Source organism: Chrysemys picta, chromosome 11 (assembly GCF_011386835.1).
Source record: "Chrysemys picta bellii isolate R12L10 chromosome 11, ASM1138683v2, whole genome shotgun sequence".
Taxonomy (NCBI): Eukaryota; Metazoa; Chordata; order Testudines; family Emydidae; genus Chrysemys; species Chrysemys picta.
Genome location: NC_088801.1, coordinates 75,582,583 through 75,704,478, shown reverse-complemented (window position 1 = coordinate 75,704,478; position 121,896 = coordinate 75,582,583). Strand labels below are relative to the sequence as shown.

The window sequence follows — 121,896 nt, the reverse complement described above, 5'->3', positions numbered from 1 at the left end:
AAGGGCAGAGACAGGAATCCTCTGTCTCAGACTACGATGCCCTTACATGACTCACTCCTCCCCGGCACTCCCATGCCTCGACTCCACCCAGCCCCTGTTTGCTGCCACACAGAGCCCCCTTGCAGCTAAGCTCCATGATGCCTATGGGGTGTGCACCTTCCTCCCTGGCTCCACACAAGGTTTCCCTCCTTATCCTGTGGAATGACTCCAGCTTGGCTGCCAAGGGCTGCAACACCAGTTGCTGGTAGCCACACCCTCAGCAGGGTGAGGTTAGCTTCCCAGTACAAGCCCCACTGTCAACCTTCTCCCCAGAGAAATGAATCTTTCCGAAAGCCACGTGTAGCATCTCATCCCAAGAGGGGGATGGTTTTTTGGGAAGCTGGTGCCAATCAAAGGGCGGGGGGGGGGAATGAAATGATAGTGCTTTGAACCTTTACCTTTCGGATTTTTTCCCCCGTTAATCTTTGCTTTTTGACTCTTAATGTCTTCAGCGTAGCTTGGCCTAGAACCCCCAGTCTGCCCTGGTTAATTGGCCTTACTGAGCATTGTCTTTTCTTAGTTCTGGTGGACATGTGCTAGCCCACTCTGAGAGAGGCATGGAAAGGGTTAGCTAGAGGCTTTATTAAGGACCTAAGTCAGCCAGGTATTTATGCACATGTGCAAGCTGAAGGCCCATTGTGAAACTTTCCCCATTTCTTTGTGATTCCCACATCAAACCTAATTAGTTCACGCTGCTCTTTTGAAATGACGGAGCCTCAAGAACTCGCAATCACCTTCTTAGTCTCTCTAGGTGATTGTGGAAGCCTGACAAATTCTTGGGATGCTGAATGAGAATGTTTTTGTTTTGCAGAATTAAATATTGGTCCTGTGAAGGAAACTGTCAATAATATTAATGTCTCTGGGTCCATCACACTTTCTCCTTTCTTTAACTGGCCCACTCTTTCAAACTCACTTTTCCCCGTGATTTGAAAATGGGATCTGTGTCTCCTCGAGGTAAGTTAGTGTTCATAGAATTATAGAAGATTAGGGTTGGAAGAGACCTCAGGAAGTCATCTAGTCCAACCCCCTGCTCAAAGCAGGACCAACACCAACTAAATCATGCCAGCCAGGGCTTTGTCAAGCTGGCCTTTAAAACCTCTAAGGAAGGAGATTCCATCACTTCCCTAGGTAACCCATTCCAGTGCTTCACCACCCTCCTAGTGAAATAGTATTTCCTAATATCCAACCTAGACCTCCCTCACTGCAACTTGAGACCATTGCTTCTTGTTCTGTCATCTGCAACCGCTGAGAACAGCCGAGCTCCATCCTCTTTGGAACCTCCCTTCAGGTAGTTGAAGGCTGCTATCAAATCCCCCCTCATTCTTCTCTTCTGGAGACTAAACAATCCCAGTTCCCTCAGCCTCTCCTCGTAAGTCATGTGCCCCAGCCCCCTAATCATTTTTATTGCCCTCCGCTGGACTCTCTCCAATTTGTCCCCATCCCTTCTGTAGTGGGGGGACCAAAACTGGACACAGTACTCCAGGTGTGGCCTCACCAGTGCTGAATAGAGGGGAATAATCACTTCCCTCAATCTGCTGGCAATGCTCCTACTATTACAGCCCAATATGCCGTTGGCCTTCTTGGCAATGAGAGCACACTGCTGACTCATATCCAGCTTCTCATCCACTGTAATCCCCAGGGCCTTTTACATTTTTTTAAATTAGACCCAGCAATAATATTGCCCCAAATCAAATGTCAGGTGGAGGATTGTAACTGTTCTAATACAATGGCTGCACTTGTAAAGTTTCTTCCATGTTGAGCAAGATAACGGGTTCCAGTGGGATCCCCCATTTTAGACACGGGGAATTCAAGCCAATTCAGTCTTTTGAAATGGCAAACACTCTCTGCACAAGACCACTTCTCCTTGGTCGGGATTTCTACTGGAAGTGTGTGAGGTAACGGGTATCAGGTGACATTCCCTCACCTGTGATCTGAAACGGTCTCATCTGACCTTACACTCTAACTGTGAGGAATGGAACCCTGGGGAGAAGGGTCATTTCTACAGTTAAGATTCTACTGCTCCATGGTATTAGAGAGGCCGGGGATAGGTATTTGTACCTGATGGCATGGACCCCTTTTGAGGGCCTGAAATACCAATTGCATCTTCTCCTCTCTCTACTGTGGAATATCAGAGCTAATTTTAATTCCATTAGGAATCTAGTTACAGGCTGCTGAGCTGAATTCACTTTGGGCCAATGGTGCACCAGCACTGAGGCTCCCCTCCTACAAGCTGAAATCACTAAAGAGCTAAAATTACTGAGCTGAAATCACTGAGTGCTGGGGGGGGGAGGGGGGGGCTGAAGATATGTTGCTGAGCAGCTAATTTTTGGGGGGGAGGGATGGCTCAGTGGTTTGAGCATTGGCCTGCTAAATCCAGGGCATAAATTCAATCCTTGAGGGGGCCATTTAGGGATCCGGGGCAAAAATCTGTCTGGGGATTGGTCCTGCTTTAAGAAGGGGGTTGGACTAGATGACCTTCTGAGGTCCCTTCCAACCCTGAGATTCTATGATTATCAAATTGGCCCATTTATCAAGGTTTTATCAACAGAGACACATAATCTGCATCATATAATTTTTCTAGATGGGAGTTAGCCAAGAACATGGGGTACCTGAATGTTTTATCCAGTGGAATCTATAGTTTTCATCTAATGATTCTGGAATATCTTCATGTATTCCAGATGCTGTTAGTTGAGATTTGGTATAACTAACTCTAATGCCTGAGCAGACCCTCTGCTGGTATAAACTTATAGTGGTAATGAAGTCTATCTTCATTGTGATGGAAAATCCTAAAAGGCCATGACCTCCTTGTGAATTGAGTGCCATCCAGATCAGGGTCTGGCAAGATGTTTAATATGGGCTGAGCGTATGCCAGTGATGGACATAAACTGAATAATCTGGTCATGCCACCAAAGGTTTTGGCACCCATGTGAGTGCCGGCCATGTAGCAGCATTCCTTGATACACGTTCTTTGGAACTACTTGGTCTTCCATTCTTATCATATGTCCATACCAAGAAAGCTACCAAAACTCAACCAGTGCTGATGGAGGTGGTTGCTGGGATCACCTTCAAATATCCTTGTTTCTGATCTTTTCCTGCCACCTGATATGGAGCAGCTGACAGAGAGGACGAGAATCTAAAACATCAGCCTTCCTCAGTGCCAGTGTTTCACGTCCATACAACAGCATTTATAGAACTGGGGTTCTATAGAACTGCAGCTTCGTAGCAAGCTTGATGTCATGATGTCCCCGCAGAGGCTGCTATAGGGTTCAAAATGCGGTGGCAGCTGCTGCTGTATGCATGTCCACGTCTTTTGAGCATTCTCCAGAGCAGCCTATGATGCTGCCCAAATATTTGACACCCACTTGATGTCCTCCCCAGACAGGTTAATACTGAGCTTATTGTAATCTAGAGCAGGACGCTGTTTGATGGTAATGGCTGGGGGCTTTGTTTTATCTGAATTAACACCCAGACCAATGTGTACTGCTTCTTTTCCACCCAGACTGGCCATCAGCTGCAGTGAGTTACCAAACTGAGCCAACAAGACAACATCATCAAGATCTCAAAGCAGTATGGTGTTCAGCTTAATGCCACCAAGGGCTGCCTCCTCAAGCTTCTCCATCAGCCCATCAATGCCAGGACTGAACAAGGATGGTGACAGAACATGGCCTTGCCAAACTGCTGTGGAGCTAGGAAGCCAAGCCATGTATCTGCCATTGACTCAAATCCAGATTTCCATCCCATTACAGAGCTCTATCAATGACACTTATAGATCTTCCCAGGCATGCCAAGATGCCTCATCAGACCCCAGAAACTTGCCTGATGCACTGAATCAAAGGCCTGGCAGAAGTCTGTAAAAGGTTCTGTGCACAGCTCATTAAATTCAGCCATCTTCTCAAAAAGCTGTCTCAAGGTGAAGATCTGGTCAACAGAGAAACGTAGAGCCGTACTGAGTATCCCGGCCTTTGCCACAAAGCGCGTCGACTATTTGAGACATGAACATGGAAGTGAAGACTTCTCCTGGGAGCAGCAATAGTTTGATACCTCTGGAGTCGCTACATTCAGCCTTATCACCCTTTTCAAACAGAGGCAGAATAACTCCCTTCCCCAGTCATTGAAGATGGTATTCGTGTGCCTGGTGGAGCCTATGCAGCCACAGTACAATACTCTGACAAACCCCTGGTGCATTCCCAGACTTCAGCTTGTGGGCTGTGATATGGACCTCTTCTTGGCGGAAGGAAGGTGCCTCTACTGGAATTTCCTGCCCCTCTTCACATGGGAGAGGGACTGCAGGCGACGGACAATTCAGAAGTGTCTTGAAATGATCTTCTCATTGGTGCAACTGATCCTGCAAGCTCTGGCGGATGCTGCCATCCCAAGTCTTTATGGGATGCTGCAAACACTGCAAAGCGGAATAGAGGGTGCGGAGACCATGCCGGGTGGCAGGCTCTTCTAGACGGGCTGTTTGAGTCAACCACCAGAACGCCTCACCATTTTTACACAATGACTTGACGACATTCGGAAGTCAAATGCGTTCAGCTTCTGATTTTGCTCTCGACAAGTGTGTCTTTGAAGATTCACCTTGTAGCCTTGGTTTTTCCTTAGCTCCATCTGCTGTGAGTGACTCCTCACTAATCTGTGGCTGCTGCTGAAGGGCCGAGGCCTGCTGAGCTGGCAGTGGTCAGCAGTGACGACTTGGAACAGTGCCATTCCTCATCAGAGGACAGAGGAAGTGAGTCTTCAGTCTCTGATGCTTCAATGACCTTAAGCCATGCAGAACGGGAAGCTGCCTGGCGGCTTGGCTGTAATACGAGCTTTTGGTTGCACTGAACTAATGTTGGGCAATTAACAGGCTGCTTTTGAAGTCAGAGGTGCACTTTTGTCCACAGAAGCTGATGCTCAATGTCAAGTTCAGCACCTCTGCAAACTCATACGTCTGCGGCCATTGACTGCCAATGACTGTTAAGGAGGACATGGACAATAACTGTCCTAGCACAACAATCTGGGCTGTACCAGCTCTGCTTGTGAATCCTTGGATGATGGAAGAGCAAGTCAGTGAACACCAGGTCATTGGCAGTCACAACTGCCTGCAGTCACTGCCAATTCCTGTTTTGCCCGATACCAAACTTCTTAAGGATGGTAAGATGACCACAGATGGTGCAGAACTCGACACCAATAAGTTGCTCAGTAATCACCCGCCAACCCTGCAATGCCTGTTGGACACTGGATGGAATTACAGTGGCCAACCATTGCTGAAGCCACTGGCCAGAGCAGCCTGATAACGAACATGTGAATTCTACAATGCTCCTTCCACCTATTGCTGGTCAATGCCCTTCTGGTAAAGCACAGATGTCGATGTTCAGGCTTTACAACTGCTTGGCTAGGAGGACGGCATTAGCCATTTCAGCTAATGTTTGAAAGTTCCATTCATGGATTTTACATTTGCTACCAACACACAGCTGACCAGAATGTCCCTTTTGCAAGCTTTCATTGGTCTTTTTGCCTTGGTGGCAGAGAAACTCTTGGCCATTTCAGCTACAGGAACAATTGACCAGATTGTCACTAGTGGCATAAATCTGAACACCCTCAAACATGAATGTGCCAACCCCGGATGTCGATCTAAGTCAGTGGAGGTAGGGTAACATACAGTTAGCTGAAAATGTGGACTTCAGACTTCTCTGAGACCTCTAGATATCCCCATCAGTGACATCTTAAAGTAATGGTTGTAGAACGTATAGATAAAGGTGTTTGGTGTTCATTTCTTCAGTTGATCAGTTTGCCTTTCACACATTTAAGAAGGGATTTATTAATCATTTACTGTGGTTCTACAGTGAATATCAGGGTTTGGATTGTTTTGAAAAAGAGAAAAGCACTGGAGGCATCTGGGACAGTTCCTAGAACTATTTGTTGGTACTAGACAAGGATGGCACTATTTGGGAATCAAGGATCTGTGGATTAAGAGCTTGGTGGCTGTGTTTTGCATGGTGAGATGATAAATCCTTTCCTGCCCCACAGAGGAGCGATGGACCCTTTCTGGGGGGTTTGGCAGTGTGTGTGTGGGGTTAAACGGAGTAGCTGTAACAGAAGAAGCAATGACGATAACTTTAAGTTTGACACGTAGGGGTTCTGGCAACTGAACAGAAGATGATGGGGATTAGTAAAGAACCTGATATTTCAGTGACTTCCCTTAAGTGTCAGAGGCTTAAATCATCCAAATAAGAAAAGAGCAGCTAGGCTGGAATTTAAGCAAATTAAGAACTCACTTTTTACAAGAACTTCATTTAAATGTGATGGAAAGAAATACACCAGCACGTGGCTAGTTCCGACAGGAATCGTGTGCCGCCAGGAGCATCGCAAAAAGGGAAAAGGCTAAACTGCTGGTCAACACCCACTCTTGCAAATGCTTGCACACATGAGTAGTCCCAGAGGGTAGCTGGGGTGGCTGGGACTCCCGTGCTGTCCATCTTGTCACTGGGGGATGGGGGACCCCGTTTCCTGTCTCCTCCCACTCTACAGCAAGGAAGGGAAGGGCTGGTGGTGGGAGAGTCAACGGGGTCTCCTGGTACCCTGGCCTGTTCTGAGGTCCTTGGGAGTGGAGTAGATGATGGGAGTGGTTGTGCTGGGGCCAGAGTGAAAGGAGCAGCAAAGACAGAGGCGAGAGAGTCAGGTGTCCCCATAGCCACAAAGCACGGGGCCTCCCCTGGGCGAGGCAGACGATAGGGGCGGCTGCGGCACCCCAAAGCCCTGCTATCCTGCTGAGGGGAGGAAGGAAAGAAAGCAGCAGGAGGAGCTTTCTTCTCTGCGGGCTCTGAAGGGGAGCTGGTTTCTCTTTGCCATAGTTTGTCCATAAGATCTTTTAGGAACATAAGGGTATCGATTTTAAAAGGGCCCCAGTGCCTCTGACTTTCAATGGACTGTGGCTCTCCAGTGCCTAAGTCAGGCTGCTCAGTTCTTAGGCCCTTTTAGAAAATCTCACCAATGGCTAATGAAACCCTGGCCAGGTCCAGGCCCTCTGCCCCTTGCTGCCTTCCCTCAGCCCACCCCACCCACCTTCAGGGGAGGGAGGTGAAACCACACGAACACACCCCTAAGTTCTGGGACTTTGCTGACCTTGGACAACCAACTGTGAGTGGGGTGAAGGGGAGGAGTGTGCTAAAGGGACATTCATCTGTCAGACTTTCACACTGCCAAGTGGGAAACTGAGGCAAAAGACACGGTCCAAGATATTGTGGGGCAGGTATTTGTTTATGGTTTGCATACTTTTCTGTCATTGTTGTGATGTTTTCCCAAATTAATGCTGTGCTCCTTCTCCCTTGTAATAAAAGCTTTCTTTTGTTGTACACAGACTCAGGGCTTGTGAGTGGGGAAATATTGCCTCTTAGAAATGCCCCAGGGTGGTGCTTAGTTTCCCAGTTTTCCAGATGGGGCCTTGAGCCAGTTCTGTTTTGTAATGTTAAGAAACCCCCCTAGATATCCAACCCAGCTCTTGTTGCTGCCGACACCCCCTGGAAGAAGAGTTACAAATATATTAAGCTACACGTGTCCTGTCATGGAACCTTGTGGCACCTTTGCCATGATGAAACCTGACCTTTTATTCCTGTTTTTTGTTTCTTAGCCAGTTTGCGAGCCAGGACCCTGACACTACAAATACTTACTTTCTTAATAACCTCATGTGAGGTTGTGACGCTCTCCTCTGGGCATCCAGAACTGTAAGCCACTGTTACCTCCCTGCCTCAGCAAGCAAGCTTTGCTGGAGATTAGACTGTGAGACAGATCCCTGCCACACCTGTCCATCCGCCTCACCAGAAAACTCCATGAGACTCTGCCAGTCTGAACCTTGCTTTGCAGGGAACATTCAGTGAACCCCAGTTCTCGAGTTCCTCTGAGAAGTCTCCCTGCAGTGTCCAGTCCCTCTCACTGGACACTCACAGACGTTATTAAGTTCACTGCCTCCAGAGAGACCAAGCACACAGCAGCCTGTTAGGTTGGCTGAGGACTCACCCTCCCCTGCTAATACACAGCACTGAGATGGGTTTGTAACAAAACAAGAATAGCTTTTTTAAATAAAGAACAGAGATTTAAGTGATACCAACCAAAATAAAAGAGATTGAAAAGGGTTACAAACAAAACAAAACTAATATCATTTTGGTGCCCAAAGCTTAATTTTAGCAAGCTATGTCTTTGCCTAATACAGTTTCCCATCAAGCTACCAGCATCTCCAGCATTCACAGAATCAGAGGATGCTCTCCCCTTTGTCTCCTAAGTGATGGCTATCTAGGTCTTTTTCCTCCCTTATATTTACCAAAGTCCCTATCTTTGCCTCAAGAGACAGGAAGACCTCCCACGGGTTCAGACTCCCATGTATCACCCAGTATGCAGGCCAAGCTATTTCCTCTACCACTTGTTACCTTGATGGTTGGTTTACCTTATATATAAATTTACTTTCATTGCCTATGGTTTACAAAGCTTGACCTAGACAGGTAAATCCACATTCCTTTGTCTAAGGCAGGCTTCTCTCCAAAACATATTTTAAGAACATATTTCCAACACACACACACATACACCCCTCTTTACATACAACTCCTACATACATGACTCAATCATATTCATGGCCAGCATGTCACTAGTTTTTATATGATACCTTACAGGACACTGTCTGGCTAAATATTCTGACAACAGCATAGAATACAATCATAGAATATTATGGCTGAAGAGACCTCAGGAGATCATCTGGTCCAATCTGCTGCTCAAAGCAGGACCAACATCAACTAAATCATTCCACCACCTCCCTAGGTAACCCATTCCAGTGCTTCACCACCCTTCTAGTGAAATAGTGTCTCCTAATATCCAACCTAGACCTCCCCCACTGCAACTTGAGACCATTGCTCCTTGTTCTGTCATCTGCCACCACTGAGAACAGCTGAGCTCCATCCTCTTTGGAACCCCCCTTCAGGTAGTTGAAGGCTGCTATCAAATCCCATCTCACTCTTCTCTTCTGTGGACTAAATAATCCCGGTTACCTCAGCCTCTCCTCATAAGTCATGTGCCCCAGACCCCTAAGTAAGTCATGTTCCCCAGCCCCCTCATAAGTCATGTGCCACAGCCCCCTAATCATTTTTGTTGCCCGCCGCTGGGCTCTCTCCAATTTGTCCATATCCTTTCCGTAGTGGGGGGACCAAAACTGGATGCAATACTCAAGGTGTGCCCTCACCAGTGCCGAATAGAGGGGAATTATCACTTCCCTCGATCTGCTCGCAATGCTCCTACTAATACAGCCCAATGTGCCGTTTGCCTTGTTGTCAAAAAGTGCACACTGCTGACTCATATCCAGCTTCTCGTCCAATGTAATCCCCAGGGCCTTTTCTGCAGAACTGCTGATTAGCCAGTCGGCCCCCAGTCTGTAGCAGTGCATGGGATTCTTCCGTCCTAAGTGCAGGACTCTGCACTTGTCCTTGTTGAACCTCATCAGATTTCTTTTGGCCCAATCCTCCAATTTGTCTAGGTCACTCTGGACCCTATTCCTACCCTCCAGCATATCTACCTCTCCCCCCAGCTTAGTGTCATCTGCGAACTTGCTGAGGGTGCAATTAATCCCATTATCCAGATCATTAATAAAGATGTTGAACAAAACCGGCCCCAGGACTGCCCCCTGGAGTACTCCTCTTGATACCAGCTGCCAACTAGACATTGAGCCGTTGATCACTACCCGTTGAGCCCGACGATCTAGCCAGCTTTCTATTCACCTTATCGTCCATTCATCCAATCCATACTTCTTTAACTTGCATGTTGAGTACGCCGTTTGCCAGTTGGCATAAAGGCTCTTAGGGTCACAGAAGTACTTTGTCAAAGGCTTTTTGAAAATCCACATAAATTATATCGATGAATTTTCCCTTAGCTACTTAGACTGTGAGCTCTTTGAGGCACAGACTGTCTTTTTGTTCAGTGTTTGTACAGCACCTGGCACAATGGAATCCTATTCCATGCCTGTGGCTTCTAGGTGCTTCTGCCAGACAAATAATAATAGTATTTTGCTGATGTGCTCCAATAATCCTTGTTGATGGGAGTAGCACAATTTTCCTTGCGAGAACTATGCTGTTGTACATTTATCAACTTATTTTCTGCTAGCTGTTTTATAATTCTGTATTGTTCTGATCTGTTTATGATGTACTGATGTAATGCTTACTGGTCTGAATGCCTCAGGACAGCCTGTGCTACAATCCAATGCATATATTTACTACCAGCACCGACACTGCATTCTTCAGTGCCTTCCATACTCTGGAGTGTGTATCAGATAATTCATGTGAGTTGCTGCCATTTAATTTATCATTTGGTCTCTTTTTTAGCTGAAGACAGTTGGTCTGGGGTGGGCATCTATGCAATATTCTCTATGGTGAACACTAATGAAAAAAAGTAGAATCATAGCAACGTAGGTCTGGAAGGGACCTTAAGAGGTCCTCAGGTCCAGCCCCCTGCACTGAAGCAGGGCCAAATAAACCTAGACCATCCCTGACAGGTGTCTGTCCAACCTGTTCTTAAACCTCCAATGATCAGGATTCCACAACCTCCTTTGGAAGCCTGTTCTAGAGTTTAGCAATCCTTACAGTTAAAATGTTTTTCTTAATATCTAATTTAAATCTCTCTTGTTGCAGATTAAGTCCATTATGTTTTGTCTTACCTTCACTGGGCATGGAATAATTCATTTCTTCTGCACTGTTCATAGAATTATAGAATCTCAGGGTTGGAAGGGACCTCAGGAGGTCATCTAGTCCAACCCCCTGCTCAAAGCAGGACCAACCCCAACTAAATCATCCCAGCCAGGGCTTTGTCAAGCCGGGACTTAAAAACCTCTAAGGAAGGAGATTCCACCACCTCCCTAGGGAACCCATTCCCCCAGTTCCTTCAGCCTTTCCTCATAAGCACCTCCTTATATATAAATAAGCAGGGGAGGGATAGCTTAGTGGTTTGAGCATTGGCCTGCTAAACCCAAGGTTGTGAGTTCAATCCTTGAGGGGGACACTTAGGAATCTGGGGCAAAAATCTGTCTGAGAATTGGTCCTGGTTTGAGCAGGGGGTTGGACTAGATGACCTCCTGAAGTCCCTTCCAACCTTGATATTCTATGATAAGTCATAAGTCATGTGTTCCAAACAGTAGCGTAGCTAGGGGGGGAGCAGGGCAGTGGCCGCTCCTCCACTGAGCACAAGGGCATCTTGTCAATTTCTTGGCGCCTTTTTACTCACATGGCGGCACGCCGGGTCTTCCGCGGCACTTCGGCAGCGGGACCTTCACTCACTCCACGGGTCTTCCGCGGCTTTTCGGTGGTGGGTCCTTCAGTGCCACCGAAGACACCCAGAGCAACTGAAGAGCCTACCACAGAAGTGCCGCCGAAGACCCAGAGTGCCGCTGGGTGAGTAAAAGTGCCGCAGCGGGTGGCGCCTTTTTTTTTAATCGCTCCCCCTGTTCCCTCCACCTGGCTACACCACTGACTCCAAACCCCTAATCTTTTTTGTTGCCCTCCCTGGACTCTTTCCAATTTTTCCATATCCTTCTTGTAGTGTGGGGCCCAAAACTGGACACAGTATTCCAGATGAGGCCTCATCAATGTCGAATAGAGGGGAATGATCACGTCCCTCAATCTGCTGGCAATGCCCCTACTTATACAGCTCAAAATGCCGTTAGCCTTCTTTGCAACAAGGGTACACTGTTGACTCATATCCAGCTTCTCATCCACCGTAACCCCTAGGTCCTTTTCTGCAGAACTGCTGCCTAGCCATTCAGTCCCTAGTCTGTAACAGAGCATTGGATTCTTCTGTCCTAAGTGCAGGACTCTGCACTTGTCCTTGTTGAAATCAGATTTCTTTTGGCCCAATCCTCTAATTTGTCTGGGTCTCTCTGTATCCTATCCCCACCCTCCAGCGTATCTACCACTCCTCCCAGTTTAGTGTCATCTGCAAACTTGCTGAGGGTGCAGTCCACGCCATCCTCCAAATAATTAATGAAGATATTGAACAAAACCAGCCCCAGGACCGACCCTTGGGGCACTCCACTTGACACCGGCTGCCAACTAGACATGGAGCCATTGATCACTAACCCCGTTGAGCCCGATGATCTAGCCAGCTTTCTATCCACCTTATAGTCCATTCATCCAGCCCATACTTCTTTAACTTTCCAGCAAGAATACTGTGGGAGACCGTATCAAAAGCTTTGCTAAAGTCAAGGAATAACATGTCCACTGCTTTCCCCTCATCCACAGAGCCAGTTATCTCCTCATAGAAGGCAATTAGGTTAGTCAGGCATGACTTGCCATTGGTGAATCCATGCTGACTGTTCCTGATCACTTTCCTCTCCTTGAAGTGCTTCAGAATTGATTCCCTGAGGACCTGCTCCATGATTTTTCCAGGGATTGAGGTTAGGGTGACTGTCCCGTAGTTCCCCGGATTCTCCTTCTTCCCTTTTTTAAAGATGGGGACTACATTAGCCTTTTCCCAGTCATCCGGGACCTCTCCCAATCGCCATGAATTTTCAAAGATAATGGCCAATGGTTCTGCAATCGTAATCTCCTTTAGCACCCTCGGATGCAGTGCATCCGGCCCCATGGACTTGTGCTCGTCCAGCTTTTCGGAATAGTCCTGAACCACTTCTTTCTTCAGAGAGGGCTGGTCATGTCTTCCCCATGCTGTGCTGCCCAGTGCAGCAGTCTGGGAGCTGACCTTGTTCGTGAAGACTGAGGCAAAAAAAGCATTGAGTACATTAGCTTTTTCCACATCCTTGGTCACTAGGTTGCCTCCCTCATTCAGTAAGGGGCCCACACTTTCCTTGATTTTCTTTTTGTTGCTAACATACCTGAAGAAACCCTTCTTGTTACTCTTAACATCCCTTTCTAGCTGCAACTCCAAGTATGATTTGGCCTTCCTGATTTCACTCCTGCATGCCTGAGCAATATTTTTATACTCCTCTTTAACCCATCGGGTCTCTTGAAGGCTTTTTGCTTCTCATATACTTAAAGAATTTATTTTTTATGATTCTCTCTGTTTGCTCTTCAAATTGCCTCTGAGTCTTCAAATTTCCATCTTACCTCTTCCTGCCATAGTTGAGGTACATTTCTAATGCATGCATCTGACGAAGTGGGTATTCACCCATGAAAGCTTATGCTCCAATACGTCTGCTAGTCTATAAGGTGCCACAGGACTCTTTGTCGCCTTTTACAGATCCAGACTAACATGGCTACCCCTCTGATACTTGATTTGTATGGGTGTCACTTTGGGCCGGATTTCCAGGTTTCAAAGAATACCTGTTTGGCTCAAATATCCTACTGAATTTCCATTTAGTTACACTTTATTTTCTTGCCTCCTGGACCTTTTTAGTCTAGGGGTATGTATGCCCTCTGGGAGAATGCTGTGGTTGGTTAGGAAGTTTCCATGAATCTAAGAGATTTTAATTTAAAGGACCTCAGGGTCTTTTAAACTAGTTTCCTCCTTGTTTAAAATCCCCCTTTCTAAAGTCTAATGTCACCATGCTAGTTTTTGTTATGAGTCCTACCCTGTGGTTTTTTTCTGAATCAGCTTTTGTGGTGTCACTTCAGACTAAATCAAGAACAGTCTCTCCTCGAGAGTTCTAGCTGTTCCATGAGGCAATGGTTTAAGCCGGGATAGTCAATTATTTTTTTGTGAAAGTCCAAATTTCTTGATCAAGGTTTAGTCAAGGTCCAGACTCCAGAGGAAATAAAAATTTAAAATCCCCAATAATTATGATAATAATAAATAATTAAAATATTTTGGGGTCTATTCTGGTCTGGTGGTCCACATTTGACACCTATTGGCTACCCCTGGTTTAAGTTATGAAGTAATTGCTTCTCTAAACTTTGTCATGTTGCAATGTTTGACCACTTTATATGCAGGAAGCTGCAGTCACTAATTATTACTGTTACCTGCCCCTATGGTCTCCCTTAGCATTGCACACTCAAGATGGTTTTCCACAAGTGGAAACCAGTAATGTAACCAGGATAGTTATATTCCTATGAGTAGGATTTGGACTCACCTGTGTGGTCCTCTCCACTCAGAAATCATGTCCATTAGATGCTCTGGAATCTTTTAGGTTTAGGTCTCCAGCCTCTGCAATTTAATCTGCTCCTTCTGTATAGTTCAAGGCAGGTATTGCATTATCGCCTTGATTGTGGTAATTTCACCATGTTTCAGAGATCCTGGCTATACAAATGGTTTCTTCCACTGACAGGTATTCAGGTCACCTCTTTTTGGTTTTAAGCTTCTCATGCTAATACATAGACATTTATATTTTGTGGCCAAAATCATCAAACTTGGATGTCTGCCATTGAGCTCCTAACTCCTTTTGTGACCACCTGTATTAAACATGGCCTGAGACTGCAAAGAGCTGAGAACTCCAAATGCCACTGAAGTCCAGGTGAGGTGCAGTGCTAAGCACCTTGGGAAATCAGGCCATTTTGGCCATCAGATGTCTACATACGGATTTAGGCCTATCTTTAGGCTCCCAAGTTTGAAAGCTCCGGAATATATTTTAGCCGTGTGACTATTACGATTAAACTCTTTTGCTGACTCCTCAGTGACCCCAACTTGTCCCTCCTCTATTCCAGCTGCAATTTCTGTCCCATCTCCTTCCCGCCACAAAGGAGGTGGATTACGGATCATGTGAGGAATCTCCCTCCTCTCCTCTGATAGGAAGGGGCAGGGATTTGTCTGGACCGCATTTCAAGAAAGATGTGGAGAAATTGGAGAGGGTCCAGAGAAGAGCAACAAGAATGATTAAAGGTCTTGAGAACATGACCTATGAAGGAAGGCTGAAAGAATTGGGTTTGTTTAATTTGGAAAAGAGAAGACCGAGAGGGGACATGATAACAGTTTTCAGGTATCTAAAAGGGTGTCATAAGGAGGAGGGAGAAAACTTGTTCACCTTAGCCTCTAAGGATAGAACAAGAAGCAATGGGCTTAAACTGCAGCAAGAGAGGTCTAGGTTGGACATTAGGAAAAAGTTCCTAACTGTCAAGGTGGTTAAACACTGGAATAAATTGCCTAGAGAAGTTGTGGAATCTCCATCTTTGGTGTTATTTAAGAGTAGGTTAGATAAATGTCTATCCAGGATGGTCTAGACAGTATTTGGTCCTGCCATGAGGGCAGGGGACTGGACTCGATGACCTCTCAAGGTCCCTTCCAGTCCTAGAATCTTTGAATCTATGGACTGGGGAGGCACTTGTGTCTCCGTTTTATGGGTGCACTTCTCTCACCTGGTTTGTATACCTCTGCCTTGTTGTGTTTATGGCTGTGTTGGCTGTGTACAAATGAGGGTCAATCTATCCTCATCATCGTATCCCCTCATTATACCCCACACTCAAACATAGCCACTCTATGAACTTCATACCCTCATATCTCAATGCCTGTACTTTGACCCATCAACCTTTTACCCCAATCGGGGATATTGCAGATTATGTATTCCTTATGCCACCTGATTTTAAACCAAACTTTGCACCCTCGATAACCTGTACGTTATTCCCTGATAACCAGAAACGTCTATGCTCAAACTCTGTTCACTTTTTTTTTTAACATCATCTTAATAAAATTTTTAAATCAGCAAAAGAAGTCAGCCCTGGCTTGGAGGGACTGCCTTTGGAAGCGAGAAGCTAGAGGACCCAGTTTTTCACTGCTCTACATTTGGCAGTCGTTTACATCTCTGCAAGCTAGAATGGCAATGTTCGCTCAGCTCCTGCTGGGCCCAGGTGTGTGACTCCCCAAAGTGCAGGGCAGGGCAGAATGAGGCCCCATGTCTCTAGTCTGGAAGGACACAAAGGCCCTGGTCTTGTGAGAGTTCTCATCCCAGGGAGTGGGAATGCTGGGCACTGGGGGCTCACCACGGGTGGAAGTGCCGGGCGCAGGGTGCCTGCAGGATTCAGTCTGTATCCTGAAGATACATTTACAAAACAACTAGGCAATTGGGATGAGCATTTCTTGGCCTGGAAGGCCAAAGAACATCCCTTAATAAAACATGCTGAAGGCCCAGTCATACAGTCCCTACACTGACAAAACTCCCACAGACTTCAGTGGAGCTTTGAGTAATGATGCTAGGACTGGCCCAACGGGGGGTTATAGATATTAGCACAAAAATGATACCGAGAGTTTCTTGCATGGCATGGATTATAGCCTTAGGTTTGCGACATTCCCATTCTTCCTTTTAGAATGGCAGCAATGTGGCTATGCCATAAACCATTAGCCAACATAAATACAAGATATATTGGGGGAGGAGGGTGGCAAGATATTTTGAAATAGAACTAAATTAAGTTTTGATGCAGATCAGGATGTTTTTGCAGGCACAACAATAGTTGAAAAGAAGAAAAGACCCCAGGGCGATGTGTTTCAGCAACTCACTGGTTATGCTAAGGATCAACTGAAATTGACATTCTGAGATCCCTCCCCCTCTGGAGTTGGGCAGCTCCTGCTACTGACATTTCCTCCTCATCTTAACTCCCTCTCCCGTGCCTCCTTCCACAGAAACTCAGGGACAGAGTCGAAAATTAGAATAAATTCCCAACTAAGATAAAAATTCCTTGCTGCCGTTCCTGGCCTCTGTCTCCTTCAGTTTCTCCCTCCCTCCCTTTCCATAATTAATAAATGGTAAATCTGAAACTAGCAAGATGAAGTTAGCAAACTTTTTGGTCACTTTCTTGCTTCAAGTCTGTTTCCTATGGAGCGGGGCGCTGGCTCAACAGCCAGAAATAGTCAACAATATTAAAACCTTTCAAGGTAAGAATGTCACTTTTTGTGGTGTATTTTCTTTTCCTTTCCTGTGTGGATAGTTTCCTAGAATGTTAAAGGCGAGATCTGCCTTCAGATCTGTATGCCTTGTACTGCTGAACAGATGTCTCAGGTTGTTTATACTGTTATAACTTTAGCTTTGTCTGAACATTTAAAAAAAGATCTATTTCAAATGTCTGTTGATTCCTTACACCTGTATTGAATATCTACCTGCTCCCTTTACTCACCTACACAGTTTATCCAGAAGCAATTTTTTCCCAGTTATCTTCAGCTCTGTTCCATCTCATATGCTATCATTTTTGGTTGGTATTTAGCAAAGAAGGAGACTAAAAACAACTAACATAGAGGATAATATTCTGGAATACTTCACAAATATTTGATGAGAATTTTATCAAAATCTGTAAAACTATTTTCTAGTTTTTGTCCTTTATTTGCAATAATCTCGTGTTCCTGTTGCAAAGAAAATTCCTTTGTCATAGGGACTTTTAAAAATTATTATTCTTTAAATGGAAAATGTATACAAGATAAAATGTAACACTACATCTGGACATTATTTTAAATAGTATCCCTCTGATATTTCATTGTAATGAATTAATTCATCTCTAAATAGATATAGAGCTTGGAAGCCTGGGAAAACAATCTCTCATTTTTAAAAGCACAATAAATGTAAAGATAAATACCAAGTTTTTTTCAGAAAAAGACATTCTTTCCTCATTGGCTTTAATCTATTGAATATATGTATATTTTCAATCCAGCCTAGCACAAATTCCATGCAAGTGTGAGTGTGTGTATATGTTTATAATTCTGACACACTGAATTATTATTTGCAAGGCGTAAACTTTAATTTAGTTTAAAAATGTAACAATGTAATACAGCTATAGGCTGCATATGTACTGTAGAAAATGCCTTGGCTATATCTCTTGAATAGACATGCTTCACCATGATGCATGGAAGACTCAATCCACCATGAAATATCTTGTAGCATAACTGGAAGATGCAGTAGCACAGTGTTTAAAACCCGCTGTCTCTGTTTTTGAACAGATTGCCCCGTTGATCTGTTTTTTGTTCTGGATACATCAGAAAGTGTTGCTTTAAGGGAAAAGCCATTTGGAGACGTCGTTTCACAGGTGAAAGATTTTACCAAGCGGTTCATTGACAAGCTAACAGAAAGGTAAATGTATTGGAAGCTTTTATTTTTTTCCTGCACTGCTTATTTTATTTTACTTTTCCACGGGTGTTCACCAGAATAGATTCACCAGAATAGAAAAAGTGACGCCAGTAAGATTGGGACTCTGCTTGGGAATTTGTATTTGTTTTGCATTAAGGCTGTCAGCTGGTGATCACTGTGTGCACAAGAGAAATGTTATGTGTTTGGCTAAGTAACAAATGAAAAGAAAATGTCTGCACCAACAATGATCTCATTCTGGGAACATTGGCTGGAGTTGCTAAATTGAGTTCTCCTTTATGCCTCCGAAGAAGTGGGCTGTAGCCCACGAAAGCTTATGCTCTAATAAATGTGTTAGTCTCTAAGGTGCCACAAGTACTCCTGTTCCTTTCTGTAATGGGAGTTTTCTGCACTTCTCCATCCCCATCTGCAGGTGGCAGTATTCCTTCAACAATGCTTAGTGTAGCCCGGGTTTGCTGCCCTGTGTGGTTTGCTTTACGTTTTCCCAGGGGTGGAGGCCTGTGGCTGTCGTGTTTCACGGGCAGAGTGAACATCTAGGATCATTTTTAAAAAAAACAGGGCTTAATCTGAGTGGTTGAAGTAATTGAGGCCTGTTCTTAAAATCAAAGCAGGGACCTGACCTATCCTCCGCCTTTGGTTTCACACACAGTCGCTTGCACCCTGCAGCCCTTCTGCTGGGTATGTGCAGCGCCCTGTGATCGCACACCCTGCAAGGGGAGCATGTGTGCATGCTGGGCCCTCTCCGCAGGAGGTGCAGGGCTTCAGCACAGCATCATGCACACGCCCAGCAAGGTGTGCAGCCCAGCTCCGCTGCAGGGAACGCTGGAATGGGCTGGGGGTGAGCCTGGGCTGGGCTGGCGCGGTCCCCCTCCCCCAACACCATGTTGCTGGATGGGGCCGGCAGGAGCACCTTGGTAACAGAGCCGCCTGTGGGGCCCATGAAGGAGAATCTTTATTAAACAGAGGCTTTTTCTAGCACATTTCCTTGCAAAGCTTTTCCTCGAATCCCACAACCCAGCACAGCCCCTCGCTCTCATGATGAGGGACACTGCAGCAAGTGAGTAGCTCCCAAGCTGCAGATCTGCTTGCCTCAGCTGTGGCCGCTGCTGCAAGCATAACTCCCCTCCACCATCCACCACCAGTGCATGGAGGGCATGGCACAGCGGCCCTGCCCTGCCGCACCCTGGCAGCCCTTCTCGAGGGGGAGGAGCACAGGACGGAGGGCCCAGCTGCTGCAAGCCATGTCTCTTCCCATTGGGGCGTGTCTGCCAAGTCCAAGCCTAAAGTTTGAGGTGATGGAACTGGGTGGGGGTCTGGCCTCCCACTTGGCCCCTTACTTGGGCCAGCGAGGACCTGCCTTCCTCACCCAACCCACCATGCCAACTCGAGGAGACCTGCTGCAGTCAGGGGAAACCCCATCACCCCAGAACCAAAGGGGATCCACTCCCCCCCATCCCAATAGCCCTACACGGGAAAGGACCTGCTGCTCCCTTGCTCAGAAGCCCACAGGCCCAGGCTGCCCTGCTGGGGACAGGTCTGTGCCGGGAAATGTTAGAAACATGTTCGCTCCCATCCCGTTAAACACACGTGGTACCTGGTGTGGGCGGACAGTGCTCATGGATAACACGGGCACTCGCTGGGGACAACGGGACCAGCATGTCCTGACACAGCACTTAGCAGTGGCTCCATGAGGGGTCGACTGGGACCTAGGACCAGCGAGCCCCGATGAAGTGCTGGGGGTGAGGAATCTGGGTGGGATGTGGTGGAGGGACTGATGGACTGGAGCGGGGAAGAATATGGACTGGATGGATTGTGGGGGGTGGGGAGGAGGTTTTGGGGTCAGGGAATGTTACATATGTTAGTGACTGCTGGAAAATATTCGAGGGACCCCTTGTCTCAAATCTGGCTCCCCAAAGGGGGGCCTGAGGGCTGCCACGTTGTTCATTCCTTCCCACCTCATCTGCAGAGGTCCCCAGCACTGGGGAGAGCGGTTTCCCCTGTATTTTCCCAACCATCGTCCTCTGAAGGTCTGAGAGTCCCAGTTTCCATCCCCATTTCCTTAGCAATCTCCGTGCCTAAAGCCATGAGCAGGCTGGTGTCTGTAGCTGTGCTCCCACACCACCCCACATGCTCAGCGTTCCTCGCGTTCCCCTGGGGGGCAGGAGGCTGGTGCAGCGTGGAGGGAAGAGGGGCAGGAGAGGCAGTTTGGGCACAGGCTTGGATACAGGGCTGTCCCTGCAGCCTCCTTGTCCAGCTCTTTCTAGAGTAATGACTCTGGCTGATCAAAGGCTTCTCCTATTCTTGAGATGGGAGATCTCTCCTCTGGGTCCTAGAAAGGGAGCCCCTAAGCTAAGGGTCCCCACTAAAACATAGGGCTGAAGCTCCCCACTAGATTAACCATTGAGGCTCTTGTCCTGGGTATATGGCAGTCCGATTTTCTCTCCCACAGTCAGTTCCCAGGGAGCATGAAGATGTTCAGCCAGTGCTGTGCATGACAATGCCCTGGTTGGAGACAGTCCAGTGGAGGGCAACAAAAATGATCAGGGGGCTGGGGCACGTGATGTATGAGGAGAGGCTGAGGGAAGTGGGCTGTTTAGTCTGCAGAAGAGAAGAGTGAGGGAGGATTTGATAGCTGCTTTCAACTACCTGAAAGGGGGTTCCACAGAGGATGGATCTAGACTGTTCTCAGTGGTGGAAGATGACAGAACAAGGAGCAATGGTCTCAAGTTGCAGTGGGGGAGGTCTAGGTTGGATATTAGGAAACACTATTTCACTAGGAGGGCGGTGAAGCACAGGAATGGGTTACCTAAGGAGGTGGTGGAATCTCCATCCTTGGAGGTTTTTAAGGCCCGGCTTGACAAAGCCCTGGCTGGGATGATTTAGTTGGGGTTGGTCCTGCTCTGAGCAGGGGGTTGGACTAGATACCTCCTGAGGTCCCTTCCAACCCTGATATTCTATGATTCTATGGTAGCTATTTGGACTCATCACTGGCTGCTTCTCCCCATACCTGATTGCTCATTGCACCTCTACTGATCGCACACTGTATGGGAATAAGGTATTGTCTCTTTGCTAACCACCTCACCTCCTTTCTTATCTGCTTCCTTCACTGATCCCTTGCATCCCCTGTAACTGCTTGGCTTAACTTACTGCTCGCTGGGTCACCCATTGGCTGATTCGCTGCACATCTGTTCAGTAATGATGACCAGGCGCCCAGGGCTGTGGCCACACCTCTCTGCGATGTCCTAGTGTCTGCTCCTCCCCCTACCCCCCTCTCTTTTATCTCTCCATGCCCTTCCTCTCCTCTCCTGGGTCACCACATCTGCCCCCCCCATCCCTCCCTGTCAACCCTCACAGCAATCCCCTCCCGCCGCCCTCTACTCCAACTGGAACACCCACTCTGGCTCCAACAGACCACTGCTGTCCACAGCTCCTTCGTCTCCTGGCTCTGCCCTGGGCCTGGACCGCCCGACGCTGCCCATGCTGCTGCTCGTCTCCTCCCACGTGCCCCACTCAGAGAGTCATGGCAGGGGTGTCATGTCTTCTCCTGTCTTGCTCCTCCCACTTCCAATCTCTCCCCTGCTGCTCCTTCCTACTTCTCCTCCCCCTCCAGACTGCACCCTCCAACTCTTCTCTCCTTTCGCCCACAAAGCTCCCCAGCCTGTAGGGGAGGATGTCTGCCTGGCTGAGAGGGTTACTTCAGGAGCCAACATGGCTTCCAGGGTGCCGGAGGATGAGGTCTCCTGCATCCTGCCATGCATACAGCCAGCCAGTAGTGCGCACTGCCAGCCAATGCACCAAATGGCATGGTGGGCCAGGCACTGACACTCACTGGCAGAGAGGGGAGGATTGGCCCCATGGGAAGGAAGGAAAGATGGCCCCTGAATGAGGGGTTAGCAATAATCAGTGCCCAGATAAGGTTTTTCAGGGAAGGGGATGGAGAGAGGGTGCTAGAGTTAAAAAAAAAGGAAAAATGGAACAGGATGGGGAAATGGGAGAGCGATCAAATGTGACAGGCCATGTCAGCTTCCCGTCTGTGCAACCGCTTCTACTGAGACACACTCCTTGTCAGGCGCGACTGCACCTGCTGCTATAACAAGTGCCAAACCCATATATTCACACACAACCCCCTATCTTCACACCCATGCATCTACTCTACCCTCTGTTCATACACATTTACATTCACCCTATCTTCACACCCCTCTATTCACATACCTATGTACCTTCACAGCCAGACATCTACACCCCTCTATTCACACACAGTTACATGCACCCGTAACGTCACACCCATGCATTTACACCCATTTGCACAGAGAATTTTCTTTTCATTTAGAGTTGATACATGAGACACATTCAGCCTTAAAAATGTGCATAAGGAACTGATTCTACACACAGGTTTATTCACAGATTATGAAGTCAAACGGTACCATTATGATCATCTAGACATAGGATTTCCCTGAATTAGTTCCTGTTTGAACAACAGCAAATCTCTTAGAAAAATCTCCAACCCTGATTTTAAAATCTCCAGTGATGGAGGGTGCAGCACATCTCTGGGTAAATTGCTGCAATGGTTAATTATCCTCACTGTTAAAAATTTATACCATGAAAGCCTCTAGCTTCAACTTCTAGCCATTGGACCTTGTTGTACCTTTGGCTATGTCTACACTACCCGCCGGATCGGTGGGTAGCAATCGATCCAGCGGGTTTGATTTATCATGTCTAGTCTAGACGAGATAAATCGACCCCCAAGCGACTTCTGTATTCCAGCGCCGCGAGAGGCGCAGGCAGAGTCGATGGGGGAGCAGCAGCAGTCAACTCAATGTAGTGAAGACACCGCGGTGAGTAGGTCTAAGTACGTTGACTTCAGCCACGTATTCACATAGCTGAAGTTGCTTAACTTAGATCAATCCCCTCCCCCCCCCCCAGTGTAGACCAAGCCTTAGTCTGCTAGATTGAAGAGACTTCTCTTCTCAAACTTCTATTCACCATGTCGATACTTATGGACTGTGATAAAGTCACCCTTAATTTTCTCTTTACGCTAAACAGATTTGTTAAAATAAACAGACTGAGCTCTTGGAGTGTCACCATATAGCATGTTTTCCAGTCCTTTAATCCTTCATCCCCCTGCATCGCACAAGAGACAGACCTGAAGGAAAGACCTAGAGAGGCAGGACTCTGGCTGAGGCAGAGGCTGCACCATTACCAAGAATGTTGTTTGTAAGTCAGTAGGATGCTGAAGTCAGGGCAATATTTAGGTAGAGCTGAGAGAGTAGAAGGTCTGTACGGGCCACTCCGCTGCAAGAGAGACAAAGCCAGAGATGTGTGGGGACTGGGAGGGGGCCATGGCGGCGGCGAGGGGAGGGAACTGCAGGGGTGGGGGAAGCAGACACTGAAGGTGGGTGTCCCTGTTTGTGTCTCCAGGTATTACCGGTGTGACCGGAACTTGGTGTGGAATGCCGGAGCTCTGCATTACAGCGATGACGTCGTGCTGATCAAAGGGCTCGAACGAATGCCCGCTGGACGAGCTGACTTAAAGGACAGAGTGTCTGCTGTGAACTACATCGGGAAAGGCACCCATACAGACTGCGCCATCAAGAGAGGGATTGAGGAGCTGCTCATCACGTGAGTGAGAACAATGCCTCCCACACGGTGTCCAAGGAGCACAGAGGAGAGGGAAGGAGGTGGCTGGGAGAAGCCTTGGCAGCTCTGTGCCATGCTGGCACTTTGAAACATTCTGGAGAGGCACTATGGTCTGACTTCACCACCTCCACCAGGGCACTTCCCCCTTCGCTTCTCTGGGCTCTTTGTTTGTGTTTGTATTTACCCCCAAAACACTCTGTGAGACCACTGGTGATCCTCAGCTGGTAGAAATCTCAACAGAGCTTTGACAATGGACACGCACTAAGGATCTGCCCCCCATTACATTTAGCTACACCTCAGCCTGGCTCCACTGCTTTGAGCATAATTTAGTAACTGCATCCACAGTGGACACAATCAGGTGTCTGTAGTTTTAAATGGGTGTAATTACAGGTGCAATTAATTGTGCCTGCAGTTAATTATGTGGAAAAATTATACCTCTAATATTGACTAGAGACTCTTTTTGCAAATGTACATAAGAACGGCCATGCTGGGTCAGACCAATGGTCCATCTAGCCCAGTATCCTGTCTTCTGACAATGGCCAATGCCAGGTGCTTCAGAGGAAATGAACAGAACAGGTAATCATCAAGTGATCCATCCCCTGTCACCCATTTCAGGCTTCTGGCAATTAGAGGTTTAGGGACACCCTGAGCATGCAGTTGTGTCCCTGACCATCTTGGCTAATAGTCTATCCTCCATCAACTTATCTAATTCTTTTTTTGGACCCAATAGTATGGCTACCCAAATGTAGCCTTAAAGGTGTGGCAAAGCTCGTCACACAAGGCTCGCCTCTCTGAATACTGACTAGAGAGTGAATGGGCCACTTCACCCTGAATACTGCCTGAAATATGTGTTTACTACTTATGCTAAACAATCTGTTCCACTTTGTATGTAGCTGTGACACTCTGAGTACCTTTCCAAGACCCACAGGAGTGCTCTGTGTCAGCTCAAAAGCTTGTCTCTCTCACAAAGAGGAGGTGATCCAGTAACAAATATTACCTCCCTCACCTAGTCCCTCTAGGGAGCTCTCAGCATTTCACACAGGGGATTCCATCTCTGCGTGGGACATGCCTCCTCTTGAAATCCTTCATTAGTTATATTACAGTAGCTCCCGGGGTCCCAGTTGGGATCCATTGTGCTAGGTATCCTACAGAAAGACACAGGGCCTTCCCTAGGCAGCTTGCAACCCAAGGCTCCGGGCGTAGAAAGGGATCTGCACAAGGTGCAAAGTTCGATTTGTATGGACTCAATTGTAGGTTTGGGGCCTAGATCAAGAAAAGACCCAAGACAGGGTAAGAAACAGTAGGAGGGGAGGGAGGTCCAATAGAGTCTACAAAATGTATCTAAACCAATTGAATTTACATTTACGTTGCAAATGTCTATTTTTAGACATTTTAAAACTTCTCCTCTTCTATATTTAATTATTTTTATTGAAAAAAATCCTAAATTTGAAGTGAATTGAAAGGTTGAACTAAATTTCCCCAGTTCCTTCCTCCCACTTTTTGAGCTTTGTTATAGTCCCAGGAGACACTGGTGGGACAGAGAAGGGCAGGGTCAGAGGGCATAGAACAATTACAGAGCAAGTCAGTGATTAAAAAATCCAGATTTCAATAGGCATCACAAGGAGAGCTGGGCAAATAACAGATTTTTCAGTTTGTGGGCAATTCCAAAAAAAGAATTTACTTCAAGTTGAATCTAAAATGAATTTTTTTAAAAATGTGAAGTGAATTGAAAAGTTGAAAAAAAAATGTTGGGATCAAACAAAATGTGTCATTTCTACATAAAGGAGTTGGCGGATGAGATTGCAGAGCCATTAGCCATTATTTTTGAAAACTCATGGCGATCAGGGGAGGTCCCGGATGACTGGAAAAAGGCTAATGTAGTGCCCATCTTTAAAAAAGGGAAGAAGGAGGATCCGGGGAACTACAGGCCAGTCAGCCTCACCTCAGTCCCTGGAAAAATCATGGAGCAGGTCCTCAAGGAATCAATTATGAAACACTTAGAGGAGAGGAAAGTGATCAGGAACAATCAGCATGGATTCACCAAGGGGAAGTCGTGCCTGACTAACCTGATTGCCTTCTATGATGAGATAACTGGCTCTGTGGATGAGGGGAAAGCAGTGGCTGTGTTATTCCTTGACTTTAGCAAAGTTTTTGATACGGTCTCCCACAGTATTCTTGCTGGAAAGTTAAAGAAGTATGGGCTGGATGAATGGACTATAAGGTGGATAGAAAGCTGGCTAGATCGTCGGGCTCAACGGGTAGTGATCAATGGCTCCATGTCTAGTTGGCAGCCGGTTTCAAGCGGAGTACCCCAAGGGTCGGCCCTGGGGCCGGTTTTGTTTAATATCTTTACTAATGATCTGGAGGATGGTGTGGACTGCACTCTCAGCAAGTTTGCAGATGACACTAAACTAGGAGCCGTGGTAGATACACTAGAGGGTAGGGATCGGATACAGAGGGACCTAGACAAATTAGAGGATTGGGCCAAAAAAAACCTGATGAGGTTCAACAAGGACAAGTGCAGAGTCCTGCACTTAGGACGGAAGAATCCCACGCACTGCTACAGACTAGGGACCGAATGGCTAGGTAGCAGTTCTGCGGAAAAGGACCTAGGGGTCACAGTGGACGAGAAGCTGGATATGAGTCAACAGTGTGCTCTTGTTGCCAAGAAGGCTAACGGCATTTTGGGCTGTATAAGTAGGGGCATTGCCAGCAGATTGAGGAACGTGATCGTTCCCCTGTATTCGACATTGGTGAGGCCTCATCTGGAGTACTGTGTCCAGTGTTGGGCCCCACCCTACAAGAAGGATGTGGAAAAATTGGAAAGAGTCCAGCGGAGGGCAACAAAAATGATTAGGGGTCTGGAGCACATGACTTATGAGGAGAGGCTGAGGGAACTGGGATTGTTTAGTCTCCAGAAGAGAAGAATGAGGGGGGATTTGATAGCAGCCTTCAACTACCTGAAGGGGGGTTCCAAAGAGGATGGAGCTCGGCTGTTCTCAGTGGTGGCAGATGACAGAACAAGGAGTAATGGTCTCAAGTTGCAGTGCGGGAGGTCCAGGTTGGATATTAGGAAACACTATTTCACTAGGAGGGTGGTGAAGCACTGGAATGCGTTACCTAGGGAGGTGGTGGAGTCTCCTTCCTTGGAGATTTTTAAGGCCCGGCTTGACAAAGCCCTGGCTGGGATGATTTAGTTGGGAATTGGTCCTGCTTTGAGCAGGGGGTTGGACTAGATGACCTCTTGAGGTCCCTTCCAACCCTGATATTCTATGATTCTATGATTCTATGAAACCGTTGTAGAAGATTTTTGATTGTTTTTAATAAAACTAAAGGTCATTTGGAAAAGAAAAGTTATTTTAAACTGAAAAATCAAAATGTTTTGGGTTTTTTTTAATTAATTTGGGGGAGAGGGGGAGTTCAACCCCCAATGAATGTAGGGCAAACCACAGAGCCTATGTCAATTTGGGCCTGCTTAGCCCTTCCTGACGTTAATAGGCACCCTGCCTTGGACTCCAATGGGAGTTGGATGGAGTTGTACACCAACAGCAGTAACAACATATTCCCAACAGAAACTGACAAAGTCTTCAGACCAGTTAGAGAGACAGCTACCTAAGAGACTGTCCCCTAGGCATTTCTCTCTCCCGCCTCATGTCAAACCAACCCAGGTATTTGCAAGCCCAATTCAGTGTGGGAAGCAGAGGAACCATTTTCCAGCAACACCCACCAACCAGGCCTCAGGCTTCCAGTGACAGAGTCGGTGCGTCTCATGGGAATTGTTTCAGGCTAAGACAAAGTGGAGCAGGAAGCTAGTGACACTCCCTTGTTACCAGTGAATCAGGTTTAGATTAGGACGTGCTGTTTGTAATAGGTGAAGTCTGAGATTGTGTGTGTCCTTCCTAGTTTCGTGTGCTTCTTAGCATGCCGTTTAACCCGTCTTTTCACTCAGGCCTGAGATCTTCATTCCCATGGATGACAACCAGAAGCAACACCGCTTGTGTTGTGATGGGCAAAGCTTAGCATTATGTCACAGAACCTAACAGATGCCCTTACTCCATGTGTGAGTGCACACGGCTTAATGCCTAGGTGCTTAGCTTCAGCTGGGGCGTTGCCTTTCTCCACCAGGCTGACAAAAGCCATCCTGGTACTTTTGACACTTGACTTGAAACTGCAAATGTGGGTTACTGCACTCCCCAGTAAAAGGCTTCCCGTTCTCTGCAGTGATGAGGAATTGCCATGTGCTCCCTTCAACCCACCCTCCCTTCCAGATTGCTTCAAAAGTTCGCTGATCAACTTGGCCTGGGATTGCAAGTACTCCCCTGACCTTTCTCCTCTGTGTCCATTCATTGGAAGTGTTTCCTTTTGGAAGTTAAGCTGCTGTCTACACAGATGTTACCTGTGGATCTGAGTTTAGTGATACCGTACTGTGTAGTTAGATAGTCTGGGGATTAAATTATGAGCATTGTGTTTCTTTTTGAAATGCGGTTTATATGCTCTTTGTAAATAATCATTAATAATGTTTATCTTGCTGCTTCTGCTTCCTGCTGCCAAGTGACACGAAAAGGGAAAGATCTGGCTCAGTGTGTTGTTGGTTTAATAATTCAGGTTCTCTGTATAGAAATATCCTTACATGTAGTATTAAACCATCATCCAAGGAAACCTAATTTCATTCCAAATAGCCTTTTATTACATTCATGTCACAGGATAAGTAAGGTTCAGGTTAAAGCCACAAAACAACCCCACAAATTGAGAAAACACTGTAAAAATAGGTTTTTTTACAAACTCTTAGCCCAACCCCCACCTCACACTTACTATTTGTACAGTACTGGAGGTTGTTGGGGAGGGGCAGGGGGTGATCCCTGTGTTACTGGGAGTTCATCACTTGGAATGCAGGATTTCACAGGAGTCCAATCTATGATCTAATTTAAAGACATCCATGTTAAATGCTGATAAATTGTTATTGTCCTAAAAATGAGGCAAAAATTTTCTCAAGAAAAGAGAACCGCAGAAAAACACTGAACTGCTCCCCCTGAGTGTCACCATCAGCGCAATCAGGCTGAGATGCCAAGGGTTTGAACTCTGCCCTCTTTCAGTGCAGTATACCTGTAGACCATTAATCCTTCTGTCGCGAGTGCAGCAGTGTCCCCCAACCACACATTGCCGTAATGCTGTGAAACACGGCGAGCGTAGGTAGTGTCAGAATAGACGCGGGGGCACTCATCAAAGCGACACATTTCCAGCTAACCATTTTGAATTGTTACAGCGGCTCCCATCAGAAGGAGAACAAATACCTGATTGTGGTGACAGACGGACACCCCTTGGAAGGGTACAAAGAGCCATGTGGAGGACTGGAAGATGCTGCCAATGAACCAAAGCATCTGGGGATCAAAGTGTTCTCCGTTGCCATTTCTCCTGGCCAGCTGGTATGAATTGCTCAAATGTGGCCCTTGTTATAGCCTGGGTATTTCATAATTGGAGTGGAAAGGAATGAAGCTAGAAACAGGATATTACTGAGTGGATTCAGTTAATCCTCTCTTTGATGCAGAGGGTCCCATGCCCCACAGTAATTCCAGGATGGGCAGCCAGTGAGTATAAAGTTTGAAGCTGGGGGAAAAAATGACAATTAGAAATAAAGAACCAGTGGAGCTATGCCAGTTGACACCAGCTGAGAGTCTGGTCCAATGCCTGTAATTAACACAGATGGTCCCAAAATAAACTCCTGGATCTGACACCCACACCTTAATTCTGGGGAAACTTGGATTCAACTCCATAGCCGAATGTTATGGTTGATCCTATCTCTACATTCGGCTGAGCAAAACCATCAGATCCCAGGAGGCACAGGTACTGAGATGAAATTGAGGTCTGACACTTTCTGAGACCATGCTTGAGCCAAGCTAGTGCGAGTCTGTCTCCCCACGCTGGGAGGCTCATTCCTGGCTGCAGTGTAGATATACCCACAATGATTTAAAGATGATCAAGCATGTTTGGCTGATGGGTGCTCCTAAAAATAGGAGGAGGTTCACGGCCCAGGGAAAAGCTCAGCTGGCTTCCTGAATGCCAAGAACATGGCACTGCCTCTCTAATTTCTCAGCCACTTCCCCAAGTACTAGCTCAAGCCTGGATAATACTGTCCTATTCCCAGGACAGATGATGCAGTTCCTGAGACACTGATTTCTTTGCACGGGCAGGCCATTTCTAGAGTGTAGCTTACAAGGCTAGCACATGCACGGATGCCATCAAGTCATGTTACTTGAGTTAATCATGGATGGAAGGGCACTTAGGAGATATCAGAGCTCCTGATCTCCTTTGAGTCCAACTTTGCTGCTTTGTTGTTGTTTTACCCCAGGAACCAAGGATGAGTATTATTGCCACGGACCCCAGCTATCGTCGCAACTTCACAGCAACCGGCAAGACAGTAGATATTGACTATACAATAGAAACCATCATAGATATGATTGTGAGTATTCCCTTGCTCTTCCCCTCCATTGCTCCTGGCCCCCCTTCTCTCCTGTCTACCCCAGCCCACTGCTGCAGGGTATTTGGCCACGCTGTTCTAAAGGAGCTCATCAAATGTTTGTATTGTTTTTGCTATTTCAGAAAAAGAATATGGAACCAATGGTGAGTCTTGCGTTCTCCGGGCTTTTCACTTATACAGCAGGAGCCCACTGCCGTCTCCATCTGAATGTGTTCCCTTCCCAGCCCCCTCTCCCTCGCTGTCTGAGCCAAGCTGGCCCTCCTGTGAGCCACGCCGAAAGGCAGTGCTTGTTCTCACTTCGTACTACACAACAGTGAGCCCAGAGCCAGGGCCGTTGGGCTGCCTCCATCTATAGCCCAGAGGCAGTAAAGGGATGCAGTTGACTCCTCTCTTCCAGGCAGTAGGGAACAAACTATACCAGGCCCGGAGAGCCACCCCTGAGCCTTTTCTGCTCTCCAGGCCCCCCAGGGGTATGCAGAGATTTCGCAGCTGAGTGGACATGCCTTGGAATCTCCTGCCTATGCACAGTTCAGCTCTGGGGGAGAGGGTGCACATGGAGCTCTTCTTACTCCTGCTGGCAAAAAGTACAGGATGCCCTCTCTTAGCCTTTGGTGCTAGCTGCTAGCAAGTACCCAGTGGGGTGGAGCCTGGCCACACACCCAGACGTACGTTGCTGTGCCCCGTAGGGTCCAGTGAGTGCAGCTGAGCATACTGGGGGGAGAGACTTTCGGGTTTCTTATTAACACATCAGAATAACCCGGCCTCCCTGTATAGGGAGAGTGGCTAGCCTGCAGACTGTGGCACGCCAAGTCTCTTCTTGACCTCATAACAGCGTAAGTCACCGTCGGGTGCCACCTGCCTGGACACCTACAGTCCGATCCAGCTCGCCCCTTCCTGGGTTAATGGCAGTTCGTGGTGGGAAGGCCATAATTCAGTGTTTCAATTTCTGCCCAGGTTAACTGTGGTAGGCCAGCTCCTCCATGTCTCTAACATTGTGCTTTCTTCTTCTCTCTGGACAGTGCTGCTCCTATGAGTGCAAGGTGAGTGGGGCGCTACCAGCCCTCCATTAGCTCGCATTGAGTACATCTTTCTCCATGTCTGTGCACGTGTCCCTGCTCTAATCATTACATGTTTTTTTTGCAGCAAGATAGAGGGCCTGTGGGACCACCTGGGGATCCAGGATATGAGGTTAGTAAATAAACGCACCTAGCAGCTGCCTTGCCATGGGAGTGAGGCTGAGATGGGTACACCAGAGCAGAGATCCCACTGGAGGGACTTGGGGTGGCCACTGGACAGGGATACTCGTGGCATAATCACCATCTGTCTCCATGTGGTTTGTGCTCTGGCCTGCGGCCTTCCAGAGCAAGGCTGCCTCCGTCAAGAAAATATAGATTAAGGATCTAAGCAGAGAACAGTATCTGTGGCTTTAACTCCATGCCCCTTTGTTAGACCACCCTCCCCCCAGAATCGCTGCTGTCTGAGAGCTTACAAGCCAGCCCTCCCTTAGCCCTACAACACAGCTGCATCCTCCAGACAAGAAGAGCTGGGTTCCCACCCAGATGCTGTTCACGCTCCCAAATGCCAGTGGTGGGCCATGCCAGGCCACTCCTCTCCTTGGAGCTGGCACTGGAGTCCTGGGACATCCCTGTCACTCCCCAGGGTCAGCAGACAGCACTGCGTCTGGGCCACCACCCCAGCAAGGCTCCCAGCAGTAGGAAGTAGAAAAGGGGGACAGTGCGAACTGAACCAAGGGGGGTATGTGTTGGGATCACAGCTGTGCTTTCCTGAGCTTTAGGAGAGCCAGAGTGGGGGTGACCTTCAAGTGAACACCAGTCAGTCCCTTGTGGCAAGCCCTGTGTTCCCGGGGCTTCCCTGGAGCCTCAGAGGCACGGTGACTCCTGCAGCCGTGCCGTCTCACAAGGTGCTACCTTTCCACGCGATCACTTAGCTGACATCACTGGTTTCTACTTCAAAGGAGCAGAAGTCAGACTTACCGACCAGTCCTTGCCAGGATCCCATTCCATTGCCTGCGGGAAAGTCAGCGCAATGTTTGCTTTTCTCCAGTCTCCCTCTAGGCTGGGGTGGGAGATGACACATAAGATTGGGAAATAAGGAACCAGTCATGGGGAGAACAGGAGCAAAATCCTTTGAGCCCATTGGCTATAATTTCCAATTTGCTCAGTGGACCGCACTGCTCTCTCTCAGAAGCTCTAGAGATGTAGTGAGCTGGCCTGCCGGAGGTGGTGCTGTTTATGAATCAGGAAGCTCCTTGTTGGTGAGCACCTTGTCACAGACCCAAAGCAAATGAAGTCATTTGGTCCTAGACAATAAGAAGAGACACACATCCAGCTGATCAGAAACATTAAGCTAATGACAATGAGCATGCCCGGGGCCATTTGTTCTTGGGGGAGAGTCACTCCAGGGAGTTATGCTGGGAATGAAATTGGATCACTTGATAAAGCTACATATAAATAGAGATTGTGTCCTACATTGATAAATATTTTGTGTTTCAGGGGGAAAGAGGAAAGCCCGGTCTTCCCGGTGAGAAGGGAGTTGCTGGAGAGCCAGTAAGTAGGGAAAGACACACGGGGCTTTGATGGGGGAGATTGCACCGGAGGCTATGCTTTGACCCTTAATGGCTCGTGTGAAATATTCTAGAGCTCCTGGGACAGCACTCCTTTGTAGGATGGGTCTGTATGCTCATCTTGTTCTGGGCTAACTCCATCATGGGATGGTGCGAGACAGTCACCTTGTTCTGGGCTAGCTTGTTGCATTCCAAGAAGACGTGTAAAGGTGTAACGTTCTGTTTCAGTGTGTCAGGTACAGTGATGTTCACATTAGCATGCTGTGGTACAGGCCTTGTTCGCATGGGTCATGGGGCAGTATGTTGCTGGTTTTCCAGTCAACTGTAGTTCTGACCAATAAGTTTGTCAGACTATCATGTTGCTCTGCTCAACAATGGATGAGCTAACATGTTTACAGTACTAGCTGTCGATGGTCCAACACTGCAGGAAATATGATGCCCTGGACTCCAGATAATAAACAGGATGTACCCTGTTACATGAGAATGTCCAGTCTGCTAGATCATACTTTCCCTTATTGTGACCCATCTGGATTTTTTCTCCTCCTTCTCCCGTCTCCTACTTCTCTTGGGGACCAAGACTAAGGGGTCTTAGGAAATAAAACCTCTGCAGCAGCTGTCCAATAGGCCACCCATAGCTATGACTCTCTGGTTATCTTCTCTGCACAGACCCAGCCAGCTGGAACGTCCTGGCCACAGTCTCCAGCATTGTTAGGGAGTAAGGACAGCCCTGTGCTGGGCCAACCAGGAAGCAAACCCAAGTAGCCAAATGGATATAACAGACAGATTGGTAATGACAGGCCTTCCCACGGCCAGTGGGTCAATCAAGAAAACCCAAGGTGGTGAGGACTCTGAATCCCTGACCGGCCCGAGTCTGAGGAGAGATGAGCTCCAAAGATGATGCAGTGTTTCAGTAGTAGCTGGCCTGGAGATTGCCTTCACTTCAGCTTCTCTTAAGGATCGGAGGGGTTCTATAGGCTGGTCTATGTTTGGGTCCCACGCTAGTCACACAGGAACAGTTCAGTGCACAGGGAAAGAGTATCTGGTAGCGACATTTGATTGGCTACAACAGAATAGTAGACCAGCCAATGAGAGCTCCCTCCCTGCCCCCACTCCCAGTCAGGGCCACATTGTTTCTGTGGGACACCATGGCAATGGTGCTGAGAGTGATGACAATGGTCTGAGGATGACTCAGATGAGGAGCCCTTCATCTCCTCACTGCAAACCTGTAGCCACCAGGCCTCTGAGTGCCAAACCCAAAATAACCACGGTTTTTCTCTGACTCACCCATCCCATGGATGCCCACCTCACTTTGGCTCTGGTGCCTCTCTCCACTATAGACAGGGCCGTGTTACAGGGAGGTGTTTAATCTGCTAACAGGAGGAGAAAAACATCATTTTTATTAGGTACATTTATTTTTGTAGGTGTATTTCTCCCACACCCATCAGGGCACAGTCAGCTTGGAAAACTTGTGACTATATATTTTCTTCTTTGTAGTTTTTTTCCTAGACTTAACTTTCATCCCAAATGACACCTCTTGCAGCTCTCAGTTTCCCCAGACCTGGAAAGGACCTGATTTTCAGATATTCATATCGAGAGCTTTAAGGGGATGAATCCTTCCTTACCTTCCCAAGGAAGCAATTAAGTTTCCTTTAACTTCCCGAGATGGTTAGATGCTTGCAACATAAATGTTAATGAGTACTCGCTGTGTATTGGCATGGGAAGAGGAATCGCTCTGTATGACCCACTGGCAAAGTTTGGATTTGAAACCCAGCAGCAAAATTTGCACTGAAATACCCAGCCTAGATTTGGCAGAAATAAATCAATTTGTCTTCACTTTCCTTTGTATTTGTTGATAAGATTGGAGCCCAGGTGTAGGGAAGTGGGTGTTCTGCAGACGATGAAAAGTACAGCTCAGTTGAATGGACAGAGATATTTCAGGAACATGATTTTTGGCATGTGGGTTTTTGTTGAATTTGTTTTAAAACCTAGAAATCCATCATAAATAGAGAGAGCTTGAATACCATTTTCCCCTTACATATACATAGTATGCTGCTGAACAGGAGGGGTTGTGGTTAGCGATTTCCTGCTATAAAGATTCTAATGTGTTGGTGTTTTGTACCCTAGGGCAAGCCAGGTGACCTGGGACCCATTGGCTACCAGGGGATGAAGGTATGTGCAATTTCCTTTGCAGTCTATTGGAGGGTGATTAGGAGTAGTAGCATCGTCATGGCGTCTTAGAGCTGTGTTATGATGCACACTTCATTGTCTCAGTTTAATTGTTGTCTGTCTTTTGTTGTTTAGGGAGAAAAAGGCATTAAAGGAGAAAAGGTGAGTGTGGCATGCAGTGTGCAGTCAGCGGCCTTCGTCAATCCTGCAGGTTTTGCTAATTTCACCACACAGTCTCCTGTGACAACTTCCCCCTTTGGCAGCATGACTAGGCTTTCTCCTGGAGACTGTAACGTGGCCTCCTCCACTGCCACTGCCAACACCGTGTCCTGGATGTCAACTACATTTATCTACTTCTGTGCTCCTTTGTCAGCTTAGTGACTCTATGGTTGCTTCTCTCTCTCACACAAACACACACTGCTATGGGTGATTGGTTTCCCCTCACGACACTCACACCAGAAGGGCTTACCTCAGGGGAGTAACGAGAAGCAGGTTTTTCCTAGGCTCAGCAGGACTCTGACCCTGGCTGATTCAGCCCCAGTGGGGTCTGCATCTCCCAACATTGGCAAGTTGAGTGCGGGAGGTCCAGCACCACAACACAGCTGGGCATGTTGTCCTCACATTCCAGCAAGGCAAGACCAGAGGGACAGGCGCTTTAGGACTCCCCACTGTGGAGTCAGGGGTGACTGGGGCTCTGAGAGCTGTAGTCCAGACTGATGATCCTTTCCATGAACTTTCAAGCCCAGCCTGCTGGGTGTTTGCCCACCCGTCATGTCTGCCCTCTTCTCCAGCGCCCTGCTAGGAGCAGCATGTTATCCGGGCAGTTGAGACAGAGACATTAGCGAGGGGAGGGGGAAAGCCCTGCCTCCTTTACTAGAGAAGAGGCAGGCCGACTTCGAAGGGGAGCTTGCATCCTCTGTCTCCCGTCCTTCCCGGTCAGCTGGGCCAAGCCAACACACAGCCCACACATGGCCGGGAGGTGAACGTGACCTGTCTGCTGTCACTAACCTCTCCCTTCCTTTCCGGACAGGGCTCGCGAGGATCCAAAGGAGCTAAGGTGAGCTGCTGGGATTTTCCTATGACTGGGTGGGCCCTGATGGGGTGTGGAGCGTGCCGGAAATGGTTTCTACACTGTTCTCTTGTTTCTCTCCACCCAGGGGGAGAAGGGCAGGCATGGCATTGACGGCATAGATGGCATGAAGGTGAGTCTCGTGCTTAGGGGCACAGCATGCTGGGAGTGCTGTCTGTGTACGCTGGTTACCATAGAGACATCTGTGGGCCAGGAGCCTGATGCTGGAAGGCCAGGAGGCTCTGTTTGACTCCAGGGCGTTTTGGGCTCCCTGTGCCCTTAGGGGTGGGGTCGTGGCACAGAGTGATTGGGGGTTGGGTGCAGGAACAGGCACTCATCTTGGGACCTGCAGTAAAGCCATACAACTACTGGGATGGGAGCAGCCAAGGAAGGGAGAAAGGTGAGGCAACTGCCTAGGCCTGACCTCCCCCCGACAGCACAGATCCCAAAGGAAGAAATCTGGCCTGAATCCAGCTGGGGATCCAACAGAGAGTTAATGCTTCATGTGCTGAGGGCTCCTTTATGGATTCCCAGTGAGGGGCCTGTCACTAGGACAGGGCCTGGGCTGGGTGTCTCAGCTGTTCCCTGCCCCTCCGCCCCTCTCAGGAACAGTGCTCCCGGCTGTAGTCAGTTACTGTGCAGCCCATTACAGCTGTGTCTGAGCACATTGCATGATGTAAAGCAATTCATCAGCTCAGTGGCCTGCGTTCCCTGGCTGGCCCTCAGTCCCAAACTCCCACCCCTGGCCTGGGGATGGAGCCCCTCCTGCTGCCTTTGGGGAGGCAGGAGTTCTCCCAGGACTCCCTCCAGCACCGCTACCAGTAACACCCAGCTTTATCAGCAGCCGTCACTTCCTCCTCTCCAGCAGGGAGAGGGCTCGCTATTGGGACTCGGGCATGGGACTCCCGCCCAGTCCTCAAGCCAGCCAGCGCCCCTCTGTGCGGCCCCTAATCTGTCAGGGCTCGTCAGGGGAGGCTGCTGATCTGTGGAGGGGGCTCCGCAGCTATTACTGCCTTCATGTCCCATGGGCGCTGCCTGCTCACACAGCATGACCCCCATTGCCAGCCTTTTCCTTTCCTTCCAGGGGGAGAGTGGATTTTCTGGATTGCCAGGCTGCAAGGGATCACCAGGATTTGATGTACGTACTTGGCTGGTTTGCTTTTCGTTACAATAACAAATATAGCTTGATGTGGAGAGTGATAGAGCCTAGGGCTGGAAGTTGGGCAGACTGGCAACCAGTCAAAGAGAATCTCAAAGTGGGGGTGCCAGGAGCAGGGCACTATCATGGGGTGGGGGGGGGGTAGCGCGAGGCACGATGGTGTTCCTCATCTCCTGCCTAGGACTGTGTGTGTTGTCTGGGGTCTTGAGAGAGCAGAAAAGGGGCTTCGTTGCCCCTTTAACCTTTGAGTTGTGACTGAATTGGCTAAGAAGTTCACCATGCTGGGTATGGATGTGTGATTGTTAGCCATATTTGGGTGCTAGCTCTGTATGTCGCATTTGGGGCACTGGTCAAATTGGGCTGGTTTAAGATGATATTTGCTAGAGCGATCTGAGATTTGTGACTAGTGTGAAAGCCCAGAAATCACCCTGGTCAGACTACAAAACCTACCTGCCTGCAATAAAACCTTCTCTAGAGAGAGCAAGGAAGTCTAGCACGGGCCTAGTCTTCAGCTCGCAGTGCACGAGCAAGGAATGACAGGGAAACGCCTAATGTTTATTGGCACTGCAGCACCAGTCTCTGGCTTTCTCCAGAGCACAAGTCAGGTGTCTGAAATTCGGGGAATAGTTTGCAAGTCAGCAGAAAATACTGGCTCACCCAAGCCGCTGGGCGGTACAGGGGGTCTCTTCCACTGAAGGGACAGAACCCCTACCAAGCTTTGTAATGCAGGAAAGGGTTAACGGTCTCAGCTGCAATGACCAATGGCCTCATTACAGCTGCTAGAGGTTTGAATTTGCAGATAATTCACATGACTAATTCCCTCCTATCTGTGGTGTTCTGGACAGTACAGTAGTTGTTGTAGAGGAAATTCCAGGAGTAACAGGGTTTTCTGGGGTGATTTGGCAGCTTTTCACCCAGAGGTCCTTCGTGTGTGGCTTTTGGGTTTTTAAACCATTATATATAGGCAAATCTACAAGCTCCTTGAGGTGAAATCCTGGCTGCACTGAGGTTGGTGGCAAAACTCCCATTGATTCAGCGGGGCCGTATTTCATACTTTGTATTTTTGTGAAAATGTGATTTGCTTGTAGTGAGAATCTTCTTATCACAGTGTGGCTTGAAAGAAGTAATGTGGAGTGTAAGTTTGTCTGGGACTTTCTATGCCATTCATCACCACGGCGTCCAAGTAGTTGGTCAGCGTTTTCAAATGTAAGCCTTAATCAAGATAGGCTGATATTCACAGCTGCTGAGCGTCTGCATCTCCCTTTGATTTTAGCTAGAGTAGTGGATGCTCCGTCTTTTGATAGCCAGGACACTTTACTGAGATGGCCAAAGGCCTGATTCTGCAAATACCTATGCTTGTGGGTAAAGTTAGTCCCATGTGTGAGCATTCGCAAGACTGGACACTATATACTGATGGATTAAGGTCTCTAACTTTAGGGACTTAACTGAAAATTTTGACCGTAGAGTTTAATCAACAGAGAACCCTGACTGCTGAACAGAAATAGTCCAGCTAATCCTTTGATTATAAGGGAACCTCCAAAGGAGATGATTCAGTCTGGCTATACTGTGTATGTGTGAGCATTTCCTTCCTAGCTGAACACCTTGTTTTGTAATAAATACATGCATCTTATAGCACTTCAGACCATTTGAAATTTGCCAAGAAGAGTAATTTTATTAAAACAAAACTTTCAAAACCTAAGGCCTGAATAGTCCGAAGTGCAAATCCTGTGCCTTGACTTTTCAGGTTACATCATTCATCACTCAGGGGGTTGTTATTCCACACCCACTGGTCTGCTTTTCTAGGAAGGGTGTTTCAGTGTGTGATACATTTTCATTTGCTATACCTTAAATGTGAGTATTCACCCAGGAGGTGTCGTCCAAAATCAGATCAAATCATACCTCACTTGGTTGCAATTTATACAAACTGTGGCTTGTGCAGTTTCATTGGTATACAGGCAGATTAAGTAATTAAAGGAAATTGTAAAATCAGAGTGAATTGTTCCACTGACGAATCTTGGGAAATGTTCAAGCCAGAAACAGTGTAACTAGGGTAGATCTTGATTCCCTCTTGTGTTTTGATTATGGGTCACCTAAAGGTAATTGATCACAATGGAGTGGGGAGTGTATCCGTTCCATTTGATGGATTTAAGGGGTCAGGACCCCATTTTTTCTAAAAATTGTTAAATAACTACAAAGTATAGCCTTTGCTTGTTCATTTCTGTGTGCCAAGTTATGTCAGTCTCTTAATTGTTCCATTTGCCAGAGGTTAGATGACCAGTTATTTCCCATCTGTTCATGGCACTGCACATTCTGCTTTATTGGCATTAATACAACATTCAAATTTAAACATTATCACTCGAATCCACCAAGGAGGCTCAAAAGTGGCTTTGCTTTAATTTATTTTTAATTTCAAAAGCAAGTCAAGGTTTACAGCATTTTATAAGAAGACGCAGTGTCGGAATGTGACTCTCACAGCCCCAGAGATACCTAGCTCAAGAATACTTTAAACTTCCTCAATCCCTGTGTTTCTGACTAGTTTACTTATTCACCTCTTCATTTCGAGTCCCCAGATTGTGATAGGCTATTTAGTGACGCTTGAGAGGTTTGATTTTCTGCATATATTGACAATAGCCTGGTTTTTAATAGGGATTTCAAGGCCCTCCTGGACCTAACGGAGATTCTGGTGATTACGGACCCAAAGGAGCGAAGGTGAGCCATGAGTCACACCCGGGATTAAATCAGCCATGATACACCTCCAGCTTCCCTCTGTCAATGCTATGGGAGTTGCAGGGCACTCTGAGCTCTGCCCCTGCTAAATGTTAATGCCAGGAGGATGAAGTGAGAAGCCAGCACTAGAGTTGGAAATCATGCTCCTATTAACAGTAGACGGGCGGTACTGGCCTTCTTCTCTGCCTGCCATGTGGAAAGGGGATTTAATTGTTTAACAGAGTGTGAGGTGTCACTAATTGTTAAAGTTTCCTTGGCAAATCCATGTACCAAAATGAATAACAATGCTGCAGCTCCTACTTCATTAAACAGAGTCACTGGCCAAAGATAATGGACTTCTGTCTAGATCAGTCGTTCAGACTGGTGATGAACACAATAAAACAGGTGTCTGGAGAGCTGCAAAATGGAAAATGTTATCATGGCATTAGGTCTTGTAAGTCTAGGTAACAAAAAAGAATGCTATTGGCTGACATCGGGTGAGTTCTGAAAGGGCTTAAAATGTCAGCTGTTCAACGTAGACTCTGTGGTTTGTAACTCACTTCAGAAAGGCCCGGACTGACACGGACTACTGGGGCCACCAAAAGGTTCTTAGAAGTTTATGGGGCATCGTGTTTCCTGTCAGAGGCTTAACTGGGCCGCTTTCAGCTCTGTGGCTCATGGCCCTGTGATTTAAAGAACAGAAATGTTTCCCAGCAGATGAAAGTGCAGCTGCAAATGTAAGGGGGATGTAATTTTGAAGCCCTGATATCATGCTTGTCCCAAGGCTCTCTGTGTTCCTAGAAAATTTTCACCAGCTGAGTTGTTTCACCAGCTCTGAGGGTGGTCTCAGAGCTTCCTTTAATGAAATGTCTGCAGGGTGCAAAATGTGCTCGTCTGGTGTGCAGCAGTGTAATACTGCTGTGCTTTTCATGAAGATGAGTCTCCAGACCTTTGTTTCTGGAAGGTTCACACCGTGGGGGCCAACCCAAAAGAGAGACTGAATAGTTGTGTGAATGTGGAGTCAACTCCCAACAAGAGACAAGGCATTTTCAGAAGACTGAGATGAATAGTTTGGGGCACAGAAGTCAGAATACATAGGCCACTGTGATGCATCACTTCCTCTGTTAGTGTTCAATTCCTTCACAGCTTTCCAAGCAACCTGAGATAGTAGCAGAGTGCGCAGAACAGCTCAGAATACACACAAGCAATCCCAGAATGCTTAGGGTCAGAGCAAAATGGATGCAGGGATGCAGAAGCCTTGTGGTTTCATAAAACCATCTCCTCATCTCTAAGATGCCTTCCTCCTCTGAGACGTATAAACCTGGCCACTTCACAGCCTCGACTGCAGATGGCTCAAAGTGGCGAATTCCCTTTGAGGTCAGCGAAGTCCCTTTGAGTAAATCTGCCCGGTTTAAATCCCTGTCATTGGGGCGGACAGTGCCCTAATGCTCTGTTACCCAGGGCTGAGCTCTCTGTGGCCAATGACAAAAATTGGTCTGACACATGAAGGAAAAATGGCTTTTGGTAAGAGCTGGGAGCTGGGTCTGGTTGCTTAAAGTTTGATACAACTAAACTCCAGGGTTCAAGATGGACCAGTGTGAGCTGGGAGTGGTGCTTCGTATTTATAACACCCTTTATCTTTTGTCAAGGGAGAACCTGGGGAGCTTGGGAACCCTGGCAGACCTGGGAAAGATGGAAACTCTGGAGACAAGGTAAACCACCTTAGCAACCATACAGAGCACAGGGATTGAGGACAATCACCTCTGCCCCTGTTACTGCTGGCTAGAGCTGCCATGTAACTTCCAAGTACCTATACAGGAGCACCGCCAGCTTTTTTGCCACCCTAGGCGGCGGAAGGTCCCGCCCCCGAAATCCTGCCCCCGACAGAGGAGGCGGAAGGTCCCGCCTCCAAAATACCGACGACAACCGGGGTGGCCGAAGATCCGTCTGCCGCGGTCGCCGCCCCCCAAATGTTAGCGCCCTAGGCGACCACCTAGGTCGCCTAATGGGTTGCGCCAGCCCTGTACCTATGCATGGCAAGGACAGTTCTCAGCCTTTGCTCTCTGGTTTTTCTAAAAATTCAAACTGAAAGGAAAAATTAATTGTTTTTTCACAACCCCAGGGGGTAATGTAACAGGACCTGCTGGCAGTGTGACCAGTGGGGAAATGTTTGGGTCTTTACACAGCTCCTCTTTGGGTCCAATGGTTAGCTGGTGGGGGGCGGTGTCTTATCAGTGGGGCTATATGGCCTGGCCTTCATCCCCAGAATGCTTATGCTAGTGTGTCACTGTCCTCAGCCGAGGAGCCCCATTACACGTGAGTGAGGTTAAGCCCATGCATAAGTATTTACAACAGCAGGGCCGTAACCAGGGACGCTGGCACAATTTGTATAGTGGGGGTGCTGAGAGCCATTGGACCAAACTGTAAACTCGGGATATGGTGGAAATCACTTCAAGCCGGGGGGTACGACAGCACTCCTAGTTCCAGCACCTATGGCCTTAACCCTTTCAATCTGAAAGAGAAGACTTCCACCAGCCGTATTGCTTTCTCTGAAGAATAGCTCGACTGTGTAGTCTGCAGCTGTGTTACTAGCGCACAGCTGGTTTCTTACTCCTTACCCCTGGGATTGATCTTGTTTGCTTGTGTCTGATTTGCCTGTTTAGGGACAAGCTGGCAGTCCTGGTGGCCCTGGACAGAAAGGGGAGTTGGGGGATGAGGTGAGTCATGTGTGCGCCTGCATTTGGCTGATTTGATTTGCTGGGACTTTCGACTGTATTAACACTGTTTTTATGTCTGTGTAGGGAGCTCCAGGCCCAGTTGGCCCATCTGGAGAAAGGGTAAGAGCGCCCTGCTATACTATACTTCTGGGTCACAAGCCAGGGCGGGAGGGGGGCCCGGGCATGTCTGGGCTTGGCTACCCATCAGAGGGGCTGAGGTAACTAAGGCGTGAGCAGAGACAGGCTGAGACCGGCTGCAAATGGCTGGGGAGCCCTCCGAGTGCATCCTTTCCAGCAGCTCCCTGCACTTAGCCTGCTCCGAGCCCTGGGAGTTCTGCGGCTAAGTCAGGCCGTTCTTTGGGGGCGACCTGGGAGCGTTTGTTTAAAACCCTTGCGTTCAAATCTGTCCCAAAGTAACACGGATGGAATAGGCCGGAATCTGGCCACACATTCCTCCATCGCCTCATTTAGAAACCTATTCAAACAGAGGTTAACTCTCCTCCTCTCCCTACTGGCTGAGCAAAGCACTGTTTCTAGTTTATGTATTGCTGTGTTCGTGTGTTGTAATGGTACACATGCGAGTGCATTAATGCAGTTATAACCTTGTGCCCCATGATCCTCAAAGCCGAGGGAGCCATTGCTACTGCTGTCGTACCAGCGCTGGCCAGGCCGCTGTGCAAACAGCCAGGCGTTGCCCTGAGGAGTTCGCAGTCTGAAGTGGGGGGGTACGGTAGTCGCTCACAGATGATAGACTAGGAACCATGGATATATCTGCATAATGAGCTGGATTATTTCTCCTGTGGGAGGAGGCTCTGGGGGAGGAAATCTGTGGAGACCCCTCCCCCCCCTTTGTTGTTCCATCAGAGGATGGGGATTTGGACCCATCTCCAAACCTGGTAGATATCCAGGTATGGGGGGGTCTTGCCATCCTCACTGGGGCCCTGTGCTCTGCCCCAGCTGTGGCCCCCCCTTGGCAGTTCCTCCAGCTGCTGCTGGCTGCAGTGGCCTCTGTGAGGTGAGGAGAGGGGGGTGTGGTGTTATTCACATGTGGTCGAGGGCTGGGTTGTCATGGGCCCCTGTGATCCCGCCGAGTGATGCAGCGTGTCCTCGTGCGCAGCAGATTCTGGACCGGCATTCTGTTTCTTTCTAAACAGGGAGACAAAGGAGAACGAGGGCCACTGGGCACCCCCGGCACTCGTGGGCCCAAAGGAGACAAGGTAACTACTCGCGTGCACACAGCTGTGCCTCGCTCCTGGCTGGCTGGGCTCGCCACATCTGCTTCGGCACAAAGGCACTAACCTGGACAGGAATGGAGCTGAAATGTGCTCCCAGCCTCCAGTCCCCACCAGACTGTGCCCAGTCCTGCAGTCCTGTCCCATGCCAAGCTCCCGCTGACTCCACTGGGTGTTACGAGAGCCACAAGGCTGCATGCCCGGCACCCTGCTGCCTGTCACCTACCCATCTGTTCCTGCCGTGACTCTGTCAGCGCCAGCATGCACTGCCACGGCCCTCGCTTCAGTGGGCTGCAGCGTGAGACTCCCAGGGACAGAACCAGGGTGGGAGGAAGGGGCTGTGCAAAGCTGGCTTCATATCCCTTCATCGCTTGGGCGTTCTAGGCTCCCAGCCCTGCCAGCACGGAGGAGCACAGCTCGGCAGTTCCCAGGGGAATGGGGCTGGGGCAGGCAGAAGAGGAAGGTAGTGATGTGGTAAAACCCCTCCAGCTGCAGAATTGCCTCTGGCTCCTCCATGGTTACTTGTGTGAAGTGAGCTACCTGCGAGCAGCTGGCGCATGGCTGGCTGGGAGGGAAGGAGGCATCACGTTCCCCTTCCCGGGGGACACGCCTTACCTGCTAAAAGCCAGGGCTGGTGACAGCTGCTCAGAGGCACAGGTACCTCCCAGGCACTGCTGAGGTGTCTGGGTATGTCATGGGCGGCCGTCCCCCGGCAGCCCCGCAGAGCGCAGAGCCATGCTGGCTGCTCCAGGAGGCGGGATTCATGGCGCGGGTGACAGGAAACGCTGGCCATGCTCTCTGCTCCTGCCCTCCCCGTCTCCAGGAGAGGAGAGCACTGTGGGAAGCTACTGTTGCAAAGGCCCCCACCATATGCAGAGCAGCCCTCCCCTTTCCCACACTGGGATGGCTCATCTTTGTCAGGGTTGGGGTAGGGAACTCCCGAACCTGTCTCAGGCCCAACCAACCTGAACCTGACCTGAGAGTGTTGAGTCCTTTTCAGACCCAACCCAACTCCCCCCCTGCATCTGTATCAGCGCTGTGCCTCATCCTCGGGGCTCGGCCTGGTGCCGGCTGCCCACTCCTCAAGCCCAATGCCCGCAGCCCATCTCCTGCTCTGGTGGTGGCTGTGTGCCCCACTCCTGCCAGCCCCTGCCCCCGCTGTGCTGTGTGTGCTGCGCACGACTCATCAGCACACTCGCTCCACTGCACCCAGCTGCTCCCACACCGACCTCACAGGCCAGGGGAGGGGATCAGAGACAGCCTGGGTTGTTTCCCAACATGAGCCGAGCCTGACAGGTGTAGTTGGGCCCGGCTGGGTTTCAAGGTTCTGAATTGAAATCCCTCCCAGCTTGGTAATGATAGCCTGGGAGGAGGCCGCCGAGAAGCTGCTCTGGTGGGAGGAACTTGTGTAGAAAAGTCTCCATTCTCCATTGCAGCGAGGAGCCAGCCCGGGGCAGGAATGTTACTGCAACCCCTAGCTCGGAGCCAATAAGTAAACAATGACCCTGTGGGAAAGAGCTTCCCGAAAGCAAGGGAAAGGGCGAGAGAGATGAGCCCCAGCCTTGGTCTGACTCTCCAGGCCCTTCCCGGGGGCTGCGGAGCCATGGCAGAGGGGCTAGAAAATAAATGGCTTAACGTTTTCTCACTGTATTAGCAACAAGCTGGCACTTTAGCTTCATGAGTTTGCTGCTTCAGAGGTATTTGGAGGGCGAGTCTCTGCTAGCTGTGCCGGTGTGCAGGGGCACTGCAGTCTCCGGGTACGTGTGACTCAGCAGGGAGTGGGTGGATGGTGCTGATCTGGGGGTGGGGAGCAGGAAAATGTGTGTGTGCAGGAGAGGGGGTATGTCACTCGGCTCCCCTTTAATAAGGGCTTGAGCGCCTTGCGTGGGCTAGGAGCCAGTAGGAAAGTATCCGTGTGTCTGCCGCAGGGTGACTCATCCAGCAGGCTCCTTGGAGCACTGGGCAGGCAACAGCACTCTGTTGTCCAAAACCAACAGGCTGCAAACCTGGGCGCTGGCACGGGTCATGCCAGGCGGGGGGAATGTACAGTTGCTTTGAGAGGTGTGGGTGATGAGGAATAGGGACAGCACCAGCAGGACGTACTGTGCTAGCTTCCCGCTGACGGATTCCCATCGGTCCAGTCACTCCCTGTTGCCCACAAGACGGCTGTGCTACGGGACAGCCAGAGCACTAGTGGGCCGTGCTCCCCCTACATGAAACCCCCCGCGAAGCGCCGACCCACACGGTGCGCAGAGTCAGACCTGCCTTCGGTGGAACCCGCTCACTTTGCCCACGGGGCTGAGCCCCTTTAAAACCCAGTGCAAAGTAACCTGCTAAAGCATCCCAGGGGAGCAGTGTCCGCACCAGCAAACTGACCGCCTGTTGTGCGCAGTGGATTGCTAGTGTGGTATTAGGGTGGGGAGGAGAGGGGGGTCTTTCAATCAATCTCCTTTGTTTTGCCTTTATTCCTGGTACCCCAGCTCCTTCTGCTGCCCCAAACCTAGGCTCTAAACACCAATCCACTTTCAACAGCTGAAGTCACCAAGTGAGTCACTTCCCAAAGGACCTGTCCGTCACCCATAGCTCCCTGTGCTTCTCCTGCTCTGGGTCTCCTGTCGACCCCTTCCTCGCCCATGTCATCTGCCAGCACTGCTGCGAACACCTTGGCCCTCCGCTTTGCACTCAGCAAGCGTAGGAACCGCCCCACAAAGACACGGGCAGAGCCAAGAATTCCAGGGTTAAGCTGCTGCCTCTGGTCAGTATGGCGTGGTTTGCTATACTGGACATGGGGATCATCCATCCACACAGCAAAGAGCTGAGCAACTCCCAATGGGCCAGGCAAGCCATTGCCCGTGGTTCTGACTGGCAGAGCGTCCCACCCAGGAGGATCTCCCAAAACCTGAGCGGATTTGCCAGCATCTTAGGGCCATCTCTTTCCCTCTGCCGTACGGCAGGGAGGACAGCAAGGGTGTCCTGAGGATGTGACACTGGGGCTGGATGGAGGAGGGGGGCAAAGGCTGCTAAAGGCCATGCGTGCCCCAACATGGAGCCACTGACAGCCCCTCTGGGAGACTCCAGGTGATTCTGAATGTGCCCCATTTGGGAAGGTGGCCCAGCTAGAGGGGGGATAGAGGAGTTATGGGGTTGCTGCCGTAAGCAGCAGGCTCCTTAGCCCAGTCTCACTCATTTCTGCATCAACTCTGCGCTCAGAGGTGGAAGGCACCTGATGAGAGAGCCAAAGGCATCACAAGAAGCCAGTCCTGCTACCAGACGGAGTCCTGCTACCACTGCCTGTGGGGGGCTACTGCTGGTGCATGAGCGGTCAGTGTCCATGGGGTCAGGGCTGGGATTTCCTGCCGATCCTTAGGGCCTGGGCACTTGCCATAGAATCGTACAAGGCAGGGCTGGAAGAAACCTTGAGAGGCATGATCAAGGAAACCTAGACCATCCCTGAGAGCTGTTTGTGCAGCCTGTTCTTCAAAACCTCCAGTGAAGGGCATTCCACAGCCTGCCTGGCCCAGAGCTTAGCTACCCGGAGAGTTAGAAAGTGTCTCCTAATTTCTAACCTAAACCTCCCTTGCCGCAGAACAAGCCGATTACTTCTTGTCCTGCCTTAAATGGACATTGAGAACCACTGATCACCATCCTCTTTATAACAGACCTTAACACATTGGAAGATTAAAAACTTTCCTAAAGTGTGGCGCACAGAACTGGACACACTGCTCCAGCTGAGGCCTCACCAGCACAGAGCGTGGGACAGTTACCTCCCGTGACATCCATACGACTCTCCTGTTAATATACCCCTGAGTGATATTAGCCTTTTTCACAACTGCATGACATTGTTAACTCATGTTCCATGGTGATCCACTAGATCCCCTAGATCCTGTTCAGCAGTACAAACACCTAGCCAATCATTCCCCATTTTGTAGTTGTGCATTTGATTTTTCCCTACTAAGTGAAGTGCTTTGCACTTGTCTTTGTTGAATTTCATCTTGTTGATTTCAGACCAATTCTCCAATTCGTCAGGGTCATTTTGAATTCTGCTCCTGTCCTCCAAAGTGCTTGCAACCTTCCCTCCCCTCCCCCCATGTGGTGTCACCTGCACATTTGATAAGCATACTCTCATCTCCATTATCAAAATAATTAATAACAAATAATGATCAGACCCAGACCCAGGACTGACCCCTGTGGGATCCCACTAGAAACAATCTCCCAGTTTGACAGCAAACCATAGATAACTGCTCTCAACCAGTTGTGCGCCCACCGTACAGTAAATTCATCTGCTGACATTTCCCTAGTTTGCTGATAAGAATGTCACATGGGACTGTGCCTTGCCAGCTGCCATGATGCCTCCCATGAATAGGTTCAATGTTGGGCTTTTCCAAGACACTTAAAGATCCATTACTTCCTTCCCTCTGGGGCGAGCTAGGAAAGCTGTATGCAGCTCTTATCATCTCCACCAGCTAGACATGGTAACTTCTTTCTCATCTCGCACCTCTGCTCCGATGTTATCGTGACTGACAGCAAGAGAATGCAAACTGGTATGCACCCTGCTGCACTGAGTATTGGCACTAGAAGCCATTAGCATGGTAGAGATCGACCTGGCGTTATAGACATGCAGGGTGGGGCGTGTACAGAACAGCACAAAGGAAACTTTGTGAGGTTCTCTAGTCCTGCTTGTTGTTGGCAAATGCCAAAACTGTAATTTCCTGTTTACATATTGTGTCCTGGGAACAGCAGCCCCACAGTCTGTTGTTTGCAAGGCAGATGTGCATTAGAATGAAGCCACAATAGTGCTTTGGAATGAAACTGTTAAGAAAGAGGCGGAGGCGAATTTCCAAGGCTCTGTTCTGGCTTGAGGGATGAGCGCATTGCCAGAAACGTCTCCATCAGTATTCAGGACCTTCATGTTATGGTTTATATTTACTGCTTGGCACCGCCCTATGGAAGCATCTAGCTAGCAAACAATGGCTTTATTGCTCTTCATTTTATAGACCCCCGACCTCTAGCCATCAGGCAAGGTTGTGAGTAAGGTATAAAAGCGATGGAAGATTTATCCGCTAGTTTTCACAATGTGCCAATGCTTAGTGTGACACAGCCAGGCTGAGGGAATGCATGGCTCAAAGAAGGCTATGAAAGCATGGAAGGAGAAGTGAAAGAGTCTAGATTCTCATCAAGTGGGCCTGATGGTGGGGCTGGCAGATCTCAGGGCGGAGGCGAGTATGCCCAGTGGCTGTTGCTGCTGGGCTCACGAAGCACACAGCTGAGGGACAATGTGCTGTGTGTGGGAGCGGAGCTAGCTTAGCGTTGCAGAGAACTGGCTATTTGCCTACATGGCTCTGAATTCACAGTGAGACCTTGGGGATGAGGCATTTCCTGACTGTTCAGAGCTACACGTTGCAACCTCACCCCTGCTAAGCTCCTTTCTTGGTGTGGCGTATTCGGGCACGGCCAGTCAGCGCGCAGGGATGGCACAGTTTCTGGGCTTTCTCTATAGTGTTCTCCCTTATGCAATGTCCTGCACTGTGGTTAGTCGTGGGGGGTCTGACTTGCAGAACCATGGTGCGAGGTTTCCTCACTAACTGGGCAGTCTGGGACTCCCTGATGCTGGCCCCTACCACAGAGCGCTTTGAAAGCAGCAATGCTAGACTCAAGGGTTCAATGCTAAAGGCACATCTGCCCAAGGTCCCAGGGTTTCCATTCACAGGTGTGCTGAGCGGGGCTCTCCAAAGCAGGACAGAGGGATGTCCAGCTCCAGCACATCATCCATTTCAGCTGTAGGAAAAGCTCTGGAAGTTTAACAGTACCAAGTCCCCTGGAGAATCCCTGCTTCCTGTGTCCAGTCACCGCCTCTCTCCCCTGCTCCAGCGAGCCCTGGCGGTCTGTACAGCCAACAGGTGTGAGGAAGGGGACGTTAAGGGAGAAATGTGGAGATCCTGGCCCTTTAAAAGCAGGAGGCGATGAGCCATTTCATGGCTGTCCCCTTGGCATTGCAGGCACCCCCCATCCCAGTATCCTCCACAGGGATTGTTCCTGGCCTTTGCTCCCTGGAATTCCTTTTCACCAAGCCAGGCCAGTTAGCAGATACATTTCCTGCTCCTTGCTCAACATTGCAACAGGGCCAATTCCTATCCCCACCCCCCTTTTCGGAGCACAAAGTCCCTAAGCACCTGGCAATAGCCCGGAATGGGCGGAGTTGGGAAGCCCTGTGCACAGCTCCACAGCACACATCTTTCCAAAGCAGAGCTGAGGTTAGGGCCCAGTTTGGAAAGAAGGACCCCAGCTCTGCTCTCTGTGTGCATGCAGTGATAGAAGTATCTTGTCAGTGTGCAATGCAGGGCACCCACCGAACAGTGGGGAGAGAGGTTGGGAAGATACCTTGGCTTGACTTTATGATCATTGAGGAAGGGACCACATCTTCATAGGTGTTTATACAGCCCCTAGCGCAGAGGGGCCTGATCCTGACTGGGGACAAGGGCTGCCGTTGCCATACTCATTGACAATGCTAAATGAAACTTCACGTGAGTCATTAAGGCAGAGATGGGCCCAAACCAAAACATCCCTGTACTTGGGAGAGCTTGGCTCTCAGTCCATTCTGATATTCCCAGATGAACCCCATTTGCTGATGCTCAACCCTGCGTGCAAACTCCCCGGAGCACTAGCTAATTTCCCACCTGATCTTCGTGACTTGGACCCATCTCGCTGGATGGCTAATGATCCAAGGTGCTTTGCGTGTGGCTAAAGGTCTGCTTTCTGCAATGCTCCCTTTTCTGCCCACCTGTGCCGCTTTGCTCTCTCTGTCTCTCTGCTGCCCAGCACCTGCAGGACTCTCAGCTTCCAAAGTGTCTCCTTGAGTTATATATTGTTTCTGCCTTTTCAGGGTGATCTTGGCCCACAAGGTGACCAAGGACGGGAAGGACTGCTCGGAGAGCCCGGAGCCCCGGTAAGAACACGACTGCTCCATCCCTCTGGGCAGGGGGGAAATGAGGAGCTTGTTCGAATCAGACAGGGATGTGGCTAGAGATGGTGTGCACCCGGCCTTTCCTTCCCAGCCTGGACACATGCCCCCAAGAAGAGGGACAGTGGGAGGGGTGCATGCCAGAGTCCAGGACCCGGGCAAGCCTAGAAAACGGAGAGTTGGCTGGCTGTTTGGGACTGAGAAAATTCCACGTCGTTTCCTCCTCCCAGTGGAAACAGGCGCCAGCAAGTCAGTCCGGCAGATTTGGAAACCTACAGATCTGAACAGCAGCGGTGACAGAATGCTAAGCCTTAGGGCGAGACCTAGGTCCTCTTAGTCACCTGAGTCAGTGGGCTACTGGGGGGAGCATGATTTGGCCCCTGCATTGTGGTCTAGAGCCCTGCGTCTTTACATGGTCTCTTTTAAAGCATGCCCGGTTCGAGGGCTCCTTTCCAGAGTGCGCTTCCAGTAATTCTGCTCCTCCCATCACCAAAGCTGTGTGCGCCACGGTCGCGAGGAGGGGAAGCTGCAGGGCCCAGAACAGTTTGCTGTGGGAACGGGGACATTTCCATGGAGACTCCCCCTCCCCCAGCAGGAAGCAGCTCTGGCTGTCTCCACGAAGGGTGGGCGGGCACTGAAGACGAGTGTGGGCGCTGTGCTGCTAGCCGAGTTTCACCGAATACTGCTTCCCCTCCCCTTCGGAGCTCTTACCGCTCTGTGCTAGCTGGCTCCCGGGGGCCCAAACATCCCCCAAATCATCGGCAAGGAGGGCACCCCCATGCTGATCTCCCCACCCTGCCTTTCATGCTCCCCCAGGGCATCAGCCTCCGTCCTGCATTTGCTGCCCCATAGCTGGGAGGGCTGGGGGGGCAGGCGAGGAGGAGGCCCCAGGGCAGGGCGTGTGGAAACTCACCTAGGCCCCACTGCACTCGCCCTGCCCTGTTCAGCCCTAGTTTGGCAAACTCCAACGGGAGGATTAAGGCGGGTGTTTATTTTTGTCACCACGCACACTGATCCCTGCCCTTCGTGAGTACAGCCAACCCAGTCCCGAGCCTCTCTGCTTCAATCCACTGAACACTGAAAGAGCCCTTCGCCCCACCCGTCGCTGTGTGCTGCCCCAGCCATGCCCCGGGAGCCCCGGTCGCAGCAGAGCGCCCCAAGCCTGGCGGGAAGCACCACTCCTCTGCGGGGACCCACCTCCAGCTCCTTGTCCAAGCCCTTCAGCCCCAGCAAACTGCCACGCTTTAATCCTCCCTAGCTCGTAACACCGACCTGAGCTGCCATGAACTGCAGATACACCCGAGCCCCCGGGCCAAATGGCAAACAGCCACTAGAACAATAGCTCACCAGGGCTTCAGCTCTGAGCCACGGGGCCAGAGGACACGCTGTCCTCTGCCCAAGTTACGGGAGAGGCTAACTCAGCTGGACCCAAGATACAGCTCGGCGATGTTACAGAAATTCCCAAGTGGTTGGAATACGACTCCTACATACAATTGGTTCACCCCCACGGCAGCAACAGAGATAAGGCAGCACCTGAATCCATAAGAACATAAGAACGGCCGTACCGGGTCAGACCAAAGGTCCATCTAGCCCAGTATCCTGTCTACCGACGGTGGCCAATGCCAGGTGCCCCAGAGGGAGTGAACCTAACAGGCAATGATCAAGTGATCTCTCTCCTGCCATCCATCTCCATCCTCTGACAGGCAGAGGCTAGGGACACCATTCCTTACCCGTCCTGGCTAATAGCCATTAATGGACTTAACCATCATGAATTTATCCAGTTCTCTTTTAAACTCTATTATAGTCCTAGCCTTCACAACCTCCTCAGGTAAGGAGTTCCACAAGTTGACTGTGCGCTGCGTGAAGAAGAACTTCCTTGTATTTGTTTTAAACCTGCTGCCTATTAATTTCATTTGGTGGCCCCTAGATCTTGTATTATGGGAACAAGTAAATAACTTTTCTTTATTCACTTTCTCCACATCACTCAAGATTTTATATACCTCTATCATATCCCCCCTTAGTCTCCTCTTTTCCAAGCTGAAGAGTCCAAGCCTCTTTAATCTCTCCTCATATGGGACCCGTTCCAAACCCCTAATCATTTTAGTTGCCCTTTTCTGAACCTTTTCTAGTGCCAGTATATCTTTTTTGAGATGAGGAGACCACATCTGTACTCAGTATTCGAGATGTGGGCGTACCATCGATTTATATAAGGGCAATAATATATTCTCAGTCTTATTCTCTATCCCTTTTTAATGATCCCTAACATCCTGTTTGCTTTTTTGACCGCCTCTGCACACTGTGTGGACATTTTCAGAGAACTATCCACGATGACTCCAAGATCTTTTTCCTGACTTGTTGTAGCTAAATTAGCCCCCATCATATTGTATATATAGTTGGGGTTATTTTTTCCAATGTGCATTACTTTACATCTATCCACATTAAACTTCATTTGCCATTTTGTTGCCCAATCACTTAGTTTTGTGAGATCTTTTTGAAGTTCATCACAGTCTGTTTTGGTCTTAACTATCTTGAGCAGTTTAGTATCATCTGCAAACTTTGCCACCTCACTGTTTACCCCTTTCTCCAAATCATTTATAAATAAGTTGAATAGGATCGGTCCGAGGACTGACCCTTGGGGAACACCACTAGTTACCCCTCTCCATTCTGAGAATTTGCCATTAATTCCTGCCCTTTGTTCCTGCTCTTTTAACCAGTTCTCAATCCATGAAAGGACCTTCCCTTTTATCCCTTGACAACTTAAATCCGGGGCTGCCAGGGGCCAGGTAACTGGTGCAGGCCAGGTCTGCATTAAACCGTGCCCTGGTTGCCATGGCCCCAGTGGCCTATTGCATCAACCCAGTGCCCGGTGGGTAGGAACGTCTGGGGCACGCCCCAGGGTGCTTGGTGGCTCTGTTGTGCCAGCATCATTCAGGCAAAGGGGCCCTGTGGAATCCGGCTTTGTGGGGCTAACCCTGCCCCTGCGCTCTGGTGTGGGGTGTGAGGTAGGTCTGTGGGGACAGGGAGCACAGCTGCTTCCACACCAGCCTCCTCGCCTCCCCCGGAGCCTGTGCTCAGAGCGCCGAGATCCCCCCAGAGGCACTGCAGAGTGCCCCGCCCCCAGCGCAGAGTTTAATTGAAGGCAGCCGCATGGAAAGACGAAGCGCGGGTGCTGGCATCGGAACTGGTCTGTAACTTGGTGCCAGCCACAGCTTGAGTCCTGGGCGGGGGACATTTTGTGCTGATGCTGGGCACTGAATCCAGTTTGCAGTGGGATGCCACTGGGCCAGACCCTGACATCCTTAACTGAGCCAAGCTCCTGCTGCAGCCAAAGCATTTAACTCTCCGGGGGCGGCAGGATCTGGCGGGCTGATGGCTCTCCATTACACAGCTCTGCGCTGTCGCTCGTCTGGAAAGGGTTTGGGTACGGGAGAGACTTTGGTTGTAGAAAAGCAATTTGTTTTTATGAGCATTTATGGTATTTCCCCTGTGCTGGCTGAGACTCTTTGCAAAGGCGTTTGCCAAGAGCAGCCATTTCAAAGGGCTCCGAAGTGCTTGCCTGTACCTCCCCCACCTCCAGCCACGCTGCAGCAAGAGACCTGGCCCAGCCGGGCTTTGCCTCTTCCCCTGCCCGCATTTTATGTTTTTGAAATAAAGCAGGAAGAGTTGGCCGGTTTCCCCAAATCTGCAACATGAGCCGGCCTCACTCGGCCGTTGCAAAATGCGGCCTGGGAGCACAGATATGGGCAGGGGAAGCCAGCAGCCTGCAGGGGCTGTGCTTTAGTATCTGGGGGAAGGAGGGAACTGAGAGCCAGTGCGCCACAAGGGCCTGTTCTCCTGGTCAGACGGGGAGGGACGGAGCTCCGCTGCGCATGAGAGGGATGGTAACCGTTGGGAAGGAGAGACATACGTTGTAGGTTTTGACTTATGACTTAGAAGCACTTCAGGTCCTCGTACATTTTGTTCTTTTAAAATATATATTCAGATTGGGAGGGAGGGGGCAGGCTGAGTATGTGATGGATCCTTTTCAAAAAAGGGACAGAGACGGCAGACATGCTTATTCCAGACAGTCACTGTTTTGGAATCATAGAATCATAGAATATCAGGGTTGGAAGGGACCTCAGGAGGTCATGTAGTCCAACCCCCTGCTCACAGCAGGACCAATCCCAAACTAAATCATCCCAGCCAGGGCTTTGTCAAGCTGGGCCTTAAAAATCTCCAAGGAAGGAGACTCCAACACCTCCCTAGGTAACGCATTCCAGTGCTTCACCACCCTCCTAGTGAAAAAGTTTTTCCTAATATCCAACCTCAACCACCCCCACTGCAACTTGAGACCATTACTCCTTGTTCTGTCATCTGGTACCACTGAGAACAGACTAGATCCATCCACTTGGGAACCCCCTTTCAGGTAGTTGAAGGCTGCTATCAAATCCCCCCTCATTCTTCTCTTCTGCAGACTAAACAATCCCAGTTCCCTCAGCCTCTCCTCATAAGTCATGTGCTCCAGCTCCCTAATCATTTTTGTTGCCCTCCGCTGGACTCTTTCCAATTTTTCCACATCCTTCTTGTAGTGTGGGGCCCACAACTGGACACAGTACTCCAGATGAGGCCTCACCAATGTCGAATAAAGGGGAATGATCACGTTCCTCGATCTGCTGGCAATGCCCCTACTTATACAGCCCAAAATGCCGTTAGCCTTCTTGGCAATAAGAGCACACTGTTGACGAGCTTCTCGTCCACCCTAACCCCCAAGTCCTTTTCTGCAGAACTGCTGCCTAGCCACTTGGTCCCTAGTCTGTAGCAGTGCATGGGATTCTTCCGTCCTAAGTGCAGGACTCTGCACTTGTCCTTGTGGAATCTCATCAGGTTTCTTTTGGCCCAATCCTCTAATTTGTCTAGATCCCTCTTTATCCCTATCCCTACCCTCCAGCGTATCTATCATTCCTCCCAGTTTAGTGTCATCTGCAAACTTGCTGAGGGTGCAGTCCACACCATCATCCAGATCATTAATGAAGATATTAAACAAAACCGGCCCCAGGACCGACCCTTGGGGCACTCCGCTTGAAACCGGCTGCCAACTAGACATGGAGCCATTGATCACTACCCATTGAGCTATAGTGGACAAGCTATATCCATTGGCCACTAAGATGCTTCATTTGTGGTTGAGGCCTGTTCCAGATTTGAACTATGAATACAGACATTGCCTGAGCCTCAATGCAAACCTTGAGCCCAAGATTTTAGAGTAGGTTCATTGCTGGGAATCTGTTTGGGACAAATATATGCTGCCCGCAGTAAATCCATCTACCATTGTTTAGTAAGAATCCCAGGCAGTGGGCCTGTCTCTGTGCTGCAATGTGTGGAAGACACAGTCTCCCTCCTTCCATGGAAGAGATGATGGTCCAATCAGTCGCCTGTCAGAAGAGCAGGATAGGTTCTAACTTCGGATCTGGGTTCTTCCCAGACAGGAGACTTGCTGAGTATCTTGGTCAGGTTTAGCTAAAATAGATACAGGGTTCCAGTAAGATTTCAAAAGCAGTTGCGCTCTAAGATGTTTTTTCCATAAGCTAGGGGAAAATGCTTTTGCTCAGCCAAATAGAAAATAAATATATAATTGGTATTGGGAAGGGAAGGAGCTTGGCAAACAGTATTTTTCAAGGCTTGTTATCTGCGAGTTCTGGCTCTTAGAATGTGTTTCTCTTGGCTGAATGTACGGCTCCTGCTAACCCTTGAGTCCCTTTCACTTTCTTTATGTCTGCGAGAAAATCTAGAGGTCAGTATATTCTTTCTTTGATCTCTTTGGAAGGTCTGGTGTTAACCTTCTGTGTGTGTGTGGTGTGTCTGTGTCACCCCCATGTTCGACAGTGTACACACACACACACACACACACACACACACACACACACACACACACACACACACACACACACACACACAGTAGGTGGATGGGAGTTACTGAGATCTGCTGCATACAGAAACCTAAATGCACTCCAGGCACTGTACCAAGTATGTAGAAATGGCATGGATACCAGATGACAGCATGGAGCCTACCTCTACAACTGTTCAATTGAGAAGACAACAAATGAAATGTTGTTTCGATTCCCCTTCAAGTGGGAGGAGTAAAACTTAAAATGGAGCTGGATACAGCATCTGCTCTTTCTAATTTCACAGCAGGATTATCAGAGACCACTTAATAGGGGGAAGTTGCAGAAAACCTCAGTGCTACTAAAATCACACAGGGGAAATCTCTGGGCATTATTACAGTGAAAGGAACACATGACTGGAAACAACGCCTTGCAGACCTGTATGTTGGAAAGCAAGGAAGTTTTGCGCTACATGGTAAAGAATGGCTGGGAGAGATTCAGGTGGACTGGCAAAGCATAACGTTCCTGCAGGTTTAAAACAAAACAAAACTCCAGGCCCAAACTAAAATGAGCAGAGCTTTTGGACAAGGCAGCTGATGTCTTTCAGGATGGTATCAAAACCTTAAAACATATGAAAGCAAAAATTGAGCATTAGGAGGCGGAAGTTTCTGCATTTTGCAAAGCTCGACCAGTGCCTTTCGCGATATGGCCAGAGGCAGAGACTGAACTGCAGCACTTACAGAAGCTGGGATGCTACCCAAGGTGACCTGAAGGAGAGGAGTGCCCCTGCCATGGCAGTGATGAAAAGAATGGAGCTGCCCATATCTGTGGTGATTTGAAGGTTCCTAGTGAGGCTGGCTGAGTGAGGACTTAGAGCAAACAAGGAGAAATGTGAATGCAAGTGTGTTTTGAGGGCAAGCCATTGAGAAAGAGATCACACTAGAAAGCTGAAGCCTCCGAATGTGTCACAATGACGTTCCTTTCTAGGGATGGTCCGTCATTTCCACAGGTTCTTGCCTGACAAGTGACAGAGTTACAGCCTCCAAACCGCCTGTCACACAAGGGACAGAGATGGAGGTTGTCCACACAACATTGCCAAGGCTTCCAAGAAAGGGCCCTTTCCCGCTAACGTGTAGCTTTGCTTGTGATCCTTCCCCATGTGGCATAGGAGCAGTACTGTCCCGTGGTGGAAGATCACATTGAAAGATCTATTGCCTTTGCTTACCTCAGCAGAATGTACCTATGGTCAAATTGATGGAGAAGCTCTGAGTTTAGTCTGAGTTAAAGTTTCACCACTCTCCATCTGGAAACAATTACTCTGGTTACAGATCTTCACCTTTTCACCCAAAGAGCAGTCCCGGCAATGGGATGATATCCTTGGGTGCTTGCTGTTACCATCTTGAGTTCAAAAGTGCCAACCACCATGTGAATGCAGACTGCTTGTCATGCTGGCCCATGGAAGAGGCAGGTAAGGATACCGAAATGGAACCAGAGACAGACGATATGCTCTATAGGGCACAAATTGAACAAATGCCACAGTACAACACGAATTACTCCAGGCCATCTATGGGACAGGTGTACATGATTGCAGTAGATGTTCGTTCTAAATGGATTGAAACATTCTGTATGAATTCAACTAGTTGAGCGCTGATGCTGAGAGCATGCAGACTCGTATTTCTCGGAAGGGAGTTCTGGAACAGTTTGTAAGGGACAATGGGACCCACTTCACATCTGAAGAGACCCAACTATTTGTCAAAAGAAAGGCTATCGAACATGTCATATCATCTGTGTTCCATCCTTCCACAAGTGAACTAGCAGAAAGATTTATTCAGGCATATCGAAAGTGTCACAAGTTGATTTTATAGGCAAAGCCACATTATAGTGGGCAAGGGCCATTTCAGGGGATATGAACTTCTTGGCCTTATTCAAAGAGTTGGCGCCCTGTATGGACCAACACTGTTCCTATCCATTGTGTGACAGTTTGTTTAGAGGATGTAACTTTGCTACTATGTTAGGAATGAAACCCATACTACTACAAATCAGACATCAGCCGTGTTGCTCAAGAGACATCTTTTAAGGTCTCGCCAGGATGTTCTAAAGCCTGATATCAGTAGGGACGTTTGTAAGGAACTGTGTGATCAAGTGGCCACAAATAGTCATACACAACTGCGTAATTTTCATGTGCGAGAGAAAGTTTTAGTAAGACATGCCTCAAATAATTGGTGGGATCCAGGAGAGATTGCATCACAGACTGGTCCCTCTGGGGGTTTTCAACTAACCCCATGTCAACTCAGGATGGGACGCAGAGATAAAATTTCTATACCCCATTAATGACAGCTTCTTGGAGCAGCAAGTCCTGGAACTCACGAGGGGAGAGGCAATTCTTGATCTAGTCCTAAGAGGAGCACAGGCTCTGGTCCAAGAGGTGAATATAGCTGAATCACTCGGTAATAGCAACCATGATGTAATTAAATATAACACCCTTGAGCAGAGGAGGGCTACCAAAGAAGCCCACCACAGCAGCATTTAACGTCAAAAAGGGGAACTACACACAAATGAGGAAGCTATTTAAAAGGAACAGTCACAAGAGTGAAATGCCTGCAAGTTGCATGGACACTTGTTCAAAACACCATAATAAAAGCTCAAATTAAATGTGCACCCCAAATTAAAAAAAAAAGAGTAAGAGGGCCAAAAAAATGCCACCATGACTAAACAACAGAGGAAAAGAGGTGGTTAGAGGCATAAAGGCATCCTTTAAAAATTTGAATTCAAATCATTCTGGGGAAAATAGAAAGGAGCATAAACTCCGGCAAGTCAACTGTAAAAGTACAATTAGAGGCAGGCCAAAAAAGAAGTTGAAGAGCAAAAGACTCAAAAAACCAAAACTTTTTTTTTAAGTACATGAGAAGCAGGAAGCCGACCAAACAATCAATGGTGCTGCTGGACGATAGAGTTGCTCAAGGAGCACTCCAGGAAGATAAGGCCGTTGCGAAGAAACTAAGTGTATCCCAAGTGCAGCGTGCTTCTGCAGCAGCAGTGGGAGCGGCAAGCTGCAGACTACAAACTGCGGCATGTTGGGAGAACGTCCTGGTTCCTGCCAGGATGTACCCTCTGCCCTCCTAGCAGGACGTTTCAGCACTGACTGAGCTGGGAGCCCAAGTCAGGCAAGCTGGCAGGAGGCTGCTGGGCTGGAATCCTGTTTGGTTTCCTTACAGAATAAAGCCTGGTTGCTGATGGTTTGTCTGAATGGGTCTGGTCTGAGGTGACACACACTGACACACAATGCAGAGCACACAGAGGAGTCTCAGGCCCAGTATCCCAGTATTGTGTAAAAAGCCCCAAGGCCGACTTACCCTGGCTTGGACAACCTCAGAGTGGGCCAGTGAACAGGATGGGGTGGGGTGGGGGGGGTTACATTTGCATCAGTCCTCACTGCAGGGGAAATGAGGGAGATTCCCATGCCTGAGCCGTTCTCTTTAGGTGACAAATCTGAGGAATTGTCCCAGATTGAGATGTCATTAGAGGAGGTTTTGGAACAAATTAATAAACTAAACAGTAATAAGTCACCAGGGCCAGATGGTACCTAGATCCTGGGCTGCTGACAAGCCACAAGCCAATGGCCCCGGGGCTTCCGGGTTCCTGTCACTTAACCTGACAGGCTGGTGGGGTTCTGGATGCGTTGGAAGCCCTGAGCCGTGGAACTCCCAGGCTCCCCATCAGCCCACCTGGCGATGGAGACTATAAAGTGGAACAGTTCCAATAGGGGAGACTGACAAGCCCATCTCACAGAATAGCTTATAGCTTTGATGGTTAAAGCACTCGTGTGGGATGTCGCATTCGTCATGCTCCCTAGAACAGGACATAATGGTGAGATCAGTTGGCAATGTAGGCCTTTGAAAGGCGACTCTCCTAGGGCACTATACAGCTGTGAGATGGGAACAAAGCTGCGATCACTACATATTACCTACAGACCTAGAGACGAAAGACTCGATTCCCCATCCCGGCTTTTAACGCGTCATTGGGGCAGCACTGATCTGCGCTTGGCGGCGGCAGTGCCAGGCGATGGAATCTGCTGCAGGTTGGTGGGCAAGGATGTGGCAGCCCAGCGGCAGAGAGGAAAGGACCGTGCAGTGCAAGAGCAAATGGCTGTAAACGGGCCATCAACAATTTGGGCTTGAAATTAGGTGAACCATCAGAGGAGTGAAGTTGTGGAGCCGCCTCCCAAGGGGAGCAGTGGGGGCAAAAAACCAAACTGGTTTCTAGACTGGGCTTGATACGTTGATGGAGTAGATGGTATGAGGGGACTGCCTACAATGGCATGTAGCCGATCTGCGACTGCTGGTAGCAAATATCTCCAATGGCCGGTGATGGGACACTAGATGGGGAGGGCTGGGTTACTACAGAGAATTCTTTCCCAGGTGTCTTGCCGGCGGGTTTTGCCCACATGCTCAGGGTCTAACTGATCCCCATATTTGAGGTCAGAAGGAATTTTACCCCAGGGCAGATTGGCAGAGACCCTGGGGGTGGGGGTGGGGGGGATTTCACCTTCCTCTGCAGCATGTGGCATGGGGTCACTTGTAGGTTTAAACAAGTGTAAATGGTGAATTCTCTGTAACTTAAAGTCTTTTAATCTTGATTTGAGGACTTCAGTAAGTCAGCCAGAGGTTCGGGGTCTGTTACAGGAGTGGGTGGGTAAGGTTCTTTGGCCTATGATGTGCCGGAGGTCAAATTAGATGATCATAATGGTCCCTTCTGGCCTTAAGATCTATGCGTCTAAGAGACACAACACATAATACTGTGTATTATGTCTGTTATCAAAGCCTGCATGGAAGAATGGTTTTGCTGCCAGCAGACAGGAATTAGAGGCCACACTTTATATTAAGGTTCCATGTATAAGCTTGTTACTGACAGGAGTAGTATGTGTTATAGATAGCTAGATTCCGAGATTCCAAGACCTGAAGGGACCATTGTGATCATCCAGTCTGACCGCCTGTATTTATAAATGGAAACCTTAAAATAAACTGTGACTGAGCTGGGCATGACCCATTAACGTGTAATGGGTTCATCAGGCACCAGCCCCCACCCTGTGGGTCATGAAATGAAGAAATATTTCCCCACCCTGGTGAGCTAAATTTGGACATGAATTGAATCACCATAAGGCTTTCAAGGGTGAAGTTTGGGAATGAGTCACCTGGGAGAATCTGGGCCGCCAGCCACGACATCTGTGACGGTGCAGTACTCAGCATTGCTGTCTGGCTGGATGCTCAGAATCCAAGCTGGGGTTTGTGATGTGGTGCCCAGGGTCCAGACCCGTAGCAGGATGTGGGGGGGAATCACATTCCTGCACAGGCCATGCACACAATGCGTGGGAGACGGGTATGTGCTCCTCTGGGCAATGCCTCCAGAGGAACGTAACCAGCGAGACAGGGAAGAAATGAAACTTTCAGTTCTCTTTTTACTTTCACAGGGTGAGGGTGGTCCGATTGGACCCAAGGGGTACAGAGGAGAAGAAGGACCCATGGGACCTGAGGTTAGTGTTCTTTATCTTTGTTGTCAAGGAAGGAATGCCTGTGTGATATATAAACCAGAGAGCGGTGATCAAAAAAGGCTCTCTCTCCTGGTTCCCAGTGGACAGGGTGCCTAGCCTTATGGATCTTGGAGCCCTTATAAACAGGAACAGAGAAGCTGGTTTTCCAGGACACACAATAATCCACCTCCATGATGGGATGGTAGGATTTTAAACGCTTCTTCTTCAGTGTGGACCCACAGATCTCTAGGGTCAGTTTTCTGAGCAGAGCTGGTAGACAGTATAGCTACTCAGTAAGTGATTCTTATTAACAGCAGCCTGTCTACTCTCTTTGATTTCCGCAATAAGAACATTACAGAATGTAGAGGAGGGCCCTCTTAGGACACTAGTGTAACCTGACAAGCCTGGGTTGGCTCATTCCCTACAGTGCACCTTGTGGGCTTTGTCTGGTCCTACTCCGGAATGGATCACCTGATAGGCCTGCACCACTGCCCTGAGGAAAAGGGGGAACAGAAACAATGGCAAAGGTGCACAGTTTACTCCCCGTGCTGTCCACAAGTAAACAACTCCACTTGGAATATTGCAGTGTTCCCATTTGTATTCTTCAGAGCATCAGGGTTCTTCTAAGGCAGGAAGTGAGGGATCAAAATGTCACAGGAAAATGAATGCGTCTGGTTTGCCTTTGAAAGGATCATTTGCTGTGCATTAAGGTCCTTCACAATATGCTTGACCATTTCGCTGTCTCCCTTCAGGGCCCCAAAGGATCCCCTGGACCCATCGGATTGCCTGGAGAGCCTGGCTTGATGGGTGAAAGGGTGAGTGGTATTTCACAGTGGAATATGGCAGATGAAAAGTGGCTTACAACTGGTCGTGCTCAGCAAGAGGAAGCTCCCCCCCCACACACACACCCCGAGCCCTTGGCTTACACAGCAGAACTGCCGAGTGCTGTGCAGGAGTCCCCACAGGATACTCCCCTGTGGTCACACACGTACACAGGGCTGATCCTCAGCTGGTGAAAATCAGCATCGTTCCATTGACTTAGCTGGAGATCTGCTGAGTTACACCCACTGGGGATCTGGCCTATTCCTGCCAATGGTGCTAGGTCTGATTGACACCCGCTGGGGCTCATGGAGTAGAGCCGCAGAATGGGAGACTTAGCTGACAGGTTAAACCCATTCTGGAGTCTGGCCTCCAGCTGTGCTGTATGGTTTGTCGGGATGCTGGGGGGAGAGGGATCCAAACATAACATCTGCCAGCAGGGCTGGGCAGAGAGACTCTAGCGGGCCAGTGTACATACTTGAGTTTATTTTGTTCTTAAAATACATTCAGGCTCCAAAAGAGATCAGTCTGGAACCCATTACTCTCAAGTCACACTCAGCTGTTTGCAATATGTGTCCCTTGGTACCAAATACACTTAGCATTATGGACCGGCTCCCCAGCTGGTGTGCTCCATTCATGTCAATGGTGTTACACTGATTTCCACCAGCTGACAATCTCCAAATGGGTCTCCCATTCTTGCCTGCTTTGTGTTTTCATCCTCCCCTCCCGCGTCGTATTCATTTTGTATTGCAAATTCATTCATTGTCCTACGAATGGTTGGAACCGAATCCGTTTTTCTCCACAGAGAAGTTCAGAATATTTTGTCAGTGAAATGCTATAAACCCATGTTATCGTTTGGGTTTGCTTCTGTGGGTTTAGTTTCTATAGAAAAGAAATGAGCCATTACAAGCACAGACCTTGGTCAAAGAGACAGGCAGCTTTTCCCGTCAGTAGCTCAGCCACGTAACTCTCCTTTCTTCTCTGATCTCTTCTCTTCTGAACTTTTCCCATCCCACTTCTCTGGTGTACATAGAACTGAAACCAGCATGCCTGTTCCTTATTGTGTGAGCAACAGCACACTACTAGCTTGCAGCCTTCTCTGGAGTTCCCTAAAGGATTTCTACTGCACGTCACTGCACTGCAATGGAGGTTCATTGAGGTAACAAGACTCATCCAATCCAGAGGAGAAAAAACAATCCGTCTGGCCTACACATTTTCTGGTGGAAGTGGGATTAATTGTATGTCTATCAGACTGTCACTAGCCAGCCCTTTGAAAAGAGTCCTTTCACTATGTCCTCCAGCTCTGCAGGATGGAAGAGTCATGTCTTCAATACACATTTCAGTAGAGGACCCAGAGGTCTAAAATATCAGTCTTCTTTTAAAGCTGCTGGTTCATCTATTGGGGCGTGTATATATAATGCATGTGTCTTGGTGTCTTGGCTGCACCCTCTTTCCAACGGCCAAATCCCTTACGCCTGATCTCTGAAATGTCCCCATCACAGTGAAACTCCGGTGGAGGAAAAGGAGATCTTCGTGCCTTTCCCACCTGCCGCCCCCTGCTGTGAGTGCCGCTCTCCCTTTTACTCCTTACTTCAGAAATAAAGAGCAGGCACTCACGCGGCTTCAGATACTGAAGAGACAGATGAAGATTGGAGGTGGAGAGGGAGTTAGAGCAGTAACCCTGCCCCCAGCCTCTCTTTTACCCCCAGAAGCTTTAAAAGGGACCAGTTCCCTCCCCATTTGTGGATGGGGCTATAGCACTGAGTATGTGTGTGAACGTGGGGGCAGGAGGGATACAACAAAAGCGGTTTCTGCCCCAGGAGAAATGAGGCAGGAAAAATGATATTTAACTTGACTGAATATGAATTGTGGTGGTTCCTAAACAATGGCCCTATACAAATAGCATTAGGGGCATCCGTGCCTGTTCTCTGCGACTCTAGATCAAATACACTCAATGTACAGGTAGGAAGGTGTTTTCTTTTCTTCTATCAGCACTGTGAAATCAGGCTGGAGTTTGAAAGTCAAGCTGCATTCCCACCAACAAGAGATGGAGACGTAGCTAACAATTCCATTAAAGATGCCGCCCCCCAGGAGAATCCAGCACAGCGTCTCACAGCCCTGCATTGCAAATAGGAACCAACTGGAGTCCAGACTCATTGCCGATAGGAAAGTGAGCAGATTTTTTCAGCAAGGAGATGCCATCCTGTCACAGTCACTTTTCTGATTGAAATGACACATTAAGCATTTTTGGGTGACCATCTCAAGAAGATAAAGAGCATCTTAATGATATGCAACCTGGAAAAACTCTTTCTGTTTCTATATTGATCCTGTCTCTTGCTGCAGATCATATTTATATTTCATTACCACTTTGAGGGTCCAGTAAAGCTCTGATTTCCATGTCACGCCCTTTTATAAAACACAAGCTGTGAACATGGTGATTGTAATGGGTTCACTGTAGTTGTGGATAAGACTTAAGAGCTTCCACTTAGAAGTGGTTACTAAAGCTTGTGATTCATATGCCCGATGACAATTGTTACAGGGGAGAAACCAGCAGGATGTATTGATAGTTGGCCCATCATTGAGGACTTTCATCTTATTCATCATGACTGTGCCTCTGGAGAAGGCCAGGAGGAATGTTGTAGGGTTCTGGCCTGCAAGTGTCCCACCCCAGTGAGAAGGTATGAGCTCTGTTGAATAACAGAGTGTGTGGACACTGTGCTGTGGGTGAATGGCTGCCTGCTAGGGAAAGTGTGACATGCAGATAAGTGAATTAATTGGTTTGGTTTTGACACTTCACTTATTTTTGCTCTTCCCACTAGGGAGCGGATGGCATTCCAGGAAATGGCACAAATGGTCCTCCGGGCTGCCCAGTGAGTCTTATTTGTTACACAGAAAATTGTTACACAATAATTTAACAGTATTTCTATTCCTCTGATTTAACATGCTCTTTTCCCTTCCCTCTCAGGGCAATCCAGGCAACAGAGCAGATCCTGGTCCTAAAGTAAGTCTGCCTCCATCTCCCCTACAGGGTTATATAATACAAAACTCCCTGAGCAATGCATCCTGGTTATGGCCCCTAGCATTGTTCACAACTGGCCAGTTGGCTCCAGAGCCTGTTGGCTGACCGTGCTCTGAAAGGAGCTTCCAAACGCTGGCTGGCCAGCCCTGCTCATCCCGAAGTCCATGTTTCCAAAAGGTTGGGATGTCCCCTGTTAGCCCCGGACCTGTGCTGTGTGGGCATCTTTAGCTATAGTTATGCGTTGTATGGGTTTCCCTTTCTGGTGCAACTCATAATAACATGGGGAGGGGGTCGCAAAAACTGATGGAACCGCTGGTACGTGTTACAAGATTACCTCCATATGTGCTGTATGGTAACGTATGCCAAGAAAGAAGGTCTCCATCTCGATGACACACGTTTATTGTAACTCAGCATCAAGGAATAAAGACCAGCTGTGACTCCTCAGAGATGTCTGCTCTGGTAGCTTGTTCTCACACTCACTGTAGGCTAGGGAGGTCGCTTGTTATCTAATGCCTGACTTTTAATTCACAGTGTTATTGGTGTCATTTTTCAGGGCTCGAAAGGCTATCCTGGTCCCAAGGGCGATGTTGGAGAAGTAGGAGACCCTGGGGAAGATGTGAGTGCAGAAGGAGGCTGAGCTCTCTCTCTTTTTTTTAAAGCTGAATCGTTTCCACCAGGCAGAGGACTACAAAGGTTTTGCTCCGATTCTAAGCTATTGGTGCAGCCTACTGCACCGCTGTAAAGCTTCCCAGTCTGAGGAGCGCATTTTGCCCATGTGTAAATATCCTGTTAAAGGGTTTATGGGGGAGGATGGCAGGGAGGTAATCGTTCCAGATCTGGTTCATTTGTTTTCCATAAGAGCAACACTGTAAATGCAGCCTGGTGTCAGGCATTCCTCTTTCGTTCACTTCCCTGGAGCAAAGGACAGATAACAAGGGGCTCTGGAGCTGATGCCAATGGTGTGGATGGAGGACAAGCTTGGCTAGCCATACACCGAGTGCCCTGTGACCCAGAAGCAGGTAGAGTCCTGCTCTCTCTGCTGGGCAGTGGCTGGGAACATTGCCGTGTGGTCTAAGTCCTCCGGTACCCCAGTGCAAGTGGACCTTTTCCAAGCACTTGTGAGTGGAGAACCGTGAAGCAGTACGAACCCCTCATAACCTGCAGCTGCTGCCTGTCCAGCCATTCGTAGCAAAGCCGTTACCCGTATCCTAGCTAGAACATCCACAGGAAAGTTCATCAGGTGGAGATAAGCTTCTTCCATGGCCCATTGTGTTTGCTGATGCGCCATCAATGTGAATAGGCCAGTTGTTCTGAGCCAGGAGTACATGTACCCCTGAGGATACACAGAGATATTCTAGGGAGTACATCAGCTCATCTAGATATTTCCCTAGTATTACAACAGGCTACATGAAAAGCACTAACGCAGTCAGTACAAACTCAAATTTTATACAATGACTTGTTTATACCGCTCTACATACACTACACACTGAAAGGTAAGTACAGTATTTATAGTCCAATGATTTGTTTTATAATTATATGGTAAAAATGGGAGAGTAGCAATTGTTCAGTAATAGTGTGGCTGTGACACTTCTGTATTTTTATGTCTGATTTTATAAGCAGGTTGTTTTTAAGTGACATGAAACCAGGCGGTTCCCAGGACAAATCAGACTCCTGAAAGGGGTACAGTCCTCTGGAAAGGTTGAGAGCCAGGGGTCAATGTGAGGAGCTGAAGGTAGCTAGCCCTTGGGCTGCTAGACTAACTATCAGCAGCCCCAGCAGAAAGTGAAATTCAGCCCACCAGGAGCAAGCGGGACATGGCAGGGGTGTTTATGGATTTAGAGGCCAGTGAGAAGGTTGGTTTGTGACAAGCTCCACACGCCCAGTCAGCACAATCTGGGGCCCTTTGGCAGCTCGTCTCGGAATCCCCGAGCCAGAGATTAGAAAGCACTGGCGGTGAAAGCACTAACGCTGGCTGCGTGCCGGCAGGGTGCTCGGCCCAGGAGCTCAGCGACAGCTAGGCAGACCCTCTCCCAAGGGCCCCTTCGCGCCCAGCCGTGGGCAGGACAGAGAAAGCAGATCGTGCTTCAGATGCATTTGCTTTTCCCCCATGGAGCCTGTTTTCCGTCTCTAAGGACAAGCTTCAGATGGCAGCCTGGCCAGAAAGAAAATGTCCAGGCTGAGAGAGCAGAGCCTTCACCCTGGCTGTGGCCACTAGTTCTATGCGGGTGTTTAAGAGGAACCCCTCCAAGGCCCAGACGACATGTGCAAATCATTTCAAAATACACACACAGTTCCGTCTGGCCTGCTGGCCGCATCGGACTTGCCAGATTTACTAGGAGACCTCCTACAGCCAGGACTGGTGTCTCCCATGGATCTGCCCTCTCGGGACTTGTTTTTCACTGTGGAAGTTATCAAGTAGCTTTAATCCTACTGCCATGGGCCTTTGGTGCTACATCTCTCATGAATCCATAACTCTGCCATTTCCAATTGCACTGGGCTAAACATTGGTGAGGATTGGTGCCGCTGCTGTCAGTCAGACTGATTTGGGGGCAATGTGCTTTTGCAAATTTGACTTCAACAGTTTGGTTGATCGAGTGTAGTCCGAGGTTATGCTGTGAAGGCTGAGGAGCCAGTCCTGCCCCCCTTCCTCATTCAAGTAACCTCACTGTCTTCACTGGGGCTACTCGCACCAGGGTTACTTGTGGCACCAAGAGATATAGGCACTGGCCCTGATTCGTTCATGCTCCTGTTGGTATAACTTGAACTTTGCCATGTTGGTGTTAGTCTGTTCCACATTTTATAGCAGCACAATAGTAACTGACAGGGTCACAACTTGTGTCACCCATGTGCTTAAATCTACTAGTGTCAGTGCTCTCCAGTGCCAGTAAAGAAGGCGTCCTGTAGGTAATATGCTGGCCTTCTTTGGAAATGGGCTCCAGCAGCCATAGTTTGGCCATTGGTTTAAAAAAAACACTCTAGACTCAGAGCTTTTGCAGTGATCTTTCAAAGGTTTTGGTGTATTTCTTAGTTGGCAACAGAACTCACATATCATTTAATTGAAATCATAATGCTGCATGTCTGAAAGTGGAAAGTACTCTATAAAATGCTAAGAGCATGGGTGATGTGTGGGGCCAAAGTCGGTCATAGCTCCCGAAGTCCAGCAAATGATCCCTGTAATCCAGCAGAGCTGACAATGCCCCTGCAGTCCGGTCCCTCGGTAATGGCACGTTCTTTTCTTCCAGAATCGCGACCCAGGTCCCTCAGGTCCTAAAGGGTCCAAGGGTTACCGAGGCCCTGAAGGCTCCCAGGTAAGTAACCCAGCAGACTGGAGGGGACAGAGCACCGAGGAGCTAGGTCCCCTGGGAGCTTTCTGATCTGCTCTTCTGACCCGCTTGTGGTGAACTGCAGGCCAGTTTGACAGAGATTGTTGTGTCCAGTTTTGATCCCGGTTGTCAGCTCCTGAAGCCCTGGGCAGTGACAGAGCTCTAGGAACTCTATAACAGACATTCGAAGCGGCGCTGGGTGTCGGTCCCACAGGAAATTCCAATATTTCCACAATTGTTTGCGTCCCAAATTGTGACGAAATATTGAAATATCAACATTTTTCACAAAACAAACTATTCTGAAAATTTTTGATTCAGAACTGTCTAAACATTTCTTTCCAGGATTGTCGATCAAAACAAACCATTGACACATTCCCAACATAGAAACATTTTGTTTCAGTTTGCAAACTGACTAGAAATACTTCAGTGCAACATTAAACCAAGTTTCACCATTTTTGCGCATTGCCTCATGTGAATTGTCGTTTGGGAGCCTGATGCCTCCATTATCCCCTATGGGCCATTCCCCTGTTGCACTACAGCTCCCATGATGCACCCACAGTCATGTGACTCCAATGATCTCCCACACAGTTTAGTCAGTGGAGAGTCTGCATTGCCTCATAAGAGCTGTGCTCCCGCAAGCCCCACCCTTAGGAGAGAATAGGGGCTCGAAATACAACTCCCAGGAGGCAATACACCACAATAAGGAATGTAGTTTAATGTTGAACGGACTCAAAATGAAATGCTTTGGGTCAGGTCAGCAAAATGAAATGTTCAATTTGGGTCGAACCTATCAGAAACAAAATAGTTTGTTCCATTACTTGCAACAGAAAATCAGTGGTTTTTGGCAAAGTTGAAATTTTCTCATAGAACATTTCAGTGAAGCAGAAACTACATTTTCCCTCAGAGAAAACCATCCCAGTGGAAAATTCCCACCCAGCATTAACTGTACGTTGTGCATGAATTCTACCATGTTGCTGCAGCGACAGCTCACAGCTGGACCACTGTGATACCTCACATGCCCAAACACATCCGGTTCAGTTTTCCACTCCTCATGTGCCTATGGCAACCTCACACTGACTCTGATGGGTAAAATAAAGGTCTCCTTTTCCTCTGGGCAAGCAAATTCTCTACTAAAGAGGAGAATTCAGATGGAGGCCAGTGAAAATGGACTATAGACCATTGCCTGAATTAGCCAATGCTATAATGCAGACCATGCCTTCACTAGGGCATCTGAGTCCAGCTGATAAATACAGCCTGGGGGAGGGTGACAGGAGCCGAGGGCCCGAGTCCGCACTGCCCTGCCCTCCTGGGAAAATGAGCAAAACTCTCCCAAAGCTGAATGCTGGTGTTTGTGGCCCCGGCGCCCATGGAGCCCCAGCACTGATGGGGCCCAGAGGTGGGTTTTTATAGTGAGATAACAAATGCCTCGAATGTCCTCTCGCTGCAAGGTCCTGAGTGGAGCCCGGGCTCTTGCAGTGCGGCCCGCAAGGTGGCATGGGGAGGTCAGCACCGTACCCCCGCATGGGGCTCATCTGCACAGCCTTGTCTCTCCTGTGTTTGTACAACAGGAGAGCTCATTCCCATTGTGTTCCCACAGGAGCCCAGCAGTGGGGCAGGGCAGGCTAGCCAGTGACCTGCCCCGGGGTAGCGGGAGGGGCTGCTGCACAGCGGTCAGGCTCTGGCCACTGGCAGAATGGTACCACCAGACTTGGAAGCATGCCCAGCCCTAGCTGGCCACTGGCTCTGATGTCAGGGGGAGAGAGAGGGTGCCATGGCTCTGACAGAGATGGAGGGGACAGTCCCTCCCCCGCAGAAACGCCACTATTTTTAGCAGTGCGTTTCTGGCCTCGTCTGGCCAACGTGGATAAGGCCGGTGTATGGAAGCTGGGAGCTGCCACATTACGCAGCTGGAGTGGTGGGAAAGTGCTTCTGATGATTTACCTTATGGCTTGGCTCCATGGGCCTGCTCAGACAGGCAGATGGACCTGCTCAAAGCTCAGCTCCAGCGCCTGAGTCTACTTTTCCAGACTCTGCTCTGTGTTGTTTAACAGCAGACAGTCCGGAGATAACTGCAGACAGCTCGGCTCCTCTCTTACCCGTCTTTTCACTGCTTTGTTTGACAGGGACCTCCCGGACCCCCAGGGCCTCCAGGACCAGACGTGAGTGACACCGATTGCTTGCACCGCTTGCTTTCAGCTGCCCTGTGCTAGGGCTTGAGGGGAACCATATGCCTTTAGCAGGTTCTTAGACAGCAGCATGTGCAGGGCAAGTCCCCAGTAGGGTGGTATAAACTCCAGGACGTAGCCAGAAGGAGGCCAAACCCAGTTGTGTCTTCCTCCCTGCATGCCCTCCCAGTGATTCCAATCGGTCTTTTCTACCAGTCTGAAGCCCTGTGTTTTGTTGGGACCCAGCCGTTCACGTAGATGTAAGGGCCTGGGTTTCCTCCCACTGAGGAGGACACAACAAGCATATACCTCACCCCCTAGTATCAATATGGGTTCCATGACATATGCAGCCTTTGACTGCGATTTCACAGAGATTAATGAATTTTTAGTACTAATGAGGCCCTTCAGCGTTTCTTTTCCTTTCTTTTCAGGAATGTGAAATTTTAGACATCATAATGAAAATGTGCTGTGAGTATCCCCCTCCTGGTTGGTCTGGGAAGGCAGGCAGCCTGCCAAGCCAGCTAGCCGCCTGCAAGCCCTTGATCTGGGACTGGCTACTGGGTAGTCACCTGCCAGACACGCTCATGCAACGGCCGGTGTTGCTGCAGGGAAACCCCTGTGGAAAAAGAGAAACTTTTTACACAGATTCTTGCCTGAGATTTTTTTCACAGGTGAAAACCTGAGCAAAGCCCAGGGAAGCGTGGCGCATGCCCTGCTCCTGAGGGGTTGTGCTGCCCCATGAGGCCATGCTGCCCACCCCAGTGCACTGCAGAGCACAGCTCTGTTCCCCTGGGGTTGAAGGGAGCATGGGGCCAGTGTGTCTGTCTCTGGGTGGACCCTGCAGTTCAGAAGCCCTCCCCCGAGTAGGGGCAATGGCTGCAGAAACTCTGACAGTCCGTGTGCTGCAACAGTAGAGCCCAAAGCCCATTTACTCAGCGCATTTCAGCTCGGAACCTCTCCTATGCCCAAAGCAGACTGAGAACGACCCCAGGATGGCAGGTCAGCCATCCTGGTGTGCCAGCCAGTCCCCTGACAGCACTGGGGTGTGAGGGCCCTGTTTTCAGTCCCTCATCTTCCACTCATCAGGGGCGGAGTGAAATGGCACGGGTGGAAAATCGAGGCATCACTACCTTGTCAAGGAGTCACCCACAGTGATACCAGCTTCTGCCACTTTTCACCCACAATGAACCATGGGACTAGTCACTACAGAAGGGTCAGAGATGGGGAAGCAGGCACCATTCCCATCCAACATGCCAACTGACTGAGGGTTTGGCAACTCAGTCCTCTGGGGGTCTAACACTATCTGCAGCTGGGAGAGCATCTGAAAATACAGGCCCTCCCTAAGGCAAGCCCTGTGCCACCCAGACTGTCAGGGCTTGATTTTTAATGCCTCGTGTGCAAAGGCATGTGTAATTTACACATACCACTTTTGCAACTGCGTGTGCAAATCAGGTGGTGGTGGCCAGTGAGACACATGCAAATACCTGAATTGCATGTGCAAACACTGAATTTATGCGTGCTCCTAGTAACTGCACATACAAATGATGTGCACATCTCTGCATGTATTTTTGAATGCAGTCTTGCATCTGACTTTGAAAATCAAGCCCTTAATATTTTTCATTAAAAAAAGGAATTGAATGTCTCTTACTGTGACCACCGGGGAGTATGATGCTGTTTGCCCTGCATGCAGTGCTCATTTACCTGGCCAGCCGGGGAGCTGAGTTTGCACTCTGCACTCTGACTGACAATTACATAATCTGTCTGGGTTTGTCCTTTATTTATGTTGTTTAAAGTAATAAATCACTGTATCTAGGAAAGGAACTTGGCCAAATAAATTGTTTCAAACCTTCTAATTCCTAATGCATCCAACCCTGCAGAATGTGATAAGAGACGCTATCGACAGTGTTTGGGCAAGTTTTCAGTGCATGGTGACTGCATGGGGTTTTTAAATTTGAACTAACATTTCCCAGCCCGTATTTAGCACAGGTAAGCAGCATTCCTTGTACACAGTCTATTCTAAAACTTCCTCTTCTGTTTAGAAAATGATTGGCCAGTCCACCAAATCGCTGACATGTGTTTGGATACTTCCTGAAAGATTCTGTTTGGGTATCATCTGGTAGTAATATATTCTCCACACACATTCCCTGAGGCTCATCCATCTTTTCATTGAAACCCCTCTTGTCTAGCTGGTGCTGAGGTCTGATGCTGAACGTGTGCATTCTGAACCTAGGAGATGTTTTTAAATGTACCACATGTGTGGGAAGCCTCTGTGAATGGAGACATTGTAATTGAGCTGTGTCCTTGTGTACATCACTCATGCTGTAATATTTCATGGCAGCTCTTGCAGTTGTACTGCCTGAGTTACTGGGTGAAAGAACATTCAGTTCACTCTGCTTTAACGTTCTCTCTCTCTCCCTTTCTTCCAGCTTGCTGTGGTGAGTGTCACTTTACAAACTCTTTGGGAATGTTTCCTGGTTCTTTTGCTCGTTTCCATCCCACCTCCTTCCTGCTCCAGTACCCAGAGCCACAGTAACTAGCCAGGCAATTCCATCTGGTCGTGTCGAAATCGCTCAGAGAACACAGCCTCAGAACCAAGCAGGAATTGTAGCAGGGAAAGCTTGAGGGCCTCCGGCACTCGCAGTAAGGAGGCCAGAGTGCGTCTGGCTGTATCTCTAGAAGATAACTGTCCAGATGACCCATGGCCAGCAATGCTCTGGGAGACGTTTTCCCACCATTTCTGTACTGAAAGAGACAGCAGTTCTGCACATGTTGTAAATCCAGATCTGCTGCCCCCTCCCCTCCCGTCCCCTCCCTTCCCTAGGATGAGGGAGTTGCCATTTCACTTCCCTTTACAATGTCTTGATGGAGTGGTTTAGGAACCCAAAGACACCAGGGGTGTGGGGGTGGCTGAGGAAAATTGTTTTCCAGTGGTGGAGCTCCCCCATCAAACCCAGATGGCCCAGTCAATCTGTAGCCGAAACTGGGGCTTGGAGGAGAGCTAGCTGAATCAGACTCACCCACAACCTACACCTCTGTCTCTTCTGAGCGAAGTAGCTGGAAGAAATGAGAATTGTAAGGGACCTGGTTCGTGCAGTTTGAGCTCTTTGAAATGTTGCCTGTGTGTTTAATAAGCTGGGTAGAGCATTTAAAGGTCAGGAGAGGCCGTGGGGAAATCAAAAGGAATAACTAGCTAACTAAATCTCCAATCCTACGTGTGGTGATTTTGCTGCTTGCTTTGGGGCTACATCTTCTCTGTTAGCAAAGCGAGCGCGTCACTATGGACTGACTGCAGCTGTCACTCCACGGGCTCGTGCAAGCGGCACTGTGCGGTGGCAAAGCAGCCGGGCTGCCTAACACACGTCCCTTTGGGTCTGTGCTTTGCTGCAGAATGTAAATGCGGCCCCATCGATGTGCTCTTCGTGTTGGACAGCTCGGAGAGCATCGGCCTGCAGAACTTCAAGATTGCCAAGGATTTCATCATTCAAGTCATTAACAGGCTGAGCAAAGATGAGCGTGTGAAGGTGAGTTTTCAAGGGGACATGTAGTGTGTGCACAGCGGCAGGTACAAATCTCCCTCCCACGCAGAATGGATGGACTGAGCCACCTCACACGGGGCAGACACACACACCAGGCAAATGCTCCTCACTTGTATGCTGACAACATAAGGCTCAGTTGGTAAATAACATGTAACTACAGCGGGCTCCTGCCCAGCTGAGCAGAGCAGCGGCAGCGGAAGCTCCTAACACAACATTAGGGGGGAGGGATAGCTCAGTGGTTTGAGCATTGGCCTGCTAAACCCAGGGTTGTGAGTTCAATCCTTGAGGGGGCCACTTAGGGATCTGGGGCAAAATTAGTACTTGGTCCTGCTAGTGAAGGCAGGGGGCTGGACTCGATGACCTTTCAAGGTCCCTTCCAGTTCTAGGAGATGGGATATCTCCAAAATAACATACCAATCCTGCACTCTCCAGAACCCTTTGCCATGGGCTTGTCTTCCTTGCCTCAGAATAGCCAATTCTTAGGGGACTTGTTCTGAGGAACGGTCTCTGGGTGGCTGGATTAGATGAACGGGGAAATCCATTCCAGCTCCCTTTGAGTCTATAACGCTCCCTAGCTAATACACCTGTGGCCGAGATGTTCAAAGATGGGTTCATGCAGTTAAGCTCCTAAGCCTGCATGTATACGTGCCGGGGCAGTGCCTGGGAGAGGAGCATGGGAAGAGTGCTGCTGTTCTGAAGCCACTCTCAGCCGCCACCGTGGCCTCTAGGAGATTGTGGCAGCCAAGTGGATGCAAAAACACTGTCCGAAGCTGCTCTAAGTTATGCTGGGGCCTGGCTAAGATTAAGGGAAGCACAAAGGTGGTTTATTGCCCTTCCCGGCCACCTCCATCTGTTCCTACACTGAGTCCAGCTGTAACAAAACGGAGAAGGATAGGAGGGGAGATCCCATTGCTGAGTATAGACCTGGACTTGTAACGGCAAGCCCTCTCCTCCCCAGAAGCAGGGGATGGGCCTGGAAGTAGGACCCTCCCTCCACTCATTCTGGGTCAGTGATGTTGTGTAGGGGCTTTTTTAGCAGGCCACAGCATCTCTAGGCACTTCAGGCACAAAATCGGGTCTTTCTGAGCTGCCTGTGGGCCCCGGGATGCATTACCCTCTCACTAACATGTGGTTGACGATGTTTGTCACAGATCCACAGGGTCTGGTCCATGCCCCAGCCTGTAACCTGTGACCTGTTTAGTGTGCCAGGCCCTAAGGACCCACACAGTTCCATGGAGCAGGCCCTGGCCTCCACAGCTCTGAAACTGGGCCTTTGGGTGCCAGCAATCCTTGTTGCTCTCCGTGGCTCCCTGCAGTGAGTCCAGCCATGCCAGAGTCCTGCCAGAGGCTTGTTTCCCACCTCCTTTGGGCACAGGGCTCCCAGGGCCTATTTGCAGTGACACCAGGCAGCCCTCTCAAAACCAGGACACCATCTGTTGGGCACCTGGCTACAGAACCCAATGCTTAGCAGAGAGAAGCAAAGGTTAGACATCATCCGTACTGACTAACACCAGTGCTCCCTTGAGCCATGCAGCTGTAGGAACCATCTTGGTTTCCTTTGACTGTCAGTTCCAGGTGAGGCCGGTGTCTCTCGGACACCCACAGCTGGCCTCTGCCAACCGACTCAGGCTTGTGGGGCTCGGGCTGCAGGGCTGTGTCACTGCTGGGTAGACTACCGGGCTTGGCTGGCACCCAGGCTCTAGGACCCTGCAAGGTGGGAGAGTCCCAGAGCTCGGTCTCCAGCCCAATCCTGGAAGTCTACACAGCAGTGAAACCCGCAGCCCAAGCCCCACAGGCCCGAATCAGCTGTCACAGGCCAGCCGCGGGTTTTTCTTTGCGGTGTACATGTACCCTGAGAGCTCAGCTCTACACCTCTTTGTTCTCCGGACTCAGCTGAGCTGTGTTCCCATGTTCAGCTGCATCTGCAGCGAGGAGTTAATCGTCAGTCCTTGGGGTTCCCATTGTCTCTGGAGCGTTGTTGAGTCACACGTGCTAATTCCAGCCAGCCAGTCCTAGTGGCTCTGTGTCTCAAGTCCCTAGGCTGATCTCCCATGGCCTATGGAGAACACAAATTCTTTCCCCCCAATGGATGTCAAGGTAGGGGGGCCACTCACACGTCCCTGGAAAACCGGACATTCGGGGCCTTCCGGGAACAGCGTGGGCCTGCCCCTGTCCACTGGTGTGTCAGTGTTTGTACACTCACCCTGTGGGGGGGAGGGATTTTTAAGAGCCGGGGGGGTGAGGTGGTGATCCCGTCCAATACCGGACAAAACCATGTCCTGTTTTGTCCCAGTACTGGAAGAGAAGAGGATTGTCCAGTTTAATATCGGACGAGCAGCTTCCCTGGGCCCAGGTGATAGGTACAGAGTCATGCCGATAACTCATACATATATGACAGAAAATTCCTGCCTTGGTCACAACTTCCATTCATGTCTCACCATTGCTCAACAGTTTGAACCTGGGGATTCCCGAGTGGGTGTCGTACAGTACAGCCATGGCAACACCCAGGAGCTGGTGGCTATGGGCGATGTCAACATTACCAACATCAGAGACTTGAAGGAGTAAGTCTATAGGCCTGGGAGCTGGGCTTCAGTCAGCCGCTCAGAGACCAGCGCCAGTTACTGTCCTGCACGTAGCACTGCCTGGGTCCTGCATTGCTGAGTCCTGCTGCTGTAATAAGCAGCAACACGCTAATTGCATTGTAACTGTGGGTGTGTCGCAGCCCTGTGTAGACGTACCCAGAGTCAGCAGCGGGGCTTTGGCGGGCCTGTCCCAATGTGCTGAGACGAGTGATGGTCAGCGGTGGGTGGCGTGCTATTTCCTTCGTTCGTGCACAGTCCCTAGCGACTGTATTTCTCCTTAGCTCGGCCTGACAACACACCCAATCAATCCCATCCTGCAGTGAGCTCTGAGCGGTGTCCATCTCCACAAGTGCTCAGCTCTTCGTCATATCACAAGCCATTTACAAGAGATTATGCCCTTGGCTGGCATGTACGGACTACATAGGAGTTGTGCCAGTGGAGGCCAAACCCCCTACTTGCTCTCCCAGATTAAGTGACTGGGTGTCTAAATGCATGCAGTGGTGAGAACAGAGTGTGGGTCCCCTCCAAGGGGATGCAAGCACCTCATGTGTGCAAGTGGATTGCATCTGCCAGGTGGACTGACCAAGAACACCGCATTTGCCGGCAGACCTGTTCAACAGCAGAACAGTCCTTTCCACCTGGGAGCAGAAGTCTTTGCTTTCACTGGTGATTTAGCCATGAAATATGAAGCAGCCCGGCAAACCCCTCTTGTCCTGTAATACCAGCTCATCAGCCACAAAAGCAGGTCATTCCCAGCTGTGAACTCATCTGACTTCTGAAGTTTTAGGGGGGGAGGATTGTCTAGGACTAGGGCCTGTTAGCGCTGACCTCCCTTTGCACTTGCTTGCAGGGCCGTGAAGAAGCTGAACTGGATAGCGGGTGGCACCTACACTGGGGAAGCCCTTCAGTTCACCAAGGAGAAACTGCTGGCGCGGTTTGCCTCCGACAAGAGGGTGGCCATCGTCATCACAGACGGACGGTCTGACACGCTGCGGGACCTCACCCCGCTCTCCTCGCTCTGTGAAATCAACACCCAGGTAGGTGAGCCCGGGCCTGAGGCTAGCTGGCGCTTCCTGAGAAGGGAGGTCCCTAGAAGAAGAGGGCAGCCTTGCTCTGAGCAGTAGCGACTGTCTAGGCAGACGTGGTGCAGCTGACGCCTGCGCTCCTGGTGCCAGTGCACGCTAGCTCGAACCACCACGACAGGGAGAGTTAGTGTCAGTGCAACTGATGAGCACTTATCTATTAATCATGTCTACGGGTGTGTATGTGATGTGTGTGTTGGGATCACACCCCTATTTCCTGCCTGTCTGCTGGTCATCTTCATTAGAAAACTCTTCATGTTCATATAGTTCATGCCACAACTGGCCCAGTGGGAGACGGAGCCTGACTGAAGGCACCTGGGCACCACCGCAGTACAGAGAGACAGAGTGACAACCAACCCGTTAAACCCCAGTAACGAATCTGTGCTTGCCCTGTAGGTTGTTTCCCTGGGCATAGGTGACATCTTCCGAGCACCCCCTAACTCGGAGCAACTCGGTGTCATTGCTTGTGAAGGCACATCCTACCGCCCGGGACTGTCTGTTCAAAGGGACAACTACGCTGAGCTGCTGGAAGACACGTTCCTCCAGAACGTGACCTCATATATCTGCCGAGGTGGGTGACCATCCTCCGCTGGCGTTGCTGTGACCCAGCTGAGCCTTGCTGTGGGATGGTGCCCACATGCTGCTTACCTGTCTGTAGTGTTGCTGGAGAGCCAGAAGTGACATTGGGGGCAATACACAATGGGAGCTGGGGGGCTAATGGGAGAGGGGTGGTCACCGCCTGATTGTTTGGAGCGGTGGTGGCCCTGATCACGTCCTAGCTGATCATGTTCTCGGCTGTTACTCCGAAAGGGAGCAGCCTGTGTGCTGAAGTCAGGGGAACGGAGGCGATTCAGGAGTCTGATCAATGAGGGATTCTACCATTGTCTCGGACTTTGGGTAAATCAATAACAACAATCTTTGGATGTTTCCAAATTGCCAGCCCCTCTCCAGCCAAGGGAGGTTTTAGCAGACAGTGGCCCTCTTACAATACACGGCACTGGCAGGATGAGCACTGCAGTTAGACCCTGAGATTCAGAAGCACTTTCCAATTAGGTACCTGCCTCTTTGTGCCATCTGATGACTGTCTCATACATTCATGCACAGGGCGGCCTCAAGCTAGTCAAGGCTCTAAGCGCTACCGCAGTACAAATAAGGAATCGCAGCACTGTGATTTCACCAGTAAATCCGGCAATTACCCGCCCAAGTGCTGTCGAATGTGCCTATAGTTAATTGCAGGTTTAAAAACACAGGCACAAAACTGGAGGCTGTGATAAAGTCCTCCCGGAAATCATGGTTGAAACGCCAGGGCCGTCTGGTCCTTCTGTGCTCATTTGTTGATGGGGGGTAGTATTGGCCTACTCTAGACATCAGCTCTGCAGTCCAGGTACCCTAATATGGCTGTGGGGTTGGGGTGATCCTGTAATCTCTCTGCCGCCCTGAGCCTTGGGACACCCCAGCCCCTCCTGAGACCCATTTCTAGATCTAGTGGCGAGCTCCCGTCTCAAGACGAGGCCCTGCCCGCCACTCCCCCATCTGCTCTGACAATGCCCACGCCCTAGTGCTAAGCTCCGGTGGGGCTGTTTCCTTGGTACTGCCACCTGGTACGTACACAGCTAGACACACGCTCGGCTTCCTCTGGGAACAGAGGGAGCTGCACCTCGCAGCGTAGCCCCTCCCTGAGTCATTCCTGGGCACCCAGCCTGTCCCCGGGGATCAGTCACTGCCACCTAGCCACGGGGACAAGCTGTGGTGTTCACTCTCCACCACCCAGACCTCCCGGATTTTACAGGGAGCAGAACTGGAGCATCTAGCAGAGGTGCTGAGAGTCGCTTCCTGCATGCCCGTGAAATCCAGCACAGCACCGTGCAATCAAACGTGGGATAACTGCCCTGGTGGCCCCACTACCATCAGAGAGAGCCATCCCGGAGCATCTGGCAATAGCACTGTGACTAATGGGCGTTGGGTGTGCTGCAGGGAGCCCCAGCCCTCTCCTGTGAATCTGGCTATCAATGCTGAGTACTGTGTGGAGCTCTGAGGGATGGTGTCCTGCATAGACTGAATGTTCTAATCCTGGGGTGCCATGAGGATACCATCGGCCTGGTGTCTAGAAAAGAAATACCCTTCCTGAGTGAGGGGAATGATTTAAGGTGGTTTGTTTTGCTTGTTTCTCTTGCAGAGAAGAAATGTCCAGACTACAGCTGCAGAAGTGAGTATTTCCGACTTGTGAGAGGCAGCCCAGGAAGGAGGGCAGGTGGGGGCGCAGAGGTGGGGGCGTAGCACTGTGCCGAGAATCTGAGATACAGTTTCTGAGTGGACAGGACCACACAGTAGGATCTGTCTCTGAGTCCAAAAAATGAATCTAGGCTTGCCGGGCTGTACTGCCTGCCTGGGTGGAGAGCACACAGTGGTGAGGAAGAGGTAACTAAGTCAACAGTAATAATGGAGACTTCAACTATCCACAGACACGCTGGACAAATGACACAGTGGAGTAAGGGCTAGAGTAGACTGAATATTTGCTTCCAGAGCAGCTAGAGCTCTGACTAGAGGGGCCATCCTTGGTTTAGTCCTAAGTGACAGCCAGAAGTTGCTTCAATAAGCAGGCATAGTTGAACCACGGAGTAATAATGACCACGTTGGAATTAAGTCTGGAATTCTTGGGGAGGGAAAGGTACCGAAATTAGCACAGTGACAGTAAACTTTAGAAAGGGGGATTTTTTTTAATGTGGAGTTTAATCCAGAACACCCTAAAGCTAAAAGAAAGTAAAAAAAATCCTTAGACTCAACATGGAGGCTGCTAGATCAAACAAATCAGAGCCCTAGAAGGCATTCACACTCCTAGACAAAAAAGGAAGCAGGAGGGCAAGGAAAACAGCCTAGTGTGTTTAAATGACAAGGGACTATAGGTTTTTCAAGCAACATACAGACCTGAGAATCAACCCGAGAGAAGCCAATAGAAAAGAGCAAGATAAAGTGTGAGATGAAACTCAGAGAAGCATAGATTGAAGAGCACAGAGGCAAAGACTCCAAATTCATTGAGACTTCAGTAGCAGGAAGCCAGAGACAACCAATGAATACACTGGACTCTGATGGGGAAGGGGAGCAATTAAGGAAGATAAGCCATGTAATAACAAAGAAACTTTCTCTACGCAGTCAACTTCACAGGGCCAGCTGACATCACTCTCTTGGTGGACAGCTCCACCAGCGTTGGGAGCCAGAACTTTGAGCTCACCAAGAAGTTTGTGAAGCGGCAGGTGGAGCGGTTCCTGACAGCGCACATGCCTTCGGAGGACTCTGTGCGCGTCTCCGTTGTCCAGTACAGCGGCAAGAACCAGCAGATACTAGAGGCACAGTTTTTGCAGAACTACACAGTGATCGCCAAAGCGATTGATGACATGGAGTTCCTTAATGATGCCACAGATGTCAATTCCGCCCTCCGGTATGTCACCAACCTGTACCGGCAGTCTTCCCGGACCGGCGCCAACAAAAGGGTACTGATCTTATCAGATGGCAACTCTCAAGGGATCACGAGAAATGACATAGAGAAGGCAGTGCAGGCGGCTCAGAGGGAGGGCATTACGATATATGTGCTGGCGATAGGCAGCCAAGTCCACGAGTCCAACCTCCAGGCCCTTGTTACTGGGAAGACCAAAGAGCAAAATGTGGCCTATGAGGCGAACCATCTCTTCCGAATGCCTGACTACAAGTCCCTGCTGCAAGGCGTCTTCGACCTAAAAGTCTCCAGGAAGGTCGCTACTGAGAATTGAGCGGCAGGGAGGACCTCCCGCAGCCCAGAGGACAGGCTGTGTATGCTTTGCGTCTCTTAAAAATGAAAAAGTTAGCAATATTCTTGATGAACTTGTGTTTATATATAAAGCCATAGTGCCAGAGTCTGTCTGTGCACAACCCCCTGCCCCTGCTTGGAGCTCCCTTTTCATCCCCTTGGGTCTGAGTTGTCTTCCCCACCCTCTGAGTCCCCCCAGCAGACAGGCCCAGGGGCAGCCTAGCTACTAGCCTCCAGAACACATACAGATCCCTGGGGCGAATTAGACTGATGAGACGAAGACCACTAAGAACTTGCCCGGTTTTACAAGATTGATCACACACTTTACCTACTGATTTTTGGTTTTCTTTATTCAAATTAAAGCTCTTGGCTTGCCCCGTTCTCCAGGGGCCTCACCAATGCCGTGTTTAAGGTTAAACTTTAAAGTGCCAACATCTCTCTGGCCAATACACAGGTAGGATCATGGTCATGGCTGGCAGGTTTGTTTTACATCTCCTGCTCCAGTGGGGGACGAATGGGCTTTAAAACCAGCCTCAGCATCTCGGTGCCGGAGATGGGTCCAAAGTGCAAACGGCTCTCGGTGCCATGGGGTTAGACTCTGTTCAGCACATCCATATCTCCCAGGGCAATAGTGGAGGTGATGGAGCGCAGCTCAGCACTGGCTGGCCCCCATCCACCCCCATCCATATCAAGGGGATTCGACGGGGCATAAATCCAATCACATTGGACCTATTGACTTAAAAAGAGTTGGAGAATAGCCAGAGGGGGAAACAGTGGAAGAACAAGGTAACGGTGCTTCTGTGCTACCTAATGTCATTCCCATGTAACAAAGCTGTAAATCCCATCAGTGATCTTATGATCTGTTATGTTCCAAAGTATCCTTTCGAAAATCTGTCAAGGCACGTTGTAGTATATACTGATGCAGAATCCAGTGATGTCAATGGAAAGATTCCCATTAGCTTCAGTGGGTTTGGGATCAGGCCCTATAAGATATGATAACAAGCTAAGGTGCTATCCCTACCTGGGTGATGTCTGCCCTATATGTTTACACGGTAATTGCCAAGACCACGCTAAAGATGTGGATTGGCTTGGAGAAGTTTCATTCAGTGTTCCCAGTGGTGCTCTTGCTATGAAATCATGTGTTTCGAAAAGAAATGCGGTTGATGACGTCAATGTTGCAGTCTATTTTACTCTGTAACCAAGATCCATTTTACCAGTTAGTTTTATTTTATGCCTGTTTTACTGAAATGTCTCCACGTCAAGAGTTTGTCCAAATAAATGGTTTTCCACAGTCCTGTTGGCAGGCTGTCTGTGTGTAAATGTAACCCAGGGAGATGGACTTAGCTTGGTGATTTCATACCTTGTGGAAGGAGCCACTACATGGAAAGTGTGGCTAACTCTCAGTACATCCTGCAAGAGCCTGTGGTGATCTGTGAGTCTCTACAGAGCTGCATGGGAACTCTGCATATGAATACAAGGGAAGGGAACCAGTGTTTATAGCTCACAGAAATGGTCTCTTGGATTTCCTGATTTCAGAAATGTTCCCAGTTCCATGTCCCAGGGATCTATTGGTCAATGTATTTCTTGCACACACAAATATTACACTGAAAGAACGTTAAGACTGCAAAGTTGAGCACTGAGGAAATGCCAGAATTAAGGTCCATCCATGCAACTTAAATGTGACCCCCTTTTGTGTATGCATTCTGATGCAGTCTTTGCTTCCAGTCACACACTATTTCTCCACAGGCTCCCTGCCTCATTCAGGGCACAGGAGGGACAGTGCTCATTGTGTGAGCCGTTGTTCAATATTTTGTTTTCTCACTGTTCAATGGGTGCCCCCAGATCTTATTTACTGCTCCCTATTCAAACCCTGCTCCAGAGACAGAATTAATAATGACCCCCTGAGCTTTTCTCATCGCTGCAGTGTCTGAGTGCTTCACAAACAGTAAGGAATTTAGCTCTCCTGTGAAGTGAGTGGATATTAGCCCCATTTTACAGATGGAGAACTGACCCACTTCCTCCCATGCCCTCATCATGAATCAGACAGCTGTAGACAGTTATCTGCTTTCCCTGCATAATGACAGGTTTCAGAGTAGCAGCCGTGTTAGTCTGTATCCGCTATATGCATCCGAAGAAGTGGGCTGTAGTCCACGAAAGCTTATGCTCTAATAAATTTGTTAGTCTCTAAAGTGCCACAAGTACTCCTGTTCTTTCTGCTTTCCCTGGTTAGCCCTCCCCCTTCAACCTGCACCACAGCATAGGTATTTTGAAGCAAATTCCAAGCAATGCCCCACAGCAATACAGTGATATCTTGATGCATGGGATGCATCCACTACCACTGCTAGAGCTGCTGTTCCATAGATGCATAGACTCTAAAGCCAGAAGGGACCATTGTGACCATCTAATCTGACGTCCTGTACAGCACAGGCCAGAGACCTGCCCCACAATCATTGCTAGAGCGGAGCTCTTAGAAAAAAAAATCCAACCTTGATTTTAAAATGGTTAGTGATGGAGAATCCACCACAACCCTTGGTAAATCGTTCCAATGGCTAATTACTCTCCCTGTTAAAAATGTACACCTTATTGCCGATCTGAATTTGTCTAGCTTCAACTTCCAACCGTGGGATCATTTTATACTTTTCTCTACTAGATTGAAGAGCGCACTTATTTAGTCACGTTCAGCTGATTATCCACGACAACATGCCTCACCCTAAATCTTTTTCAGAGTCACTACTTCCCAGGATACAGTCCCTCATCCTGGAAGTATGGCCGACATTCTTTGTTCCCAGAAGTATACATTTACATTTTGCCATATTAAAGCACATATTGTTTGCTTACGGACAGTTTATCAAGCAATTCAGAGTGATTGGAATCAGCAACCCTCCATTATTTACCACACCCCCAATTCTTGTGTCATCGGAAAACTTTCTCAGTGATGATTTTATGTTTCTTTCAGGTCATTGATAAAGATGTTAAATAGTGGAGGGCAAGAACCGATCCCTGCGGGGTCCCACTGGAAACAGACCTGCTTGATGACAATTCGCCATATACAGTTACATTTTGAGAGCTTTTTAATCCAATTACTGTGTGCCATGTTCATTTTACATCATTCTAGTTTTTTACTAAAAATATCATATAGTACCACGTCCAATGCCATACAGAAGTCTATTCAGTCATCACTATTACCTTTATCAACCAAACTTGCAATCTCATCAAAAAAGCTATCAAGTTAGTTTGACAGAATCGATTTTCCATAAACCCATGTTGAATTGAGTCCCATGTCAGCCATTCCATTGTCGTGCCTGTGATTGATGTCAGGCTGTCAGCCCATAATTATTCATGTCATTCCAGTTACCCTTGTTAAAAATTGGCACATTCGTTTTCCTCCATTCTTCAGGAACTTTCCCAGTGCTCCAAGACTTACCGAAAATCAACACTAATGGTCCAGTGAGCTCCTCAGCCAACTTTTTTAAAACTCTTGGAGGCAAGTTATCTGGATCTGCTGATTTGAACATGTCTGACTTTAGTAGCTTCTGTTTACCATTCTCCCGAGATACTAGTGGAATTCAAGGAATGTTATCACCATATGATGAGACTATCATAGAATCATAGAATATCAGGGTTGGAAGAGACCTCAGGGGGTCATCTAGTCCAACCCCCTGCTCAAAGCAGGACCAACACCAACTAAATCATCCCAGCCAGGGCTTTGTCAAGCCAGGCCTTAAAAACCTCTAAGGATGGAGATTCTACCACCTCCCTAGGGAACCCATTCCAGTGCTTCACCACCCTCCTAGTGAAATAGTGTTTCCTAATATCTAACCTAGACCTCCCCCACTGCAACTTGAGACCATTGCTCCTTGTTCTGTCATCTGCCACTGAGAACAGCCGAGCTCCATCCTCTTTGGAATCCCCCTTCAGGTAGTTGAAGGCTGCTATCAAATCCCCCCTCATTCTTCTCTTCTGCAGACGAAATAACCCCAGTTCCCTCAGCCTCTCCTCGTAAGTCATGTGCCCCAGCCCCCTAATCATTTTCGTTGCCCTCCGCTGGACTCTCTCCAATTTTTCCACATCCCTTCTGTAGTGGGGGGACCAAAACTGGATGCAGTACTCCAGGTGTGGCCTCATCAGTGCTGAATAGAGGGGAATAATCGCTTCCCTCGATCTGCTGGCAATGCTCCTACTAATACAGCCCAATATGCCATAACTGGTTGGAAAATCGTTCCCAGAGAGTAGTTATCAGTGGTTCACAGTCATGCTGGAAGGGCATAACGAGTGGGGTCCTGCAGGGATCAGTTCTGGGTCTGGTTCTGTTCAATATCTTCATCAATGATTTGGATAATGGCATAGAGAGTACACTTATAAAGTTTGTGGACAATATCAAGCTGGGAGAGGTTGCAAATGCTTTGGAGGATAGGATTAAAATTCAAAATGATCTGGACAAACTGGAGAAATTGTCTGAAGTAAATAGGGTGGAATTCAATCAGGCCAAATGCAAAGTACTTCACTTAGGAAGGAACAATCAGTTGCACACATACAAATTGGGAAATGACTGCCTAGGAAGGAGTACTGCGGAAAGGGATCTGGGGGTCATAGTGGATCACAAGCTAAATATGAGTCAACAGTGTAACTCTGTTGCAAAAAAAGCGAACATCATTCTGGCATGTATTAGCAGGAGTGTTGTAAGCAAGACACGAGAAATAATTCTTCTGCTCTACTCCGCGCTGATTAGGCCTCAACTGGAGTATTGTGTCCAGTTCTGGGCGCCACATTTCAGGAAAGATGTGAACAAATTGGAGAAAGTCCAGAGAAGAGCAACAAAAATGATTAAAGGTCTAGAAAACATGACTTATGAGGGAAGATTGAAAAAATTGGGTTTGTTTAGTCTGAAGAAGAGACGACAGAGGGGACATGATAACAGTTTTCAAGTACATAAAAGGTTGTTTCAAGGAGGAGGGAGAAGAATTGTTCTTCTTAACCTCTGAGGATAGAACAAGAAGCAATGGGCTTACATTGCAGCAAGGGCGGTTTAGGTTGGACATTAGGAAAAACTTCCTAACTGTCAGAGTGGTTAAGCCCTGGAATAAATTGCCAAGGGAGGTTGTGGAATCTCCATCATTGGGGATTTTTAAGAGCAGGTTGGACAAACACCTGTCAGGGATGGTCTAGATAATACTTAGTCCTGCCTTGAGTGCAGGGACTGGACTAGATGACCTCTCGAGGTCCCTTCCACTTTTGTGATTCTATGTAGAGGTAGGTGTCCTGAATTTGTGTCCAGACTGGCCTCCCCAGTCATGGTGGAGTTGGGGCCGGGCAGACATGCTGGGAGGCAGACCAGGCCCCAGGCAAAGAATCAAAGTGCTACACTTAGCGCCTGTCCTGCTGACCCTTCTAAGTGACCCCGGGCTCAGACTCAATCCGATTAACAGGAGATTAGGAGTCACATCCACATGGCTATTTGTAGTGTGCGAGCTCAGGCAGAGCTAATGGGTGTCTAGCTGTGAGGCTCCTTCCCAGTGGCAGTGCCGACATACCCATAGGTTCTGAGACCAGAATGGGCCGTTTGGTCGGAGCACAGGCCAGGAAATAGCACCAATGAATTCCTGCCTCAAGCCCCCTGACGTCTGTTTGAGCTAAAGCACTTTTTTTTAGGAAGACATCCAGTCCTGAGTTAAAAAACGAAGGCCCCACAATTTTCACTTCTGGCATCAAGACCTCCGCTGAGGTAAGGAGGAGTCCATGCCCCAGGACACATTAACTTGGAACATCACTGAAGTTCAAGGGTGTCTCATTTTTATTAGAGTTGGTTGAAAAATAGAAATTTTCCCCATGAAAAAAGGTCACAAAAGCCACATTTTCTGACAAAAAATATTTGGTCCAGAGATATTGCCCAGCTGTAGTTTTCATTCCCGGTCTCTTGGTGTAATGCATATTTTGTGCCTTTTGTTCATCCTTGGGCCATTCGTGTAACAGCCAGTACAGAGGAGTTCAGAGAAGGTCTGTGCCCTGGGGGCAGGCTGAACCCCTAAATGCTGGGCATTTCCTGTCCCCCATTTCTGAACTCGTTAACTGCTGTCATTTCACTCTGCATTTAACTTCCCAACCAAGGAAGGTTCAAGACCCCACAGGCCTGTTTTGCTAATTCTCAGCCGCTATGCAGATGTTCAGCAGGGCGCACGTGGGGGGTGTTATATAACAAAGACAGACTTTGGCCCACTTCTCAGCCTTTTACTGTAACTAAACATTGTTTGTTTGAGGTTGTCACGGAGTGTGGGGGAACACAAGGCCCTGCACCCCCGGCTTCTTGTGGTTCGCCATGACTCTCAGCCAGCCAGTAAAGCAGAAGGTTTATTTAGACGACAGGAACACAGTCCAAGACAGGTCTTACAGGCACAGACAACAGGATCCCCCCAGTTAGGTCCATCTTGGTGTCCCAGGGCCCCACAGCCCCCTTGGGAGGTCAGAGCCCTGTCTGCCTCCCAGCCATTCCACCAGCCAGCTCCTGAACACTCTCCCTGCAGCGACCCCTCCCACAGCCTTTGTTCAGTTTCCCGGGCAAAGGTGTCACCTGGCCTCTAACCCCTTCCTGGGTTCTCACGTTACATGCTCAGGTGTCTTCCCTCAAGGCCAGTCTCCCATCCCCCAATGCAGACTGTCCTAGCCAACCTTCCCTGCCTTCTCAGCCAACACTCCCCACTCAGCATTCAAAGACCACATTAAGAACAGTCCCAGTTCGTCACAGAGGCTAATGCTGCTCCGTGTCCTTGAGCCACATCTTGCCCACAGGTGATCGGGGGTGTGGTGTGAGCAGTGCTGAGCTCTCTGGTTAGCCCGGGGTGGTGGCATTACTGAACACGCTTTGTCAGGAAGGCTGTAGGAACATTCACTGCACAGCTGAATTCCTAAAGGGCAGATGGACACATACACAGCAGCTAATCACCCTCTGATGCGGAGTACAACCCACACAAGGCCTAAAGGGGTAATTTAGGCCAATTAAGTTTTGGAGAAAGCCCAGGGAGTGCTAGGGCCTAGTTGCTGATGAAGTCCAGCTGGAGAAGGAGGAAGTTAGTAGGCTGCCGGGAGGAAATCGGTAGTCATATTCCCTGATGCAGGAAGCTGTAATGACAGAAAAGGAAGCAGTCCAGGGAAGTGGCAGGAAGGGCTGAGAGAGTAAAAGCCCAGAGCTGCTGGCTTGAGAGTCCCCAGACTGGAATCTGGTGTGGAGGGTGGGCCTGGGTTCCCCTACAAGTCACTGCTGGAGTGACACACTAGGGAGAGTCCAGCTGGGGACAGCTGGAAGCAGTCTGGAAGTAGACTTTGGTGATACACCAGAAGTGGGGAGAACTTTAATGAGACTTAGCCAGAGGGCTAATCCAGGACGAGAAAAGCACCACCATTCCTGGCTCCTGAGAGGCTATGGAGTGAGTGAGTGGAACCATGTGCTGAATAACTGCAGGAAGGGGCATCAGACCAGGTGGCAGAGCTAATTCCCCAGATGAACCACAAGGAGGCGCCACTGAGCAGTGAGTAGAGAAGACCCCGTCCCACACCGTCTGCTGGCAAAATACCCAGCAGTATTAACCCAGTAACATGCAAATACAGATATATCACTTCTCCCCTTTTCAGAACCTATCCCCCGAAGGGATGAGAGACACCAATCCACAGATATGCCCGTCCTCCCTGTGAGGCTCACTTGTTCCCCAGCGTGCTAGACTGTTACACCTGGGGACGAGATTGCTGTGACAGATAATAACAGCCGAGATCTCTATGTTTCTAAAAGTAAATTGATTCTTTATTAAGAGAATTATGTACAGAGGTGCTGCAGCTGTAGCTGGCATTCCAGCCATGCACACACAGACTGATATCCTAACTCTCTCCTGCTGCAAGCCGTGTTCCTCCTTCCAAGGCCCATGCAGGTTGCTACATCTTTCTTTTTAATAAGTGTTGTTGTCATTGGCAGGTCTCTTGGGCAAGCGGTTGCTGATGTGCTGGGGCCAGAGGCCACTAGTTCATAGCCCATTACAAGGACAAGCCCTTTAGTGCCAGCCTGTTGAGGCCTATCAACAGTCCTTCAAGTGTGCTGTCTTCGAACCAGTCTCCCACATCTTGTTGTATTATCGCTGTTAGTGGGGGGACTTGCTCCCACCCTGTTGCTGCCTTCATTCTGTTGGGTGAGACTCGGCAGGAGGGTCTGGGTATGAAGGGGTCTGGATGCACCGGGGTTGGGTAAATGGGGGAGCAGGTCCCTGTACAGTGATCCCTCCTCCTTCAGCTGAGAAGCAATGGGTGCAGGAAACACAGGGTGGAGGGATAGTTTGCAGAGCTTCCTACAGCTGGGGGAGAAATCTAGGGGTGGGTCTGACACAGCCCCAGATGCTGTGCAGGGGAAGCGGAAGCCCTGTCCTCACCAGCCCAGCTGGGACTAGCAGCTGAGCCTGGCGCAGGGTAGGAGCCACCAGCCGGGTTTTCTACAGTCCCACCCCCTGCCCCACAGTGATTTACCTCTCTGCCGGCTGCTCTGGGCACCTGAAACATACTGCTGGGCAGGGTCGTATGGGAGAATCCCTGGGTGGTTGGTGTACAGCTAGGCCTGGCTCTACACCACCCGCTTCCCACAGCCTCAAGCGTAAGAGGCATGTCAGGGTGTGGCTGTGGGGAAGGGGCTGCAGCCATCCGGCATAGTGTAGAACAGCTCCCAGCTCCACAAGCTGCCAATGTTTGGTGTGGATCTTCTCCATCCCCAGCAGTGCCGGGCACTGATGGTCTACAACTGTGGCTTGTGCCCCATATCTATAACACGGGCAATCCCACGGGGGAAGCCCAGCTCACAAGAACAGCCCCACTGAGTGGATCAGATTGCAGGATCGGGGCCCAGTGAGTTCCTACAGGTTCTAACCATAAGCAGTGTTTCCCTGGGACAGGAAACTTGTGACTTAGGAACAATCACATACCTTTGCGCAAAGCATGCCAAGAGAGTTACACTGTATTTCCACCAGGGATCGATAAGTAAGGCCAGTAAACTAATACACAAGAAGCCGTAATTCCATCTGCTTAGAGTCCCAACTGGCCAAAACTCCCAGTCCCATCAGTTGTTGTGGTAAATGCTTACAGGAAATGCTGTGTTTTCATGTTCCCCATGAAATGCTTGTGTTTAGCTTCCAAGTGACTGGGACTTGTGATATGTAGGCCAGAAGAACACAGCTGGAGAAAATTTTCTGAATATTATCATTAGCAAAGAGAGAGAGAAATAATGATGGGAAATCAGGATAATTCAGCCACAGCGTATCCTTCACATCATGTTTCTGGAGAATTTTTTTTTTCCTGGCAAAAGGACACTTTTGTCTGTTTGTTGTAACATTTAGTTCAGAATTATTCTAGGGGGCTTGGGAGATAAACTATCGATTGAAACTAAGAGATGAGCTGCCCAGTGCCTCTAGTGAGAATTTATTTCAATGGAAGAAACTGCGACTTCCTGAGCATAGCCAGCTGCCCTCGCACCGTTGTCCTTGCTTTGTCTCCTGCGCCCGTTGACAGACAATACCGAAATGCGTTCCGGCGGCCAACAAACTACTTCAGACCCTCTGCTTTGGCTTAATATCAGAAGGGTGCACCCACTGCAGCTAATTGTTATGCAAGCCTCTATCTGCTCGTACAAAGTACTTGGAAAGGCCTCTCTTCATAAGAAGTCTTTACTTAAACACCGGGGTACAGTCCTCATTGGTCCCCGCAGGTTGGACTGCTCTGCCAACCCAGCAGAACAGGCTGCAATTTCCAAAACATTGTGACTGTTTTTAATGGAATTTACTAATCTCTTGTTAAGTGTTTCATTATATCCTCATGAACAAGCCTGTCTTCTGTAGCCAGTCAGCATTGTGATTTATCCAACACCCGTTCTCAGTGTCATGAGGATGTCATCTCAGCTAACTCACAAATCCATAGGGAATCCTGCTCAGCTGGTGAGATGGCTTGTTTTCTACGTCTCTTACAGCTGGATGTTGCACAGCTGGGCTCATTATGGAGGAGAGCTGATCGAAAAGCAGAATTTCCACTGCGATGACGCATAGAAACTGCCCCTCAGCACAGCAGGGGTTTCGGAAAGCCTTTGGGCCCAGCTAGCCCCACCCCTTTATACCTGCAGCCAATGCCTGGCTCAGTTGGGGGATGACTGGCAGAGGCAGGAGCTAGCCACCTCCCGACCTGAGAGGCAGGGGCACTGGCCTGCCAGCCAAGGCAGCCACCTGGGAGTGAGCACTGTCTCCCCAGCCAAGGGAGACTGCAAAGGGGACCTAGGGGCCTCCAGCTCCAGAGGTAACTGGGTGAGCAAACCCACAAGAGGGCACTGTGGGAAGCAAACCACCCAGGTCGCACCCCGAACTGGACAAACACAGGTAGGAAGTAGCCCAGGACGGAGGACTGAGACTCCCTGCTGGGAGGGCTTCCCCCGTTCAGGGATTGATGCACACAGGCCCCTGGGCTCGGACCTGGTGGAGAGGGAGGGCCTGGGACCCCCACCACCCTGGCCTTAAAGACTGAGGCTCCTCAACCAAGCAGGGGCCAAAGGTGCAGCACTCCAACCACTAGGCTGCCCAGCCCTCCAAGCCACCTGTTACAGATTGGTGGAGAACACAGGCAGATGTCCTCCCTGTATAAGGGAACTGAAAAAAAGAGAGAAAGAGAGAGAGGAGGAAACCCTTAAGCCACCGGCACAAAAACCGCACCCTGCTAAATAGAGATGGAGCCGCTACTAACACAGCTGGCCGAACAACCTGTGAGCAGGTGATCGCAATATTCCGGCCCCCCACTCTAGCGGAGCCAGCACACCACACCACACCTGTGACTGATGCCCTGTTCAGGCTTACCAAGATGGGGCCTGATGATGATCCTGAGGCCTTCCTTGTAATCTTTGAGTGAGTGGCCATAGTAGCTCAGTGGCCCTGAGACCAATGGGCCGTGGTGCTGGCCCCATACTTAACCAGAGTAGCGCAAGCTGCATATAATGTGTTATTAGACCCTGGTGAGGCCCAAGACCATACACTGATGCCTTGGACATCTCAGAAGAGACAATCCAGCAGTGCTTCCATTGGGAGCGCTACCCACCGGGGGCAGGAAACCACCTGGTCATCCAGAAGTTACGAGAAGCGTGTTGGATGTGGCTCAAAGCCAAAATAAAATCAGGGGCCCAGGTAGTCAAGTTGGTCCTCCTTAAACAGTTCACCCAAATACTGCCCCCTGGGGAAAAGGAGTGGGTGTTACAGCACCATCCTGAAACCATAGCTGATGCCATTTGGTTCATCAAAAATTACCTGGCTACCAAGACCTCTGTAATGACATAGCACTAGGGGTCTATGGGGACTAAGATCCCCACAACACCAAAGGAGGAAGCAACTCACGGAAGCCAGATGTGATGGGTTGGGTCACAGAGACCCCCTTGGGACTGCCACGTGATGTGCTGAGACCACCTCTGAGCCCATTTTCCCGGGCAGCTTGGGACTTCAGTACCCTGCCTTGTTGAGCCAGATAGACTAGCCTGCTGCAAAAACAGACCCAGGTCTGAACCACATCTCCAGAAGCTGCAGGCTTAACTGAAAACAGCTTAAGTAGTGCTCCTGTCTCCAGCACCCAGATACCCAGTTCCCAATGGGGTCCAAACCCCAAATGAATCTGTTTTACTCTGTATAAAGCTTATACGGGGTAAACTCATAAATTGTCCACCTTCTATAACACTGATAGAGAGATATGGACAGCTGTTTGCTCCCCCAGATATTAGCCACTAACTCTGGGTTCAGTAATAAGCAAAAAGTGAGTTTATTAAATATAAAAAGTAGAATTTAAGTTGTTCCAAGTAATAACAGACAGAACAAAGTAAGTTACCCAGCAAAATAAAATACAACACGCAAGACTAAGCCTAATACAGTAGGAAACTGAATACAGATGAAATCTCACCCTCAGAGATGTTCCAATAAGCTTCTTTCACAGACTAGACTCCTTTCTAATCTGGGCCCAGTCCTTTCCCCTGGTGGTAGCTACGGGATTTCTCATGATGGCAGCCCCTTTGTTCTGTTCCATCCCCTTATATAGCTTTGGCACAAGGCGGGAATCTTTTGTCTCTTTGGGTCCCCACCCCTCCTTCTAAATGGAAAAGCCCCAGGTTTAAGATGGATTCCAGTACCAGGTGACATAGTCACATGTCCTGTGGGACCTCCAAGCCTTCATTCTTCCTGGCCTGACTCACAGCCATCTACAGTCATTTGTCCTGGTTAATGGGAACCAGCAAGATTCCAAACCACCATTAATGGCCCACACTTTGCATAATTATAATAGGACCTCAGAGTTATATTTCATATTTCTAGTTTCAGATACAAGAATGATACATTTATACAAATAGGATGATCACACTCAGTAGATTATAAGATTTGTAGATTATAAACTCTTGTACCTTACAAGAGACCTTTTACATGAAGCATATTCCAGTTACATTATATTCACACTCATTAGCATATTTTCATAAAATCATATGGAGTGCAACATCACACCAGGATCTCAAGGGACCCAAATTAACTCCCCCGTCACTGGGACACCAGAGGGCCTGGAGATCTAGGGGCCCCAGGGTTTTCTGGCCCAGAAACCTGGGGCTATCAACTCGCACCCCAGTCCAAGAAACAGCTGACCCACCAGAGGTTAAGAAAGGGATGTCGCTGGAGCCTGAACTCAGGGTATCCCCGCTCGAATACCCAGGATGGGGGCCAGTCACCGCAGCCAAGCTCAAGACATATGTTTCACCTGTGGCCATCTCAGGCACTGGTCCCAAGATTTCCCCTACAAGGAATGCAGCTTTGGAAGATCTGAACCCACAGGCATAAGCTCGACAAGGGAACCCAGCAAAGTTGACCACCCCTGTACGAGTCAATGGGATAGAAATGGTGGGGCTTGTTGACTCAGGGTGTGCCCCGACCCTTGTTTAGAACTCAATGATTTCTAACCCAGGGCTGACTTGGGGCTCCATCCTGCTACAATGTGTGCCTGGGGACATGAAACCCTATCCATGCATTCAATCGATTCTAACAGTGGGAGACTGCACCACTGGGTGGCCTTGCACTGATGCTTGCCTACCCCATTATTATCGTCCGACACTGTAACTATTTTGGGGTGTTACTAAAGGAGCTTGTGGGACCCCCCTCCAGACTGCAGGACCTCCCCACTCCCAACCACAGGTCCAACTGAGCCAGCGACCCTTGCAAGCATAGGGGAGATCCTTGATCTGGGTGAGGAGACATCCCATGCATCTGAGCCAACCCAGCAAGACAAGGGCCCTTCCCAGCATCACAAGGAGGTGCCTCATTACCTGAGTCAGGGTTTCTGACCCCGTTCTCCAACTTTGTAGAGGAACAATGGGCAGACAACACACTGAGCCGAGCATGTGGTAAATGGGGAGACCATTGAGCGTTGTCAAACAGCGGCATTTCCACACTTTGGAAGTCAGGATGACCCCCTAAACCACACTGAAAAAGACCAGCAGCCCAGGGAAGTTCAGAATCAACTTCTGGTACCCCAACACTACTGGAGGAGGTGATGTGACGCCATACCCTTCACGGGTCACCTAGGGAGGGCCCCCCTGTACAGGGGTTGACACACACAGGACCTTGGAATGGGACATGGTGGAGCGGGAGGGCCTTGGTCCCCCTATTTCCCTGGCCTTAAAGACTGAGGCTCCTCAACCAAGCAGTGAGCTAAGAGCCATGTGCTCTAATTACTAGGCTGTCCGGCCCTCCACGCCACCAGTTACATCCACCTTATAGGAAATTCCAATATTTGGACATTTGTTTTTGTCCCAAAGTGGGACAAAAAGTTGAAACTTGTATTTATTTATTTATTTATTCATTCATTCATTCATGGGGGATAAATTCAGAAAAAGTCAGACTGGAAATGTCAAAATGTGGTTGGAGTCAGTTGAACATTAAACTGTATCTCCATATGGTGCTATGGTGTCTCATGGGAGTTTTTCATTTGGGTGACCCTGTTCTCCCCTTTGGGCTGGACTCTCTTGCTGCACTACATCTCCCAGGATGCACAACAGCCATGTAACTCATGGTTCGGTCAGATGGGAGACCTTGATGTATCTTGAGAGATGTATTCTGGCCAAGAAGCCCACCCCATGTGAGAGATTGGGGGCAGGAATGCAGTTTAATATCAGCCCGACAATACCAAAACGTTTTGGTGCAGTTCAAAAACCATTAAAAAAAATAATGAAATGTTGTCTTTTGATTTGCCTAATGGAAAATTGAAAAGTTTTGGCAAAACTGAAATTTTCCTGTACAAAATTTTATTTTAGCAGAAACTTCATTATCTGTTTTCAGATAATTTCCATGAAAAATTCTTGACTATTTCAATTATCTGTTGATGTAACATGAGTGCCTTCACTGTGCATTTCCATATCTTAATGTCTGGATGTCTTTTAAGTTTATCCTAGTCCTGAAATTCCTGGGTTTAGAACACTTGGTTTTATTTAGGATAATTACAACGCTCTTGTGATGTGTGTTAGCCTGAATTTAGTTATATGCATTTCAACCTTAGCGCTATCAGTAATTGGTTATTTTATTTTATATTATTTTTGGACTGGGAATAGCTATAGATCTATAATTTGTTTAGCGGACGTAATAGTTAAATTTAAATTAGCTATAACTATTATGAAGTTCAAACATCTATTCTAACTCCCCCTCCTCCTTTCGCCTCCCTGACTTTTTCAGTTATTGATGTCATTTTCTAGCTAATCCCGTTTTGGCTGAAAGTCTCCTCCCTTGATGTCAGCCCAGAGGTGAACTTTTTAAAAATTATATTCCTGAGCTAAATTGGCTGAATCATTTTTGAGTTATATCTTCCAGGGAAAAAAGTGCATTCTTTCCCATACGTTCTGATTATAAATATTGTGCAAGACATGCAGAACTACAAGCGTCAATCTTGACTTGATTTTATAGATTTCAGTGAGATTGACAACATAAGGTGAGTTTGAAGACAAGCAGTCCAGAAGTTTTAATGTGATGAACACTTAAAGCGGAGCTGTTTGTGCAAGCAGAACAGAACGTTGCAGTGCCTTCTTTCACTGCTCGAACTATCACTTCCTATATTATACAGTGCTGGACACATAACTGGGCAGTTGCTTGAACAGTTAACAACACAGAGATGCAAACTTACATTGTGAAATACAAAGTGCCAGGTCTCGGGGGAAGGCACGAGAAACAAAACACACGCTGTCGTCAGTAAGTGCCAGGCAGCCCTAGCTGGCACCATGAAACCTGGGAAGCAACAGCAGTGCCCATGTCTACTGCCACATGGTCACATGTACCTAGTCAGTGAACCAGCTACACTGACCACCAAACTCATCCTGCGTCATACATGCTCTCCAGCCAAATGCTGGTCCATCACAGACTGGCTACTACTGTTGACCTCTGTGAGTGGAGCTCCTGGAGCATCTGCGCCTGATAGCACTCACTGTGTTACAAACCATGAGGAATGAGTAATTGCTGTACAATTAGGATACTAAGAGAGTATCATAACCCATGGGTTTCAAACCCAGGCCTACAGGGGCACCCATGCTCCTATCCTCCACCTGGCAGCCTGCTGACAATTGCTTATCTGGGACCCATGAAGCCCAGCCCCAGGGTGAGGCTCTGCCCCAAGATCCAATTGGCGGAATCCCAGCACAGCTGATTGGCCCAGTGACCCTACTTAAACCAGTGGCAGGAACAGGGAGCTGTCTGAACAGCTGGGCTCCACCCTGATCTGGACTGGTGCCTTGTGCTTCCTGCTTCTGCTCCCCCGGCTTGACTTCCGGCATCCCAATCCAGTGTGACTCCTGGCATACAACTTATGGTTTCTGAACTCCAGCGTGGCTCTTGCCTCTGACCCTCTGGCATTCTGACCTGGCCTGAGTCAGGTCCCCAGCTCATGCTTCTGATCTCCAGTTTGTCTCCTACTTCTCATCTCCAGGTATCTTGACCCAGTTGACTCATGTCTCATGTCTGCAGATTCTGGCTCTGACTGCTAGGTCTGGCCACCCATAACCTAGCCATTATTATTTATTTGGCATATGCAATCCCGTCAAGCTCTGCCACAGCATCTTATCAACGATATTCAAGGCACAAAGACCTCCAGGAAGTTGAATCATTTGCCATCCTCAACAATGTGTGTCATGGTTTGTGGCCGCCCACATCGACATCATGGGTCATCTCTAAAACGACACCAAAATTCTGCTGCAGCACAAATTCCATGTCCAGTATGAAACCGGTTGAGCAGGCTCCATTGCCTTCACAGTAAATTAAACCCGGGTTGACGTTGAGTGGGGTCCGAGACAATTATTTGTCACTTTTTCTGCGAACCATGAAGCTCACCACGCATCCTCTATTGCAGTATTTCCCAAACTTGGGATGCCGCTTGTGTAGGGAAAGCCCCTGGCGGGCCGGGCAGGTTTGTTTACCTGCTGCATCTGCAGGTCCGGCCGATCGCGGCTCCCACTGGCCGCAGTTTACTGCTTCAAGCCAATGGGAGCTGCTGGAAGCAGCGGCCAGTACGTCCCTCAGCCCGCGCCGCTTCCAGTGGGAGCCGCGATCAGCCGGACCTGCGGATGCGGCAGGTACACAAACAGGCCCGACCCGCCAGGGGCTTTCCCTACACAAGCGGTGTCCCAAGTTTGGGAAACTCTGCTCTATTGTAAATCCTTCACCCAGTAAACTTATCCACAGTGGGCGCCCTGAGGGCAAACGACCATGTGGTGGATTAAACAAATCTTATATTAAGGGTAGATGTGGCATATCATTCAGTTTTGTCATGAGCTTTGCTTTGCTTTCCTTTTTGCGAACATTTGGTGGAGCAATATTGCAGAGAGCCAGTCACCATGGTAGAGGAGTAGCTTTAAGTGTGCCTGAAACAATACGCATGGTGGAGTTAAGTTGTACATCGATCATCCTTGTGTGAGATGAGTGAGTCCAGCCTGGAGCGCAGTACTCTGCCGCTGAGTAACAGAGTACCCAGGCTGAGGTGCGTAACGTTTGGGCGTTGGCGTCCCAGGTCGTTCTGGCCAGTTTTCCGAGCAGGTTGTTGCACATTTTAACCTTAGTCGCTGTCTTGGTAAGATGGTCACAACATGTGAGAGTTCTAGCCAACGTGGTACCTAGATGGACCACGTGTGAAGCCATGACAGCGCATGGGATACCCAAATCCCATTGAAATCAATGGAGAGTTGGGTGCCTGGCTCCTTTCTGCCCCATTGACATTCCAAGCTAAACCTACTTGTGGCTGTTCTGCAGGTAACTTGCCCAGTCTGGGACAGCAGGCCTCTGGCCTCAAGCCGTGCAGTGCGTGTGAGGAGAATATGAGCTGCAGGACCAGGAATCTGGTGATTGCACTGGTGCTCAGCTCATGCCCAGCTCTCTCCTCGTTACTCGGCACCATCCAAATCCTGAATATTATGCCTGAAGGCAAATTCCCCCATACTCTGTGGCTAGGGGCAGGCAGGGAGCAGTGCTGGTGCTCGCTGGTGACAATGGCACGTCCTGCCGTCAAGGAGGTGAGCACAGACTGTGCTCTGACGACAGAGAAACTTTTGGTGGAATACTGTACTGAACTCCACAGAACACCATCCCAAGGAGTCACCAAACCATGTGCCCCCCTGCCCAGCACCTCTCCTCTGGCTGCTCTGATGACATCTGTATTACCCCCAAGTACTACGCTAGTATATATGGAACCACAGGCACTCATCGTGGCCTGGTCCTCGTGTTTCATGACATATTGGTTACCTCCCCTCGTAATTTTTTCCTGATGTTTCAGACAAAACATCCCTATTCACCACCCGTCTTTGTACTTTTACTTGTACTGTTTCAGATAAGATATCCCTATTCATCACTTTTGTCAAACCATTTTATCGTGTGCTAGCTTGGGGTGTTCTTGTGCTGGCCTGCTGGAATGTGTTTACATATAGGGTGACCAAGTATCTGTTTTTTGACTGGAATAACCGGTCGAAGGGGGATCCTGGCAGCTTCGGACAGCACCGCTGACCGGGCCGTTGACTGTCCGCTTCGCGCAGTGGGGCTGGTAGGCTCCCCGCTAGCCTCTATGCCATGTGGCTCCTGGAAAGCAGCCAGCATGTCCGGCTCCTAGACTTAGGGGCAGCCAGGGGGGCCGAGTGCTGCCCTGCCCCTGCCCGCAGGCGCAGCTCCCATTGGCCGGGTCAGGGCATGGGACCCTGCTCTCATCCTTGGCCTCTTTCCCTTCCCATCCTCTCTCCTCCACCCCCCCAAGTTTTTGCCTCCAGCCCACCCTCCTCCCTTGCTGGCTTGGTGATTTAGGCACCCCCTGGAAGAGTGGAGTCCTCCCAGGCACCATCACAATCAGAGAGCTAAAACCAGACAATAAAACTCAGCCAGCAGCCCGGGGCCCAGGCAGAGCAGAGCCCCCTCAGTGCCAGGCGGCCAGTCTCCAACCCCTTCACTCTGGGGCCCAACCTTCACACTGGGCATGGCAGCGCTGCAGCCCTCTGGGCGAGGGGCCGGTGGGCATTGGAAATCTCCTGCAGCTAGGGTGACCAAGCGACGGAGGGAGGGGGATGGAGTGAGTGGGGGACAGGACCTCGGGAAGAAGCGGGGCAGGGGTGGGGCCTCAGGGAAAGAAAGGGGTAGGGGGCAGGGCGAAGGTGTTCGGTTTTCTGGAATTAGAAAGTTGGCGACCCTATTTACATATTCAGTGTGTTTTAGCAATGCTAGCTATACTGGTGCTGAGTTCGTGTACCCGACATTGACTTGCAGGCGGGCATCTGCTTTTGACAGGGCCTGATTGTTGCTCATAGCATATCTTTTGCTGACTTTGGTTCAGGCCTCAGGCCTTGCACCGGGCCCATGTGTCGGGCTCTACTACAACTGCTAGAGAGGCGACTGGGTTACACTTTGCTGGCAGATGACTAAGTCTCTCTGGCCTGGCAATAATGAATATAACAGAACACCAGAGCTTGAGCCACATTAGGTGAGATGTGTTTGCATGTTAGACACTCTCCCCACTGACTGTGAGCAAACAGCCCTGGGCCAGCTTGGCACAGAGAGATAGATGGCTGAAAGGAGGGTTGGGTGGGTGGAGAAGAAAACCCCTTTGTAACATGACTCAGCACAGTGAAGAATGTATGTTGAACAAGCCAAAATGGTACTTTCAGCAAGAAGGAGCGTGGGACCCCAGTGCCTGTCAGTGCTGTGCAATGCTCCTGGAGCTTAAACAGGGATTCAAGTGCAGAATATGTACATATAGGCTGCCTTGAAACAACTCCACCCCCCGCAAGCTGTCGAAAGTGGTGTCCGGGATTTGTGCAGGTCAGCAGTGCATGCTTCAGTCAGAGGGTTTCAGTATGGGGTTTAGAGTGCCCAGAAAAAAGGACCTTCTCTAAACTGAAAGCCAGACTATAGGCTGGTCACTTTTCTGGGAATGCCACAAGCTACACGGGGCGGGTTAGAACATGAGTTCCTAACAGTGGCTGAAAAGTTGCATCCATCCAAGGAATTCAGTTCGGTCCGATTGCCACTGGGCAGGCCCTGCCTGGCTCGTTGCCCAACTGAGCAGCGAGTCCCTAGAGATGTACCGTTCCGATATGCAGATTTATCCAGCCACAGGAGCAGCACAAGGGGGATGGATCAGACGAGGGGTTGGATTGGCACGGGCACCTGAGTGAGTTAGGAGACAAGTCCTGGTGACTTTGATGCTTTAGCTTTGTAATGGTCAGAGTCTCTCATCTTCACCTGTCTGTGTCTCACTGTTGGTGCTGCTCTGGAGCTGGCATCGGGTGGGCACAGGGAGCCAGTGGGCAGAGGGGGGAAGTGCTCTGTCCCAAAGGGAAGGTGAAAAAAGGAATTCAGGCAGCTGCCCGAGGGGAAAAGTTAACAATGAAAATGCCACCTCCCCCAAAGCATTTGCAATCAGCAGTAAAGAGGCACTTTCCTCCCCTGCCTCTGGCATGTCCTTTGTGGTTCACTGTCAGCTTGGGTGAGTCAATAATATCTATATATGCAACAGGATTTACCCCTACAGTGTAGGGGGGGGGGCCTCAGGGCAGAGGAGGGAGCTGCCGCGGGGGGAGGGGGGGGCGCCTCAGGGTGGGGGTGCGGGGCGGAGGGCACAAGGTGGAAGTTTCGCCTAGGGCGCGAAACATCTTTGCACCGGCCCTGCACACACACACACACACACACATGCGTGTGCACTCAGGTCTGCTTCAAATCAACGGTTTGCCTGCCGTAGATGTATGCCCATAAGTACACAGTGCCTAGAAGAGACATGGGAGCAGCATGACGCTCCAACAGGGAGAGGTTGCTGTCACAGCCTGCATAGTCCCCTAGCGGATGATCACCAGTTGGCTATACTGGCCCAAACCCCTTGGGGACCATGTGGAAGGTAAAGTGAGGAACACACACTTTACTCTTAGACAGCCCAGGAGTGTTAGCGATCTAGGCAAAACAACAAACACCTGAACGCAATCCCCCCCCACCCTTTGTCCTCCCCTGTAGCAGGGTGGCTACCCCGCTCCTGCCTGAGGGGTTTAAAACAGCCCTGGCAGAGGGCTGGGGCAAAGGGAAAAGCTACAGGGCTGATTGGGGAAGTAGCCACAGCTGGGCCATGCCCCAATCAGGCCCCAGCTGGCCTGTATAAGAAGGCTGGGAGCCAAGAGCTCAACAATCTCTCTCTGAGTGTAGAGAGAGAAGGGCCTGGCTGCAGGGAGCTAAGACAGAGTACCTGGGTGGAGCAGGGCTGGGGAAAGGCTGAGGAGCTGGGGAGCTCCAGCCTGGATAGCCCCAGGCTGTGGCATGGTAATAGGCCAAGGGGTACTGGGGGTTGCAGAGGGCAACCCAGGGCTAGGCCAAGGCAGCAGGTCCCAGCCCAACCTTGCCGATGATGAGTGGCCTATACTGCAGTCTGCCCCAGAGAGTGGGGGCTAGCTGGTGACTGGCAGTGGCCTTATCCTGAGGCAAGGTGGGGTTAGTGGGTGGGAGTTCCCCTGGGAGGGGAGACCTAGCCAATGTATGGGTATTGCCAGGAGGCAGCACCCAGAGCAAGGGGCACTGGGGTCCTGGGAGGGACACGGGGGGCCAGAGAAGAGGAAAGGCAGATCACCGGCCTGCAGAGGGCGCTCCAGAGGCTGGTGAGCTAATTCCCTGGATGACCAGCAGGAGGTGCCGCAGTGGTGAGTCCGGACCCTCTTACATCCCCATTCCAGATAGGCCTTAGCCCCTCCGGCCCCCACTCCTCCAGCTGTCTCTTCTCTCTCTGGCAATGGCCTGGACCTCTTGCTTAGAGAGCATGTCAGTTTTAAGAGCAGGCTCGGACATATTCTGCTGCAGATGTCCTATGCTCAGAAACTCCTCTGGGTTGCTGGTGCAGAGATGTTAAAAATCAGTGGCTCTGCCGGTAGCAACCCCACTGTCCCACCGGCACTGGGCTAGTCAGTGCTGCTGGCCCTGTTTCAGTTTCCCCAACATAGTCTCTTCCTGCGACAGAGGAAGATGCTAATCCACACTGACAGCTACAGCAGTAAACACTATTCATACACAACAAGGAATTCAGAAGCTGACACAGACATATTTGTGGGACTGCCACAGTTGTGTCCTGGGACTTAGATCTACCTAAACTGCAATGAAAGAGGAATCGAACCGGGGGTTACAAAATAATAACTCACTTGGTGCCAGAAACACTTGCTAGACTTCATTTGTGATGTTGCACTCCATATGTGTATGGAAATATGCTTATAAGTGTAAATATAACATAACTGACATATATTCAGTAGAGCATAACTCTTGCAAAGATCTGCATCCTATTTGTATGGATGTATCATTTGTATATCTGAAGTTGAGCATTGGCTCTATGCTTGTATTTGAAGTGGTTTGCTGTAGGAAACGCATAAGGGAGGTTTGGCCAATATATTGTAAAGGGTCCATTCAATGGACTTTGGGAGATGCCAATCCACATCTGAGCTTTCCCGGGAAAGCTCAGAACTAACATGTAAACAATGACGTCGGCCTGCAAAAAGCTGAATCATCCACAGACATGTGACTTGCCCAGATGGCTACAGACTCCATCTTATTGCTGTGATTTTGCACAGGAGAACAAAGGGGTTTCCACCCACAAGACAGAGAATATAAAAGGCCCTGGAAGCCCCTCCATTTTGTCTTCAGCTGGCTCAAGAGATGGCCTCTCCACCCTAAAGAGATGCCTGAAAGAAACTGGAACAAAGCACTGAAACTACAGGGGCTGTGAGTGATTGCTGGACCTGGGTCATAAACTAGAACATTGGTCTGAAAAGGATTGTACCTGAGAAGTTAGTATTTGTAACTAGCGGGGCCAGCTCTAGGTTTTTTGCTGCCCCAAGCAAAAAAATTTTTGGCTGCCACCCTACCCCAGCCCTGGACTCTCACCCCCCACACCAGTGCCCTCGCCCACCCGCACCCCCTGGGGGTAAGCAGCAGGGCTCCCGGGCCGCACCTCAGCCCAGGGTCCCTCCAGCCGGGGTGCCCGCCTCCAGGACTGGCCGGGACCCAGGAGGGCAGAGCCAGGGGACCACCCCGGCAGGGGGCTGAGGAGCCGGGGCAGGGTAGCCCCAGAATGAGCAGAGTCCTGGAGAGCGGATCATGGGCCCCACTGGACAGCGCCCCACCTTCTATGGCCCCGTCGCTGCTGCTGCTCCTGGCCGCCCTGCCGCAGTCCCTGGGCGCTCGGGCCGCTTCGCCCAGCCCCAGCTGGGGGGCAGTCACCCTGCAGCACCTGCAGGTGGCTCCATGCACCCCATGGGGTGGCCCCCAGCCCGAGTGTCCCCCGCTTGGAGCCTGCCCGGCCCAGCCACAAGGTACGGGCACTGCTCCCCCACGGCGCAAACTGCAGTGGCCCCAGGGCGCCCCCCGCACATGATGCACTGCTGCCAGGGCCGCTTCTAAGCTTTTGCCGCCTGAAGCAAAAAAAAAGGCCTGAATGCCGCCCCTGAAAATGTGCTGCCCCAAGCACGTGCTTGCTTTGCTGATGCCTAGAGCCAGCCCTGGTAACTAGATCCTTAGTGTATTAAGTTAGCCTTGCGTGTTTTGTTTTGTTTTGCTTGGTAACTTACTTTGTTCTGTCTGTTATTACTTGAAACCACTTAAATCCTACTTAATAAATAAACAAACGTGATTTTATTAACCCAGAGTAAGTGATTAATACGTGGGGTAGCAAACAGCTGTGCATCTCTCTCTATCAGTGTTCTAGAGGGTGAACAATTTATGAGTTTACCCTGTATAAGCTTTATACAGAGTAAAACGGATTCATTTGGGGTTTGGACCCCATTGGGAACTGGGTATCTGGGTGCTGGAGACAGGAGCGCTCCTTAAGCTGTTTTCAGTTAAGGCTGCAGCTTTGGGGGTGTGGTTCAGACCCTGGGTCTGTGTTGCAGCAGGCTAGCGTGTCTGGCTTGACAAGGCGGGGTTCTGAAGGCCCAAACTGGCAGAGAAAACGGGCTCAGAGGTATCTCAGCACAGAAGGTGACAGTCCCAAGGGGGTCTCTGTGACCGAACCCTGTATCAGCAAACTGTGACCGAATGAAGAAGAGAACCCTCTCTGGACGGGAAGGAAACGGATGGTTTCCTTGTGGCCAGGAGATAAAACACAGCAGGCAGCAAATGGCCCTTGGTAAGCCATCCCCAGAGACTTCTTCTGGGGAAGCTGCTGCTCACAGGAGGGGAGGGTCTTAGAGCTTGTGGTGGTGGCCCCATGGGGCCGGCCATGCAGGAGGGTTCAGCACTCCATCCGTCAGCCCCCAGGAGGGATGAGCAGCACCTGCTCTGTGGAGATCACAGCTGTCTGCTCTAGCCCATCTCCCCTTTTCCTGTGCCCTCTGCTGGGTGACTGAGGCTGGCATTAAATGACATGTTCCCATGGAGAGAAGCAGCTCTCCAGGTTCAGGACTCACTAGGGACTGAATCTCACCAGCACGTGCTGGCCTGGTGACTTCTCTGAGCTTGTAAATTAAAGAGCAAACTCCAGGCCCCATGACCTACTGCTGCTTTCTCTACTTCCCCTCGAGCCAGCCCTGCGGTAACTGTGTCTGCTCCTGGGGAGGAACACGGCTCGGGTAGGGGGTCACAAGCCTCCCAGGGCTCCCTTTGGTTCAGAGAGGCGACCGGGGGTTGGGATGACTTTCACCCAGGCCACCTAAGACTCACATGGGGGCAGTGCTGGGGTGAAGCCCTGGGGCCAGCACCCCCCCACACACCGTGTGTCAGGGAAAGGGTCTCTGCTCTGGGCTTGCATAGTCTGGTGGGGCAGGCTGGGGGCTGGGGCAACAGATTCAACCCCCTGTGGTGTTGGCCAGAGGGGCATAGGCACCATCCCAGCCTAGGAGCTGGCACAGCAGCTGGGCTGCAGCGCCCTGGCCCTGGGCTGGCTGAAGAATGTCAGCACCTTGGGGTTGTTTCCTTGGGGGGCCCAGCAGCCTCAGCACCTCCTCTGGTGGGGTCACTAGAGGGACACTGCCCCCAGATCAGCCCAGGGGTGGATGCTGGGACCCCATCTCCAGGTGGCCCACAGACCCCTCCTCTGCCACCTCATGACAGCTAGTGGGCCCACGGCCCATAGGGCAAACTGCAGGCCCCAGGACACACCTCAGCCTCCCACCCATAACCCAGCTTTCCTCAGCCAGGACCCTGGGGGGACTAACCCACTATCGCCTGTCAGTGCAGCGTGAAGAATCAGAGCTGGTGGAGGTGGGGGGTCTGCTTTAGCCAGGTTCTCCCCCCCCCCCCCCACTGCATGGCCTCCCGGTGCTCATCTCACACTTGCTCCTGAGGGGCTTGAAGAACCTGAGAGCCCAGACTGGTCCTCTCCCCGCGGCCCAGATAGCAGTATGATCTGCTGCCTATGCTACCACGCCTAAGAGCAAAGTTTCTGGGTCCAAACACAAAGTGCGTGGGCACCAGAAGGGGTGTGTTGGGGTGGGGACAGGCAGGCAGGGAAGTGGCTGGTGTTACCACATTTTCTCAGCCTTGATTCAAACGATTGCTTTCCAAGGGTGACTTCTTTTAAATTCTAGATAAACGGAAGGCTGGGCTAAGCACTCGTCAAGATTGCTGGTCACTACGGCATAACCCAGCAGATCAGACTTTCCTAAACATACAGTAACTCCATGTTGTGCACTATCTTCTGCAAGCCACCCGAATCTTCTCCCCTGTGTGCGAAGGAATCCACACCCATGAGCACATCACCAACATTAAGTTGTTGCTCTTCCACTTCAAATGTTCCTGCTTCTATCCCCAATGGAGAGGCTGGGCTCAGAGCTCCGCAGGATTTCTGACCTCTCTCCCCAGCTGTTAAAGGAACTTTTTAGACCTGTATCTGACATGGAAACTGAGCAGACATGTATGTGGTGTTTTCCTTAAGTACCTCATGCCCTTCAAGAGCAGCTCAAATGGTCAGGGCTGATGGAGTGTTGGACACGACCCTTGTCTCAGCGAAGGCCTGGGACATAACGAGGAGCTGTAGTTCCCTTGCTCTGACAGCCTCCCCGGGAAGAGCCAGACGTGTTGTTAACAGGATGCAGCTGCTGGTGCCTCTGGCTGAGTCACCCCAATGGAGTCCCATCTGGAATTCCTTACAGCTCCTCTGAAGAGGGTGTGTTAAAGGAGGGATAATGGGGTGGGGGGGGGGATGAGAACAGATGCAACAGGTTAAGTCTGATAATGCCCAGCTCTTATCTAGAGCATTTCATCCACAGCCTTCATAAGGCTTTTCAGGCTTTCATGTATTTATCCGCACACACCTCCGGGAGGGAGGCAAGTAGCATTATCCCCAGTTTTACAGATCCTGCTCCCTGCTCAGAACTAGTGTCAATATCAGCAGTGTGATAGCAATACCTAACCTTGTCGCCTGGATTTTACAGAGAGCTGTGATGGGGTGTGTGCCCCACACAGGCCCTGAAGGGGTTAATGTGGGCCTGCGGGGCCAATGAGGGAACCTGGCAGCACCTGGAGGGAGAGCCAGGCCTCACTGAACAAAAAGCCCAGTGGGGCAGGAGTGGGCTGGATTAAAAAGCTAGAAAGTTTGCAGCAGAAGGGGGCTGCAGGCAGGCGGGCTGTGGTCACTCTCTGGGAACAGGGGGGGCGAACCTAAGGGGGGGATAAGCCCTGAGGTTCTAGCCCTGGCAGAAGGGTCACCCCTAGCAGAGCTGTGAGGAAATGAAGCCTGAGCAGGCTAGGTAGAAAGAGGCCCATGGAAGCAGCAGCAAGGGGTGGAACTGGGCAGACCATGGCTGCTTGTTACAGGGGCCCTGGGTTGGACCCCAGTGTAGATGGCAGGCCTGGGTTCCCCTGCCATTCACTGGGGGGTGCACAGGAGCTCCAAAAGGGGAGGACTATAGTGACCTGGCTGGGGGGCCGAGTCGTGAAGAGAGAGAGGGTCACAGCTTGAGTAACTGGCAGAAGAGCTGATCTCCAGAGCAGCCACAAGGAGGTGCCGCTTGCAGTGATTGAACCTGTTCACGAAGGCATCAGCCTGATATACCGTGTTTGTTATAGGCCCTACTCTAATTATTATCTACTGTACAACACTGATGCACCAAGCCAAGCAATGTGCTCGATGGATGAGCATCCATCCTTGGTGTGGAGTGCGTCTCACTACTGACACAGGAGCTGAGACACGCTATCCCCATTCAACAGAATCTTCCTCCTCTGCTAACGCTCCACATCCCACAAACAGACTGCCCTCTGCCGTGGGCAGTCACATTGGCTCTACTGACTTGATGGAGCAAGGCCAGTTTGCACAAGCTAACGATTTGGCCCAGTGACTTTGATATTCCTGAAAACCAGGGCTCAGAGCCCTTCCCAAAGCCAGGCACGCTGCAGACAGGCTCCACGGGGCTGCCTCCGACTGCGCCTTGCCAGACAGTATCCTACTGCATACCTTCCATGGCTCAGTACAGCTCCTCCCAGAATCCCCTTGGCTCTGGGGACAATGTGTCTCCTTAGAACTCAGGAAAGTACCTGGTTCCTGTGCACAGGGCTCACACCTGGAGGCCGGCCTCAGGACTTGCTACTGAAACACTCTCCTTGTAGCTGGAGGTCCCCTGGGTTCACCCACAGGGGACTTGTGGCAAGGAATATGCTGCAGCCCGTGTTCCGTCATGTCAGCCAGAGCAGCACAACCCTCCCCCCAGCCACAAACGGTTTGGGGTTCCTCTGAGAACGCAAGGACCTGCAGCCACAGAGCCCAGAGGCCGGCCTGGGCAGGGAGGGCAGCGCAGAGCTGCCTGAGCTGCAGGACAGAGCACAGTGACAAACATCTGGCCATGGCAGCTGGCCCCTGGCAAGGTGCTGGGACTGGCCCTGGTGTCTGTGTCCCCCACTGTGGGTCAGGGGTGGGACAGCAGCCAAGGGCTCTGCAGGCCTCCACAGCCAACATGAGTGGATCTCCACTGACTCAATGACACTACAACAGGGCACAGGGTTTCCCTGCTTCACCCATGGCAGGATTCAGTGCCTGGATGCCCGGCGTGTGCGAGCCGTAGCTGTTCCCAGCAGCACGGTCAGCAAACGCGCCGTTGCCTGTGCAGGAGCTGAACCAACAGCGTCTCCCAGTTTCATTGTTTCTCTGATGCTCTTTCAGGATGACTTGCCACTTAACAGCAGGCTGATTCCGTACTTATTCTTGATACAAAATTAGACGCCTTGTCCCAGCAAAGACAAAGACCGTCACTGGGTAATACGCGGATGTAGTGAGCGACGGGCAGAAGGATGTGCTGAAGGCACTTCAGTAGGATGTCCTCTGTATACACCAGTGAGAGAGCACGCTAGTGAGAGAACACGCTGTCCATTGGGTGGCTGGCTGCTGGATGGGTGGTCTGGCAGGGCGGAGATGGCTGATAAACAGATTGCGCCTGGTCAGTTGCCCGGGGGCTCAGGCAAGAAAGTTTGCTACATCTTGGAAAGAGTAAGAAAGGACAATGGCATGAGAATCCACCCCCACCTGTATGGAGTGCCACCCAGAGGGGACAGAGGGAGAGCCCCCTCTAATACATAGCAGGCATTAGGCACTTTGAGATGCAATATTTTAAGCCAACTGTTGCCTCTGCTACATGGTTTAAGGCTCAAAACCCCGCCAGGACAGGGCACTTTCACCGAGTGAACTCCGTGATCAGTGACCTACTATGAACATGTCGAGCTGTGCGAATAGCTGATTTTTCAGCCAGGGAGCTGAACTGAACAATTCAAAACGGATTATTTCAAGTCACCCCCAAAGTGATTTTTGGTGAAAAGAGAAAGCTGAGAAAATTCCGTGTTGGGTGGAAGGAATCATTCCAGAGGCTCTGAGATGCCAGCTGGAGGGACTGACACAGGACATGTCGATGGCGCCAGGCCCCTGCCCTGCTTGGGTGTGCTGACAATCCCACCACGTGCCTGTCTGCATCTGGAGGGGCAGGATCCCTTGGTGGCCCTGGCCCTCGAGAGCTTGTGACCTGTTGACTTTTAACAGGACTCCAGCTTCTCAATGCCACAGGGTACGTCTACGCTCTGTTTAAAAACCCGCGCCAGTGAGTCTCAGAGCCCGGGTTGGCCGTCTCTCAAACAGCACTAAAAAGAGCAGTGTAGACACTGCAGGAACCTAGGCAGGGGGGTGGGCTTCGGAGCCCCAGCTCCAGCTGAGACCCAACGTTTACACTGCTGTAGTGCGAGCCCGAGTCTACATCCAGGCTCTGAGACTCGCTGGAGCAGGTTTTAAACCCCAGTGTAGCCGTGCCCAGGGTCACTTGTGTAAATGGGGCTCTGGCTCCTCAGGCGCGCAGGAACTTTGTAAATGTTACTAGATATTTTCTGGGTGGATTAGCAGGAACTTGACCCCAACTTCCTGTTCTCCTTGGCTCGTGGCAGCCAAATGAAATGAAAGGCCAGTGCTCTTTATAGAGCTGTGACCCTGGAAACCACTGCCCTCAACTGACATGAAATCCCATTCTGCCCTTGAACACTGTTTTTTCAGCTTATTTTTTAGCAAACAATTGTATCTTAGCCATTGGAATGCTATGGGAACGTTTGTGCGGCATTAGGGCAAATAGATTTGGTCCACTGCACATCTTTTCCAGGAAGCAGAAATTTCCATTAAGCCACTTGACAATGAATTTGCTTTATTATGTTTTTTAAAATGGACATTTACTGCCATCAATGAGTAACTGGCTCATAGACACTTCTGATGCTGTAGGAATAACTTGTTTAAAATAACTCAGAGATAGGGCTGCCAGGTGTCTGATTTTTTATCAGAACGCCCGGTCATAAAGGGACCCTGGCAGCTTTGGTCAGCACTTCCGACCGGGCCGTTAAAAGTCCGGTCGGCAGCACAGCAGGGCTACGGCAGGCTAGTCCCTACCTGTCCTGGCACCGCACTGCACCCCGGAAGCGGCCAGCAGGTCAGGGTCCTAGGCGGGGGAGGGGAGGAAACACAGGACTCCTCATGCTGCCTCTATCCCAAGCACCAGCCCTGAGCCCCCCCAAATCCTTGACCCCACCCCCCAGCCTGGAGCCCCCTCCTACACCCCAACCCCTCATCCCTGGCCCCAGCCCAGAGCCCGCACCCCCAGCTGGAGCCCTCACCCCCTCCCGCACTTCAACTCCCTGCCCCAACCCAGTGAAAGTGAGTAAGGTTGGGAGAGAGCGAGCCACCGAGGTAGGGGGAATGTCATGAGCAGGGACGGGGGCCTCAGGGAAGGGGTGGGGCAGGGGGTGTGGCCTCAGGAAGGGGCAGGGCTAGTGTGTTCAATTTTATGTGATTAGAAAGTTGGTCTCAGAGGTCTGATCACAGTTCTGTAAGGAATTGTACACTGATTTGCAAATGTTTGTCTTCGCTGCATATTCCTGTTCATATTCGGTCCCAGTCTGTCGTAGTTACTAGCAGAGCTGGGCCTAAGCCCAAGTTCAGACCTGGATCCAAACTTTCCTGCACCCATTCAAGGCCCAAGTCATGCTTGTCTGCCTTGTATTAATGAGAGGGGCTGGTATCCGGCGCAGGACTGGGGCTACAGGCCACCTACCTCCCCCCACCCCAGAGCCTGCAGGGAAGCGTTAAGCCTCTGCTCTGAGATGTCACAGAGAAGCATCTTGGGGGGCGGAGGGGGGGGGATGAGGGAGGTCAGTGAGGAAAAGGGGAGAAATGGGGGTGCCCTCTGCCACCCCCGCTTTGGGGTTTAGGCTGAGTCCTGGAGACGGGGAGCTCTGTTTATGCTCCCTGAGGCGATTTCTCCTCCCTCACTCTCCAGCAGTATCCCGGATTCAAACCATTTTAAAGCAGGCCAGGTTTGAGGCCCGTGCTACAGCCGGGCTGCTTCGGCAGGGTTTGGAGGGTGAGGCTCCCCAGGGGCTGACGAGCTGCCAGTCTCCCCCTGAGGCCGAATGACAAGATCTCGAAGTGCAGGATGGAGCGTCCTATAACCACTTGGCAGCATGTGTGCCTGGTAGGGAAGAGCAGCAGCACTCCCGCAGAGGGGCCGTATCTTGTTTTAATTGCGCTGTTCAGTCATCGCCCCAGGAACTTGGCAGCTCTGCATGCCCCTTCCAAATGTTTCCATTTATGGCCGGGATCTTGACTTCTCTTTCCCTCAAACCAACACACACAGATGGAAAAGCTTAACTGGCCAGGCAGCAGCATTAAGAGCGTCTCCAGCAGCCAAGGGAGGAGGCTGCGGGAAACACACACTGCATACACCAGACTGTACACTTCCAATGCCTGCCTCGGAAGCACACAGCGCCACCCCGCCCTGGCCGTGCTGAGCTTCACAGACCATCGTGAGGGTCCTTCTGGCACAAAGCGAGTGACTCAGGGAGCCCCACTGAGTCCGGGCACAAGAGCATCCAGAGACAGAAGCATGATGCTAACCTGGGCACGTCCTTCGGGCTGCCAGCACAATATGGGCCTATGGCTTATTCCATGTGCAGCATGGGTATGAAGGAAAACAGGGCTGCAGCAAACATGGGCAAGGGTGATCCCGTGGATATAACGTACTTGGACTTTCAGAAAGCCTCTGACAAGGTCCCTCACCAACGGTACTTAAGCAAAGTAGAGACAAGGTGGGGGAGGTAATAGCTTTTATCGGACCAACTTCTGTTGGTGAGAGAGACAATATCCTGGGACCAATATGGCTTATTTAAGCAAAGTAAGCTGCCATGGGATAAGAGGGAAGGTCCTCTCCTGGATCAACTGGTTAAAAGACAGGAAACACAGGGTAGGAATAAACGGTCAGTTTTCACAATGGAGAGAGATAAATAGCAGCTTTCCCCCAGGGGTCTGTACTTGGCCCACTGCTGTTCAACATCTTACTAAATGAGCTAGAAAAAGGGGTAAGCAGTGAGGTGGCAAAATTTGCAGATGATACACAACTACTCAAGATAGTTAAGTCCAAAGCAGTCTGCGAAGAGCTACAAAGGGATCTCACAAAACTGGGTGACTGGGCATCAAAACTAGGTGATCAGACATCCTGATATTTTCAGGACCGTCTTGATATTAGGGGCTTTCTGTTATATATGCAACTGCATGGAATGGCTTCCATATGACGAGAGGTTAAAAAGACTGGGACTGTTAGCTTGGAAGAGACGACTAAGGGGGATATAATAGAGGTCTATAAAATCATGACTGGTGTGGAGAAAATGAATAGAAGACCCCTTCTCATAACACAAGAACTAGGAGTCTGGGTGTCCCTAAACCCCTTTCTGCCAGAAGCTAGGAATGAGTGACAGGGGATGGATCACTTGATGATTACCTGCCTGTTCATTCCCTCTGAAGCACCTGGCATTGGCCACTGTCAGAAGACAGGACACTGGGCTAGATGGACCATTGGTCTGACCCAGTAGGGCCGTTCTTATGTTCTTATTTCCTCAGCATAACTCACTGGAGCTACAGCAACATACACCCAGGGCCGGCTCCAGGCACCAGCGCAGCAAGCACGTGCCTGGGGCGGCAAGCCGCGGGGGGGCGGCCTCTTGGTTGCTGTGAGGGCGGCAGTGCCTGCAGGAAGTCCGCCAGTCCCGTGGATTCGGCGGTAATTCGGCGGCGGGGACGCCGAAGGCGCAGCATCAGCAGACCTCCCACAGGCACGCCGCCGAATCGGCATGACCAGCGGAGCGCCTGCAGACGCGCCGCCAAAAGCCGCCTGACTTCTTGGGGCGGCAAAAGACATAGAGCCGCCCCGGCATCCACCTGCTGAGGGGCTGGTCCGGGATCTCCGGAGTGCAGTGTAGAAGAGAAGTGGAGAGTGACCAGGTTGCACGGCTAGCGCATATTGCCAGGACAGACTGGAGGCTGCAGCGGGGGCTTTGTTATGCTACAAAACCATCGCGCTGCTCGTTAGAGTTACTGGGTGGGTCCTGGAAATGACACAAAGGGGCTACTGAGCGAGCCCAGCCCCAGCCAAACAAGAGAGAGAGCGAGAAAGAGCTCTGTGCCGTGGGAATCCTGGCATTGTAACCACAGAACAATGTGCTGGGGGTTGGGGGGAATGAAATGCTCTGGACAATTGGTGTCACTTCAGCAAACAAGGATTTGGGTGCAAAGATGCACGACATTTTGGGATTCATATCTCCTATATGTTACACGTGTGCCTATTACAAAAGCCGGCCGGTGCTGCTTTGGAAGAAAACCTACATGGCTTATGAATGTCTGAGGACAGAGTCCAAACTCCTGTTGCTCCAGGTACTAGGGAGGGGTATGTTCAATAGTGGGTAGCACGAGATTATCGAAAGCACCTCATCAGCCGTCCCCCTTCCCATCTCCCTCACACATGCTGGCAGACACTGCAGCGCTGCTCATCCAGCCTGTGCTGCTACGTGGCTAACTTGGAGCAACGTTTGTGCTTGGGGTGGCCGAGCCTAAGTGATTTTAATGAACAACGTGTATGTCACCGCTCCACTAGAGAGCTGGCCTTGGAAGGAGGATGGATTCTGTCCTCTTAGGTCCTGATTCAGCGAAGCACTTGAGTGGGTGCTTCAGACCCACTGACGTCAATGAAACTGAGGCACATGCTTAGCGCTAAGCGCATCCTTTAGTGCCTGGCTGAATGCGGCCCTTGCCTGGGAGAAAGAGCATTCTGCAGTCTCCTGCCCCCTGGAGGAGGTCCCACCCAGAAAGGCAGGAGGGATGTGGTGGGGTGAGGAGAGAGCGATTGCTTGGCTTTGGCTCACAACGTATGTACCTATTCTCTGTGGGGAAGCCATCAAAACAGGGCTTGAAACAGCATAGCTGGCTCTGCGCAGAGCCAAACTTCATCCTGTGACACCAAATCCTGAGCCTCCCCCTCACTTCCCACGCCATGAAACCTCCATCGAAGCCGGCTGGAGTCCTGCTAGAGCTGTATTATTATTTTATTTTATTGTTGTGTGTTTTGAGGTAGCGCCTGGGAGCCCGAGTCCTGGACCAGGGTCCCAGGGTGCCAGGCGCTGTACAAACAGAGAACATAGAGATGGGCCCTGCCCCGCAGACCCGATGTTCTAAGTACAAGACAAGAGACGCAATGCAAAGGACTAATGAGACCATATTGGTCAGCCTGATGGGCAGTGCTCCCGCCCTCGTTGAGTTCTTCACAGGCACTGCAGCAACGGTGGTGGGGGGGACAGTGAGGTGACTTTGTGGCGGGAGCTGGGTGGCCTTTTTCCGCCAAAACGTCGGGTTTCACCAAATTGTTCATATTAAAACACACACTGGAAAAGTCAAAACAGTTTCCACATTTCCCAAACAAAATGTTTTGACTTTTCAGTTCAAAATTTCCTTCCATTTGTTTCATTTATTTGAATGTTAAAAGAACTGGTCAAAATCGAAACATTTTTTTATTTTTATTTTGGGTCAAACAAAATGTTTCATTGGGCCCAAAATGAACTGTTTGAGTCACTGGAAATGTCAAAAGGTTCAGTTTGGGGTTCACCTGAAATGAGTGGGGGTTTTCCAAGTGTTGTGAATTGCCAGTAAAGTGGAAAACCTCACAGCTGTGTTTGTGGCTATTCGGGGAACACCTCCCAAGTGTGAGGGGCAGCACGGGGAAAGCACGAAGCCGCTTCTACGAAAATGTAGCAGCTGGGTGATGGAGACTCAGGCCACGGGCCGCTGGGAGGCAGGAGCCTGGAAAATGAAGACCAGCCGCTTATGTTTGACACGACTGAGAAGCAGGGTTGGGGAGGGAGGGGGGAGCAAAGGGCATTGAGTTAGGACTGCCAGGTTAGGATGCTGCCCTGGCTCCTTCCACTTCCACACAGACTGGAGATAAACTATTCAACTTTTAAAAAAAAGTTGCTTAAAATGTTTGGCCCGTTTCTGTGCAGAGTCTTGTGACTTCTGCGGAAGCCTTGGAAAACGGGGCCTCGATTGTCCAGCCAAAATTGACAACACTTGGCAGAGCTGATTTCTGTTGAATCCTGTCGAGCAGGAGATACCCCACATTCCGTTCCTGCAAACCCAGCCCTGGGGGTGGATAAGCCATCCCAGGACGGAGCACTGCCTGAACCAATGCTCTAGCTGCTAATGAAATGGTGTGTGCTGCGCTGTGGGCCTCTGGCACAGCCAGTGCTCCCTAAAGGGAGGGAGATCTAAGAAGAATCTGTTGTTACATTGCATCCTTCAGCCTCCTGTCTCGGGTCACTGGAAGAGGACCCAAGTGCAGAGACCAGTTCTGAGGAATAGGAAGCACACCAAGTCTGATCTGATTCCCACTGAAGTCAATGGGCGTCTTTCCATTAGCTGCAGGGGCGCTGGATCAGGCCAGCCAGCACAGGGCCAGCTATGCGTCTCTAATGGCAGCCGGCAGTCAGTTCCTTAGCTGGGGCACATCACTACAAAACCCCTTCAATGCCCCTGGCATGAGTGTATGCACGGGGCACACCCACCTCGCCAGCCGACTGACTAAGGCTAAGCTGGAAAGAGGGGCAAATTGCCCCCTCCCGTGCAGAGGTCAGCAGTGGCCAAAGCAGCAAGAAGCAGTCCCCTCCCCCCCCTCTCAAGTCAGGCCTAACAGGGAGCTGCGTGTTAAATCAGTCACAACCCTGCTGGCAGAGCCCTTGTCCCTAAGCTTCTGTTTGCCAGGAGCTGGGAATGAGCGACAGGGGCTGGATCACTGGCTGATTCCCTGTTCTGGTCATTCCCTCTGGGGCACCTGGCACTGGCCACTGTCGGCAGACAGGACACTGGGCTGGATGGACCTTTGGTCTGAGCCAGTGTGGCCGTTCTTATGACCTAGCACGTTTTGGTAAACGAATGACAACACAAAAAAGTGAGGCTAATATCTCTCCAGATGCGTGTTTTCCTTTCCTGGCACTTATGGCTTGGCTCTGCTTAGCGGTGATACTGCCTGATACCCTGTGCTTTCCCTCCTCTATCTCCCACTGCCTCCGCTTACCCTTGTGGCCCCAAAAGCCAAACCCCGAACCGGGGGGTGGGGGGGGTTGCCATTTGCTTAAAACACAAACCACAACTGAGGTTTTCTCAGAACCGAACGCCACCTCCTCCTGCCCCATGGCGTCTCCTCTCGCCAGGCAGTTCTCCCTGAGAGAGAACGACATTCCAGCACCGCCAACGCAGTGGGTTGGCAATGGCACTCGGATGCTCATGACGCAAGGCTTGAGTAATTTAACCGCGCGTGGTCGGGGCTTTTCCACCGGCTGCTCTCACAGTCTTCATGAGCAGGATTCCTAACAGGAACGTGCACCTCCCCCCTCCCCCGCAACTTCTTACCAACGCCTCCTTCCCCACTCCCCGTTGCAGCCTCATTTCCTGGCCTCCCCCCACAGCGTGCTCTTCCTCCTGTCTCCTGTCAAATGCCACAGCGCCGCACTCCACCTCAGGGTTGGTTTAGGGTTTGGATTACGGCAAGCTCAGGGCCCTGTTGTGCGAGGTGCTGAGACAGAGATTCAATGATTTGCCCAAGGTCACACGGGGCAAAGACACAAATGGAACGTAGGTCCCCTGAGCCCCACTCCAGTCTGACCCCAAGTGCACCCTTCCTCCTGCGGAGTCAGGAACTCTGACCTGTCCTCTGAGCCCTACAGAGCGCAGTGCCCGGGGGCTGGCCAAAGCGAGCTGGACACCCGCACCGCTGCAGGCTGCCCTACTCGCTGAGGCAGAGTTGAATGCGGTGGTTGGCATAAGCCTTTGTGGGGGCAGCGCTATGGGCTCACACCAGAACTGGCCCCTCTCACCCAGGAAAGCCCCCTCGTTTGGTGCTCATGGCGGGGCGTGGGCTGCGGTGGACACGCTGTGCCCCAGACCAGAAGCTGCCTGCAGGCAGGGCTGTAGCTGTGTGGCTGACGTACCCCAAAGGAGAAGTGTGTCCCTGGTATCACAGGTATCCGACTCTTCAGACCGGCTGACAAGCAGGCAGCGTTGGGAAATGGCTCTGATCCTAGGAAAGTGCTAACGCCCTCAGTGCAATGGGCAGCCTCCCCGCACGCAGCTACCCTGACATACGGCCCGACTGCTGGGCCTAGGAGCCTTTCCTGAGCCGGGCGCACCTCACTGCCCAGTGGCTCTCTGTGAGCACAAAGGAGCAGGAAGATGAGAACAGCTCAGCTTGTGACTTTGAGCTTGTCCTGAGCCAGGTGCGCAGCACTGGCTGAGGAGTGCTTGATTCTATGGCACATCCTGAAATTAGGATTAGCCACTTCTTCAGGCTTGGCACAGCGAGCTTGGCTTGCCCTGGCCTGACCCCAGAGCATCAGCGGCAATGGCCCAACCCCCAGCAGCTGGACTGGGAGAGGAGCCGAACCCTGCACTCTGCGCTCCGCGCTGGCTGGCACTGGGGTGAAAGGAGGGATTTTTTTGGCCTTTTGAGGTTTAAATATCTACAGTTATTTCCACACTGGCCAGGAATCCTCATTGTCATTCGAGCAGACAGGCTCTCCTCAGCCAGGGCCAGGGACCAAGCTAGCAGGGATTGTATATGTATGAACACAGTACACCCATACAATGCTCCCTGCTGCTCTGGGCCTGGGACAAAACAGCGTGGCTGGATTGAACTCAGGCCGCCCTCATTCATACCAGCTGAGGGTCTAGCCCTGTACGTAGAAAGTGTATAAAATCAGGTGTAAAACCGTCACCACTGCTGGGTCTGGTTCTTGGGGCAGGGATGGAGAGCCAGGGCAAAATACTTTGGAGCTCCCCCGTTATAGGGCTGTGCCAGGGCCTGCCTAAACCCTGGTGTAAGCAGCACCGAGGCTGCTCTAACTTATGCTCCGCTTCCCATGGCACTCTGTAGCCATAGTGTAGCCCAGCCACGCCCCGACCCCCCCACCACCCTACAGGGGCTGGGAGTAGGATGCTAGTTCTCTGCTGGGCAAGTTGGCATTCTCCGGGGGCCATCTCCACCCACTTCCAGGCCCTGCTCGGCCGCCAGAGCAGTACGAAGGCACCATTGGGTAACCGAGAGTTGGGCCCGTAGTGTCTCAGCCAATTCGTTTGTAATGAAACAATGTAAATAGGTTTCTTTGTTCATTTCTCGTGCGTGGTCTTTCCTGCATGGCAGTCGCTGCTGCTGCTGAGCTGAGGGGGGAGAGGGCGAGAGGGGTGCTGGGGGTGCAAGACCATTTGTTCATCAATGGGTGAATGATCATTTAAGTTTTTACCTTTGAAGACCCTGTTGTCTGTTCATCATGCACTAAAGATGAAAACCCAACTGCCACTACTGGCCTGCAGACGGCGTCCTGCATTTCCATGGTGCCCCCATGAGCCAGGAGACAATCTAACTGACCGTTCTGTAGCACCTACCTGTGGGAGGGTTATGCAGTGTTAGTAGCAATGGCTAGATTCCTCCAAGAAGGCATTGGAGATGGATGGGCCATGTGCTTCAGATGGAAACTGATTCCATCACCAGAGTAGCAATAAGATGGACACCTGAAGGCAAGCGAAAACGAGGCCGCCCGAAAACAACATGGCGAAGGGCTGTGGAAGCTGAGCTGAAAAACCTGGGGAATTCTTGAAAGACCTGCCAGAAACAGACAGCAGTGGAGTAGCTGCCATTCATGCCAGAGACATAATGGGTACTAACTAAAGGTGGGGCTTTCCAGGGACCCTCCAATATAGCTACAGGCAATGCACCTCCAGCATAGCTGTCAATGGGTCTCGTCTGCCTGGCACTGCTGGGGCTTTGCCACTTGAAGAGCAAGGGCTGCGTTCCAATCAACAATGCAGTCATTAAGTGACCAGGCATAGCAGAGTCCTTTCTCACACCCAGACCCAGAAAAGGCAGTCACGTGCTGGAAGTGAAGCCAACGTTTGCCCACACTGCAGTCCTCTCCCTAAGCCCAGAGGACAAGGCGGAGAGCTCACTGTTATTTTTATTATTTAATATTTTGCTGGCAGGATCAGAGCCCCTTTGCGCTATGTGCTGTGCACGGACAGACAGAAGCAACCTCTGCCTCGAAGTTCCCACAGCTCAGCTCTCAACAGGCATTGTCTCAGGAGAGCTTTCTCCTCTGAGCTGCCCAGCCTGACGTGTGCCATTGTGCCCGGCAGTGTCCTAGATCCTTTTCTCTAGGCCCAGGCTGGGCTCCGTTCCTGGCTGCTGGTCCTTTCCCTTCAGGATTCGGTGTCTGATCTGGTGTCTCTCACAAAGGTATTTGCACAGATGTCCCAGCCTAGTATCACATCCAGCAAACCCCACCAATGCAGGGTGCCCACCTGCATTGTGGTCAGTTCCCATTGGACAGCTCCACTTTCACACTCCGCAGCTGGGGACTGCCAGTCCCTTTTCCAAGTGTGTGTGTGTGCGGGGGGGGACATGTACCTTTTGCTAATTAACTCCCTTGCTAATGCTGAGTGGCTCTGATCACGGGCATAACCTTGACCTCCACTCCCTATCTGTCTGTGAGGGCTTGACCCACAGCTCAGTGAAGTCAATGGAAAGGCTCCCACTGGCTTCACTAGATTTGGGATCAGCTCCTTCCCTTTTCCCAGTGCCATGTGAAATGTGCATTCCCCAGGCAACATGAATTACTGTCCCAAGAATCCTGGTCACTCAGGTGCCGACACGGGGGGACGTTCCTTTAAGAAGCAGAACAGCAGGGCAGTGCACGCACTCTGACACAACCCTGGGATTAAAGAGAAGAAAAGCGACTCAAATGGAGATTTCAGTCTCTCTTCCCTAGCACTTCCTTGCCAGCCCAGTGACCTCCCCAGGGAATGGACACAGGAAAGCCACACTCACTCCAGTTGGGAATGATTTATTCCCAGTTCCAGAGCTCCTAAGATCACATCTACAAAGCTAGAGGAAAGTCTTGTTTTCTGCCTGACTCCTTTAAGCTGCAGCCCCCTCTGTTCCCACACTGCTGAGCCTCTTTTGATGGCTAATGCAACAATTAAAACCTTTCCTCTCTATTTATAACCACTTAGTCACTGCGGCAGAATGGCTTTATGGTTTGAGTTAACCAGTGTGTCCTGAGGGGATATTATTCATTCAATCAACTCCAGGCTAACAGCGGAGAGACTGGATGGGATCTGTAACCTTAGCCTGAGGCATT

General features: G+C 50.1%; 1 protein-coding gene across 1 annotated transcript; it reads left to right on the top strand.

Annotated features, from left to right (window-relative positions):
- Positions 1-16,365: 16,365 nt before the first annotated feature.
- On the top strand, positions 16,366-83,684 carry COL6A1 (collagen type VI alpha 1 chain). The gene is made up of 35 exons (XM_005282633.5): positions 16,366-16,800; positions 17,854-17,983; positions 23,417-23,617; positions 28,899-29,058; positions 29,982-30,092; positions 30,233-30,253; positions 31,130-31,150; positions 31,254-31,298; positions 32,624-32,677; positions 34,819-34,863; positions 34,996-35,022; positions 35,891-35,917; positions 36,018-36,062; positions 37,014-37,067; positions 39,735-39,797; positions 41,444-41,506; positions 42,458-42,511; positions 42,596-42,631; positions 43,666-43,728; positions 50,624-50,686; positions 62,027-62,089; positions 62,839-62,901; positions 65,725-65,775; positions 65,871-65,906; positions 66,478-66,540; positions 69,167-69,232; positions 71,371-71,406; positions 71,844-71,880; positions 73,839-73,847; positions 74,800-74,933; positions 77,400-77,509; positions 78,381-78,567; positions 79,009-79,183; positions 80,789-80,818; positions 81,763-83,684. Exons 1-35 carry the CDS (start codon positions 16,692-16,694, stop codon positions 82,374-82,376), a joined length of 3,066 nt encoding a protein of 1,021 aa, XP_005282690.2. The 5' UTR covers positions 16,366-16,691; the 3' UTR covers positions 82,377-83,684.
- Positions 83,685-121,896: the final 38,212 nt, after the last annotated feature.

Excerpts from the sequence above, each read along its gene's own strand:
- COL6A1 (XM_005282633.5), top strand. The coding sequence starts at position 16,692 with ATGAAGTTAGCAAACTTTTTGGTCACTTTCTTGCTTCAAGTCTGTTTC. Across the intron at positions 35,918-36,017 it reads GAGGATCCAAAGGAGCTAAG|GGGGAGAAGGGCAGGCATGG; the intron begins GTGAGCTGCTGG and ends CTCTCCACCCAG. Across the intron at positions 62,902-65,724 it reads CTGGCTTGATGGGTGAAAGG|GGAGCGGATGGCATTCCAGG; the intron begins GTGAGTGGTATT and ends TCTTCCCACTAG.